The 144,179-nt window shown below is 38.6% G+C and overlaps 1 protein-coding gene across 1 annotated transcript; it reads right to left on the reverse strand.

The window, feature by feature from the left end:
- Window positions 1-1,530: 1,530 nt before the first annotated feature.
- On the reverse strand, window positions 1,531-106,545 carry ARHGAP29 (Rho GTPase activating protein 29). Its single transcript, XM_070746514.1, has 37 exons — window positions 106,277-106,545; window positions 101,292-101,614; window positions 83,185-83,328; window positions 77,814-77,910; window positions 77,188-77,260; window positions 74,998-75,058; window positions 73,956-74,093; window positions 73,675-73,739; window positions 73,164-73,274; window positions 72,973-73,053; window positions 71,334-71,516; window positions 71,034-71,162; window positions 67,637-67,827; window positions 65,113-65,276; window positions 62,950-63,060; window positions 61,805-61,903; window positions 60,853-61,016; window positions 60,114-60,302; window positions 59,884-60,021; window positions 58,008-58,240; window positions 56,577-56,886; window positions 56,387-56,483; window positions 53,558-53,668; window positions 51,419-51,910; window positions 44,430-44,540; window positions 42,829-42,939; window positions 40,691-41,182; window positions 39,329-39,439; window positions 35,600-36,091; window positions 34,246-34,356; window positions 32,110-32,601; window positions 30,756-30,866; window positions 28,620-29,111; window positions 25,124-25,615; window positions 5,609-5,719; window positions 4,025-4,135; window positions 1,531-2,545 (listed from the first exon to the last, which is right to left on the reverse strand). Exons 2-37 carry the CDS (start codon window positions 101,542-101,544, stop codon window positions 1,659-1,661), a joined length of 7,758 nt encoding a protein of 2,585 aa, XP_070602615.1. The 5' UTR covers window positions 101,545-101,614; window positions 106,277-106,545; the 3' UTR covers window positions 1,531-1,658.
- Between the last annotated feature and the right edge of the window lie 37,634 nt (window positions 106,546-144,179).

Genomic DNA, 144,179 nt, shown 5'->3' on the forward strand with positions numbered 1-144,179 from the left:
CTGCTCTACATATGAGCATTTCAAGATACGAGCTAGGAGGGGAGAGACATTTCTGTTCTACTCCCGAGCTGAAATTCGAGACGAGCCACGGGCTATGCCCCCTCCGAGCGCTCACCGCCCCCGCCCGGGAAACCGGAGCATCCTTCCCCTCTACGCACTTTGCCCTGCCTGCCTCCTGGCTCAAGCGGGTGGTGGCAGGCCGCCTTTGGGTTTTCGGCTGGGGGGGAGGGAGTTAGGAAGGTCTTCCTGCTTGCCTGTCATTCTGCATGCCTGTCAATCTTGTGTGCGCCGCAGAACGGGACGAGCCGGCGATGTACGCCCCGCCTTCCCCACCCTGGCCGCGGGCCGTCCGCACCACTGCTCCGCTCGGTCTGCGGTCCCGGAGAGGCAGGAGCCGGGCGCTGGCCTGCTTTTTGTCCCCCGCCGCCGCCGCCTGCGAGCGCTCTGCCAGGCGGCTCCCCACACTCCGTGCCTCCTTTGTCTCTGGGTCTGCGGAGGGAGGGAGGGAGGGAAGCAGAGCAGGGCGGCAGGCAAGACGACTGCCTCTCCGCTCGCCAAGCAGCGCGGGGAAGGAGGAAGAGAGAAGCAGTCGCTTTCCTGCTTCCCTTCCTTCCTTCCCAACCGGCCTCTCGAGGGCAGCGGTGGCGGGTTCCCGGCCTCGGAGCTAGCAGGGGGGGCGGTGGCCGGGTCCGGCTCCCGCCGCTGATGTAGTTGCAAAGCGCCGCGCCCCCCTGACGGTGTCCGGCGGCTTCCGAAGGAAGAATTCCGGGGAATTCTGGGAGTTGAAGACCCAGGGAAGGTTCCTTCGGCCGGCCAGCAGCTGATCTGCTCGGCAGCGCAGTAGCAGCGAGGAGCCGAAGATGGGGTTTCCCCATTGCCCACGCAAAGGGGAAACCCCATCTTCGGCTCCTCGCTGCTACTGCGCTGCCGAGCAGATCAGCTGCTGGCCGGCCGAAGGAACCTTCCCTGGGTGCCGCCCGCCGCTCGAGAGCAAGAGGGGGAGAGATAGAGAAAGAGAGAGAAGGAAAGAAAGAGATGAGAGAGGGAGGAAGAGAATGTGAGAGAGGAAGAAGCAAGATAGAGAAAGAGAGAGAGAAAGAAAGATGAGAAAGGGAGTGACGTCATCGGTGGGAAAAATCGCGATATAGCGTTTTGTGAAGATTGAGATGGTATTATTTGTTGAAAAATCGCGATATAGCATTTCGCGAAGATCAAGATCGCGAAACTCGAGGGATCACTGTACAGACATTTAGAGCAATGCTTCAAGCTTTGGTTTATTTTTAAATTAAGTATCTATATTTCATACTTTGCAGCCTTCATAAACAATTTATTCTTGGATATGGACTCCTTTCACTGTTGCACTCTAACATAAGTAGGCTTCCATGAGAAAAAAATACAACTGAACAAATGAAGTAGATTATAAGGTTTTTTTGAGTGCACTTCATATTAGCTGCTCATACATTTGGAATGCATTTAAATACTCTTGAGAAAAATGAAATAATAATAATAACATTAAAAAATTAACTTCAATAGTCTTCACAGCTTTTTTATTCAATGTTTTAAAATTCCTGTACAGATATTTATAAAAATAATTTCAATATGGCACAAAGGTGAAATCCTCAAGGAAAAAAAAACCTATTCCAGAGGTTTTGAGCGCCTTACACAAAATGAGCTTCCCTGTCTTCCAGTTCTTGCATCCGCTTTGGCCTTAATCTCTGATGAGCAGGCTTCAAATCTGCAGGAGATATGGTTTCAAAGCTACCGGTAGGTTTTGGTTGGTTTCCATATTGGCTAGAGGAATCCAAGACCCTGTGATCAAGGCCAGGATTCACACCTTGTTCTGGCATGTCATTCTGGATTATTGCTGTATAGCATTTGGATGCAGAACTCTCATCATTTGGTTTGGCATTATTGTTAGATGATGGGCTATAAAATGTTCCTCCTGGTGGTTGAAAACATCTTGGCTTTTTCAAAGTAACAACAGAAGTAGAGGCTGTACAATGAGCTTCTCCTACAGGCTTTACAGTTGTGGCTGGTCCTGTATATGGCTTACCAAGAAGTATGGCATTCACTGAATTGCTAACAAGGTTGCTAGATGCATTTAAGGCACATGTATCTACAGAGTCTTGTATTAGGTTTTCATTGATATTGGTCATAATCTTTGTTGCTTTTGATGTCATGTCATATTGTTTACATTGCTTCTCCCAAGTCTTTTTCTGAGTTTGTGGGTCATAACGAGAGATTCTACAGCCAGCATTAGTAGAGGGAAGTGACTGTGTCTCAGAAATGTCTTCAGTGACAAGACTTTTCTCAAGCTTGTCTGGGTTCAGACTTGCATTCTGGAAGTTTTGTTCATTTGAAATAGGAAGCATTGATCCTAAAGGTAAACTCACAGGACGAAAAAATGGCTTGGATTTTTGATAGCGCATCTGCACTTTGGTTATGTGACGTTTAGGTCTTATTAACTGATCACTTTTAACACCATCCTCAGTTTCAAGGTCATGCTTCCCATTGTCTTGATCTAAAACTGGAGTCACTTTATTGTCTAGGAAGGAAATAAATGTTTTGGGTGTCATCAAAAAGTATTAATCTTGAATGGCCAATAAAGAATTCAATTCAATTCTAATAGATATATGTATACATTTTAGAGAATAAAATTCCTTGTTTATGTCTCTTCTTGCATGTTTATAACTATTATGTCTGAAAGACAGATCAGCCAACTCTAGAATCCCATTATATTTCATGTATTTATTATTATTCGTGTTCCTCATCTTAATTTAAGAAGGAATGAACTCTCCTACAGTGGTTTTGCAAGAAGCGACCCACAATGGAATTTAATTCCTCTGGTTTGTTTTTGTTAGTAGAATGAAAACAAACGTTTTATATTTGTTTGTTTTTTTAATTTAAGCTTCTCCAACGTTGCATTCTTCAGATGGAATCACTTGTTGGGAATTTCAACTGGTTGAATTCCTAAGGTATCTGGACAGACAGCTCTCATTAGTTGAAAGTCAGGCTAATTGCAGAATTAACGTGGTAAACAATTCAAATGAAAGATGCTTACAACTAGACTAAAAGGACAAACAAGAGAAAGCATTTACAGACTCAGGGAACTCTTAGGCCCTGCCAGATATCATGTTTAAGCACTATCTAGCAGACTGTAAGCCTGCAGAAATTGTGCTGTTTGCACAGCCAATACCTATATTGCTAAAGGAATAGTGGATAGCCCTTACAGATTTAATCTGGGGCAGATATGGGCATCTTGAGTTATTAAAAACAATAATAAAGATTTTAAAATAAAATATGTAGTGTTTTTATTGTTATATTGGTTTTGGTAACTTTTGAGAATCAATATATGATTGCAAGTGGAATATAAAATTGATAAATAAATAAATTTATTTCAAGCCTAAAATATGCTAATACCGCCCCCCCCCCACGCCCACCTCCACCCCGGTTTCACAGGGACCATCAATATTTATCCCCAGAAATCCTCATAAATGACTCAGTTGTCTAGCATCTAGATTGTGATCACATGACCATGGGGATGCTGCTACAACCGTAAGTGTGAAAAATAACCCATAAGTCACTTTTCTCAAGGGCCATTGTAACTTTGAATAGTCACTAAATGAACCATTGTAAGTTGAGAACTAGCTAAATCTAATATGACACAAATGGGGAAAAGGTTATTTTAAAAGTTATCAGTAATATTTGTGTGGTTCTAAATTGTAGTTCTGTCAAAAAAAATCAACTGTAGCTATAGTATTTAAAAATTAAGATGTGCCACTTGAGAATTTATTGTAATGTACTTTTGCCCTTAAATATTCTTTAAGTGTTAACTCAAGTTTCAAATGACCTTTTAATCTTTAAAGATTTCCAATTACATTAACACTTTAAAAGTTGACATTTTTTTATCAATAGGGCACCAATTTAATCTAAATAAACAATTGTTTTGGCTTTCAAACATAGAATAATTCAAGAGCAATAGGAATAATAACTGTATAAATATTCCAGAGTTAATAAAACTAACCTGATTCCTTTCTAGGAATTGTATTATGTTCCAAAGGCAAGACAGGAGTAGATTCTGAAGGAGAATTTTCCTGGCTAAGACTGAGTTTTCTTTCAAGAGTACATGTCGAATCTAAGATAAAAACCAGCAATACAAACATTTACTGTATATTTGCACACACAAAAACTAATATAATGTGAAAATCAATTATGGATATTATTAGGATCTGAGTGGTAGAAAACAGGTTTAAACTGAAACATGGCAAGATTGAGCAACAAATGTACATTGAGGTGCCTCCTGTGTTGCCTCTTGAAGGAATTGCATTGCTTCAAAGAGGTCTACAAATGGGTTCCTCCTAGATTTGCTGTTGCGATTGCATCAACAGACTATGGCCAGGGTGCCTTTGCCCAGCTTTGGCTGGTATGTCAATGGTGGCCTTACTTCGGGTGAAATGACCTGATCAGAGTGTGTGATGCTCATCACTACACATCTAGACTAACCCTAACCCTAACTTTAACTACAAGGGACTATCACTGTTTTTCCTTAATGAGGTTGACTCTTTTGAATGGCCTTTCACATCACAAGTGGTTCCAAAATAATTCACCTTCCACAAGGACTAAAGATGAAGTTTTTCCAGATGGTCTTTTGGTATTGATTCCAGGTAGCAAATTTAGTCTAGCCATTAAGGCATTAGACTTGAGGTCAGGTGATTACAAATTCTAATTACACCTTAAGCATCAAGTCACCTGGGTGTCTTTGAGCCAATCTCTCTCTCTCTCTCAGTCCCACTCACCTCATAGGGCTGTTGTTGTTGAGAAAATAGAAGGGGAAGAAATGTTTGGTATGTTTGCATCTTGAGTTATTAAAAACAATAATAAAGATTTTAAAATAAAATATGTAGTGTTTTTATTGTTATATTGGTTTTGGTAACCTTTGAGAATCAATATATGATTGCAAGTGGAATATAAAATAGATAAATAAATAAAATTATTTCAAGCCTAAAATATGCTAATACCGCCCCCCCCTCCACCCCGGTTTCACAGGGACCATCAATATTTATCCCCAGAAATCCTCATAAATGACTCAGTTGTCTAGCATCTAGATTGTGATCACATGACCATGGGGATGCTGCTACAACCGTGTGAAAAATAACCCATAAGTCACTTTTCTCAGTGCCATTGTAACTTTGAATAGTCACTAAATGAACCATTGTAAGTTGAGAACTACCTAAATCTAATACGACACAAATGGGGAAAAGGTTATTTTAAAAGTTATTAGTAATATTTGTGTGGTTCTAAATTGTAGTTCTGTCAAAAAAAAAATCAACTGTAGCTATAGTATTTAAAAATTAAGATGTGCCACTTGAGAATTTATTGTAATGTACTTTTGCCCTTAAATATTCTTTAAGTGTTAACTCAAGTTTCAAATGACCTTTTAATCTTTAAAGATTTCCAATTACATTAACACTTTAAAAGTTGACATTTTTTTATCAATAGGGCACCAATTTAATCTAAATAAACAATTGTTTTGGCTTTTAAACATAGAATAATTCAAGAGCAATAGGAATAATAACTGTATAAATATTCCAGAGTTAATAAAACTAGCCTGATTCCTTTCTAGGAATTGTATTTTTTTCCAAAGGCAAGACAGGAGTAGATTCTGAAGGAGAATTTTCCTGGCTAAGACTGAGTTTTCTTTCAAGAGTACATGTCGAATCTAAGATAAAAACCAGCAATACAAACATTTACTGTATATTTGCATACAAAAAAACTAATATAATGTGAAAATCAATTATGGATATTATTAGGATCTGAGTGGTAGAAAACAGGTTTAAACTGAAACATGGCAAGATTGAGCTACAAATGTACATTGAGGTGCCTCCTGTGTTGCCTCTTGAAGGAATTGCATTGCTTCAAAGAGGTCTAACAAATGGGTTCCTCCTAGATTTGCTGTTGCGATTGCATCAAAAGACTATGGCCAGGGTGCCTTTGCCCAGCTTTGGCTGGTATGTCAATGGTGGCCTTACTTCGGGTGAAATGACCTGATCAGAGTGTGTGATGCTCATCACTACACATCTAGACTAACCCCAACCCTAACCCTAACTTTAACTACAAGGGACTATCACTGTTTTTTCTTAATGAGGTTGACTCTTTTGAATGGCCTTTCACATCACAAGTGGTTCCAAAATAATTCACCTTCCACAAGGACTAAAGATGAAGTTTTTCCAGATGGTCTTTTGGTATTGATTCCAGGTAGCAAATTTAGTCTAGCCGTTAAGGCATTAGACTTGAGGTCAGGTGATTACAAATTCTAATTACACCTTAAGCATCAAGTCACCTGGGTGTCTTTGAGCCAATCTCTCTCTCTATCTCAGTCCCACTCACCTCATAGGGCTGTTGTTGTTGAGAAAATAGAAGGGGAAGAAATGTTCGGTATGTTTGCATCTTGAGTTATTAAAATCAATAATAAAGATTTTAAAATAAAATATGTAGTGTTTTTATTGTTATATTGGTTTTGGTAACCTTTGAGAATCAATATATGATTGCAAGTGGAATATAAAATAGATAAATAAATAAAATTATTTCAAGCATAAAATATGCTAATACCGCCCCCCCCTCCACCCCGGTTTCACAGGGACCATCAATATTTATCCCCAGAAATCCTCATAAATGACTCAGTTGTCTAGCATCTAGATTGTGATCACATGACCATGGGGATGCTGCTACAACCGTTAAGTGTGAAAAATAACCCATAAGTCACTTTTCTCAGTGCCATTGTAACTTTGAATAGTCACTAAATGAACCATTGTAAGTTCAGAACTACCTAAATCTAATACGACACAAATGGGGAAAAGGTTATTTTAAAAGTTATCAGTAATATTTGTGTGGTTCTAAATTGTAGTTCTGTCAAAAAAAAATCAACTGTAGCTATAGTATTTAAAAATTAAGATGTGCCACTTGAGAATTTATTGTAATGTACTTTTGCCCTTAAATATTCTTTAAGTGTTAACTCAAGTTTCAAATGACCTTTTAATCTTTAAAGATTTCCAATTACATTAACACTTTAAAAGTTGACATTTTTTTATCAATAGGGCACCAATTTAATCTAAATAAACAATTGTTTTGGCTTTTAAACATAGAATAATTCAAGAGCAATAGGAATAATAACTGTATAAATATTCCAGAGTTAATAAAACTAGCCTGATTCCTTTCTAGGAACTGTATTTTTTTCCAAAGGCAAGACAGGAGTAGATTCTGAAGGAGAATTTTCCTGGCTAAGACTGAATTTTCTTTCAAGAGTACATGTCGAATCTAAGATAAAAACCAGCAACACAAACATTTACTGTATATTTGCACACACAAAAACTAATATAATGTGAAAATCAATTATGGATATTATTAGGATCTGAGTGGTAGAAAACAGGTTTAAACTGAAACATGGCAAGATTGAGCTACAAATGTACATTGAGGTGCCTCCTGTGTTGCCTCTTGAAGGAATTGCATTGCTTCAAAGAGGTCTAACAAATGGGTTCCTCCTAGATTTGCTGTTGCGATTGCATCAACAGACTATGGCCAGGGTGCCTTTGCCCAGCTTTGGCTGGTATGTCAATGGTGGCCTTACTTCGGGGTGAAATGACCTGATCAGAGTGTATGATGCTCATCACTACACATCTACACTAACCCTAACCCTAACTTTAACTACAAGGGACTATCACTGTTTTTCCTTAATGAGGTTGACTCTTTTGAATGGCCTTTCACATCACAAGTGGTTCCAAAATAATTCACCTTCCACAAGGACTAAAGATGAAGTTTTTCCAGATGGTCTTTTGGTATTGATTCCAGGTAGCAAATTTAGTCTAGCCGTTAAGGCATTAGACTTGAGGTCAGGTGATTACAAATTCTAATTACACCTTAAGCATCAAGTCACCTGGGTGTCTTTGAGCCAATCTCTCTCTCTATCTCAGTCCCACTCACCTCATAGGGCTGTTGTTGTTGAGAAAATAGAAGGGGAAGAAATGTTCGGTATGTTTGCATCTTGAGTTATTAAAATCAATAATAAAGATTTTTAATAAAATATGTAGTGTTTTTATTGTTATATTGGTTTTGGTAACTTTTGAGAATCAATATATGATTGCAAGTGGAATATAAAATAGATAAATAAATAAAATTATTTCAAGCCTAAAATATGCTAATACCGCCCCCCTCCCTCCACCCCGGTTTCACAGGGACCATCAATATTTATCCCCAGAAATCCTCATAAATGACTCAGTTGTCTAGCATCTAGATTGTGATCACATGACCATGGGGATGCTGCTACAACCGTTAAGTGTGAAAAATAACCCATAAGTCACTTTTCTCAGTGCCATTGTAACTTTGAATAGTCACTAAATGAACCATTGTAAGTTGAGAACTACCTAAATCTAATACGACACAAATGGGGAAAAGGTTATTTTAAAAGTTATCAGTAATATTTGTGTGGTTCTAAATTGTAGTTCTGTCAAAAAAAATCAACTGTAGCTATAGTATTTAAAAATTAAGATGTGCCACTTGAGAATTTATTGTAATGTACTTTTGCCCTTAAATATTCTTTAAGTGTTAACTCAAGTTTCAAATGACCTTTTAATCTTTAAAGATTTCCAATTACATTAACACTTTAAAAGTTGACATTTTTTTATCAATAGGGCACCAATTTAATCTAAATAAACAATTGTTTTGGCTTTTAAACATAGAATAATTCAAGAGCAATAGGAATAATAACTGTATAAATATTCCAGAGTTAATAAAACTAGCCTGATTCCTTTCTAGGAACTGTATTTTTTTCCAAAGGCAAGACAGGAGTAGATTCTGAAGGAGAATTTTCCTGGCTAAGACTGAGTTTTCTTTCAAGAGTACATGTTGAATCTAAGATAAAAACCAGCAATACAACCATTTACTGTATATTTGCATACAAAAAAACTAATATAATGTGAAAATCAATTATGGATATTATTAGGATCTGAGTGGTAGAAAACAGGTTTAAACTGAAACATGGCAAGATTGAGCTACAAATGTACATTGAGGTGCCTCCTGTGTTGCCTCTTGAAGGAATTGCATTGCTTCAAAGAGGTCTAACAAATGGGTTCCTCCTAGATTTGCTGTTGCGATTGCATCAACAGACTATGGCCAGGGTGCCTTTGCCCAGCTTTGGCTGGTATGTCAATGGTGGCCTTACTTCGGGGTGAAATGACCTGATCAGAGTGTATGATGCTCATCACTACACATCTACACTAACCCTAACCCTAACCCTAACTTTAACTACAAGGGACTATCACTGTTTTTCCTTAATGAGGTTGACTCTTTTGAATGGCCTTTCACATCACAAGTGGTTCCAAAATAATTCACCTTCCACAAGGACTAAAGATGAAGTTTTTCCAGATGGTCTTTTGGTATTGATTCCAGGTAGCAAATTTAGTCTAGCCGTTAAGGCATTAGACTTGAGGTCAGGTGATTACAAATTCTAATTACACCTTAAGCATCAAGTCACCTGGGTGTCTTTGAGCCAATCTCTCTCTCTATCTCAGTCCCACTCACCTCATAGGGCTGTTGTTGTTGAGAAAATAGAAGGGGAAGAAATGTTCGGTATGTTTGCATCTTGAGTTATTAAAATCAATAATAAAGATTTTAAAATAAAATATGTAGTGTTTTTATTGTTATATTGGTTTTGGTAACTTTTGAGAATCAATATATGATTGCAAGTGGAATATAAAATAGATAAATAAATAAAATTATTTCAAGCCTAAAATATGCTAATACCGCCCCCCTCCCTCCACCCCGGTTTCACAGGGACCATCAATATTTATCCCCAGAAATCCTCATAAATGACTCAGTTGTCTAGCATCTAGATTGTGATCACATGACCATGGGGATGCTGCTACAACCGTTAAGTGTGAAAAATAACCCATAAGTCACTTTTCTCAGTGCCATTGTAACTTTGAATAGTCACTAAATGAACCATTGTAAGTTGAGAACTACCTAAATCTAATACGACACAAATGGGGAAAAGGTTATTTTAAAAGTTATCAGTAATATTTGTGTGGTTCTAAATTGTAGTTCTGTCAAAAAAAATCAACTGTAGCTATAGTATTTAAAAATTAAGATGTGCCACTTGAGAATTTATTGTAATGTACTTTTGCCCTTAAATATTCTTTAAGTGTTAACTCAAGTTTCAAATGACCTTTTAATCTTTAAAGATTTCCAATTACATTAACACTTTAAAAGTTGACATTTTTTTATCAATAGGGCACCAATTTAATCTAAATAAACAATTGTTTTGGCTTTTAAACATAGAATAATTCAAGAGCAATAGGAATAATAACTGTATAAATATTCCAGAGTTAATAAAACTAGCCTGATTCCTTTCTAGGAACTGTATTTTTTTCCAAAGGCAAGACAGGAGTAGATTCTGAAGGAGAATTTTCCTGGCTAAGACTGAGTTTTCTTTCAAGAGTACATGTTGAATCTAAGATAAAAACCAGCAATACAACCATTTACTGTATATTTGCATACAAAAAAACTAATATAATGTGAAAATCAATTATGGATATTATTAGGATCTGAGTGGTAGAAAACAGGTTTAAACTGAAACATGGCAAGATTGAGCTACAAATGTACATTGAGGTGCCTCCTGTGTTGCCTCTTGAAGGAATTGCATTGCTTCAAAGAGGTCTAACAAATGGGTTCCTCCTAGATTTGCTGTTGCGATTGCATCAACAGACTATGGCCAGGGTGCCTTTGCCCAGCTTTGGCTGGTATGTCAATGGTGGCCTTACTTCGGGGTGAAATGACCTGATCAGAGTGTATGATGCTCATCACTACACATCTACACTAACCCTAACCCTAACTTTAACTACAAGGGACTATCACTGTTTTTCCTTAATGAGGTTGACTCTTTTGAATGGCCTTTCACATCACAAGTGGTTCCAAAATAATTCACCTTCCACAAGGACTAAAGATGAAGTTTTTCCAGATGGTCTTTTGGTATTGATTCCAGGTAGCAAATTTAGTCTAGCCGTTAAGGCATTAGACTTGAGGTCAGGTGATTACAAATTCTAATTACACCTTAAGCATCAAGTCACCTGGGTGTCTTTGAGCCAATCTCTCTCTCTATCTCAGTCCCACTCACCTCATAGGGCTGTTGTTGTTGAGAAAATAGAAGGGGAAGAAATGTTCGGTATGTTTGCATCTTGAGTTATTAAAATCAATAATAAAGATTTTTAATAAAATATGTAGTGTTTTTATTGTTATATTGGTTTTGGTAACTTTTGAGAATCAATATATGATTGCAAGTGGAATATAAAATAGATAAATAAATAAAATTATTTCAAGCCTAAAATATGCTAATACCGCCCCCCTCCCTCCACCCCGGTTTCACAGGGACCATCAATATTTATCCCCAGAAATCCTCATAAATGACTCAGTTGTCTAGCATCTAGATTGTGATCACATGACCATGGGGATGCTGCTACAACCGTTAAGTGTGAAAAATAACCCATAAGTCACTTTTCTCAGTGCCATTGTAACTTTGAATAGTCACTAAATGAACCATTGTAAGTTGAGAACTACCTAAATCTAATACGACACAAATGGGGAAAAGGTTATTTTAAAAGTTATCAGTAATATTTGTGTGGTTCTAAATTGTAGTTCTGTCAAAAAAAATCAACTGTAGCTATAGTATTTAAAAATTAAGATGTGCCACTTGAGAATTTATTGTAATGTACTTTTGCCCTTAAATATTCTTTAAGTGTTAACTCAAGTTTCAAATGACCTTTTAATCTTTAAAGATTTCCAATTACATTAACACTTTAAAAGTTGACATTTTTTTATCAATAGGGCACCAATTTAATCTAAATAAACAATTGTTTTGGCTTTTAAACATAGAATAATTCAAGAGCAATAGGAATAATAACTGTATAAATATTCCAGAGTTAATAAAACTAGCCTGATTCCTTTCTAGGAACTGTATTTTTTTCCAAAGGCAAGACAGGAGTAGATTCTGAAGGAGAATTTTCCTGGCTAAGACTGAGTTTTCTTTCAAGAGTACATGTTGAATCTAAGATAAAAACCAGCAATACAACCATTTACTGTATATTTGCATACAAAAAAACTAATATAATGTGAAAATCAATTATGGATATTATTAGGATCTGAGTGGTAGAAAACAGGTTTAAACTGAAACATGGCAAGATTGAGCTACAAATGTACATTGAGGTGCCTCCTGTGTTGCCTCTTGAAGGAATTGCATTGCTTCAAAGAGGTCTAACAAATGGGTTCCTCCTAGATTTGCTGTTGCGATTGCATCAACAGACTATGGCCAGGGTGCCTTTGCCCAGCTTTGGCTGGTATGTCAATGGTGGCCTTACTTCGGGGTGAAATGACCTGATCAGAGTGTATGATGCTCATCACTACACATCTACACTAACCCTAACCCTAACCCTAACTTTAACTACAAGGGACTATCACTGTTTTTCCTTAATGAGGTTGACTCTTTTGAATGGCCTTTCACATCACAAGTGGTTCCAAAATAATTCACCTTCCACAAGGACTAAAGATGAAGTTTTTCCAGATGGTCTTTTGGTATTGATTCCAGGTAGCAAATTTAGTCTAGCCGTTATGGCATTAGACTTGAGGTCAGGTGATTACAAATTCTAATTACACCTTAAGCATCAAGTCACCTGGGTGTCTTTGAGCCAATCTCTCTCTCTATCTCAGTCCCACTCACCTCATAGGGCTGTTGTTGTTGAGAAAATAGAAGGGGAAGAAATGTTCGGTATGTTTGCATCTTGAGTTATTAAAATCAATAATAAAGATTTTAAAATAAAATATGTAGTGTTTTTATTGTTATATTGGTTTTGGTAACTTTTGAGAATCAATATATGATTGCAAGTGGAATATAAAATAGATAAATAAATAAAATTATTTCAAGCCTAAAATATGCTAATACCGCCCCCCTCCCTCCACCCCGGTTTCACAGGGACCATCAATATTTATCCCCAGAAATCCTCATAAATGACTCAGTTGTCTAGCATCTAGATTGTGATCACATGACCATGGGGATGCTGCTACAACCGTTAAGTGTGAAAAATAACCCATAAGTCACTTTTCTCAGTGCCATTGTAACTTTGAATAGTCACTAAATGAACCATTGTAAGTTGAGAACTACCTAAATCTAATACGACACAAATGGGGAAAAGGTTATTTTAAAAGTTATCAGTAATATTTGTGTGGTTCTAAATTGTAGTTCTGTCAAAAAAAATCAACTGTAGCTATAGTATTTAAAAATTAAGATGTGCCACTTGAGAATTTATTGTAATGTACTTTTGCCCTTAAATATTCTTTAAGTGTTAACTCAAGTTTCAAATGACCTTTTAATCTTTAAAGATTTCCAATTACATTAACACTTTAAAAGTTGACATTTTTTTATCAATAGGGCACCAATTTAATCTAAATAAACAATTGTTTTGGCTTTTAAACATAGAATAATTCAAGAGCAATAGGAATAATAACTGTATAAATATTCCAGAGTTAATAAAACTAGCCTGATTCCTTTCTAGGAACTGTATTTTTTTCCAAAGGCAAGACAGGAGTAGATTCTGAAGGAGAATTTTCCTGGCTAAGACTGAGTTTTCTTTCAAGAGTACATGTTGAATCTAAGATAAAAACCAGCAATACAACCATTTACTGTATATTTGCATACAAAAAAACTAATATAATGTGAAAATCAATTATGGATATTATTAGGATCTGAGTGGTAGAAAACAGGTTTAAACTGAAACATGGCAAGATTGAGCTACAAATGTACATTGAGGTGCCTCCTGTGTTGCCTCTTGAAGGAATTGCATTGCTTCAAAGAGGTCTAACAAATGGGTTCCTCCTAGATTTGCTGTTGCGATTGCATCAACAGACTATGGCCAGGGTGCCTTTGCCCAGCTTTGGCTGGTATGTCAATGGTGGCCTTACTTCGGGGTGAAATGACCTGATCAGAGTGTATGATGCTCATCACTACACATCTACACTAACCCTAACCCTAACCCTAACTTTAACTACAAGGGACTATCACTGTTTTTCCTTAATGAGGTTGACTCTTTTGAATGGCCTTTCACATCACAAGTGGTTCCAAAATAATTCACCTTCCACAAGGACTAAAGATGAAGTTTTTCCAGATGGTCTTTTGGTATTGATTCCAGGTAGCAAATTTAGTCTAGCCGTTAAGGCATTAGACTTGAGGTCAGGTGATTACAAATTCTAATTACACCTTAAGCATCAAGTCACCTGGGTGTCTTTGAGCCAATCTCTCTCTCTATCTCAGTCCCACTCACCTCATAGGGCTGTTGTTGTTGAGAAAATAGAAGGGGAAGAAATGTTCGGTATGTTTGCATCTTGAGTTATTAAAATCAATAATAAAGATTTTAAAATAAAATATGTAGTGTTTTTATTGTTATATTGGTTTTGGTAACTTTTGAGAATCAATATATGATTGCAAGTGGAATATAAAATAGATAAATAAATAAAATTATTTCAAGCCTAAAATATGCTAATACCGCCCCCCTCCCTCCACCCCGGTTTCACAGGGACCATCAATATTTATCCCCAGAAATCCTCATAAATGACTCAGTTGTCTAGCATCTAGATTGTGATCACATGACCATGGGGATGCTGCTACAACCGTTAAGTGTGAAAAATAACCCATAAGTCACTTTTCTCAGTGCCATTGTAACTTTGAATAGTCACTAAATGAACCATTGTAAGTTGAGAACTACCTAAATCTAATACGACACAAATGGGGAAAAGGTTATTTTAAAAGTTATCAGTAATATTTGTGTGGTTCTAAATTGTAGTTCTGTCAAAAAAAATCAACTGTAGCTATAGTATTTAAAAATTAAGATGTGCCACTTGAGAATTTATTGTAATGTACTTTTGCCCTTAAATATTCTTTAAGTGTTAACTCAAGTTTCAAATGACCTTTTAATCTTTAAAGATTTCCAATTACATTAACACTTTAAAAGTTGACATTTTTTTATCAATAGGGCACCAATTTAATCTAAATAAACAATTGTTTTGGCTTTTAAACATAGAATAATTCAAGAGCAATAGGAATAATAACTGTATAAATATTCCAGAGTTAATAAAACTAGCCTGATTCCTTTCTAGGAACTGTATTTTTTTCCAAAGGCAAGACAGGAGTAGATTCTGAAGGAGAATTTTCCTGGCTAAGACTGAGTTTTCTTTCAAGAGTACATGTTGAATCTAAGATAAAAACCAGCAATACAACCATTTACTGTATATTTGCATACAAAAAAACTAATATAATGTGAAAATCAATTATGGATATTATTAGGATCTGAGTGGTAGAAAACAGGTTTAAACTGAAACATGGCAAGATTGAGCTACAAATGTACATTGAGGTGCCTCCTGTGTTGCCTCTTGAAGGAATTGCATTGCTTCAAAGAGGTCTAACAAATGGGTTCCTCCTAGATTTGCTGTTGCGATTGCATCAACAGACTATGGCCAGGGTGCCTTTGCCCAGCTTTGGCTGGTATGTCAATGGTGGCCTTACTTCGGGGTGAAATGACCTGATCAGAGTGTATGATGCTCATCACTACACATCTACACTAACCCTAACCCTAACCCTAACTTTAACTTCAAAGGACTATCACTGTTTTTCCTTAATGAGATTGACTCTTTTGAATGGCCTTTCACATCACAAGTGGTTCCAAAATAATTCACCTTCCACAAGGACTAAAGAAGAAGTTTTTCCAGATGGTCTTTTGGTATTGATTCCAGGTAGCAAATTTAGTCTAGCAGTTAAGGCATTAGACTTGAGGTCAGGTGATTACAAATTCTAATTACACCTTAAGCATCAAGTCACCTGGGTGTCTTTGAGCCAATCTCTCTCTCTATCTCAGTCCCACTCACCTCATAGGGCTGTTGTTGTTGAGAAAATAGAAGGGGAAGAAATGTTCGGTATGTTTGCATCTTGAGTTATTAAAATCAATAATAAAGATTTTAAAATAAAATATGTAGTGTTTTTATTGTTATATTGGTTTTGGTAACCTTTGAGAATCAATATATGATTGCAAGTGGAATATAAAATAGATAAATAAATAAAATTATTTCAAGCCTAAAATATGCTAATACCCCTCCCCTCCACCCCGGTTTCACAGGGACCATCAATATTTATCCCCAGAAATCCTCATAAATGACTCAGTTGTCTAGCATCTAGATTGTGATCACATGACCATGGGGATGCTGCTACAACCGTGTGAAAAATAACCCATAAGTCACTTTTCTCAGTGCCATTGTAACTTTGAATAGTCACTAAATGAACCATTGTAAGTTGAGAACTACCTAAATCTAATACGACACAAATGGGGAAAAGGTTATTTTAAAAGTTATCAGTAATATTTGTGTGGTTCTAAATTGTAGTTCTGTCAAAAAAAAATCAACTGTAGGTATAGTATTTAAAAATTAAGATGTGCCACTTGAGAATTTATTGTAATGTACTTTTGCCCTTAAATATTCTTTAAGTGTTAACTCAAGTTTCAAATGACCTTTTAATCTTTAAAGATTTCCAATTACATTAACACTTTAAAAGTTGACATTTTTTTATCAATAGGGCACCAATTTAATCTAAATAAACAATTGTTTTGGCTTTTAAACATAGAATAATTCAAGAGCAATAGGAATAATAACTGTATAAATATTCCAGAGTTAATAAAACTAGCCTGATTCCTTTCTAGGAACTGTATTTTTTTCCAAAGGCAAGACAGGAGTAGATTCTGAAGGAGAATTTTCCTGGCTAAGACTGAGTTTTCTTTCAAGAGTACATGTTGAATCTAAGATAAAAACCAGCAATACAACCATTTACTGTATATTTGCATACAAAAAAACTAATATAATGTGAAAATCAATTATGGATATTATTAGGATCTGAGTGGTAGAAAACAGGTTTAAACTGAAACATGGCAAGATTGAGCTACAAATGTACATTGAGGTGCCTCCTGTGTTGCCTCTTGAAGGAATTGCATTGCTTCAAAGAGGTCTAACAAATGGGTTCCTCCTAGATTTGCTGTTGCGATTGCATCAACAGACTATGGCCAGGGTGCCTTTGCCCAGCTTTGGCTGGTATGTCAATGGTGGCCTTACTTCGGGGTGAAATGACCTGATCAGAGTGTATGATGCTCATCACTACACATCTACACTAACCCTAACCCTAACCCTAACTTTAACTTCAAAGGACTATCACTGTTTTTCCTTAATGAGATTGACTCTTTTGAATGGCCTTTCACATCACAAGTGGTTCCAAAATAATTCACCTTCCACAAGGACTAAAGAAGAAGTTTTTCCAGATGGTCTTTTGGTATTGATTCCAGGTAGCAAATTTAGTCTAGCAGTTAAGGCATTAGACTTGAGGTCAGGTGATTACAAATTCTAATTACACCTTAAGCATCAAGTCACCTGGGTGTCTTTGAGCCAATCTCTCTCTCTATCTCAGTCCCACTCACCTCATAGGGCTGTTGTTGTTGAGAAAATAGAAGGGGAAGAAATGTTCGGTATGTTTGCATCTTGAGTTATTAAAATCAATAATAAAGATTTTAAAATAAAATATGTAGTGTTTTTATTGTTATATTGGTTTTGGTAACCTTTGAGAATCAATATATGATTGCAAGTGGAATATAAAATAGATAAATAAATAAAATTATTTCAAGCCTAAAATATGCTAATACCCCTCCCCTCCACCCCGGTTTCACAGGGACCATCAATATTTATCCCCAGAAATCCTCATAAATGACTCAGTTGTCTAGCATCTAGATTGTGATCACATGACCATGGGGATGCTGCTACAACCGTGTGAAAAATAACCCATAAGTCACTTTTCTCAGTGCCATTGTAACTTTGAATAGTCACTAAATGAACCATTGTAAGTTGAGAACTACCTAAATCTAATACGACACAAATGGGGAAAAGGTTATTTTAAAAGTTATCAGTAATATTTGTGTGGTTCTAAATTGTAGTTCTGTCAAAAAAAAATCAACTGTAGGTATAGTATTTAAAAATTAAGATGTGCCACTTGAGAATTTATTGTAATGTACTTTTGCCCTTAAATATTCTTTAAGTGTTAACTCAAGTTTCAAATGACCTTTTAATCTTTAAAGATTTCCAATTACATTAACACTTTAAAAGTTGACATTTTTTTATCAATAGGGCACCAATTTAATCTAAATAAACAATTGTTTTGGCTTTTAAACATAGAATAATTCAAGAGCAATAGGAATAATAACTGTATAAATATTCCAGAGTTAATAAAACTAGCCTGATTCCTTTCTAGGAACTGTATTTTTTTCCAAAGGCAAGACAGGAGTAGATTCTGAAGGAGAATTTTCCTGGCTAAGACTGAGTTTTCTTTCAAGAGTACATGTTGAATCTAAGATAAAAACCAGCAATACAACCATTTACTGTATATTTGCATACAAAAAAACTAATATAATGTGAAAATCAATTATGGATATTATTAGGATCTGAGTGGTAGAAAACAGGTTTAAACTGAAACATGGCAAGATTGAGCTACAAATGTACATTGAGGTGCCTCCTGTGTTGCCTCTTGAAGGAATTGCATTGCTTCAAAGAGGTCTAACAAATGGGTTCCTCCTAGATTTGCTGTTGCGATTGCATCAACAGACTATGGCCAGGGTGCCTTTGCCCAGCTTTGGCTGGTATGTCAATGGTGGCCTTACTTCGGGGTGAAATGACCTGATCAGAGTGTATGATGCTCATCACTACACATCTACACTAACCCTAACCCTAACCCTAACTTTAACTACAAGGGACTATCACTGTTTTTCCTTAATGAGGTTGACTCTTTTGAATGGCCTTTCACATCACAAGTGGTTCCAAAATAATTCACCTTCCACAAGGACTAAAGATGAAGTTTTTCCAGATGGTCTTTTGGTATTGATTCCAGGTAGCAAATTTAGTCTAGCCGTTAAGGCATTAGACTTGAGGTCAGGTGATTACAAATTCTAATTACACCTTAAGCATCAAGTCACCTGGGTGTCTTTGAGCCAATCTCTCTCTCTATCTCAGTCCCACTCACCTCATAGGGCTGTTGTTGTTGAGAAAATAGAAGGGGAAGAAATGTTCGGTATGTTTGCATCTTGAGTTATTAAAATCAATAATAAAGATTTTAAAATAAAATATGTAGTGTTTTTATTGTTATATTGGTTTTGGTAACTTTTGAGAATCAATATATGATTGCAAGTGGAATATAAAATAGATAAATAAATAAAATTATTTCAAGCCTAAAATATGCTAATACCGCCCCCCTCCCTCCACCCCGGTTTCACAGGGACCATCAATATTTATCCCCAGAAATCCTCATAAATGACTCAGTTGTCTAGCATCTAGATTGTGATCACATGACCATGGGGATGCTGCTACAACCGTTAAGTGTGAAAAATAACCCATAAGTCACTTTTCTCAGTGCCATTGTAACTTTGAATAGTCACTAAATGAACCATTGTAAGTTGAGAACTACCTAAATCTAATACGACACAAATGGGGAAAAGGTTATTTTAAAAGTTATCAGTAATATTTGTGTGGTTCTAAATTGTAGTTCTGTCAAAAAAAATCAACTGTAGCTATAGTATTTAAAAATTAAGATGTGCCACTTGAGAATTTATTGTAATGTACTTTTGCCCTTAAATATTCTTTAAGTGTTAACTCAAGTTTCAAATGACCTTTTAATCTTTAAAGATTTCCAATTACATTAACACTTTAAAAGTTGACATTTTTTTATCAATAGGGCACCAATTTAATCTAAATAAACAATTGTTTTGGCTTTTAAACATAGAATAATTCAAGAGCAATAGGAATAATAACTGTATAAATATTCCAGAGTTAATAAAACTAGCCTGATTCCTTTCTAGGAACTGTATTTTTTTCCAAAGGCAAGACAGGAGTAGATTCTGAAGGAGAATTTTCCTGGCTAAGACTGAGTTTTCTTTCAAGAGTACATGTTGAATCTAAGATAAAAACCAGCAATACAACCATTTACTGTATATTTGCATACAAAAAAACTAATATAATGTGAAAATCAATTATGGATATTATTAGGATCTGAGTGGTAGAAAACAGGTTTAAACTGAAACATGGCAAGATTGAGCTACAAATGTACATTGAGGTGCCTCCTGTGTTGCCTCTTGAAGGAATTGCATTGCTTCAAAGAGGTCTAACAAATGGGTTCCTCCTAGATTTGCTGTTGCGATTGCATCAACAGACTATGGCCAGGGTGCCTTTGCCCAGCTTTGGCTGGTATGTCAATGGTGGCCTTACTTCGGGGTGAAATGACCTGATCAGAGTGTATGATGCTCATCACTACACATCTACACTAACCCTAACCCTAACCCTAACTTTAACTTCAAAGGACTATCACTGTTTTTCCTTAATGAGATTGACTCTTTTGAATGGCCTTTCACATCACAAGTGGTTCCAAAATAATTCACCTTCCACAAGGACTAAAGAAGAAGTTTTTCCAGATGGTCTTTTGGTATTGATTCCAGGTAGCAAATTTAGTCTAGCAGTTAAGGCATTAGACTTGAGGTCAGGTGATTACAAATTCTAATTACACCTTAAGCATCAAGTCACCTGGGTGTCTTTGAGCCAATCTCTCTCTCTATCTCAGTCCCACTCACCTCATAGGGCTGTTGTTGTTGAGAAAATAGAAGGGGAAGAAATGTTCGGTATGTTTGCATCTTGAGTTATTAAAATCAATAATAAAGATTTTAAAATAAAATATGTAGTGTTTTTATTGTTATATTGGTTTTGGTAACCTTTGAGAATCAATATATGATTGCAAGTGGAATATAAAATAGATAAATAAATAAAATTATTTCAAGCCTAAAATATGCTAATACCCCTCCCCTCCACCCCGGTTTCACAGGGACCATCAATATTTATCCCCAGAAATCCTCATAAATGACTCAGTTGTCTAGCATCTAGATTGTGATCACATGACCATGGGGATGCTGCTACAACCGTGTGAAAAATAACCCATAAGTCACTTTTCTCAGTGCCATTGTAACTTTGAATAGTCACTAAATGAACCATTGTAAGTTGAGAACTACCTAAATCTAATACGACACAAATGGGGAAAAGGTTATTTTAAAAGTTATCAGTAATATTTGTGTGGTTCTAAATTGTAGTTCTGTCAAAAAAAAATCAACTGTAGGTATAGTATTTAAAAATTAAGATGTGCCACTTGAGAATTTATTGTAATGTACTTTTGCCCTTAAATATTCTTTAAGTGTTAACTCAAGTTTCAAATGACCTTTTAATCTTTAAAGATTTCCAATTACATTAACACTTTAAAAGTTGACATTTTTTTATCAATAGGGCACCAATTTAATCTAAATAAACAATTGTTTTGGCTTTTAAACATAGAATAATTCAAGAGCAATAGGAATAATAACTGTATAAATATTCCAGAGTTAATAAAACTAGCCTGATTCCTTTCTAGGAACTGTATTTTTTTCCAAAGGCAAGACAGGAGTAGATTCTGAAGGAGAATTTTCCTGGCTAAGACTGAGTTTTCTTTCAAGAGTACATGTTGAATCTAAGATAAAAACCAGCAATACAACCATTTACTGTATATTTGCATACAAAAAAACTAATATAATGTGAAAATCAATTATGGATATTATTAGGATCTGAGTGGTAGAAAACAGGTTTAAACTGAAACATGGCAAGATTGAGCTACAAATGTACATTGAGGTGCCTCCTGTGTTGCCTCTTGAAGGAATTGCATTGCTTCAAAGAGGTCTAACAAATGGGTTCCTCCTAGATTTGCTGTTGCGATTGCATCAACAGACTATGGCCAGGGTGCCTTTGCCCAGCTTTGGCTGGTATGTCAATGGTGGCCTTACTTCGGGGTGAAATGACCTGATCAGAGTGTATGATGCTCATCACTACACATCTACACTAACCCTAACCCTAACCCTAACTTTAACTTCAAAGGACTATCACTGTTTTTCCTTAATGAGATTGACTCTTTTGAATGGCCTTTCACATCACAAGTGGTTCCAAAATAATTCACCTTCCACAAGGACTAAAGAAGAAGTTTTTCCAGATGGTCTTTTGGTATTGATTCCAGGTAGCAAATTTAGTCTAGCAGTTAAGGCATTAGACTTGAGGTCAGGTGATTACAAATTCTAATTACACCTTAAGCATCAAGTCACCTGGGTGTCTTTGAGCCAATCTCTCTCTCTATCTCAGTCCCACTCACCTCATAGGGCTGTTGTTGTTGAGAAAATAGAAGGGGAAGAAATGTTCGGTATGTTTGCATCTTGAGTTATTAAAATCAATAATAAAGATTTTAAAATAAAATATGTAGTGTTTTTATTGTTATATTGGTTTTGGTAACCTTTGAGAATCAATATATGATTGCAAGTGGAATATAAAATAGATAAATAAATAAAATTATTTCAAGCCTAAAATATGCTAATACCCCTCCCCTCCACCCCGGTTTCACAGGGACCATCAATATTTATCCCCAGAAATCCTCATAAATGACTCAGTTGTCTAGCATCTAGATTGTGATCACATGACCATGGGGATGCTGCTACAACCGTGTGAAAAATAACCCATAAGTCACTTTTCTCAGTGCCATTGTAACTTTGAATAGTCACTAAATGAACCATTGTAAGTTGAGAACTACCTAAATCTAATACGACACAAATGGGGAAAAGGTTATTTTAAAAGTTATCAGTAATATTTGTGTGGTTCTAAATTGTAGTTCTGTCAAAAAAAAATCAACTGTAGGTATAGTATTTAAAAATTAAGATGTGCCACTTGAGAATTTATTGTAATGTACTTTTGCCCTTAAATATTCTTTAAGTGTTAACTCAAGTTTCAAATGACCTTTTAATCTTTAAAGATTTCCAATTACATTAACACTTTAAAAGTTGACATTTTTTTATCAATAGGGCACCAATTTAATCTAAATAAACAATTGTTTTGGCTTTTAAACATAGAATAATTCAAGAGCAATAGGAATAATAACTGTATAAATATTCCAGAGTTAATAAAACTAGCCTGATTCCTTTCTAGGAACTGTATTTTTTTCCAAAGGCAAGACAGGAGTAGATTCTGAAGGAGAATTTTCCTGGCTAAGACTGAGTTTTCTTTCAAGAGTACATGTTGAATCTAAGATAAAAACCAGCAATACAACCATTTACTGTATATTTGCATACAAAAAAACTAATATAATGTGAAAATCAATTATGGATATTATTAGGATCTGAGTGGTAGAAAACAGGTTTAAACTGAAACATGGCAAGATTGAGCTACAAATGTACATTGAGGTGCCTCCTGTGTTGCCTCTTGAAGGAATTGCATTGCTTCAAAGAGGTCTAACAAATGGGTTCCTCCTAGATTTGCTGTTGCGATTGCATCAACAGACTATGGCCAGGGTGCCTTTGCCCAGCTTTGGCTGGTATGTCAATGGTGGCCTTACTTCGGGGTGAAATGACCTGATCAGAGTGTATGATGCTCATCACTACACATCTAGACTAACCCTAACCCTAACCCTAACTACAAGGGACTATCATTGTTTTTCCTTAATGAGGTTGACTCTTTTGAATGGCCTTTCACATCACAAGTGGTTCCAAAATAATTCACCTTCCACAAGGACTAAAGATGAAGTTTTTCCAGATGGTCTTTTGGTATTGATTCCAGGTAGCAAATTTAGTCTAGCCGTTAAGGCATTAGACTTGAGGTCAGGTGATTACAAATTCTAATTACACCTTAAGCATCAAGTCACCTGGGTATCTTTGAGCCAATCTCTCTCTTTCAGTCCCACTCACCTCATAGGGCTGTTGTTGTTGAGAAAATAGAAGGGGAAGAAATGTTCAGTATGTTTGCATCTTGAATTACAGTGATCCCTCGGTTAGCGCAGGGGTTACGTTCCAAGACCTCCCGCGCTAACCGATTTCCGCGTTATACTGGATGCGGAAGTAAAAACACCATCTGCGCATGCGCGCCCTTTGTTCCATGGCCGCACATGCGCAGAAGGTGGAGCGACGCAAGTTCGGAGGCTGGCAATGCAATGGTGATTTTTCCGGGCTCCTCGCCGCTACCCACAGGGCAGCGCTGGCGGCAATGGCAATGGCAACCCTCCCTCCTTCCCTCCTTCCCTTCTCTCCCTCCCTCCTTCCCTCCTTCCTTCCTCTCACCGGCTTTCTTGGGGCAGCGCTGGCGGCAATGGCAATGGCAACCCTCCCTCCTTCCCTTCTCTCCCTCCCTCCCTCCTTCCTTCCCTCCTTCCCTTCTCTCCCTCCCTCCTTCCCTCCTTCCTTCCTCTCACCGGCTTTCTTGGGGCAGCGCTGGCGGCAATGGCAATGGCAACCCTCCCTCCTTCCCTTCTCTTTTGGCCAATCAGTATGATGTCATCGGGCGGGAAAAACCGTGGTGTAGGAAAAAAAACGCGGACTTATTTTTTAATTAATATTTTTTGAAAAACCGCGTTGCAGCGTTTCGCGCTAATCGAGAACGCGCAAATCGAGGGATCACTGTATTAAAAACAATAATAAAGATTTTAAAATAAAATATGTAGTGTTTTTATTGTTATATTGGTTTTGGTAACCTTTGAGAATCAATATATGATTGCAAGTGGAATATAAAATTGATAAATAAATAAAATTATTTCAAGCCTAAAATATGTTAATACTGCCCCCCCCCACGCCCACCTCCACCCCGGTTTCACAGGGACCATCAATATTTATCCCCAGAAATCCTCATAAATGACTCAGTTGTCTAGCATCTAGATTGTGATCACATGACCATGGGGATGCTGCTACAACCGAAGTGTGAAAAATAACCCATAAGTCACTTTTCTCAGTGCCATTGTAACTTTGAATAGTCACTAAATGAACCATTGTAAGTTGAGAACTACCTAAATCTAATACGACACAAATGGGGAAAAGGTTATTTTAAAAGTTAACAGTAATATTTGTGTGGTTCTAAATTGTAGTTCTGTCAAAAAAAAATCAACTGTAGCTATAGTATTTAAAAATTAAGATGTGCCACTTACCAAGAAGTATGGCATTCACTGAATTGCTAACAAGGTTGCTAGATGCATTTAAGGCACATGTATCTACAGAGTCTTGTATTAGGTTTTCATTGATATTGGTCATAATCTTTGTTGCTTTTGATGTCATGTCATATTGTTTACATTGCTTCTCCAAAGTCTTTTTCTGAGTTTGTGGGTCATAACGAGAGATTCTACAGCCAGCATTAGTAGAGGGAAGTGACTGTGTCTCAGAAATGTCTTCAGTGACAAGACTTTTCTCAAGCTTGTCTGGGTTCAGACTTGCATTCTGGAAGTTTTGTTCATTTGAAATAGGAAGCATTGATCCTAAAGGTAAACTCACAGGACGAAAAAATGGCTTGGATTTTTGATAGCGCATCTGCACTTTGGTTATGTGACATTTAGGTCTTATTAACTGATCACTTTTAACACCATCCTCAGTTTCAAGGTCATGCTTCCCATTGTCTTGATCTAAAACTGGAGTCACTTTATTGTCTAGGAAGGAAATAAATGTTTTGGGTGTCATCAAAAAGTATTAATCTTGAATGGCCAATAAAGAATTCAATTCAATTCTAATAGATATACATTTTAGAGAATAAAATTCCTTGTTTATGTCTCTTCTTGCATGTTTATAACTATTATGTCCGAAAGACAGATCAGCCAACTCTAGAATCCCATTATATTTCCTGTATTTATTATGATTCGTGTTCCTCATCTTAATTTAAGAAGGAATGAACTCTCCTACAGTGGTTTTGCAAGAAGCAACCCACAATGGAATTTAATTCCTCTGGTTTGTTTTTGTTAGTAGAATGAAAACAAACGTTTTATATTTGTTTGTTTGTTTAATTTAAGCTTCTCCAACGTTGCATTCTTCAGATGGAATCACTTGTTGGGAATTTCAAGTGGTTGAATTCCTAAGGTATCTGGACAGACAGCTCTCATTAGTTGAAAGTCAGGCTAATTGCAGAATTAACGTGGTAAACAATTCAAATGAAAGATGCTTACAACTAGACCCTACCTATATAAAGATGTTCTCATAATTCAAATTTAGTACTATTGTACACTGGGGACAGTGTACAATAACCTATCATAAATACTGGAGAACTACATGCTAAATACTTTTACCTATTTCATCATTATGAAAAACTGAATATGATAATTAAGATGGCAAAAATCAGATTGTAAAAGGACAAACAAGAGATAGCATTTACAGATTTAGGGAACTCTTAGGCTCTGCCAGATATCATGTTTAAGCACTATCTAGCAGACTGTAAGCCTGCATAAATTGTGCTGTTTGCACAGCCAATCCCTATTCTGCTAAAGGAATAGTGAATAGCCCTTACAGATTTAATCTGGGGCAGATATGGGCATCTTGAGTTATTAAAAACAATAATAAAGATTTTAAAATAAAATATGTAGTGTTTTTATTGTTATATTGGTTTTGGTAACCTTTGAGAATCAATATATGATTGCAAGTGGAATATAAAATTGATAAATAAATAAAATTATTTCAAGCCTAAAATATGTTAATACCGCCCCCCACCCACCCACCCCCACCTCCACCCCGGTTTCACAGGGACCATCAATATTTATCCCCAGAAATCCTCATAAATGACTCAGTTGTCTATCATCTAGATTGTGATCACATGACCATGGGGATGCTGCTACAACCGTGAGTGTGAAAAATAACCGATAAGTCACTTTTCTCAGTGCCATTGTAACTTTGAATAGTCACTAAATGAACCATTGTAAGTTGAGAACTACCTAAATCTAATACGACACAAATGGGGAAAAGGTTATTTTAAAAGTTATCAGTAATATTTGTGTGGTTCTAAATTGTAGTTCTGTCAAAAAAAATCAACTGTAGCTATAGTATTTAAAAATTAAGATGTGCCACTTGAGAATTTATTGTAATGTACTTTTGCCCTTAAATATTCTTTAAGTGTTAACTCAAGTTTCAAATGACCTTTTAATCTTTAAAGATTTCCAATTACATTAACACTTTAAAAGTTGACATTTTTTTATCAATAGGGCACCAATTTAATCTAAATAAACAATTGTTTTGGCTTTTAAACATAGAATAATTCAAGAGCAATAGGAATAATAACTGTATAAATATTCCAGAGTTAATAAAACTAGCCTGATTCCTTTCTAGGAACTGTATTTTTTTCCAAAGGCAAGACAGGAGTAGATTCTGAAGGAGAATTTTCCTGGCTAAGACTGAGTTTTCTTTCAAGAGTACATGTTGAATCTAAGATAAAAACCAGCAATACAACCATTTACTGTATATTTGCATACAAAAAAACTAATATAATGTGAAAATCAATTATGGATATTATTAGGATCTGAGTGGTAGAAAACAGGTTTAAACTGAAACATGGCAAGATTGAGCTACAAATGTACATTGAGGTGCCTCCTGTGTTGCCTCTTGAAGGAATTGCATTGCTTCAAAGAGGTGTACAAATGGGTTCCTCCTAGATTTGCTGTTGCGATTGCATCAATAGACTATGGCCAGGGTGCCTTTGCCCAGCTTTGGCTGGTATGTCAATGGTGGCCTTCCTTCGGGTGAAATGACCTGATCAGAGTGTGTGATGCTCATCACTACACATCTAGACTAACCCTAACCCTAACCCTAACTACAAGGGACTATCATTGTTTTTCCTTAATGAGGTTGACTCTTTTGAATGGCCTTTCACATCACAAGTGGTTCCAAAATAATTCACCTTCCACAAGGACTAAAGATGAAGTTTTTCCAGATGGTCTTTTGGTATTGATTCCAGGTAGCAAATTTAGTCTAGCCGTTAAGGCATTAGACTTGAGGTCAGGTGATTACAAATTCTAATTACACCTTAAGCATCAAGTCACCTGGGTGTCTTTGAGCCAATCTCTCTCTCTATCTCAGTCCCACTCACCTCATAGGGCTGTTGTTGTTGAGAAAATAGAAGGGGAAGAAATGTTCAGTATGTTTGCATCTTGAATTATTAAAAACAATAATAAAGATTTTAAAATAAAATATGTAGTGTTTTTATTGTTATATTGGTTTTGGTAACCTTTGAGAATCAATATATGATTGCAAGTGGAATATAAAATTGATAAATAAATAAAATTATTTCAAGCCTAAAATATGTTAATACTGCCCCCCCCCCCACGCCCACCTCCACCCCGGTTTCACAGGGACCATCAATATTTATCCCCAGAAATCCTCATAAATGACTCAGTTGTCTAGCATCTAGATTGTGATCACATGACCATGGGGATGCTGCTACAACCGAAGTGTGAAAAATAACCCATAAGTCACTTTTCTCAGTGCCATTGTAACTTTGAATAGTCACTAAATGAACCATTGTAAGTTGAGAACTACCTAAATCTAATACGACACAAATGGGGAAAAGGTTATTTTAAAAGTTAACAGTAATATTTGTGTGGTTCTAAATTGTAGTTCTGTCAAAAAAAAATCAACTGTAGCTATAGTATTTAAAAATTAAGATGTGCCACTTACCAAGAAGTATGGCATTCACTGAATTGCTAACAAGGTTGCTAGATGCATTTAAGGCACATGTATCTACAGAGTCTTGTATTAGGTTTTCATTGATATTGGTCATAATCTTTGTTGCTTTTGATGTCATGTCATATTGTTTACATTGCTTCTCCAAAGTCTTTTTCTGAGTTTGTGGGTCATAACGAGAGATTCTACAGCCAGCATTAGTAGAGGGAAGTGACTGTGTCTCAGAAATGTCTTCAGTGACAAGACTTTTCTCAAGCTTGTCTGGGTTCAGACTTGCATTCTGGAAGTTTTGTTCATTTGAAATAGGAAGCATTGATCCTAAAGGTAAACTCACAGGACGAAAAAATGGCTTGGATTTTTGATAGCGCATCTGCACTTTGGTTATGTGACATTTAGGTCTTATTAACTGATCACTTTTAACACCATCCTCAGTTTCAAGGTCATGCTTCCCATTGTCTTGATCTAAAACTGGAGTCACTTTATTGTCTAGGAAGGAAATAAATGTTTTGGGTGTCATCAAAAAGTATTAATCTTGAATGGCCAATAAAGAATTCAATTCAATTCTAATAGATATACATTTTAGAGAATAAAATTCCTTGTTTATGTCTCTTCTTGCATGTTTATAACTATTATGTCCGAAAGACAGATCAGCCAACTCTAGAATCCCATTATATTTCCTGTATTTATTATGATTCGTGTTCCTCATCTTAATTTAAGAAGGAATGAACTCTCCTACAGTGGTTTTGCAAGAAGCAACCCACAATGGAATTTAATTCCTCTGGTTTGTTTTTGTTAGTAGAATGAAAACAAACGTTTTATATTTGTTTGTTTGTTTAATTTAAGCTTCTCCAACGTTGCATTCTTCAGATGGAATCACTTGTTGGGAATTTCAAGTGGTTGAATTCCTAAGGTATCTGGACAGACAGCTCTCATTAGTTGAAAGTCAGGCTAATTGCAGAATTAACGTGGTAAACAATTCAAATGAAAGATGCTTACAACTAGACCCTACCTATATAAAGATGTTCTCATAATTCAAATTTAGTACTATTGTACACTGGGGACAGTGTACAATAACCTATCATAAATACTGGAGAACTACATGCTAAATACTTTTACCTATTTCATCATTATGAAAAACTGAATATGATAATTAAGATGGCAAAAATCAGATTGTAAAAGGACAAACAAGAGATAGCATTTACAGATTTAGGGAACTCTTAGGCTCTGCCAGATATCATGTTTAAGCACTATCTAGCAGACTGTAAGCCTGCATAAATTGTGCTGTTTGCACAGCCAATCCCTATTCTGCTAAAGGAATAGTGAATAGCCCTTACAGATTTAATCTGGGGCAGATATGGGCATCTTGAGTTATTAAAAACAATAATAAAGATTTTAAAATAAAATATGTAGTGTTTTTATTGTTATATTGGTTTTGGTAACCTTTGAGAATCAATATATGATTGCAAGTGGAATATAAAATTGATAAATAAATAAAATTATTTCAAGCCTAAAATATGTTAATACCGCCCCCCACCCACCCACCCCCACCTCCACCCCGGTTTCACAGGGACCATCAATATTTATCCCCAGAAATCCTCATAAATGACTCAGTTGTCTATCATCTAGATTGTGATCACATGACCATGGGGATGCTGCTACAACCGTGAGTGTGAAAAATAACCGATAAGTCACTTTTCTCAGTGCCATTGTAACTTTGAATAGTCACTAAATGAACCATTGTAAGTTGAGAACTACCTAAATCTAATACGACACAAATGGGGAAAAGGTTATTTTAAAAGTTATCAGTAATATTTGTGTGGTTCTAAATTGTAGTTTGTCAAAAAAAATCAACTGTAGCTATAGTATTTAAAAATTAAGATGTGCCACTTGAGAATTTATTGTAATGTACTTTTGCCCTTAAATATTCTTTAAGTGTTAACTCAAGTTTCAAATGACCTTTTAATCTTTAAAGATTTCCAATTACATTAACACTTTAAAAGTTGACATTTTTTTATCAATAGGGCACCAATTTAATCTAAATAAACAATTGTTTTGGCTTTTAAACATAGAATAATTCAAGAGCAATAGGAATAATAACTGTATAAATATTCCAGAGTTAATAAAACTAGCCTGATTCCTTTCTAGGAATTGTATTATTTTCCAAAGGCAAGACAGGAGTAGATTCTGAAGGAGAATTTTCCTGGCTAAGACTGAGTTTTCTTTCAAGAGTGCATGTCGAATCTAAGATAAAAACCAGCAATACAAACATTTACTATATATTTGAACACAAAAAAACTAATATAATGTGAAAATCAATTATGGATATTATTAGGATCTGAGTGGTAGAAAACAGGTTTAAACTGAAACATGGCAAGATTGAGCTACAAATGTACATTGAGGTGCCTCCTGTGTTGCCTCTTGAAGGAATTGCATTGCTTCAAAGAGGTCTAACAAATGGGTTCCTCCTAGATTTGCTGTTGCGATTGCATCAACAGACTATGGCCAGGGTGCCTTTGCCCAGCTTTGGCTGTTTTGTCAATGGTGGCCTTACTTCGGGTGAAATGACCTGATCAGAGTGTGTGATGCTCATCACTACACATCTAGACTAACCCTAACCCTAACCCTAACTACAAGGGACTATCATTGTTTTTCCTTAATGAGGTTGACTCTTTTGAATGGCCTTTCACATCACAAGTGGTTCCAAAATAATTCACCTTCCACAAGGACTAAAGATGAAGTTTTTCCAGATGGTCTTTTGGTATTGATTCCAGGTAGCAAATTTAGTCTAGCCGTTAAGGCATTAGACTTGAGGTCAGGTGATTACAAATTCTAATTACACCTTAAGCATCAAGTCACCTGGGTATCTTTGAGCCAATCTCTCTCTTTCAGTCCCACTCACCTCATAGGGCTGTTGTTGTTGAGAAAATAGAAGGGGAAGAAATGTTCAGTATGTTTGCATCTTGAATTATTAAAAACAATAATAAAGATTTTAAAATAAAATATGTAGTGTTTTTATTGTTATATTGGTTTTGGTAACCTTTGAGAATCAATATATGATTGCAAGTGGAATATAAAATTGATAAATAAATAAAATTATTTCAAGCCTAAAATATGTTAATACTGCCCCCCCCCACGCCCACCTCCACCCCGGTTTCACAGGGACCATCAATATTTATCCCCAGAAATCCTCATAAATGACTCAGTTGTCTAGCATCTAGATTGTGATCACATGACCATGGGGATGCTGCTACAACCGAAGTGTGAAAAATAACCCATAAGTCACTTTTCTCAGTGCCATTGTAACTTTGAATAGTCACTAAATGAACCATTGTAAGTTGAGAACTACCTAAATCTAATACGACACAAATGGGGAAAAGGTTATTTTAAAAGTTAACAGTAATATTTGTGTGGTTCTAAATTGTAGTTCTGTCAAAAAAAAATCAACTGTAGCTATAGTATTTAAAAATTAAGATGTGCCACTTACCAAGAAGTATGGCATTCACTGAATTGCTAACAAGGTTGCTAGATGCATTTAAGGCACATGTATCTACAGAGTCTTGTATTAGGTTTTCATTGATATTGGTCATAATCTTTGTTGCTTTTGATGTCATGTCATATTGTTTACATTGCTTCTCCAAAGTCTTTTTCTGAGTTTGTGGGTCATAACGAGAGATTCTACAGCCAGCATTAGTAGAGGGAAGTGACTGTGTCTCAGAAATGTCTTCAGTGACAAGACTTTTCTCAAGCTTGTCTGGGTTCAGACTTGCATTCTGGAAGTTTTGTTCATTTGAAATAGGAAGCATTGATCCTAAAGGTAAACTCACAGGACGAAAAAATGGCTTGGATTTTTGATAGCGCATCTGCACTTTGGTTATGTGACATTTAGGTCTTATTAACTGATCACTTTTAACACCATCCTCAGTTTCAAGGTCATGCTTCCCATTGTCTTGATCTAAAACTGGAGTCACTTTATTGTCTAGGAAGGAAATAAATGTTTTGGGTGTCATCAAAAAGTATTAATCTTGAATGGCCAATAAAGAATTCAATTCAATTCTAATAGATATACATTTTAGAGAATAAAATTCCTTGTTTATGTCTCTTCTTGCATGTTTATAACTATTATGTCCGAAAGACAGATCAGCCAACTCTAGAATCCCATTATATTTCCTGTATTTATTATGATTCGTGTTCCTCATCTTAATTTAAGAAGGAATGAACTCTCCTACAGTGGTTTTGCAAGAAGCAACCCACAATGGAATTTAATTCCTCTGGTTTGTTTTTGTTAGTAGAATGAAAACAAACGTTTTATATTTGTTTGTTTGTTTAATTTAAGCTTCTCCAACGTTGCATTCTTCAGATGGAATCACTTGTTGGGAATTTCAAGTGGTTGAATTCCTAAGGTATCTGGACAGACAGCTCTCATTAGTTGAAAGTCAGGCTAATTGCAGAATTAACGTGGTAAACAATTCAAATGAAAGATGCTTACAACTAGACCCTACCTATATAAAGATGTTCTCATAATTCAAATTTAGTACTATTGTACACTGGGGACAGTGTACAATAACCTATCATAAATACTGGAGAACTACATGCTAAATACTTTTACCTATTTCATCATTATGAAAAACTGAATATGATAATTAAGATGGCAAAAATCAGATTGTAAAAGGACAAACAAGAGATAGCATTTACAGATTTAGGGAACTCTTAGGCTCTGCCAGATATCATGTTTAAGCACTATCTAGCAGACTGTAAGCCTGCATAAATTGTGCTGTTTGCACAGCCAATCCCTATTCTGCTAAAGGAATAGTGAATAGCCCTTACAGATTTAATCTGGGGCAGATATGGGCATCTTGAGTTATTAAAAACAATAATAAAGATTTTAAAATAAAATATGTAGTGTTTTTATTGTTATATTGGTTTTGGTAACCTTTGAGAATCAATATATGATTGCAAGTGGAATATAAAATTGATAAATAAATAAAATTATTTCAAGCCTAAAATATGTTAATACCGCCCCCCACCCACCCACCCCCACCTCCACCCCGGTTTCACAGGGACCATCAATATTTATCCCCAGAAATCCTCATAAATGACTCAGTTGTCTATCATCTAGATTGTGATCACATGACCATGGGGATGCTGCTACAACCGTGAGTGTGAAAAATAACCGATAAGTCACTTTTCTCAGTGCCATTGTAACTTTGAATAGTCACTAAATGAACCATTGTAAGTTGAGAACTACCTAAATCTAATACGACACAAATGGGGAAAAGGTTATTTTAAAAGTTATCAGTAATATTTGTGTGGTTCTAAATTGTAGTTTGTCAAAAAAAATCAACTGTAGCTATAGTATTTAAAAATTAAGATGTGCCACTTGAGAATTTATTGTAATGTACTTTTGCCCTTAAATATTCTTTAAGTGTTAACTCAAGTTTCAAATGACCTTTTAATCTTTAAAGATTTCCAATTACATTAACACTTTAAAAGTTGACATTTTTTTATCAATAGGGCACCAATTTAATCTAAATAAACAATTGTTTTGGCTTTTAAACATAGAATAATTCAAGAGCAATAGGAATAATAACTGTATAAATATTCCAGAGTTAATAAAACTAGCCTGATTCCTTTCTAGGAATTGTATTATTTTCCAAAGGCAAGACAGGAGTAGATTCTGAAGGAGAATTTTCCTGGCTAAGACTGAGTTTTCTTTCAAGAGTGCATGTCGAATCTAAGATAAAAACCAGCAATACAAACATTTACTATATATTTGAACACAAAAAAACTAATATAATGTGAAAATCAATTATGGATATTATTAGGATCTGAGTGGTAGAAAACAGGTTTAAACTGAAACATGGCAAGATTGAGCTACAAATGTACATTGAGGTGCCTCCTGTGTTGCCTCTTGAAGGAATTGCATTGCTTCAAAGAGGTCTAACAAATGGGTTCCTCCTAGATTTGCTGTTGCGATTGCATCAACAGACTATGGCCAGGGTGCCTTTGCCCAGCTTTGGCTGTTTTGTCAATGGTGGCCTTACTTCGGGTGAAATGACCTGATCAGAGTGTGTGATGCTCATCACTACACATCTAGACTAACCCTAACCCTAACCCTAACTACAAGGGACTATCATTGTTTTTCCTTAATGAGGTTGACTCTTTTGAATGGCCTTTCACATCACAAGTGGTTCCAAAATAATTCACCTTCCACAAGGACTAAAGATGAAGTTTTTCCAGATGGTCTTTTGGTATTGATTCCAGGTAGCAAATTTAGTCTAGCCGTTAAGGCATTAGACTTGAGGTCAGGTGATTACAAATTCTAATTACACCTTAAGCATCAAGTCACCTGGGTATCTTTGAGCCAATCTCTCTCTTTCAGTCCCACTCACCTCATAGGGCTGTTGTTGTTGAGAAAATAGAAGGGGAAGAAATGTTCAGTATGTTTGCATCTTGAATTATTAAAAACAATAATAAAGATTTTAAAATAAAATATGTAGTGTTTTTATTGTTATATTGGTTTTGGTAACCTTTGAGAATCAATATATGATTGCAAGTGGAATATAAAATTGATAAATAAATAAAATTATTTCAAGCCTAAAATATGTTAATACTGCCCCCCCCCACGCCCACCTCCACCCCGGTTTCACAGGGACCATCAATATTTATCCCCAGAAATCCTCATAAATGACTCAGTTGTCTAGCATCTAGATTGTGATCACATGACCATGGGGATGCTGCTACAACCGAAGTGTGAAAAATAACCCATAAGTCACTTTTCTCAGTGCCATTGTAACTTTGAATAGTCACTAAATGAACCATTGTAAGTTGAGAACTACCTAAATCTAATACGACACAAATGGGGAAAAGGTTATTTTAAAAGTTAACAGTAATATTTGTGTGGTTCTAAATTGTAGTTCTGTCAAAAAAAAATCAACTGTAGCTATAGTATTTAAAAATTAAGATGTGCCACTTACCAAGAAGTATGGCATTCACTGAATTGCTAACAAGGTTGCTAGATGCATTTAAGGCACATGTATCTACAGAGTCTTGTATTAGGTTTTCATTGATATTGGTCATAATCTTTGTTGCTTTTGATGTCATGTCATATTGTTTACATTGCTTCTCCAAAGTCTTTTTCTGAGTTTGTGGGTCATAACGAGAGATTCTACAGCCAGCATTAGTAGAGGGAAGTGACTGTGTCTCAGAAATGTCTTCAGTGACAAGACTTTTCTCAAGCTTGTCTGGGTTCAGACTTGCATTCTGGAAGTTTTGTTCATTTGAAATAGGAAGCATTGATCCTAAAGGTAAACTCACAGGACGAAAAAATGGCTTGGATTTTTGACAGCGCATCTGCACTTTGGTTATGTGACGTTTAGGTCTTATTAACTGATCACTTTTAACACCATCCTCAGTTTCAAGGTCATGCTTCCCATTGTCTTGATCTAAAACTGGAGTCACTTTATTGTCTAGGAAGGAAATAAATGTTTTGGGTGTCATTAAATGTATTAATCTTGAATGGCCAATAAAGAATTCAATTCAATTCTAATAGATATACATTTTAGAGAATAAAATTCCTTGTTTATGTCTCTTCTTGCATGTTTATAACTATTATGTCCGAAAGACAGATCAGCCAACTCTAGAATCCCATTATATTTCCTGTATTTATTATGATTCGTGTTCCTCATCTTAATTTAAGAAGGAATGAACTCTCCTACAGTGGTTTTGCAAGAAGCGACCCACAATGGAATTTAATTCCTCTGGTTTGTTTTTGTTAGTAGAATGAAAACAAACGTTTTATATTTGTTTGTTTGTTTAATTTAAGCTTCTCCAACGTTGCATTCTTCAGATGGAATCACTTGTTGGGAATTTCAAGTGGTTGAATTCCTAAGGTATCTGGACAGACAGCTCTCATTAGTTGAAAGTCAGGCTAATTGCAGAATTAACGTGGTAAACAATTCAAATGAAAGATGCTTACAACTAGACCCTACCTATATAAAGATGTTCTCATAATTCAAATTTAGTACTATTGTACACTGGGGACAGTGTACAATAACCTATCATAAATACTGGAGAACTACATGCTAAATACTTTTACCTATTTCATCATTATGAAAAACTGAATATGATAATTAAGATGGCAAAAATCAGATTGTAAAAGGACAAGCAAGAGATAGCATTTACAGATTTAGGGAACTCTTAGGCTCTGCCAGATATCATGTTTAAGCACTATCTAGCAGACTGTAAGCCTGCATAAATTGTGCTGTTTGCACAGCCAATCCCTATTCTGCTAAAGGAATAGTGAATAGCCCTTACAGATTTAATCTGGGGCAGATATGGGCATCTTGAGTTATTAAAAACAATAATAAAGATTTTAAAATAAAATATGTAGTGCTTTTATTGTTATATTGGTTTTGGTAACCTTTGAGAATCAATATATGATTGCAAGTGGAATATAAAATTGATAAATAAATAAAATTATTTCAAGCCTAAAATATGTTAATACCACCCCCCACCCACCCACCCCCACCTCCACCCCGGTTTCACAGGGACCATCAATATTTATCCCCAGAAATCCTCATAAATGACTCAGTTGTCTAGCATCTAGATTGTGATCACATGACCATGGGGATGCTGCTACAACCGTGAGTGTGAAAAATAACCGATAAGTCACTTTTCTCAGTGCCATTGTAACTTTGAATAGTCACTAAATGACCCATTGTAAGTTGAGAACTACCTAAATCTAATACGACACAAATGGGGAAAAGGTTATTTTAAAAGTTATCAGTAATATTTGTGTGGTTCTAAATTGTAGTTCTGTCAAAAAAAATCAACTGTAGCTATAGTATTTAAAAATTAAGATGTGCCACTTGAGAATTTATTGTAATGTACTTTTGCCCTTAAATATTCTTTAAGTGTTAACTCAAGTTTCAAATGACCTTTTAATCTTTAAAGATTTCCAATTACATTAACACTTTAAAAGTTGACATTTTTTTATCAATAGGGCACCAATTTAATCTAAATAAACAATTGTTTTGGCTTTTAAACATAGAATAATTCAAGAGCAATAGGAATAATAACTGTATAAATATTCCAGAGTTAATAAAACTAGCCTGATTCCTTTCTAGGAATTGTATTATTTTCCAAAGGCAAGACAGGAGTAGATTCTGAAGGAGAATTTTCCTGGCTAAGACTGAGTTTTCTTTCAAGAGTACATGTCGAATCTAAGATAAAAACCAGCAATACAAACATTTACTATATATTTGAACACAAAAAAACTAATATAATGTGAAAATCAATTATGGATATTATTAGGATCTGAGTGGTAGAAAACAGGTTTAAACTGAAACATGGCAAGATTGAGCTACAAATGTACATTGAGGTGCCTCCTGTGTTGCCTCTTGAAGGAATTGCATTGCTTCAAAGAGGTCTAACAAATGGGTTCCTCCTAGATTTGCTGTTGCGATTGCATCAACAGACTATGGCCAGGGTGCCTTTGCCCAGCTTTGGCTGGTATGTCAATGGTGGCCTTACTTCGGGTGAAATGACCTGATCAGAGTGTGTGATGCTCATCACTACACATCTAGACTAACCCTAACCATAACCCTAACTTTAACTACAAGGGACTATCACTGTTTTTCCTTAATGAGGTTGACTCTTTTGAATGGCCTTTCACATTACAAGTGGTTCCAAAATAATTCACCTTCCACGAGGACTAAAGATGAAGTTTTTCCAGATGGTCTTTTGGTATTGATTCCAGGTAGCAAATTTAGTCTAGCCGTTAAGGCATTAGACTTGAGGTCAGGTGATTACAAATTCTAATTACACCTTAAGCATCAAGTCACCTTGGTGTCTTTGAGCCAATCTCTCTCTCTCTCTCAGTCCCACTCACCTCATAGGGCTGTTGTTATTGAGAAAATAGAAGGGGAAGAAATGTTCGGTATGTTTGCATCTTGAGTTATTAAAATCAATAATAAAGATTTTAAAATAAAATATGTAGTGTTTTTATTGTTATATTGGTTTTGGTAACCTTTGAGAATCAATATATGATTGCAAGTGGAATATATAATAGATAAATAAATAAAATTATTTCAAGCCTAAAATATGCTAATACCGCCCCCCCCCCCTCCACCCTGGTTTCACAGGGACCATCAATATTTATCCCCAGAAATCCTCATAAATGACTCAGTTGTCTAGCATCTAGATTGTGATCACATGACCATGGGGATGCTGCTACAACCGTGTGAAAAATAACCCATAAGTCACTTTTCTCAGTGCCATTGTAACTTTGAATAGTCACTAAATGAACCATTGTAAGTTGAGAACTACCTAAATCTAATACGACACAAATGGGGAAAAGGTTATTTTAAAAGTTATCAGTAATATTTGTGTGGTTCTAAATTGTAGTTCTGTCAAAAAAAATCAACTGTAGCTATAGTATTTAAAAATTAAGATGTGCCACTTGAGAATTTATTGTAATGTACTTTTGCCCTTAAATATTCTTTAAGTGTTAACTCAAGTTTCAAATGACCTTTTAATCTTTAAAGATTTCCAATTACATTAACACTTTAAAAGTTGATATTTTTTTTATCAATAGGGCACCAATTTAATCTAAATAAACAATTGTTTTGGCTTTTAAACATAGAATAATTCAAGAGCAATAGGAATAATAACTGTATAAATATTACAGAGTTAATAAAACTAGCCTGATTCCTTTCTAGGAATTGTATTTTTTTCCAAAGGCAAGACAGGAGTAGATTCTGAAGGAGAATTTTCCTGGCTAAGACTGAGTTTTCTTTCAAGAGTACATGTCGAATCTAAGATAAAAACCAGCAATACAAACATTTACTGTATATTTGCACACAAAAAAACTAATATAATGTGAAAATCAATTATGGATATTATTAGGATCTGAGTGGTAGAAAACAGGTTTAAACTGAAACATGGCAAGATTGAGCTACAAATGTACATTGAGGTGCCTCCTGTGTTGCCTCTTGAAGGAATTGCATTGCTTCAAAGAGGTGTACAAATGGGTTCCTCCTAGATTTGCTGTTGCGATTGCATCAACAGACTATGGCCAGAGTGCCTTTGCCCAGCTTTGGCTGGTATGTCAATGGTGGCCTTACTTCGGGTGAAATGACCTGATCAGAGTGTGTGATGCTCATCACTACACATCTAGACTAACCCTAACCCTAACCCTAACTTTAACTACAAGGGACTATCACTGTTTTTCCTTAATGAGGTTGACTCTTTTGAATGGCCTTTCACATCACAAGTGGTTCCAAAATAATTCACCTTCCACAAGGACTAAAGATGAAGTTTTTCCAGATGGTCTTTTGGTATTGATTCCAGGTAGCAAATTTAGTCTAGCCGTTAAGGCATTAGACTTGAGGTCAGGTGATTACAAATTCTAATTACACCTTAAGCATCAAGTCACCTGGGTGTCTTTGAGCCAATCTCTCTCTCTCTCTCAGTCCCACTCACCTCATAGGGCTGTTGTTGTTGAGAAAATAGAAGGGGAAGAAATGTTCAGTATGTTTGCATCTTGAGTTATTAAAATCAATAATAAAGATTTTAAAATAAAATATGTAGTGTTTTTATTGTTATATTGGTTTTGGTAACCTTTGAGAATCAATATATGATTGCAAGTGGAATATAAAATTGATAAATAAATAAAATTATTTCAAGCCTAAAATATGTTAATACCGCCCCCCCGCACGCCCACCTCCACCCCGGTTTCACAGGGACCATCAATATTTATCCCCAGAAATCCTCATAAATGACTCAGTTGTCTAGCATCTAGATTGTGATCACATGACCATGGGGATGCTGCTACAACCGAAGTGTGAAAAATAACCCATAAGTCACTTTTCTCAGTGCCATTGTAACTTTGAATAGTCACTAAATGAACCATTGTAAGTTGAGAACTACCTAAATCTAATACGACACAAATGGGGAAAAGGTTATTTTAAAAGTTATCAGTAATATTTGTGTGGTTCTAAATTGTAGTTCTGTCAAAAAAAATCAACTGTAGCTATAGTATTTAAAAATTAAGATGTGCCACTTACCAAGAAGTATGGCATTCACTGAATTGCTAACAAGGTTGCTAGATGCATTTAAGGCACATGTATCTACAGAGTCTTGTATTAGGTTTTCATTGATATTGGTCATAATCTTTGTTGCTTTTGATGTCATGTCATATTGTTTACATTGCTTCTCCAAAGTCTTTTTCTGAGTTTGTGGGTCATAACGAGAGATTCTACAGCCAGCATTAGTAGAGGGAAGTGACTGTGTCTCAGAAATGTCTTCAGTGACAAGACTTTTCTCAAGCTTGTCTGGGTTCAGACTTGCATTCTGGAAGTTTTGTTCGTTTAAAATAGGAAGCATTGATCCTGAAGGTAAACTCACAGGATGAAAAAATGGCTTGGATTTTTGATAGCGCATCTGCACTTTGGTTATGTGACATTTAGGTCTTATTAACTGATCACTTTTAACACCATCCTCAGTTTCAAGGTCATGCTTCCCATTGTCTTGATCTAAAACTGGAGTCACTTTATTGTCTAGGAAGGAAATAAATGTTTTGGGTGTCATCAAAAAGTATTAATCTTGAATGGCCAATAAAGAATTCAATTCAATTCTAATAGATATACATTTTAGAGAATAAAATTCCTTGTTTATATCTCTTCTTGCATGTTTATAACTATTATGTCTGAAAGACAGTTCAGCCAACTCTAGAATCCCATTATATTTCCTGTATTCATTATGATTCGTGTTCCTCATCTTAATTTAAGAAGGAATGAACTCTCCTACAGTGGTTTTGCAAGAAGCGACCCACAATGGAATTTAATTCCTCTGGTTTGTTTTTGTTAGTAGAATGAAAACAAACGTTTTATATTTGTTTGTTTGTTTGTTTAATTTAAGCTTCTCCAACGTTGCATTCTTCAGATGGAATCACTTGTTGGGAATTTCAAGTGGTTGAATTCCTAAGGTATCTGGACAGACAGCTCTCATTAGTTGAAAGTCAGGCTAATTGCAGAATTAACGTGTTAAACAATTCAAATGAAAGATGCTTACAACTAGACCCTACCTACATAAAGATTTTCTCATAATTCAAATTTAGTACTATTGTACACTGGGGACAGTGTACAATAACCTATCATAAATACTGGAGAACTACATGCTAAATACTTTTACCTATTTCATCATTATGAAAAACTGAATATGATAATTAAGATGGCAAAAATCAGATTGTAAAAGGACAAACAAGAGATAGCATTTACAGACTTGGGGAACTCTTAGGCTCTGCCAGATATCATGTTTAAGCACTATCTAGCAGACTGTAAGCCTGCATAAATTGTGCTGTTTGCACAGCCAATCCCTATTCTGCTAAAGGAATAGTGAATAGCCCTTACAGATTTAATCTGGGGCAGATATGGGCATCTTGAGTTATTAAAAACAATAATAAAGATTTTAAAATAAAATATGTAGTGTTTTTATTGTTATATTGGTTTTGGTAACTTTTGAGAATCAATATATGATTGCAAGTGGAATATAAAATTGATAAATAAATAAATTTATTTCAAGCCTAAAATATGCTAATACCGCCCCCCCCCCCGCGCCCACCTCCACCCCGGTTTCACAGGGACCATCAATATTTATCCCCAGAAATCATCATAAATGACTCAGTTGTCTAGCATCTAGATTGTGATCACATGACCATGGGGATGCTGCTACAACCGTAAGTGTGAAAAATAACCCATAAGTCACTTTTCTCAGTGCCATTGTAACTTTGAATAGTCACTAAATGAACCATTGTAAGTTGAGAACTACCTAAATCTAATATGACACAAATGGGGAAAAGGTTATTTTAAAAGTTATCAGTAATATTTGTGTGGTTCTAAATTGTAGTTCTGTCAAAAAAAATCAACTGTAGCTATATTATTTAAAAATTAAGATGTGCCACTTGAGAATTTATTGTAATGTACTTTTGCCCTTAAATATTCTTTAAGTGTTAACTCAAGTTTCAAATGACCTTTTAATCTTTAAAGATTTCCAATTACATTAACACTTTAAAAGTTGACATTTTTTTATCAATAGGGCACCAATTTAATCTAAATAAACAATTGTTTTGGCTTTTAAACATAGAATAATTCAAGAGCAATAGGAATAATAACTGTATAAATATTCCAGAATTAATAAAACTAGCCTGATTCCTTTCTAGGAATTGTATTATTTTCCAAAGGCAAGACAGGAGTAGATTCTGAAGGAGAATTTTCCTGGCTAAGACTGAGTTTTCTTTCAAGAGTACATGTCGAATCTAAGATAAAAACCAGCAATACAAACATTTACTGTATATTTGCACACAAAAAAACTAATATGTGAAAATCAATTATGGATATTATTAGGATCTGAGTGGTAGAAAACAGGTTTAAACTGAAACATGGCAAGATTGAGCTACAAATGTACATTGAGGTGCCTCCTGTGTTGCCCCTTGAAGGAATTGCATTGCTTCAAAGAGGTCTACAAATGGGTTCCTCCTAGATTTGCTGTTGCGATTGCATCAACAGACTATGGCCAGGGTGCCTTTGCCCAGCTTTGGCTGGTATGTCAATGGTGGCCTTACTTCGGGTGAAATGATCTGATCAGAGTGTGTGATGCTCATCACTACACATCTAGACTAACCCTAACCCTAACCCTAACTTTAACTACAAGGGACTATCACTGTTTTTCCTTAATGAGGTTGACTCTTTTGAATGGCCTTTCACATCACAAGTGGTTCCAAAATAATTCACCTTCCACAAGGACTAAAGATGAAGTTTTTCCAGATGGTCTTTTGGTATTGATTCCAGGTAGCAAATTTTGTCTAGCCGTTAAGGCATTAGACTTGAGGTCAGGTGATTACAAATTCTAATTACACCTTAAGCATCAAGTCACCTGGGTGTCTTTGAGCCAATCTCTCTCTCTCTCTCAGTCCCACTCACCTCATAGGGCTGTTGTTGTTGTTGTGAAAATAGAAGGGGATGAAATGTTTGGTATGTTTGCATCTTGAGTTATTAAAAACAATAATAAAGATTTTAAAATAAAATATGTAGTGCTTTTATTGTTATATTGGTTTTGGTAACCTTTGAGAATCAATATATGATTGCAAGTGGAATATAAAATTGATAAATAAATAAAATTATTTCAAGCCTAAAATATGTTAATACCGCCCCCCCCACGCCCACCTCCACCCCGGTTTCACAGGGACCATCAATATTTATCCCCAGAAATCCTCATAAATGACTCAGTTGTCTAGCATCTAGATTGTGATCACATGACCATGGGGATGCTGCTACAACCGTAAGTGTGAAAAATAACCCATAAGTCACTTTTCTCAGTGCCATTGTAACTTTGAATAGTCACTAAATGAACCATTGTAAGTTGAGAACTACCTAAATCTAATATGACACAAATGGGGAAAAGGTTATTTTAAAAGCTATCAGTAATATTTGTGTGGTTCTAAATTGTAGTTCTGTCAAAAAAAATCAACTGTAGTTATAGTATTTAAAAATTAAGATGTGCCACTTGAGAATTTATTGTAATGTACTTTTGCCCTTAAATATTCTTTAAGTGTTAACTCAAGTTTCAAATGACCTTTTAATCTTTAAAGATTTCCAATTACATTAACACTTTAAAAGTTGACATTTTTTTATCAATAGGGCACCAATTTAATCTAAATAAACAATTGTTTTGGCTTTTAAACATAGAATAATTCAAGAGCAATAGGAATAATAACTGTATAAATATTCCAGAGTTAATGAAACTAGCCTGATTCCTTTCTAGGAATTGTATTATTTTCCAAAGGCAAGATAGGAGTAGATTCTGAAGGAGAATTTTCCTGGCTAAGACTGAGTTTTCTTTCAAGAGTACATGTCGAATCTAAGATAAAAACCAGCAATACAAACATTTACTATATATTTGAACACAAAAAACTAATATAATGTGAAAATCAATTATGGATATTATTAGGATCTGAGTGGTAGAAAACAGGTTTAAACTGAAACATGGCAAGATTGAGCTACAAATGTACATTGAGGTGCCTCCTGTGTTGCCTCTTGAAGGAATTGCATTGCTTCAAAGAGGTCTACAAATGGGTTCCTCCTAGATTTGCTGTTGCGATTGCATCAACAGACTATGGCCAGGGTGCCTTTGCCCAGCTTTGGCTGGTATGTCAATGGTGGCCTTACTTCGGGTGAAAGAACCGTTGTACATACCTGAACGGTCTTCTCGATGCACTGGAAGGAGAGTCCAACATGGGTAATTACCAATCCTATTGGTAGAGACTGAGTTAATTTAAATATTTAAATGCGAGGTAGTCACCGCCCCTTAGCAGCCCCCAATACCTCAGTTTTAAAAACGAAGACAGTATAGAGGTAACACAATTTTATTGAACTTCAACCATATAACAATTAACTTTAAAACCTCGCAACCCAAATACTCCGGCGACCTGGCAACTACGAGAAGACCGTTCAGGTATGTACAACGGTTCTTCTCCACTGCACTGGGAAGGAGAGTCCAACATGGGATATACCAAAGTTCACATCCCCTGGGAGGGAAAAGGCTGTGCCACGGTCGACGGAGAGGAACAAACCCTCTGCAACACACGCCTCCCAAAGGAAGCTTCAGCCGAAGCAACCGAGTCAAGTTTATAATGACGGATGAAGGTTGTAAGCGAAGCCCAAGTCGCTGCTTTACAAATGTCCTCAATAGAAGCTTGGGTATTCCATGCTGCAGACGCCGCCGCACTTCTGGTAGAATGCGCAGTTATGCCATGCGGAGGCGACTGAGACCTAGCTTTGTACGCTTCTGCAATACAATCCCTAAGCCAGCGACCAATGGATTTAGATGAGACCCCAAGTCCCATAGATCTTTGAGCAAATGACACAAACATCCTGTCAGTTTTCCTGAACTCAGCAGTCCTTCTGATATAAATCTTTAAGGCCCTCCTAACATCCACCTTGTGCCATCTCAACTCCAAAGGATGTTGGCCGTGAGTACAAAAGTCAGGAAGGACCAATTCCTGCGATCTGTGAAATCCAGAGTTGACCTTGGGTATAAAGGTCGGGTCCAGTCTCAGCTCCACTCTGTCAGAGTGGAACATGCACAATTCCGATCGAGTAGACAGGGCCGACAATTCGGACACTCGGCGCGCTGATGTGATCGCCACAAGAAATGCCGTTTTAAATGTTAGCAGACGAAGTGGAATAGATCTTAGCGGCTCAAAGGGAGGTGCAGTAAGAGCTTTCAGTACGAGAGACAAGTCCCAAGTCGGGAACCTGTGTATCTGAGGTGAGTGGGAGTTGACTGCTCCTTTAATAAAATCCCGTATCCAAAGATGTTGTGCTAGCGAACGAGATTGAGGCACCTGTACAATGGTCGCGAGAGCCGCTATTTGCCTTTTCAAAGTATTTGGTGCCAGACCTCTATCAACTCCCGCTTGCAGGAACTGTAACACCAGAATAACCGAGGCTTGCTGAGGGTCAGAACGCTGCTCTGAGCAAAACTTACAAAAGGCCGCCCATGTAGCCTGGTAAATTCGCACTGTAGACGAACGACGAGCAGCCTGCATAGTAGATACCACATTGTCCGGTATACATTGGTTTCTCAACCTGATCCTCTCAAGTGCCAGGCGGTCAGCTGGAACCACTGAGGGTTCGGATGGCACACTGATCCCTGGCTCAACGATATTTCGCAATCTGGAATCCTCCACGGGGGGGACACAGAGAAGGCTACCAGGTCTGCAAACCAAGGGCGTCTCGGCCAGTGGGGAGCCATCAATATCAACTCCGCTCCTTCTTGCACCATCTTGTCCAATGTTCTTTGAATAAGACATGTTGGTGGAAATGCGTAAAGCAGACCCTGGGGCCAGGGAGACAGCAGGGAGTTGACCCCTTCCGCTCCTGGCGTTGTGAACCTGGAATAGAACCTGGGCAATTGGGCATTGTCCGGGGTTGCAAAGAGATCCACTGATGGAACCCCGAAGCGGTGGCCTATGCTGTTGAAAAGAACTGGGGCGAGTCGCCATTCCGACGGATCCAGGGTCGCCCTGCTCAGCCAGTCCGCTTGCACATTGCTGGTCCCTGCAATGTGCTCCGCCGTCAATGAAGCCAGATGAAGTTCGGCCCAATTGAAGAGAGCCGTAGTCTCCAGCATAAGATGCTGTGACTTCGTGCCCCCCTGATGATTGAGGTGGGCCCTGGTCGCAACATTGTCTGTTAGGACCAGTATGTCTCTGCCCTGAACCCAGCAAGTAAAGGCTCGAAGTGCCAGAAACACAGCCCTGAGCTCCAGGAAATTGATGTTGATAGGAGTCAGGTCGTCCTGAGACCATAGTCCCTGGGCCACATGAGGACCCATGTGAGCCCCCCAGCCCGACAGACTTGCATCTGTGGTCAGAACCAAGCGTTCGTGACTGTGGAGAGGGGAACCCCGGAGCAACGCTGGGGACAACCACCATCTCAGTGATTGTTTGACGTATGCTGGAAGCCTCACCTGCCGATGCGAGTGGCTCACCTTGATCTTTTGGTACGGCAATAGGAACCATTGGAGACTCCTGATGTGGTGTCGAGCCCACGGTACGATTCCTATGGATGATACGAGAGTCCCAAGTACCTTGGACAACGTGGCCAGCGATGTCTGATGTTGTCGACACAGATTGCTGACCAGTCGCCGAATGTTGAGGAGCCTTTCCGGTGTCAAAGATACCGTGTCCTGTGTAGTATTTATAATAGACCCCAGATGCTGGATGCTTGTAGAGGGAACAAGGTGACTCTTTTCCTCGTTGATGGTATAGCCATGTCGCTCCAGGACGTGCCGTATAAGAGTCAAATCCTGTTGTGCCTGGGGCAGTGACTTGGACATAACGATGATGTCGTCCAAGTATGCTATCACCCGTATAGACTGGGCCCTGATATGCGCCGTCAAGATGTCCATTAGCTTTGTAAATGTCCGAGGCGCCGAGGACAGACCGAATGGCATCGCCCGGTACTGGTAGTGGATACCGTGCAGGCAGAACCTGAGAAAGCGACGATGGGCCGGCCAAACCGGAACGTGCAGGTAAGCATCTTTCAGGTCTATTGACGTTAGAAAATCGTGATGACGAATAGAGGCGAGAATCGATTGGAGAGAGTGCATTCGAAATCTCCGATATCGGATGAAGGTATTCAGGGATTTTAGGTTTAGTATCATCCTGAACCCTCCTGATGCCTTTGGCACAAGGAAAACGATGGAATAGAACCCCGTGCCTTTGGCATGTTCGGGCACCCTCTCTATCGCCTTGATAGACAAGAGATGGTCTACCTCCCGCTGCAAATGATGCCTTTTCAGCGGATCTCGTATTGATGGACATTGGACAAACCGATGAGGTGGGGGCTGAAGAAACTCCAGACGCAACCCTTGAGAAATTGTGGCTATCGCCCATTTGTCGGTGGAGATACTTCTCCAGGAGGCACTGAAAAGTCGTAGTTTGCCTCCTATGGGCGCTAGCGAAGCCAAGTCACTTGGAATTGCGCTTGAAGCCCCTTTGGTTTCCTCTAAAGGGTCGTCTTGCCTGTTGATATCCCCTCGGACGGTCTTGAAAGGCCTGACGGTCACTCCGGAAGCCCGACTGACCATATTGGCCTTGTTGAAATGGTCTAACATTCTGACCCACCGACGAGGAGGAATCCCAACGAAATGTCTGGCGACGATTATAGGGGTTAGCCCGCCGTTCCTGTCGCCTGTACGCTCTGGGAAGGGACTTACGTTTGTCCTTGTCCTCAATGAGGACTGGATCCAACGCTTCCCCGAACAGTTTTTCTCCTTGATATGGGGAAGAAGCCAGGTTCCATTTGGACTTCAGGTCCGCTGGCCAGTTCCTTAGCCAAAGGAGTCGCCTGGAAGCCAGAGAAGTTGCCATCCCTCGAGCCGAAAACTTCGCTGCATGGAGGGTAGCATCCGCAGAGAATTCTGCTGCCGCTAATAGTTTACTGATGTCCTGTCGTAAACGGCCATCCTCTGGGCCTAGACGGGCCTGTACCTCTTGCAGCCATATAATGGAGGCACGATTGAAAAAGGAGGCAGCCGCGGCTGCCCGAAACCCCCAACTGGCCATTTGATGCGACTTACGCAATAAAATCTCCGCCTTTCTGTCCTCTGGCTTTAAGCTATCGCCAGTCTCAGAGGGAACCAAAGCCTTTGAAATCAGAGTCATTACTGGCTGGTCAATGGGCGGAAACTCCAACAGCTTCTCCATATCATCATCCAGAGTGTAGAATTTCCTCTCTATGGCCGAAGGACCTTGAGCTGCTGCTGGAGTCTGCCAGGGGCGCTTAATACTTTGTCGAAAGATCTCCGAGGATGGCACATGGTCAGTCTCGGGCTGGGGTTCTTTAAAGAGAACTGTAGATGGTTTAGGATCCTCAGTGGAATCTGTAGCTTTGGTAGGACCTGGCAGGTCAGCCGTTTGTTTTGCTTTATGAAGTAGAACCTTAAAAAAGGATGCCTTGAAGAGACCCGCTACCACTGGTTGTTCAGGAGCGGTCTCGTCATCCGAGAAATCATACTCCTTCTCGGTGTCCTCTAGCTGGGAAGGTTCTTCCATCCAGGACCCCATACCCGAGAGGGGCGGTACTGACCAAGGATTTTTAGTTGGACAAGGGTGTTGTGTGTTCTGCACCTTTGCTGCCATCCCCTGCGAATATGCATCAGTAACAAGCTCCTGTAATGCTGGGGACATCTGTTGCCACGTGTCAGGGTGTACCCTGAGCCCAGCTGCAGTGGGTGTAAAGGTTGCTGTAGGCCCACTTTTTAAGGAATGCGTAGCAGAAGCAGGCCTAGGTTGATTAAGGCCTGAGGCTGAATGGACAGCTTGAGACATAAATGGGCTCTGTCTCTCTGGGGACCAATCCCTCTCAGACAAGGCCTCTGCTGGTCTCATTCCAAGATGGGGAGCTTGTAAATCCCTGGCCTGGAACCCCAACTGCGCAGGAATAGGCGAGGCGATTCTTGGTGTCAAAATGGCTGCCTCCAGCCTCTGCTCTAAAGCCCTAATTCTTCTCTCTGTCTCTTTAAGAGATGAAGATGAAGCCTTGGATTTATCTTTGGGCTTTGGCTTGCCCTTATCCTTGGGCACCACGCTGGGGGAAGATGCTTTTTCAGGGATTTTATCTTCCATGGCTACTTACAATTAACAGTTGTTAAAGTAGTAACAAAGCCTTGAGAGTCACGGAGGGCACGTACTGCTCACAATTCAACTCTCACAAAATGGTGACTAATCACCTCAGCAAATCAGACATGCGCCCTGCAGCCTCAATTCAGCTCGCGGGCTTTATTTCTCAGCGCCGAACAGCTGAGAGGCGCTGGCGCCGCGCCAAGTCCTTTCGGAACGCAGCGAAGTCGCTCCACAAGCCTCCCAGTGAGGGGGACGGACCCCCTCACCTTCGGCTGCCAGCCAGGTTTGGCCACTGAGGCCAGTGACCCCAGGCTGGGTCGCTCCCCGATCGGCATTGTACCCGCTGAGGGAAGGGAAACCCGGGGAGAAGAAACGATGGGGGTGGTGTCCACGGAGGACAGAGACCCCTTTCACATTTTCCTCTTCAATCTTGAGATCTGTAGTAGGAAGAGAGAAAAAACAACATTAAACAGGTTATTTTATTAAATAATTATTAAACAATTACTACTACTTTTTACAGAGGAAAAAACTCAAGTCTCTACTCTTAGACTGAGTTTTTAAAACTGAGGTATTGGGGGCTGCTAAGGGGCGGTGACTACCTCACATTTAAATATTTAAATTAACTCAGTCTCTACCAATAGGATTGGTAATTACCCATGTTGGACTCTCCTTCCCAGTGCAGTGGAGAATGACCTGATCAGAGTGTGTGATGCTCATCACTACACATCTAGACTAACCCTAACCCTAACCCTAACTACAAGGGACTATCATTGTTTTTCCTTAATGAGGTTGACACTTTTGAATGGCCTTTCACATCACAAGTGATTCCAAAATAATTCACCTTCCACAAGGACTAAAGATGAAGTTTTTCCAGATGGTCTTTTGGTATTGATTCCAGGTAGCAAATTTAGTCTAGCCATTAAGGCATTAGACTTGAGGTCAGGTGATTACAAATTCTAATTACACCTTAAGCATCAAGTCACCTGGGTGTCTTTGAGCCAATCTCTCTCTCTCAGTCCCACTCACCTCATAGGGCTGTTGTTGTTGAGAAAATAGAAGGGGAAGAAATGTTTGGCATGTTTGCATCTTGAGTTATTAAAAACAATAATAAAGATTTTAAAATAAAATATGTAGTGTTTTTATTGTTATATTGGTTTTGTTAACCTTTAAGAATCAATATATGATTGCAAGTGGAATATAAAATTGATAAATAAATAAAATTATTTCAAGCCTAAAATATGTTAATACCGCCCCCCCCACGCCCACCTCCACCCCAGTTTCACAGGGACCATCAATATTTAACCCCAGAAATCCTCATAAATGACTCAGTTGTCTAGCATCTAGATTGTGATCACATGACCATGGGGATGCTGCTACAACCGTGTGAAAAATAACCCATAAGTCACTTTTCTCAGTGCCATTGTAACTTTGAATAGTCACTAAATGAACCATTGTAAGTTGAGAACTACCTAAATCTAATATGACACAAATGGGGAAAAGGTTATTTTAAAAGTTATGAGTAATATTTGTGTGGTTCTAAATTGTAGTTCTGTCAAAAAAAATCAACTGTAGCTATAGTATTTAAAAATTAAGATGTGCCACTTACCAAGAAGTATGGCATTCACTGAATTGCTAACAAGGTTGCTAGATGCATTTAAGGCACATGTATCTACAGAGTCTTGTATTAGGTTTTCATTGATATTGGTCATAATCTTTGTTGCTTTTGATGTCATGTCATATTGTTTACATTGCTTCTCCCAAGTCTTTTTCTGAGTTTGTGGGTCATAACGAGAGATTCTACAGCCAGCATTAGTAGAGGGAAGTGACTGTGTCTCAGAAATGTCTTCAGTGACAAGACTTTTCTCAAGCTTGTCTGGGTTCAGACTTGCATTCTGGAAGTTTTGTTCGTTTAAAATAGGAAGCATTGATCCTGAAGGTAAACTCACAGGACGAAAAAATGGCTTGGATTTTTGATAGCGCATCTGCACTTTGGTTATGTGACATTTAGGTCTTATTAACTGATCACTTTTAACACCATCCTCAGTTTCAAGGTCATGCTTCCCATTGTCTTGATCTAAAACTGGAGTCACTTTATTGTCTAGGAAGGAAATAAATGTTTTGGGTGTCATCAAAAAGTATTAATCTTGAATGGCCAATAAAGAATTCAATTCAATTCTAATAGATATACATTTTAGAGAATAAAATTCCTTGTTTATATCTCTTCTTGCATGTTTATAACTATTATGTCTGAAAGACAGATCAGCCAACTCTAGAATCCCATTATATTTCCTGTATTTATTATGATTCGTGTTCCTCATCTTAATTTAAGAAGGAATGAACTCTCCTACAGTGGTTTTGCAAGAAGCGACCCACAATGGAATTTAATTCCTCTGGTTTGTTTTTGTTAGTAGAATGAAAACAAACGTTTTATATTTGTTTGTTTGTTTGTTTGTTTAATTTAAGCTTCTCCAACGTTGCATTCTTCAGATGGAATCACTTGTTGGGAATTTCAAGTGGTTGAATTCCTAAGGTATCTGGACAGACAGCTCTCATTAGTTGAAAGTCAGGCTAATTGCAGAATTAACGTGTTAAACAATTCAAATGAAAGATGCTTACAACTAGACCCTACCTACATAAAGATGTTCTCATAATTCAAATTTAGTACTATTGTACACTGGGGACAGTGTACAATAACCTATCATAAATACTGGAGAACTACATGCTAAATACTTTTACCTATTTCATCATTATGAAAAACTGAATATGATAATTAAGATGGCAAAAATCAGATTGTAAAAGGACAAACAAGAGATAGCATTTACAGACTTGGGGAACTCTTAGGCTCTGCCAGATATCATGTTTAAGCACTATCTAGCAGACTGTAAGCCTGCATAAATTGTGCTGTTTGCACAGCCAATCCCTATTCTGCTAAAGGAATAGTGAATAGCCCTTACAGATTTAATCTGGGGCAGATATGGGCATCTTGAGTTATTAAAAACAATAATAAAGATTTTAAAATAAAATATGTAGTGTTTTTATTGTTATATTGGTTTTGGTAACTTTTGAGAATCAATATATGATTGCAAGTGGAATATAAAATTGATAAATAAATAAATTTATTTCAAGCCTAAAATATGCTAATACCGCCCCCCCCACGCCCACCTCCACCCCGGTTTCACAGGGACCATCAATATTTATCCCCAGAAATCATCATAAATGACTCAGTTGTCTAGCATCTAGATTGTGATCACATGACCATGGGGATGCTGCTACAACCGTAAGTGTGAAAAATAACCCATAAGTCACTTTTCTCAGTGCCATTGTTAACTTTGAATAGTCACTAAATGAACCATTGTAAGTTGAGAACTACCTAAATCTAATACGACACAAATGGGGAAAAGGTTATTTTAAAAGTTATCAGTAATATTTGTGTGGTTCTAAATTGTAGTTCTGTCAAAAAAAATCAACTGTAGCTATAGTATTTAAAAATTAAGATGTGCCACTTGAGAATTTATTGTAATGTACTTTTGCCCTTAAATATTCTTTAAGTGTTAACTCAAGTTTCAAATGACCTTTTAATCTTTAAAGATTTCCAATTACATTAACACTTTAAAAGTTGACATTTTTTATCAATAGGGCACCAATTTAATCTAAATAAACAATTGTTTTGGCTTTTAAACATAGAATAATTCAAGAGCAATAGGAATAATAACTGTATAAATATTCCAGAGTTAATAAAACTTGCCTGATTCCTTTCTAGGAATTGTATTATTTTCCAAAGGCAAGATAGGAGTAGATTCTGAAGGAGAATTTTCCTGGCTAAGACTGAGTTTTCTTTCAAGAGTACATGTCGAATCTAAGATAAAAACCAGCAATACAAACATTTACTATATATTTGCACACAAAAAAACTAATATACTGTAATGTGAAAATCAATTATGGATATTATTAGGATCTGAGTGGTAGAAAACAGGTTTAAACTGAAATATGGCAAGATTGAGCTACAAATGTACATTGAGGTGCCTCCTGTGTTGCCCCTTGAAGGAATTGCATTGCTTCAAAGAGGTCTACAAATGGGTTCCTCCTAGATTTGCTGTTGCGATTGCATCAACAGACTATGGCCAGGGTGCCTTTGCCCAGCTTTGGCTGGTATGCCAATGGTGGCCTTACTTCGGGTGAAATGACCTGATCAGAGTGTGTGATGCTCATCACTACACATCTAGACTAACCCTAACCCTAAATTTAACTACAAGGGACTATCACTGTTTTTCCTTAATGAGGTTGACTCTTTTGAATGGCCTTTCACATCACAAGTGGTTCCAAAATAATTCACCTTCCACAAGGACTAAAGATGAAGTTTTTCCAGATGGTCTTTTGGTATTGATTCCAGGTAGCAAATTTAGTCTAGCCGTTAAGGCATTAGACTTGAGGTCAGGTGATTACAAATTCTAATTACACCTCAAGCATCAAGTCACCTGGGTGTCTTTGAGCCAATCTCTCTCTCTCTCTCAGTCCCACTCAACTCATATGGCTGTTGTTGTTGAGAAAATAGAAGGTGAAGAAATGTTCGGTATGTTTGCATCTTGAGTTATTAAAAACAATAATAAAGATTTTAAAATAAAATATGTAGTGTTTTTATTGTTATATTGGTTTTGGTAACCTTTGAGAATCAATATATGATTGCAAGTGGAATATAAAATTGATAAATAAATAAAATTATTTCAAGCCTAAAATATGTTAATACCGCCCCCCCCACGCCCACCTCCACCCCGGTTTCACAGGGACCATCAATATTTATCCCCAGAAATCCTCATAAATGACTCAGTTGTCTAGCATCTAGATTGTGATCACATGACCATGGGGATGCTGCTACAACCGTAAGTGTGAAAAATAACCCATAAGTCACTTTTCTCAGTGCCATTGTAACTTTGAATAGTCACTAAATGAACCATTGTAAGTTGAGAACTACCTAAATCTAATACGACACAAATGGGGAAAAGGTTATTTTAAAAGTTATGAGTAATATTTGTGTGGTTCTAAATTGTAGTTCTGTCAAAAAAAATCAACTGTAGCTATAGTATTTAAAAATTAAGATGTGCCACTTGAGAATTTATTGTAATGTACTTTTGCCCTTAAATATTCTTTAAGTGTTAACTCAAGTTTCAAATGACCTTTTAATCTTTAAAGATTTCCAATTACATTAACACTTTAAAAGTTGACATTTTTTATCAATAGGGCACCAATTTAATCTAAATAAACAATTGTTTTGGCTTTTAAACATAGAATAATTCAAGAGCAATAGGAATAATAACTGTATAAATATTCCAGAGTTAATAAAACTAGCCTGATTCCTTTCTAGGAATTGTATTATTTTCCAAAGGCAAGACAGGAGTAGATTCTGAAGGAGAATTTTCCTGGCTAAGACTGAGTTTTCTTTCAAGAGTACATGTCAAATCTAAGGTAAAAACCAGCAATACAAACATTTACTGTATATTTGCACACACAAAAACTAATATAATGTGAAAATCAATTATGGATATTATTAGGATCTGAGCGGTAGAAAACAGGTTTAAACTGAAACATGGCAAGATTGAGCTACAAATGTACATTGAGGTGCCTCCTGTGTTGCCTCTTGAAGGAATTGCATTGCTTCAAAGAGGTCTAACAAATGGGTTCCTCCTAGATTTGCTGTTGCGATTGCATCAACAGACTATGGCCAGGGTGCCTTTGCCCAGCTTTGGCTGGTATGTCTGGTGGCCTTACTTCGGGTGAAATGACCTGATCAGAGTGTATGATGCTCATCACTACACATCTAGACTAACCCTAACCATAACCCTAACTTTAACTACAAGGGACTATCACTGTTTTTCCTTAATGAGGTTGACTCTTTTGAATGGCCTTTCACATCACAAGTGGTTCCAAAATAATTCACCTTCCACAAGGACTAAAGATGAAGTTTTTCCAGATGGTCTTTTGTTATTGATTCCAGGTAGCAAATTTAGTCTAGCCGTTAAGGCATTAGACTTGAGGTCAGGTGATTACAAATTCTAATTACACCTTAAGCATCAAGTCACCTGGGTGTCTTTGAGCCAATCTCTCTCTCTCAGTCCCACTCACCTCATAGGGCTGTTGTTGTTGAGAAAATAGAAGGGGAAGAAATGTTTGGCATGTTTGCATCTTGAGTTATTAAAAACAATAATAAAGATTTTAAAATAAAATATGTAGTGTTTTTATTGTTATATTGGTTTTGGTAACCTTTGAGAATCAATATATGATTGCAAGTGGAATATAAAATTGATAAATAAATAAAATTATTTCAAGCCTAAAATATGTTAATACCGCCCTCCCACCCACACCCACCTGCACCCTGGTTTCACAGGGACCTTCAATATTTATCCCCAGAAATTAAGAGACAGTTCTGGCTCACTGGTGTATTTGTCAGTAAAATGAAGACCCAGATTTCTGGTGGAAATATGTTGACTCTGTAAACTACTTAGAGAGAGCTAAAAAGCATTATGAAGCAGTATATAAGTCTAAATACTGTTGCTATCTATTGTAAAATACAAACACTTACCTTTCACTAAAGAATCAGATTGGAAGGAGGAGCGTTTGCTACCATCTGGTTCTTCAAAAGATACGCTTCTTTTAGTAGAATTCTTCCTCTTGACATTCTGTCAATAATAACAATAAGAGTAGAATAATTTTTCCTAAATGAAATACTACAAATATAATGGAATATTATATTGTTCCGCAACAAAACCCACTTCTTTCATAGCCACAGAGAATCCTCCTTTCCTATCTTGAGATGTTAGTTTAGCTTCTACTGATAAAATACTTTTAGTACAAAAAGAATTTTCATCAGATTCAGTTGCTGCTGATGAATGTTCTTGGGCAGCGTCGAAGATCTTCTCATAGTAAGTGATGAGAAGTTCTATCATTCGGGCTTGATATGGATAATCCACGAGTGAAGATAGTGAGGGTTTGGCACCTGTTTCACGTAGTCTGACCAAAGTTGGACCAAAAATAATGCCAAGATTGTGGGCAGACATTTTATTTTCATCGCAGTCAGTAACTCTGCACAGAAAAAACAGAAAATACATAAAGGTTTTGAGTGTACAGACAAATATTTGTACATATAAATATATATTTTAATTGCCAACTAACATTAACCAAAACTTCATATCTAGATCAGTGATGGCAAACTTTTTTTGGTTCGCATGCCAAAAGGGTCCGTGTTTCCATTCCTCTCTGTCCCCATGCATGTGCACAGGCCTCAATAAAGCCTGGGACTGTGAAAAAATGGGCACACAAATAAACCAGAAGTTTGGAAAAAACAGATTTCTGGTTTGCTCATTGTGCCGTTTTTCACACTCCGGAGACTTCATGGAAGCTTCCTGAAGTCCCGGAGTGTGAAAAGCAGCACAATGTGGAAAACGGATGTCTGTTTTCCGAACTTCAGGTTTGCCCTTTGGGCTGGTTTTTTTTTGCACACTGGGGCTTCAGAAAGCTCTCTGAAGCCTCCAGAGTGCAAAAAAACAGCACAACAGGGAAACCAGAGGTTTGTTTTTCTGAACTTCTGATTTGCTCATTGGGCTGTTTTTCGCCCTCCTGAGGCTTTTGCCTTCACCCTCCAGAGAGTGAAATGGCCTTCCACAAGGCTGAAAATCAGCAGGCACGCGTATGGGCACAGGAGCTGAAATAGAGCAATGTCTCGTTTGCCCTCTGATATGGCTCTGTGTGGCTTCGCAATATGTTCCAGGAAAGAAGTGTCTCTGCCATCGCGATTCCCTGCCTTTTGGGTACAATAGCCCCCACCCCCCAAAACAAAATAAAACAAAACAAAAACCAGACAGTGCTTTCTCTCCTAAGTTCTGAAAATACCTCAACACCTAACTTTGATCTCAGGTAAGGCATTATGATTGTCTGTTGTTATGATGGTTGTTTTAGTCCAAGTTTTGTTGGCTAAGGTTTTAAAAATGCTTTTATTGTTTTGGATTCTAAAAGTCATTCTGGACCTTTGGGTAGTTATAACAATTTGAAATTTAAAAAAAAATCTATTGAACTTTCTAACTGATCTTAATACAGTATACTAAATCACTAGTATACAAGTCACTAAATAGGAAAGGATATTCTTTTCATTTCTACATATAATTCTAGAAAAATATATAGTTGTGGTTGACTCAGAATGCTCTTACCTGCATAGATGAGCTAAAAGAAACTTCAGAGTGTTATGGTTCGCTGTAGGTAGCAATCTCAGGAGATCTTTAATTTTAAGTATGATCCTATTCAATTCAATGCAAACTGACTGCTGCATGTCTGATTCTGGTTTCATCTGTTTCATATCAAGTTCCCCATTAAAATTCTGGCTTTCTTTTGCAAGTCCAATAAATTCATTGTAAAATCGAGACAAAATCAAAGGTTCAGGAAGCTGAGGGAAAGAACACCAGGAATCCATGTGAAATTTTATCTTAACTTTATGTCCTTCTTTTCATTTGTCCAATCCTTTTCTGGTAAGTTTCTGATTTTATTTCTGTATAACTAACATACTGCAAGAAATTCCTGTAGCACTGTTGGTAGATTCCATTTCTTATATCTTGGATTTTAATCACTTCTATTTGTGTTTTTACGTTTTGCTTTGTTTAAACAACCAATTTTGTTTATTTGTAAAAAGTTTCTAAAAATAAAATCTGATCGAGATAGTTATTAACTCTGCTTTATTACAGAACAAGAGAACAATTACAATATTTTGAATAGAACTAGATATTTGTGATTGGACTCATGCATTACATTAAAGTCTATAACCTAAAACTCCTAAACTGTGATTTGACAAACAATAATGTTTCCCAAAAGAAAAGCAAGTACTACACAGATTAACTCAGCTACCATATGTGTCAATCTGAGTAAAAGAAAGAGGCAAATGAGAGCCTGCAATTCAAGTGCTAAAAAGACTGTTAATTTAAGGAAGGGGTATAGAGTATCAAATATGAACACCAATGAATTCCCCATTCAGACTTGTAGCCTGTGTTTGTATGATATATTTGAACCTATCAGCTGTTTACTAAAGTAAACTCGTATCACAATGCAGAATGACTTCATATTTCCCTGTTTTCATTAAAAAGAAGCTTTGTAACTGTTAAATACTGATACTAGTATGCAATCAGACACTACTGCAAACTGTATTAGACTTTAGGGAATCATAGTAAGGAAGTCCAGGATATATGAACATTAATGTAGGTAATCAATATTCACAAGATTCACGTCTTTTTTCTTCCTCACAATATAGCCAATTCTCTTGATTCATAAACTACAGAGTAACTTCCACCACAAACAACAGCAAAAAATATTAAGAGGCATAATATATGGAACATCAATTAAGCAGCTAAGAGATAAAGAGTAAAGATAGCATAATAGAATCTTGAACCACAACAATCAGGTTAGTATAGACATGCAAATTACATACTTATGTTTCACTAGAATGTAATGAAGCATTCTGATACTCAGTCATTTCAAAATGGACTTTTTATAGTATTTTAGTATTATAGTCACATTTATAGAGTTGCTATATTAATTAAAATGGCAATTCTTTTTTAAGAGTATGCCTAGGCCCTAGTTCTATATTCTCATAGGGTAGGTTTCACTTTTTTGAGCAATTTATTTATAGCATAATTAGATAAAAAAATTGTACATTAGAAGCCAAGTGGATATAAAAGTAAGATGTGTTTGGGTTTTTGTTACTATTCAAAATTTTGTTCTCTTTTATTTTTTAAACCTTCATTTTGCCAGCTAATTTCCCCTATTCACTTGTTCTTTATTTATGTTAATCATACTTAAAATAGCTAATTTTAATTAACCTGACAAAAATCAGCAACAATGAAAAACCAATAGCAATCTAATTTTAAAATGATAATTTGATTATTTTCTATCTTTCCAATACAAGCAAGAGTCAAAGGATAAACCTCCTGCAATCACCTCAATTCTGGAATTTTTACAAAATTGTACAAGAATCATGTCTATCTTAATAAATCTCTGAATATACAAATAAGAATAAAGAAAACAATAATGTTTATTTACCTGACGAAGAAATAATTTAAGGACATTACTTATATCATGTGCATTGAATTCAGATAATAATACCAAATCTTTCCCATTTTCAAATGATTGACAAAGTTTTTCAACTCTGGATTTGACTCCACTCACACGGTATATCCCCTTAAATATGAAACAAACATCATAAATAATTGTAAAAACAAAATTTTAATGGTTTCAAAGAAAAGTATTTGAAAAGCAGCATGAATCTTTACCGTGACATCTAAGGCTCTGCTTTCAATTTCAGAGGTACACTTTCTTATAATGAAAGGGATACCATCTTCACTATTTTTAGAAACTTGAGTAAATTCTACTCCAAACATATGAAGTTTTCCATGAAGTTTCTTATGCCCACACTGAATAACTAAAATCTCCAAACATTTTTTGTGACAGGAAAGTGAGCACTGAAAGAAACAGCAAAAAGATATTAAAAACAGGGTAAGGGCATATAGCATCTACTGTTCAGCCCGTCATCTAATTTCATTTATGTTATTTAAAGCATTTAGCTTCTTTCAACTAGTTTACAGTGTTTTAATACTACTTTAAAAGCTTTTGAATAGTTAACAGCTGCTTTAGTGTTGTATGAACAAAAAGGCAGGCTATAAATTCCAAAAATATATGTATACAGTATGTACTGTATATGCAATAGACAGGCAGCCATTTGAGTATGCCAGATCCAAAGTAGCTCTTAAACATGAGTCATAATGAATACTTCACCAACAAACATTTCTGCCAAGCCTAATAAATAACTGGATAAGGAGAACATTTATATTATCTTGGCAAATATACTGCCAAGCTGGTAAGATAAATTGACACTATCCTCTTCAAGCTCCCCATAGTAGCTTCACAAAGGTCAAAGAAACTGCAGGGTATGAAATTATATGATGTGAATCTAGTAACCTGTATCACCCACAAGCCATTATAAGAAAGTCCAAAGGTGTTTGCATTTCTAACCTCTTCACATTCTGCTCCATGGAATATCACCAGACTGTCACATTCCCTGCATTTGGATGGAGACCTCAGCTTCCGAAATTTGTGTGTTTGTGCTGCCTTAGATAGGAGAGTGTTTTGAAAAGGTCCAGGAGTACTGGCAATTTCAGCTGCTAGGTCATTTAAACCTTAAAATAAAAAGGTCTATTGTTAGCTTTTCAGAGTGCAAGGAATCTGCACTAATATTTTCAGTTATTCATCAAATGAAATGATATCCTAATAATGATGCATATAATGTGTTCAGTGAAATAAATCTACATATACCTTCCAACCTATGTATGAGATCCTAATCCTAAGCAATTCTGTGTAAAGATGGTTGTCTTATCATTTTATCATATGATGGGGTGGGAAATTGCTCACAATTTCATATTTCTACTTTTGAAAAAGTCAAATCATACATTTCTGTATAGTCACTGAATCATTATTTATTGGTTTTGAAATATCCAGTAGCATATCACCCCAGCTAAAACAACCCAAACAATAAAAGACCCTGCTTATTTAAATCCAGCTTATATCAAACAGCCGCCCCGAGTCTTCGGAGAGGGGCGGCATACAAATCTAAATAAATAAATAAATAAATAAATAAATAAATAAATAAATAAATAAATAAATAAATAAATAAATAAATAAATAAATAAATAAATAAATAAATAAATAAAATGTTTAGCAGATGTATTACCCTTTTAAGCAAAACAGCTAAGGTTCATTTATGCAGAATTATTGAACTTACTGAAATTTGCTCTTTCAGCTCAATAAATATATTTGTTGGCTTAGAAGAGATAAACATGTCCACTTTCTGCCCTTCAAAGTTTAATAATAATAATAATAATAATAATAATAATAATAATAATAATAATAAAACGGGACTGCAAAGTGTACTTAGAACAAAAAATGAACTCAGCATAGTTCATATTACCACAGTCAGAAGGTGAAGGTGCCTCTCTCTCATCAAGATCATATGCAGATGACACGGTCCCAACAGATGATGTGCGAGGAAATCTTTTAAAGTCGCCTACTAAACAGTCAAGAAATGGACAATTTAGAATAGAATAGAATTCTTTATTGGCTAAGTGGATACACAAGAATTTGTCTTTGTTGCATATGCTCTCAGTGTATATAAAAAGACAAGATACATTTGTCAAGAATTATGAGGTACAACACTTAATGATTGTTACACGGTACAAATAAACAGTCAATATTAATATAAATTGTAATAATACAAGTTACAGTCATACAGTTATAAGTGGGAAGAGATGGGTAATACAAACGATGAGAAGACTAATAGTAAAAGTAATGCAGCCCTAGTGAATAGTTTGACAGTGGTGAGGGAATTACTTGTTTAACAGAGTAACGCATTTGGAAAAAACTGTTGTGTCTAGTTGTCTTGGTGTGCAGTGCTCTACAGCATCTTTTTGATGGAGCCTGACACCTTCCCCCCCAGTGCTTCAGGATCCCAGCCGGCAGCTTCAAGGGGGCGGGGGGATGGAGGGGGAGGCAGGGAGGGCTTTGAGTCAGAGCCCTCCCCGCCTCCCCCTCCCGCCCACCACCCACTTGAAGCTGCCAGCTGGGATCCTGACTAGCCGGCCGGGAGAACCTGCCTCCTCACCCCTCTGGCCCGGCATGAGGCGAAGCGCTGGGGGGGAGGTCAGGCTCCAGGTCTGGAATCGCCTCTCCTGCCCCCCCAAGCCAAGTCGGCGGCTTGAGGCTCAGAGCCCCTGCCCCCCACCGCCCCCCACCCACCGCGGTGTGCAAGCGTACGCCAAGCCAGAACACGGACTTCTGAAAAAAATGCAAACTATGGAAGTTTGGTTTGCCCAACACTAATTATAATATAATTAACGCAGTTCTACCCAATAATATACAATATTGGGTAGAACTGAGTTAATTATATTAATCCGGCCCTCTAATACCATCCCAATTTCTCATGCAGCCCCATGGCAAAATTGATTGCCCACCTCTGGTCTTGAGGGTAGAAATATGAAATTTAAGTCCTTCTGTTGCATTTCTTTTGCTTTACTAAATCACAGAAATAATGTTAGCATTGAAGAATAATATCTGTACCTGGGCTAGCAGACCGTGATTCACTGCTTCCTCCTGCACTTTCAGAATCACTGCACATTCCACTTTGATTACCAACTGACCAGGATCTAAAAGGTAGTGGGGCTCCTATAGCTTCAAAGGAGATGGAGAAATAGGTTTAATGATTTCAGATTCTTCAGATATAAAACAAATTTTATCCTGCTTCTCACAGCCTATGTATAAATTTTAAAAATCAAAACTGGAGATACTTTTCACTATACTATAGTAAGAACTATACATTCTCTGTGTCTGTACAAGCCACACTTTTGGTTGTGCATGCTCTGCGAGTGGCAGTTTTGCTGTATTCATGCAATGGGATAACTATGGCAGAACAAAGTAGTCCAAGAAATATTTGAAGGCAAAATCAGAGCAATAAATTAGAAATTTAGTTGTAAAAATTTTGCTCAGAGGAAAGTTAACATTAATTGACACCAGGTCCAATATCTACATCCAGATAAACCCCAATTACATACCTACTGTAAACCCATAAAAAGACTTTAAAAACATAAGCTACCAATTTTTGAACAGCTATAATCATTAGAAGAAATAAACAATAAACAAATTGAAATGGATAAATATTAAATACAAATCTAATATTTATTATATTTTAAAATACCACGTTATTCGCTTTCATACATGTCAACATTTTTCTACATTTACGGGTTGACCTTTGTTTCATTACTTTGGAGAGGAACAATATTGTTCAGTTTCTATTCGTATATCATTCTGGTTTCCTGACATATTAATTGAAAAGTTTTAAATTCTCTAACAATGGATTTACATGACAGAGAGGAAACTGATTATTATAAAATATGGAATAAGTAATACGATTGACTTGAACATAAAAGTAAAATCAACGCATAAAGATTACATAAAATATGGATTAGGAAGGGTATATACAGTGAACCCTCGAGTTTCGCGTCCTCAAGGATCGCGAAAGGGCTATTTCGCTAGTTTGCAACCCGGAAGTAAACTCCACCATCTGCGCATGCGTGCCCTTCCACGCATGCGTAGATGGTGGAGTTTCCCCGCTGGGCAGAGGCTTCCCTGGGTCTTCCCCCTCTTGCCCCGTAAGACCCCAGCGGCGGTGGGCTGGAGCGAGAGCTTGGGGCACCCTAGCTCCGCTTCCCAGCTGGGAAGCGGAGCCGGCAACAGCGTGGGCGGGCGGGCGGCGCGCGCGAGCTTGGGGCAGCCTAGCTCCGCTCCCCAGCTGGGAAGCGGATCTAGGGAGTCCCCACCGCGCGCGCGTTGCTGGGGAAAGCGCGCGCGCTTGGGAACATCCCAGCTTCGCTCCCAGCTGGGGAGCGGATCTAGGGAGTCCCCACCGCGCGCGCGTTGCTGGGGACTCCCTAGATCCGCTCCCCAGCTGGGAGCGAAGCTGGGATGTTCCCAAGCGCGCGCGCTTTCCCCAGCAACGCGCGCGCGGTGGGGACTCCCTAGATCCGCTTCCCAGCTGGGGAGCGAAGCTGGGATGTTCCCAAGCGCGCGCGCTTTCCCCAGCAACGCGCGCGCGGTGGGGACTCCCTAGATCCGCTCCCCAGCTGGGAGCGAAGCTGGGATGTTCCCAAGCGAGCGGGCACCCAGGGAAGCCGTTGCGCGAGCAACGGGGTGGGCGGGCGAAGGGCGGGCGGCAGTAGAAGCAAAAACACCATCTGCGCAAGCGCAGATGGTGTTTTTACTTCCGCACCGCTACTTCGCTAAAAATCGATCATCGCGTGGGGTCCTGGAACGGAACCCTCGCGATGATCGAGGGTTCACTGTACCTATATTTATGTGCATATTTATAGTTATATGTATTAGTATATTTATAATTATGTTGATAACATTGTAAATAAAATAGTGGAAATGTATAATAGTGGGATATGTATATAGATAATTAAAAAGGATTGATACCAATAATGGATAGCTGTAAAATGAATATGTGGTTTTAAATGTTATAAAAATTCAATAATTTTTTTAAGTTTAAAATTTTTACTTCCCAAAATTTAATTATGAATCTTATGTTTCATTTTCATAGATACATTGATTTATCTAAAGGTATGTTGTTGAACGCAACAAAAATAAAAATGATACAGTAGAATATTGGCAGTGGACAGGCTATAATGATGTTTACTTAACTACATAAATGATCAATTGAAGTATTACCAGAGATATCTGCAGTGCTCAAAGATCTTTTGTCTCCAATCTTTTGAGAGCAAAGATAGGCTGGGCTCGTAGTATCATCTAGTAACTGAATAGGATCATCTCCTGAGCACTGAGGTATGTTTCCTTGGGATGCAGAAACATTGTTTGACTGTTCACCGAAAACTCTGTGAAAGAGAACAAGCCATCATTCGGAATTGTACTGTTTTCCCAATTTAACCAACAAATCAAAATTTTACACTTCTCTTCAAGATTTTAAATGCTTATTAAGCCATAACCATAAATATTAAATCTCTCTTTGATGATTTTAGCAACCTGGCAAGCAGAGACTAAATCTACAGATTATAAAACTAATTTAACAACAAACTCTGCTCAATTTCTCAGGACCATTAGCTTCAAACTAATCCTAAAATAGTCTCTGGCATCTCAGCTAAATTTATTTAAACAACTTCCAACTTGTGATGCTATAAGAATTCATTGTAATGGCTAGCAGGCACTCTCAGCCAGGCATTTCCCAATGGGTTCTAGGTAAATTTAAACAATCCTGCTGGGCAGCTTTGCACAGGAATACACTTATTTACTGAGGCCAGCCTCAAACTTGTACTCCTGAGGGAGCACTCCACTATGCTTGCTGCCTTTTAATTTTCTGACCTTTCGTCTCCCAAATCAAACCACTCACTATGACTTCACTTCCCCAACTATTTTGTTAATTAATTAAAATGTCTAAATGTGTTTAATTAATTTGACATATCCTGATGACATACACTTCGCTTCCCTTAGGTTGTTGACTCATATGCAAAGATCAGAATAAAGTAAACAGAAGAGCTTTAATGGACTGGGTAAAAAAATTCTCATCAATGAAAATGTGAGACAGATTGGTGGTTTTGAAATTAGATTATATGTGTGTATATATATATACACTCAAAATATTACACGGGGCAAAACCCGAACTCAGAACAATCTACACACACACACACACACACACACACACACACACACATATATATATATATATCCATTTTACAACAACACGAAGCTTGGAACTTCAGCCTGATGATGGTGAATGTGATTTCACCGAAACGTCGCATAGACATGCAAAATATTACACAGGGCAAAACCCGAACTCAGAACAATCTACATATATATATATATATATATATATATATATATATATATATATATATATATAGGGAGGGAGGGAGGGAGGGAGGGAGGGAGGGAGGGAGGGAGGGATGGATAGATAGATAGATAGATAGATAGATAGATAGATATAGATAGATAGATAGATAGATAGACAGACAGACAGACAGACAGACAGACAGACAGACAGATAAAAGGTTTAAAATAAAACTGCAGTGTAAACTAACTCTAATTGCCCTGTTTAGAACATTGGGTTTTCTCCAAAATCCAACGATCCAAGGGTGAAATTCAGTAGGTTTTGGACAACCGGTAGCAGAAATGTTGAGTAGTTCAGAGAACCAGCAAATACCACCTCTGGCTGGTCCCAAAATGGTGAAGGAATAGGGATTTTGCAGTGCCCTTCCCCTGGAGTGGGGTGGGAATGGAGATTTTGCAGTATTCTTCCTTCCCCTGCCACGTCCAATTTCAGCCCTGCTATGATCCAATATATAGTAGACATCAAACAATTCAATCCACCTGTTTTTTGTTTCTCTGACATTCAGAATTCAATATTCTCTGACTGAAATAAGCATGTTAAATTCTCCATTACACTTCTTTAGTTTTTAAAGTGGTATGACTGAAATTTTTGGCAAATGCTGGCTCTGTTTTTAACACTGACAAGAATTATGAATTTATTCCCACAACTGAGAAAAAAAATTATAATTATCTTATAAGCTTTGGTCATGGACAAGAGGGAAAGGAAGACACCTCTAAAAGCAAAAACTGACAAACATGATTTAAAATAACTACAATAAAGAACTACAAGTATAAGGAATCCTGGATATGACCAACAAATCTAAATAGTCCCATTTTTATATAAATCATTTATAAACCATTTCCCTACAACTTTATAGAATCAATCATTCATTCATTCATTCATTCATTGGATTTGTATGCCGCCCCTCTCCGTGGACTCGGGGTGGCTCACAACAAACAAGGAATACATAATAAAACAATTTGATCCAATTAATAATAATTAAAAAACTTTAAAAAACATCCTAAAAATTAAAAGATTCAGTTAACATTCACTCTATCAATAATTTATTCTAAACACATTCATTGGTCAGAGGGGGAAAGATTTATTCTTCAATAATAGTAATTAAATATGGGAAAGAAGACTCAGATATACTGGTAAACCTAACCAAATGCACAATTTTGCTAAATTAAAAACATTAACTTGTGTAAGAATGCTCCTCACCTGCTTTTAAGCCCCATTTCCCACCATTTGGCATCCAGCCAGTAACCCAACAATTCAAGCTTTTATTCCTTTATCTACATTTTATTCCTTTAGTTAAACTTTTGGTTCATATTTACTGCCAAATACGGAAGAATAAATCTAATATCTCACCCTCCAACCTGGGAAGTCTGAGTTTCAAAGCAATCAGACTCAGTAGGAGCATCATATTTTGGAAAATTCTTCACATATTCAAATAACATTTTTCCTGGATCATACAGCTTGGCACTCTCACAGAGGTATTGATAATTAACTGGTGTGGAGACAACTTGGGCATGCTGCATCTGGAACAGGTTAACTGTTGCCTACGTGGAAAATAAAATTTTTCAAGACTACACAGTACATTTTAGAAACAGCAAAATAAAAATCTAACAGCAAAATGTTAGATACTTGTATATTGATCAAAATAAAACCCAAACTCTACAAATAGTTCTAAATCTACATTTTCTATACAATTAACCTATTATGAAACAAAGCAGCTTTAAATTATAGTTTGCAGTTGCATTTTTCATGCTTTTATTTATTTTATTATTTTTATTTAGAAAATTTCTATAGCCACCTACTCGCTCACAGGGACTCTAGGTCAGAGCTCCCTAATCTTTCTGGGTTGGCGGCCCAGACTGGGGGAAGGGAAAAGAGGGGATGGTTTTGTGGGAGGGGCAGGCATGTGCAAAGGCCATCTATTCATGTGGCTCAGTGGCCGAGGCACCGCAGGGGGTTGTGGCCCACAGATTGGAAACCCCTGCTCTAGATGATTTGCAAATAATAAAACACAGTATAGAAATAAAAATAAAACTTATCAATAATCCCCACCCACCCACTTGTTGATCTTCAAATTCTCAACATTGTTTTAAACGAAAGATAAACGATAGACACTTTGCTTAATACCAGTGTATAAAAGAAAAAGAAAACATTGGCACTATCATCAAATATTATGACAGAAGCTACATTGTTACACAAAGAGGTAAATATTGCAAAGATGGTTGCCAGACTATCTATGGGACCGTCTCTTGCTACATACCTCCCAGAGACCAATAAGAGCTCACAGAGTTGGTCTCCCCCAGGTCCCATCGACTAAGCAATGCAGGTTGACGGGACCACGGGGGAGGGCTGTCCCGGCTCTATGGAACCAACTACCCCCCAATGTCCATACGGCTCTCACCCTACTGGCCTTCCGTAAGGCCATGAAGACCTGGCTTTGCCCGCAGGCCTGGGGACCATGAATTGTACATTTTGCATGGCCAAACTGTATGAATGGTATGTATGCATATGATTATGACTCTTTTTATAGAAATGGGTTCTATTATGGGGTGTAGTTTTAGATATTATATTCGACTTCTTATTGCTTGTATCTTTTTATATTTATATTATTTTGTAAGCTGCCCCGAGTCCTTTGGGATTGGGCGGCATAGAAGTTGAATGAATAAATAAATAATAAATAAAGATAATCAGATAGGAAATTATGTTCTGGAACTGGGAGCTTTTTTCATTTGGAGAATTTTCTCTATACCAGGAGCACAAAAATATAGCTTACCAACATTCATTTTGCAGCATTCAGAGCTGCCACAGATTTAGTTGGGCTCTCAACTTACCATGAAAAGCATAGCATGGCTTTTTAGCTACTGAAAGTTGTACAACCTCTCTTCAGTCAGGTTTTTCAAGTTTTATTTTAACTCAGGTGTGTTGGATCTTTTGGTTTTCCTAGCTGCAGTGAGTGAAGAGGAACTGTCTTGGGCCGCATATGAAATATATAATATAATCAATGCATGTAAATAATATACTTTATTATTTATATTTTTATTACAATCTTGTGCAGCCACATTACTAGCTGTCAGGGCCACATCTGGCCCATGGATTTTGGGTTGGACAGGCCTAGTTTAACTGAATTAAATGTGAATTTAATTGTTTTATGAGAGTCTGTTTTTTGTCATTTGTTATCTGGAGTTCAACAAACAGAACAACAATCATAGATCATAACTTTTTGCCACTTTCCTTTCTCATATATTTCCCATTAAAATATTACAAGGAGATATGATGTTTACACTTTAAAAGTTTAGCTGTGGGAGCAGTGGTTAGAATGAAATATTGTAATTTAATGAAGGTTAACTGTAAGCTAACTCAGCCCACTGGCAGCAGTTCGATTCTGATAATAATAATAATAATAATAATAATAATAATAATAATAATAATAATAATTGGATTTGCATGCCGCCGCTCTCCGTAGACTCGGGGCGGCTAACAATGATAAAAACAACATGTGACAACTAAAAACCCTTATTATAAAACCAAACATACACACAGACATACCATGCATAACTTGTAATGGCCTAGGGGGAAGGAATATCTCAACTCCCCCATGCCTGGCAGTATAAATGAGTCTTGAGTAGTTTACGAAAGACAGGGAGGGTAGGGGCAATTCTAATCTCCGGGGGGAGTTGGTTCCAGAGGGCCAGGGCTGCCACAGAGAAGTCTCTTCCCCTAGGGCCCGCCAAACAACATTGTTTAGTCGACGGGACCCGGAGAAGGCCAACTCTGTGGGACCTTATCGGTCACTGGGATTCGTGCGGTAACAGGCGGTTCCGGAGGTAGTCTGGTCCAAAGCTATGTAGGGCTTTAAAGGTCATGACCAACACTTTGAATTGTGATTGGAAACTGATCGGCAGCCAATGCAAGCCACGGAGTGTTGAGGAAACATGGGCGAATCTTGGAAGCCCCACGATCGCTCTCGTGGCTGCGTTCTGCACGATCTGAAGTTTCCAAACACTTTTCAAAGGTAGCCCCATGTAGAGAGCGTTGCAGTAATCGAACCTTGAGGTGATGAGGGTATGAGTGACTGTGAGCAGTGACTCCCTATCCAAATAGGGCCGCAACTGGTGCACCAGGCGAACCTGGGCAATCGCCCACCTCGCCACAGCCGAAAGATGATGTTCCAATGTCAGCTGTGGATCGAGGAGGACGCCCAAGTTGCGAACCCTCTCTGAGGGGGTCAGTAGTTTCCCCCCCCCCAGGGTAATGGACGGACAGATGGAATTGTCCCTGGGAGGCAAGACCCACAGCCACTCCGTCTTGTCTGGGTTGAGTTTGAGTTTGTTGACACCCATCCAGGCCCCAACAGCCTCCAGGCACCGGCACATCACTTCCACTGCTTCGTGACTGATCATCTCAGGTTGGCTCAGCCTCCCAACCTTCTGAGGTCAGTAAAAAGAGGATTGCTGGAGGCAATATGCTGACTCTGTAAACCCCTTAATAGAGGGCTGTAAAGCGCTGCCCAGTCATATAAAAGTCTAAGTACTGCTACTATTTTAACTAACTAATTATTTTAACTACACTTTCTGTACCAGAAAACAATCTGAGATAACACAATGACTGTCTTATGCCAATGGGTTTCATGATAATTAAAATAAGGAACGTGTTAAATCATTTTCACACTATGGAAAAGTATCTAATGTTGCCATTTTAAAAGTCACTAAAGGTTTTTGGATTCAAGATACATTAAGTCATATATTCTTACAGCTTTTAGTGTGAGATCACATTGATAAATTTGTTCCTGTAGCTGTGTTAAAATGACACTTTCTAGATCACTTCTCTTTTCTTCAACTTCAGCCTTGCTGGCTTTGAAATGTTCATTGGCTTCTTCAACCTACAACAAATGAAGGATAAAGAAATAAGTTCTGATAGAAAAAAAGTCCAGTTAACTCTAACCCCTTTCCATAAATAACCCATAATAAAAAGTCATATGATTCAAATCATAGATAAGAGCCAATGTTTGTTTATTTGTCAAAAAGTGACATATTTAAAGAAGATACTTTACTTTTTGGAGAGCTTCCAGTTCCAGTTTACGCTTCTTTTCTAATTTCCTGGCTTCTTTTGTAAAGGCCCAATTGGAGGAAATATAATCATCCTCACGAAGAGTGGTTGATCTTGCCTTCTCATACTCCTCATGCCGTTGAAGATATAATTGTTTTGCTTTTCTTACACTGGATTCTAGTTCTTGCTGTATATTCCAAAGAAAAATATCTTTTATACTAAGAAGTGCACCATGTGGTGGAATATTAATCTGTTAGATCAATATGATTTTTTAAAAAAATTTCAAGCATGTTTCTACTTATTAAAACATAATGATTATGGTAAAAGGAACTATAATCCTTATACCATTAAGGGAAACAGAGATGTGTAGGCAATTGCTTACAGATAATCAGGCAATTAAACCAGTCAATCCTAGAGGACAGGAGTGGGAAATTTTGAAAAGTGAGATTATAAAAACCCAGACTAGCACAATACCAATGAAGAAAAATAATAGGTCACAAAAGAAATTAGCATGGCTGCATAAAGAACTCTCTGATAAATTGAAAGACAAAAAGGACAAGTATAAAAAGTGGAAAGAAGGGGAAATAAATAAGATGGAATACCAAGCCCGAGCCTATAAAGATGAAGTGAGGAAAGCTAAGCCTCACAATGAACAAAGACTTGTGACAAAAGTAAAAAGTAACAAAAAAAGCATCTTCCAACATATTAAAAACAAGAAAAAAGTCAAGGAAACAATTGGTCCATTGCAGGGAGAAAGTGGCAAGAAAGTGACAAGCAACAGGGAGAAAGCAGAGCTACTTAACTCATTTTTTGCATCTTTACACAAAGGGACCCCCCCCCCAAATGTCAATGCATGCACAGAAACTCAGCTTCTGTGCATGCTCAGAAGAAAAAATAAAGAAAACTTCTACAAAAATGAAAAATATTCAAAAAAATGTTGGCGCCCAGGGACCAGCACTGATCCCACCACCAGCAGGCCATCACCAGCAGACCGCTATCAGTGTGCTGCACCAGTCCGTATCAGTAGAAACCCACCCCTGCTAGAGGAGATCAACCCTGACTGCTCTTTAGAAAGCCAGATCCTAAAGATGAAACTCAAATACTTTGGCCACGTAATGAGAAGGAAGGACTCACTGGAGAAGAGCCTAATGCTGGGAAAGATCAAGGGCAAAAGAAGAAGAGAACGACAGAGAATGAGGTAGCTGGGTGGAGTCATTGAAGCAGTAGGTGAGAGCTTGAATAGACTCCAGAAAATGGTGGTGAACAGGAAAGCCTGGAGAAATGCTGTCCATGTGGTTGTGATGGGTTGGACATGACTTCGCAACTAACAACAATATACTTGACTTACAACTGTTATTGGTCCTTAAGTGTATCACTGCAATTATTAATCAAGACATCACTTGACCAAAACTAGCAGCTTGTTGGAAGGCAGCTAGGAAAGGTTGCATAAGGTGGTTTTATGACAGCAGGACATTACAGCCATTGTAAATGCACAACAGTTGCCAAGTGCTCAAATCACAACCACGTATCCATGGGACTCTATATGAGACTTGTCTTTTACATACAATGTCACAATTTAAGCTCAGAAGGAAATTCAGAAGTTCAAATGGGTAAACAAATGTATAATAAACAATGATACTCACCAATTTTTTCTCTTCTCTTTGCCAAAGTTCCTTTATCTCTTTTCTTTGTTTATCCAATTCATTTTTTCTCCCAACCAGTGGCTAAATAAGAAAAACTAACTGAGTAAAGAAGTATCAGTTATGTGTTAGCAGTTAACATAACAGTGAATTATTCATATAGTAATACTTCTTGCAGAACAATTTTTACTTACCTGTATAAATTTATTAGTTTGAAGAGCTACTGCTGTCTGCTGCGAAAGCAGACTGTTCTCTATATCATTTTGAAATGCACTTATGAATATTGACTGGAATGGCATGTAGTCCTAAAAGCAAACACACATAATGTAATGCTAGTATTTTTTCAATACAGTAGTTAAGATTTAATTTCCAAGTATAAAAATGAAAAAAATTGAACAGCTTTAATGCCAAATTAAACTGCTACATAACACATTTAAAATAATTTTAATGCTTAGTTTTTTTTAAAAAAATAGTGCTTAAATGACAGTTTAAATATCTACACCTTTACACATCTACTTAAATACTTGCATCTTACCACAGTTTAGTTATGATATATTTTATTATAATGAATTATTCCGTTTTTAAGATACAAGATACAAACTACCAAATAATTAGGAACTTATAAAGTTAACTTGTAATTCAATTAATTTTAAATATCAAAATAGTAATGATTTACATGATACATTTTTTAAACTGAATACACACCTGAGATACAATAATAGTCTTAGTGGTTTCTGCTACTTTTGCCAGGTTTTTAGCACACTCCATTTCTGTGGAAAGAAGTACTAGATATAATAAAAAAAAAACTTAATCTTAATTAGATACTATTTTATTACAATCTTCCAGGAATAGGAACCAACATTTGTTCCATTCATTTTAACAAATAGTTATTAATTTAGAAGTCACTTTACTGGCAATGGATAGCGCAATTCTGACAATATAAAACTTCAGGTGAATGACTCCAGGTGCCAGAAAAAGGTACTTACCTAAATTAATCTTTTTCTCTACCCATACAACAATATCCTTTACATATTTTGACCATGCTTTAGCATAGGATAGAGCAGATTTGATTCCATTATTGTTTCTTAGGAGAGCGGATTCAATTTCTTCAGCATTACGGTGCCCTGAAAATAAAGTATCAAATACCAAAAAAGCACATTTTAGACATTAGCTAAAAATCAGCTTTAATCTTTTTAATGTTAGTTGACTCCTAAACAGATCTGACAGAGCTTACAGAACACATTAAAAGTTCACAGAATTATATGTTAGCAAACTATGGAATTTTGTAATAGCATACCAGGAGAAAAATATGAGCAGCTTAGTTACATTTTGATAATAACACAAACCATTTTTAAGATTGGGATGAATAATAATAATAGTAATAGTAATAATAATAATAATAATAATAATAATAATAATAGTAATAATAATAATAATAATAATAATAATAGTAATAACAACCACAACCACAACAACTGTTAAATGCTTGAAACAGCTTATACTTTGTATGATGATAGCTTTAACACTATCAAACAACAACATCTGCCTATCTGAGGTCCTTGGAAAGGATTCAATAGGCGGATGAAAATGCCAAAGCTAGTCTAAACTTCTCCTGACTGTTCAAATCAATCCTAATAATAAATGTAACTGTTATGATTGTTAAAATGTTTAAAAACAAGGAACAATACAAAAAACTGCTAAAATAGCACAAGAAAAAAAAAAGCCATGAAGAAATCGGGGATGGGGAGGTAAAAAGGGGCATCAGCTGCCTTCTCCAAAAGCCTGAGTGCAGAGCCACATTTTAAGGTCCTTCAAAATACCAGTAGGCTCAGAACCTGAATTTGGGTGGGAATTCCATTCATAATAAAATGGGTATTTTAAAATACTAATGAATTTCCTCTAAATATTTCTATTAGTATTTTTATATAGTATTTATGTCGAAGATCAGTTTATAAATTTTTACTGCTGCTATTATAATTTATCTACAAAAAATGGGTACAAAGTAATAATGCATTTAAAAATGCTCACCTGTTGAATGAATACTTTCATGTAATGATATTCCAGAATCTGTACAAATGTTTTCAAAAGACTGGCATACAAAAAAATATAACTTATTAGCATCAGCTAAAAAAAAATTGAATAAAATTATATGCTATCTGATGAGGGAGAGAGGGGGAGGAATAAATTTTATTAAGCTGAATTAACAAAAGTACAGGTGTATGTAACAGTAGTAAAAAAAATTAATATAACTGCAAAGACATCTTTAATTCATAAAAAATAAACTAGATTCATAATAACAATCTTATTGATATCAACCCAAAATTGATACTAATGAGGCAAAACCAAGTCAGATGGACTAATTTGTAACTCCACACTTGGATCTCCAATATTAATGCAACTATAAGCAAAACTGAAGTATTATTTGAATGGACCAGTGTTCGAAGCCAATTTTTTTGCTGTCTTAACTTTATAGAATCATATAGTTGGGATTGTGAAATCTTCAACTATCCCAGACAAATGTCTATTTAACTAGTTTGGAAATCTCCAGAATTAAAGTATATGACTCCAGGAAGCTTAACTTCATTAATAAAATACCACAGTATTAATACCACTATTAAATTGAAATGATCAAATAATGTAAGCTTTTCATGGGTAAATGGGTCACAATAATATCTTTACTCCAATATTTTCTGCACATTTCTTTGCAACATTTGCAGATGCATTCATAAATAAGAAATATAATACTAATCAAGATTTTAAGAGGTTCAGATGACAACTTTTTAGGCTAGCCCTCAGAGTAACTGAAATCTTAAACCATCCTCCAGATATTGCCAATAGTACTTGACTTATTACTGTAAAGGAATTACAATGCATAAAATGAATGTATAAAATAAATCCGCAAGAACATGTCATTTTTGCCAAAAACCAGAAGTAAATGCCATTTTTTCAGAAAAATTATTTTAAAATGGGGTCATGTGGCTGCAGAATGCTGCAAACACCCATCAATCCAGACTGCCAAGCGCTTTATATGAAACTATGAGTCAGAACTTTGGAACCCGGTTGCAAGTACCCCCAAGGAGGTCTGTTGTAACTCTGGATGATCACTAAGTGATTGGATATTAAGTGAAATATATTGTTTCCATGAAAAAAAATCCATTGCACCGATAATGCATGTTTAGCGCCAGTATCATATTCTTTCAATTAACCAGGAAAAGACTCAATGTGAGAGTAGGTAAAAAGATCATACATTAAGAGTTTACCTATGATCAAGGTCAGGTGACTACTGTTTTATTCATGTTATAAACATCATGGTTTAAAATGTATTAATATTAAACAGTTCTCAAGGTTTTTTTTTAAGCTGATAGGAACATTAGTGCACAGCAGGAATGTTCTTAAAAATGTATTTTGTTGAGGACTTAATCAGCTAGGTCTAGGAAGCCAGATATATGAGAATATCATCCCCACTTGCTTAGTTTCCATATTATTTCTGCTTATGCTTTTTTTCCTGGTGAAGCAGATATACATCTAAATCTCTACTATCTTCAATTTTAATTTTCTGAGAAAGTTAGTGGGGTCATTTCAGAAACATTCACACTAACATGAATGGATTATGGTGCTTTTAATGGCAGGACTCCAACATTCTAGTTTTTAAATTAAAATATATTTTAAATGTAAGGAATAAAATGATGCTACAAACAAGATAAGCACCAAGAAAACATCCTGTATGCCCACAGATAAAAAAAATAGGAGTATGGGCCTTTTCAATAAAAATAACAGTGAAACAATGCCATTAAAACTATGCAACTCTTCATATTACACTATCTTCACTCACTAAACATATTTTTCAGCTCATTTACCAAATACTGTTAAGATGGTTAAGCATAAAGTGAATTTATGGAATCCAACAATCATCTTTCTAAAAGGTGACATAACAACTCATTTCAATTTCTTACTAGAAGTCCATGAAGCTCGTGTACCTTAACTTCTGTAGCTGAATACAATAAAATATCTCAAAAAAGAACAAAATGACCCTCATTTAGATTTAAGAACTAAGGTACTGTAGTTCCAATTTTGTATAAATTAACTGTCATAGTTTCTATGAAAATTTGGGTTCTTATGCAGTTTTTAAGTTTTAAACTGTTCTTGATCAGTAGTAAGGAAATATATATTATCAATCACTGCACAAAGCTAAAACTTTCAAGAAAATTATCAACATACTTGACTTTGCCGAGATATCTGAAGACCCAGTCTTGAGCCATTATCTACATCTCCCATAAGGAAGTCTGAAACTCTGTCATGGGAGTCAAAATAAAAAACAAATTATGCTTTGGCATACTACACTGGTACAAATGTCTAACAAATATTGAGATCGAATATCATATGGGAACAATCAGCATCTATTTTAAGATAGTCACAGCTATAAAAGGTAGCATTTTTAAATATATATATTATGCTAAAAACTGCTACTCTTTATGAAATTGTTACATCAGGTAACTTCAAAATTTGGGTAGAGGCCTAGATTGCTTTGTTTTCAATTGTTAGAAAGCCGTTTTAACTCTACCAATGCCATATCATAAGGCACACATAGAGAAAACAGGCAGCACACTTCAGTGTTGCTTCAGAAATAAAAAAGCTGCAAGAAAAGACTGGAAACATTGAAGCAAAGACCTTCAAAGTACAAGGGTATAAAAATTTCTTTTCAATTATATTAGGAGACCTAAAAAAAGAAGTAGCATTAGGAAAGGAAAATTACAAATTAAATGAATAACATGGTTGAAGAATCTTATTAATGGTTCAGATACGTAGAGGCTAAAGTCTAAAAAGCACAACTTTTAAAAACTTACGCGTTGCCAAAATTGAATGCCAGTAAGTCAATAGAAGAGTGTATTTCATTTAATATTTCTCGCTTCTTTTCTTCATTAATTTCCTTAAAGTTCACAGCTACAAGAGAAAACAAAGAGGCTCTGTAAATTAGCAGACAGAATTTTCATAGCTAAGTAATGCACCCAAATCAGGCCATAGAGTCAGTACTATGTTTATATTTAAACAAAACAAATAGGGCTAGGGCAGTGATGGCGAACCTTTTTTTCCTCAGGTGCCAAGCGCGTGCACGCTATCATGCCCATGCGAGTGCCCACACCCATAATTCAATGTCTAGGGAGGGCAAGAGCAGCTTTCCCCCACCATCTGGCCTCCAGAGGCCCTCTGGAGGCCGGAAATGGCCCATTTCCTGACTTCCGGTGGGCCAGTAGACCCATCTTTCACCCTCCCCTGGCTCCAGAGGCTTCCCTAGAGTCTGGGGAGAGCGAAAATGTCCTCCCCTGATCCCCCCCGGAGGCCCTTTGGAAGGCAAAAATGCCCTCCCAGAGCCATGAGCAACAGCTCGCATGCTGGCAGATATGGCTTCATGTGCCACTGGTTCACCATCACAGGCTAGGGCACTTATGGCAAACCTTTTTTTCCTCAAATGCTGAAAGAGTGTGGGCACATGCAATCATGTATGCGCGAGTGCCACACCCATAATTCAATGCCTGGGGAGGGTGAAAACAGCTTCTCCCGCCCCCCCGGAGACCTTCTGGAGGTTTGCAACAGACTGTTTCCCAACTTCTGATGGGCCCAGTAGGCTCGTGTTTCACCCTCCCCAGGCTCCAAAGGCTTCCCTGGAACTGGGGGAGGGTAAAAATGGCCTCTCCATCCCCTTGGAGGCTCTCTGGAAGCCAAAAACGCCCTCCCAGAGCCTCTGTGCAAAAATCAGCTGGCCACCACACATATGAACATTGGAGTTGAGCTAGGGCAACAGCTCACGTGCCAGCAGATATGGTTCCACATACCACCTGTGGCACCCATGCCATAGGTTCGCCATCACTGGGCTAGGGAGCATTTTATTCAGTTCAAGCTAGAAAAACTTTTCAAAAAAGAGGGAGGAAGGGAGGAAAGAAGGAAGGAAGGAAGGAAGGAAGGAAGGAAGGAAGGAAGGAAGGAAGGAAGGAAGGAAGGAAGGACCACTGTTTCTCCAGATAGGAGCTAAGCACTTCCCTATTCCTCAAACTCCAGAGAGCCATCTTACATAATGCTATGTGCATGCAGAATTCAGGACATCCAAGGGAAGGCTAGTAACTTCCCTGTAAAGTGATGTTCATGGCAGTGATCATTCATTGTCACCAAGAGACACATTTTTTGCTAAGATTAATTCATGTTTCCTGTGTAATGTGATCATTTTAAGCGATCACACTATACAAAAAGAGAAACAATAGGTTTTTAGTGACTCCTTGAAAAATCACTTTGTCAAATTTCATTGGCACTCAAAGTTCTGGAAACTAGATTCAGGATCCCGGCAAAAAGAGTAAAAACTGGCTATAGGTCTATCATTGTTCTTTATTGTCTGAATTGGTTTGTAATGTAAGCCCAAAAATATTTTTCTTCATTAAGCAGAAAAGTGTTTTCATGATGTAACTACACTTTATCAAAAACAGGGGCATATGTTATTATCCTGGATTGTAGAAAAGCTGAACCTACAAAAGATAAGCAAAATGAAGAATAGAAAATTTAAAATCCCCTTCAGAGGAGGAGAGAGTTAACTGAAGCAGTCTTAGAATTAATTAAGTCATGTCATTTTTCTTTCCTGAAAAGCTTTGCAGAGTATACTCAGAAATTTAGAAAATTGGGAGACTATATCAGTTCCAGTCTCTGAAAGATGACCTCTTTCAATAATTTCCCTTCACAAAAGTAACTTCCCCATTACTCAATCTTCATATTTCACTGGTATTTAGACATAGCTTCCATTTTATCCTTTAATATCTTTTACACAACCCACTATTTTATTAAGAAACTAATGAAACCCTAATGTTTTAAAGAAAATAAATTAGAAAAATGTAAATGATTTTATTGACAAATATTTAAACAAAGACATTCCGTCAAACTTCCTTTGTAACAAGGAAAGTTTCTGGTAGACTGATAAAAATTAACTGTCTAATATTATATATTATACTAATCTATGCAACATAGACTTCATTGCTTATAAATTGTGTTTCCTCCTATAAACTCTGCTCTGAAAACTCTCTTCACAAATGATTGAAATATTTAAACCAATTCATCTATATTCTATATTCTAAAATTTAACAATGCATTTATAGTCATAACAAATGGCTTTGTAAGATAAATTTCATATATCATTTTCCACCAGCATGAAATACTAGAAATGCAAATGATACCATTAAGTATGGTAGTTTAGTTTTAGTTCAGTTAAATCAAAGGAAGTCACTAGCTCATCCTGTACGGCATAACAGGGACAATACTGTTAATTTGAGAAAAACAATCTAATGGCTCACAATTACATTGTAAATTAAGAATGCAATATATAAATATATATTTTAATATATTGAAAATATTACTGGAAATTAAAAGAGGAAATAAGGAGAAACACAATAAAGATAGCTGTAGCAAAAAAATTGTATAATTTGAACTGTTTTGAACAATGTTCCCCCAAGGAAATGCTCTACCAAACAAAATCTTTTCCTGTTTTACAAGTCTGTCTTTGTTTCTTGCTATGCCTACATTGTAACAATTTGGAAAATAAGTATTTATTGATTTAAATATAAATTAATTTCTCCTACCTTATTTCCAAAACACTTCTACTCAAAGAATGCTAAAACCTTCTTTCAACCATTACATACTGATATTACTTATCATCAGCTTTAAACAGTCTTTCCCCAGGACATCCTGGCAGTACACAATAGTGCTGACAACAATTAGTAATACTGTTTCTATGTCTGGAAATGGCAGTTTCTTACAGCTACTCTTTCAAGACAGTATGCAACATAATAGAGATGGGAAAAATCAATGAAAACATTTGATTCCAAGTACTACTATTAAAATCTGAAACCATCATCCCTGGATTTAAAATAACATAATTTAGTATTCTAATAAAATATAATTGTAACTTGAATTTTATCTATCAGTCTATCTAAAAACTCCAAACTAAAAAACTTCCATGTGATCTACTGGTATTTATTTTTTTCTTTAACCTATTTTAGATATGCAAATATTAATTGTGGCAAGCAGTGCAAAATAATGAAAATATGTTGGGATAAATTAAATGCACACTGTAGTAATTTTATCACAAATAGAAGATAGATAAAATATTTTATTGGCCAAGTGTGATTGGGCACACAAGGAATTTGTCTTTGGTGCATATGCTCTCAGTGTACATAAAATAAAATATACATTTGTCAAGAATCAAGGTACAACACTTAATGATTGTCACAGGGGTTTAATAAGCAATGAAGAAACAATATTAATAAAAATCTTAAGGATACAAAAGCAACAAATTACAGTCATATAGTCATAAGTGGGAGGAGATGGGTAATAGGAATGATGAGAAAAAACTAGAAGTAATAGTAGTGCAGACAGTAAATAGTTTGACAGTGTTGAGGGAATTATTTGTTTAGCAGAGTGATGGCATTTGGGGGAAAACTGTTCTTGTGTCTAGTTGTCTTGGTGTGCAGTGCTCTGTAGTGACATTTTGAGAGTATTGTGATATTGATATAAGATAATAAGATTGATTGAATATAATTAATAATAATAATTAGTATAATAATAATAATAATTGCTAGAAATACAATGGTATATACAGATAAATTGTATATTGTAGTAATAAATAAAATGTAAAAACAAATGTTCATCTGGGAATAAATGGATTCTCTGTTCTCACAGAGATAATATATGAAACCAATGAAGTGTACATTTAGTAATTTATTATAATAATTAGACAGCTAATAAACAGAAAACTTGCCTCCAAAAGACTGGAGTTTAGTTTAATAAGGTGAGTCTGTATACTAAATGTTTGAGAAAATAAAAATAGTAAAGCTTCCAATATAAATGGCTCTTGATTAACAACTACTCATTCAACAACTGTTCAAAAACTGAACAAATGGTACTGAAAGGACAAATCCATAAAGTCCCAGATGTTGCAGTGCTCTTACAGTCATGTGATCACAATTTGTGATCTTCTCTGTTGGTTTTGAACAATCAGAGTCAGTGGGAAAGCCAGAGGGAAGTCAGTCATGTAAGCTCTTGTTTAATGATTCCTTCAACAATGTAACTGGGGACTGTTGGAACTGCCATCACTAAGCAGCACAATCACATGATATCATCACTTAGAAATGGAATTGTGGTCCCAATTGCCATTGTTAAGTGAGAACTGCCTTGTACTGAATTACAAGCATCAGATAAGAGTGTAGAGTGCAGCAGGTGTCCTGGAGAAACCATGGAACCCTACTTCTTCATCTCTCTTTTTAGTTTGTATCAGTTTGTTGCAATTGTAATTTTTAATTCTAATTTAACTGTTCAAATCAATAATAAATATTTAAATTACTAATATACCATTGGATCAAATACGGCTAGACATATTTCAAGTTAATATAATATTAATTAAAAATTGTAGATAAAACATAGTTTAGTTGATCCATTAATGTCTTAGCTACAGAATTATTTCAGTGGCATAATGATTACATATGGGAACAGAACTGAGACTCAAATCTACTTTCAGTCATGAGAGTTCACTCAGAGACTTTGGGGCAGTTATTATCTCTCATCCTAAATTGCTTCAGTGTTATTAGTGTGAAGGGAAAATCTGAGGAGTATTGTATATGCTGCCTTGGGCTTAGGAAAAATCTCACAAAGAACAGTGGTAGCAATCTCCAAATTAAAAAGAGAGACACTAAAAAGAGACCTCCTTTCCCCCAAACTTTGAGCAAGGTATATTTTGCAATTCAAGTACAATACAGAAGTATTACAACAAAATTAAGAGCATGAGCCACGAAGAGAGGTGTCTGTAGAATCTGGTGGTTTTATCAGTTGCCATTCCCCTCCCCCTCCCACCTCCCCATTTCAGATAACTATGAATGTGGCAACCTTATTAAAAACTAAATTCAGATATGAATATTTAATATGATCTTTGTGAGATTATTTCCCTAAATTTCAGTTTTAAATATGCAGTATAGAAAATAATACTGTTGAAAATACCCATATGAGTATCTGATAAATTCAGAAGTGCACAACATTAATAATTTAATCCAATTTTTTAAAAAAGCATTTAATTACTGAGAAAGATGCACAGATAAAATAATCCCAATTTGTGTTAATTGATGCTATTTTTTTTAAAAAAATCCCAAACCATTTAAAGTGACAATAAAATAATTGGATCATTTTTCTTACCTCTGACTTTTGCAATGACTGTACCTGCAGCACTTAGAACATCAACTGAATAAAGATTCGGATGTTTGTTAATTATTGCCTTTAATACACGAAGTACCTCACCCAAACGTCCATGAACAATTTGATGGAGACAGCTTTGATTTTCTGGAAAGAACATTTTATAATAATTTAATAGATAAGCAGTATCCACATAAAGTGCTGCAAATATGATTTCCCTTGTTATCTGGGCTTAGTCACATGGAAGGCTTACAGGAGCTATTTTAAGAGTATAAACTAGTTCATTCTGTCAAAGAAAAGTATGGTAGGAAAGTATTATGCTAGGAGTTACAGCATTTAAAGATTGAGAGTAAAATAAATGATACTTAACAGTATACTTAATTTCATAAAATAACAATTCACTTGGATACTGAAGGATTTTAAATGATCGAGTTAAGCTCTCCCCTATGCTTAAATTTAGGATACTGCAGCAGTACAAACAGGTATCAAAATTTTTTCAATAGCAATCCTGATTTAATGCTATATCATAATCCTCACTTCATTTAATGGCTATCTTTTCCTGTTTTAACACACTTCTATCTTTCCTAGAATATCACTGTGAGTACTTTTTACTCAATCATTTATTTCAATGGAGGATTTATATTTCTTTAAATGATCCTGACCTATGTTATGAGAATTGCAGACAGTGCAACAATATCCTTTTGTGAAAAATATATTGCATTATAGAAGATTACATACAAGAATGTGGAATTAGGCTGTTTTAATTTCTGATTGTTCCCAAGAGGAAAACAGTCTTTCTGACTGTTTAAAAATGGAACGGTTCTGACCTCCTACTGCCCATAGTGAAGAAGCAAAATTTAAAAGTACTGTAGTGTTATATTGTAGCAGCATTCATTTTCATCAAATTGTTTAAGAAAATTCATAATAAACTTAGATCAGAGAACTTCACAGGTATTTTGCTTCATGTAATATAGCCACAGGATCAGTTTGTTTCTCAGTTGATGTCAGGGTAGTTAAAATTCCCCCATTACTATTGTGATGTACTTTCTACCTACCTTAGTTAGCTAACTAGCAAAAAGTTCATCTACTTCTTCTGTTTGGTTGGGTAGCCTACAGTATAGACCAGCGGTCCCCAAACTACGGCCCGCGGGCCGGATGCGGCCCAATGAGGTCTTTTAACCGGCCCGTGGCAAGCTCACGAGATTTTACTGGTCGATAAAATAAGCTCCCGAATCTCCTGTCAACTCACCGCGGTCGGATGCTCAGCGAGGAGAAGGTGGAGAGGCAAGGGGGCGGGGACGAAAGCGGGCCTGCAATTGGCCCCTTCCTTTGTCGCCTTTAGGGAGAGAAACTGTTGCTGCCCTATGGCAGAGCAGCAACAGTTCCTCTCCCTAAAGGCGAGAAAGAAATTGGCCAATTGCAGGCCCACTTTCCTCCCCGCCCCCTTGCCTCTCCACCTCCTCCTCCCCTCCTCCTCCGCGGTGAGTGGACGCGAAATTCATGAAAAGGCGATTGGCAATTGAAAAACTGTCCACTGAAAGTCACAGCTAAGTGCACCATGGCTAAGTTTGTGTGTGGGGGGGGAGGCGGCTGCTTGAAAACCCCTGACCTCCATCGCCTCCCCCCCACGGCACAAGGCGAGCACACCTCGCCGCTGACACAGGTGGCGGGGACTGCCCTGTCCCCCTGTCCCCCCTGCGCAAAACTACGCAGCCCCAGATCGCTCGCTTCTCCAGCCAGCAAAGCCGACTGCCCGGCTTTGCTGGCTGATGCAGGAAAGGAAAGCGTCACATTTAAAAAGCACGCCACTTTCTGGGACTGCGGCGCCGTGGTGGCCTTCAAGCGCGGCCCTTCGCGGCGCCCCACCACCCGTTCCTGCAGGAAGAGATCGGGCACTTTACCGGGAGGTGGAGGCGGCTGGGTGCCGGGGAGGGCGAAGGAGTGGACGCACTTCTCAGCTGCAGAGCGGAACGGGGGTGGAAATCAGCGGCGGAGTCCGGCGTTGGGGCCATGCGGGACCGCTCATCCAGGTGCGCGTGGACCGGCAAGCCTGGATGAGCGGTCCCGCATGGCCCCAACGCCGGACTCCGCCGCTGATTTCCACCCCCGTTCCGCTCTGCAGCTGACAGGCGCGTCCACTCCTTCGCCCTCCCCGGCACCCAGCCGCCTCCACCTCCCGGTAAAGTGCCCGATCTCTTCCTGCAGGAACGGGTGGTGGGGCGCTGCGAAGGGCCGCGCTTGAAGGCCACCACGGCGCCGCAGTCACAGAAAGTGACGTGCTTTTTAAATGTGACGCTTTCCTTTCCTGCATCAGCCAGCAAAGCCGGGCAGTCGGCTTTGCTGGCTGGAGAAGCGAGCGATCTGGGGCTGCGTAGTTTTGCGCAGGGGGGACAGGGGGACAGGGCAGTCCCCGCCGCCTGTGTCAGCGGCGAGGTGTGCTCGCCTTGTGCCGTGGGGGGGAGGCGATGGAGGTCAGGGGTTTTCAAGCAGCCGCCTCCCCCACACACAGAGATAAGGGAGAGAAAGAAAGAGAGGGACAGAGAGAAAGAAAGAAAGAGAGGGACAGAGAGAAAGAAAGAGAGGGACAGAGAGAAAGAAAGAGACAGAGAGAAATAAAGAGGGACAGAGAGTAAGAAAGAGAGGGACAGAGAGTAAGAAAGAGAGGGACAGAGAGAAAGAAAGAGGGACAGAGAAAAAGAGAGGGACAGAGAGAAAGAAAGAGAGGGACAGAGAGAAAGAAAGAGGGACAGAGAGAAAGATAGAGAGGGACAGAGAGAAAGAAAGAGGGACAGAGAGAAAGAAAGAGAGGGACAGAGAAAAAGAAAGAGGGACAGAGAAAAAGAAAGAGAGGGACAGAGAGAAAGAAAGAGGGACAGAGAAAGGGAGAGAGAGAAAGAGAAAGAAAGGTAGAGAGAAAGAGGGAGAGAGAAAGAGAGTGAGTGAGAGAAAGAGAAGAGAGAGAGAAAGAAAGAGAGGGGGGAGAGAAAGAGGGAAAGATAGAGAGGGAGAGAGAAAGGAAGAGGAGAGATAGAAAGGGAGAGAGAGAGAAAGGAGGAGACAGAGAGAGGGAGAGAGAAAGAGGGAGAGATATAAAGAGAGTGAGTGAGAGAAAGAGAGAAGAGAGAGAAAGAAAGAGAGAGGACAGAGAGAAAGAGAGAGAACTAGAAAGACAGAAGGACAGAGAGAAAGGGAGAGAGAGAGAAAGAGGAAGAATAAATATTAAATATTGTATTTGTTCCCATTTTGTTTTTTACTTTAAATAATGTATGTGCAGTGTGCATAGGGATTTGTTCACACGTTTTTTTAATAGTCCGGCCCTCCAACAGTCTGAGGGACAGTGAACTGGCCCCCTGTGTAAAAAGTTTGGGGACCCCTGGTATAGACCTATGGCAATGCCATCTCCCACCCCTCTCCGTTAATATTGACCAAAATGCATTCCAGATCATTTTCATTATAGTTGTTCTCTACTTGTGTAGAGAAGTAGTTATTTCTTACATACAGTGCAACTCCACCTCCTCTTTTATTTTGTCTATTTCTTTTAAATAATAAATTATTATATATATTTTTTCTTGTTAAACATGTAATGCATCAAGCAAAGGCTCAAAAATATTAGTATGAATCTGCCTTGGACAGGTTAATGCCCACAAACTGCAACATATCAAAATTATTATCTCCGAAGCATATTATTTCATTTCATTTCTAACCTTCAAAGAAAAGTATAAACATTTACATAGTAAAAGAAATACACACAAAAATGGAGTACAAAATACTTAGAGCATTAAAATGTAAGATATAGAACTTCTTTCAAAAGCAATCTAAGAACTGAAGAATTGAAGGACTTCAGCGAACACAATAAACTGGTTAGGGAAGAAAGCCAGAATTGCAATAAAGATTAAACAAAATAGTTTAAAAATAAAAAACTGGGAAAAGACCAAAATGTCAGAAGTGTAGACAGAAACATCTCATTATTTTATAAGTCTCTTCTGAAATTCCACTTCAGTTACAGTGCTATATTCTCAAAGACAAGTCAACAAAGTAATTGTTCCTATTACTTCAAAATAATCTATTTAGTAAAAAGTAGAGTGACCTTGCACTCTAATGAACGTCCACTGCTTGCTGTAGAACTCTCCTGCCGAAGGCAGCGTCAGTTGATGTGTAAGAGTCTACACTGCTCACACTGCCCACACTGCCACTCGACAAATCTATTAAAGTGATGCCTGCGTGTTCCAGGCCGTGGACATGGCTGCGCACCTGGTGGAGTGAGCTGTGATGCTCAAGGGGAGAGATTTGCTAGTTCATAAGCTCTGCTTATGGAGCTCCTGATCCAGCGCCCTATGGTGGCTGACAATGCTCATGTTCCTAGGGATCGAGGGTGAAGATCGCTTCCATCTTTCTGAAGTACTTGGTACGAACTATGTATATATTGAGGGCTCTGCACATGTCTAGGTTGTGATATTGCTATTTACAGGAATGTACTGGCCAAGCACAAAAGGAAGGCAGTACCAGTTCCTGTGATCTGTGAAAAATTTAGGGATGAAGGAAGGGTCAAGTCGAATAGTTACTTGTCTGGTTGGAAAATGCAAAGGTCTTTTCTAATGGAAAGAGCTGCCAGTTTGGAGATACGACTGACGTAATGGCCTCCCTGAACCCTCCAGAGTGCAAAAACAGCACAATGGCAAACTTGATATTTGTCCGATGGGCAACTTTTTTTGCCTATGGGGCTTCAGGGAAGCTTCCCTGAAGCATCCAGAGGGCAAAACAGCCTTTCCCAAGATGGAAAATCAGCTGGCCAGCCCACGCATGCGCGCTGGAGCTGAAACAAGACAAAGTCTCACATGCCCTCCAATATGGCTCCACATGCCACCTGTGGCACGCATGCATAAGTTCAACGTCACGGACCTATATACAGTGGAACCCCGACATAAGAGCTGCTCTACTTAAGAGCAACTCGAGATAAGAGCTGGGAGGGGAGAGATATTTTTGTTCTACTTACAAGCCCAAATTCGAGATACAAGCGCCAAGGAGCTGTCTCCTGAAGCCAAACGCTAACTTCCGCGTTCGGCTTCAGGAGACAGCTGCGAAGCGGCGCGCGTGTTTTAAAAGGTTGCAGCCGGCCTGGGGGGCTCGGGGGGGTGCTTGCAGCTTTCTTGCTTGCTCTTTTTCTTTCTCTCTTTTACCTTCCCTTCCTCTATTTCTTCTTTTCTTTCTCCTTCCCACCTTCTTCCCTCCCTCCCTCCCTTCACTCATTCCTCTCTTACTCTCCCCTTTCATAAGTTTCCTTGCTTCCTTCCTCTGTTCCTGTCCCTTCCCCCTTTCTTTCTTTCTTTCTTTCTTTCTTTCTTGCTCTTTTTCTTTCTCTCTTTTACCTTCCCTTCCTCTATTTCTTCTTTTCTTTCTCCTTCCCACCTTCTTCCCTCCCTCCCTCCCTTCACTCATTCCTCTCTTACTCTCCCCTTTCATAAGTTTCCTTGCTTCCTTCCTCTGTTCCTGTCCCTTCCCCCTTTCTTTCTTTCTTTCTTTCTTGCTCTTTTTCTTTCTCTCTTTTACCTTCCCTTCCTCTATTTCTTCTTTTCTTTCTCCTTCCCACCTTCTTCCCTCCCTCCCTCCCTTCACTCATTCCTCTCTTACTCTCCCCTTTCATAAGTTTCCTTGCTTCCTTCCTCTGTTCCTGTCCCTTCCCTCTTTCCTTCCTTCCTTCCCACCCTCCGTCCATTCATTCACCCATTCCTCTCTTGATCGCTTAAAGCCGGTCCCTGGTGCAAAAAGGGTTGGGGACCTCTGTCCTACAGGATTGGGTGGCAGAGAAGTTGAACATATGTAAATTTAAAAGTTTAAGAAAGTTTACAAGTTAAGTGAAAGAAACTTCATTATTCATTTATATGTACATGTACATTTCTTCATTAAAAACATGTCTTTCTGCATAATTTAGACTAACTTTGTGAGTTTTTTGAGGGCTGGAACCAATTAAAATTATTTACATTAATTCCTATGGGGAAAAGTCGTTCGAGATAAGAGCTGCTCGACTTAAGAGCCCAGGTCCGGAACGAATTAAACTCGTATCTCGAGGTACCACTGTACTGTATTTTCTTGGCAGTAATATAAGTATTATATACAGAGACTTTTTTTTAACTTCCCAGGGTAACTTTGGATTTACTGGTGGTCTCCCATCCAAGTACTGCCCCAGACAGGATCACTCAAGTGCTACCATCTGCTGAGTCGCCTTAAATGTATTTGTAAAAACTGAGAAATCACTGTTTCGGAATTATGTAGAACATCACAACAGTCTAAGTCTTAAACAAACATGTTATTGTCAGAAAGAAAACTTCAGGAAGTGAACTGATCTTTCAGGAAATGTTTATGAAAGTTTGCTTCTCTAATCCTTTCTTTTACTTATAGAATCAAGATGATAGATTCAAGGTCATGTGAAGTGTTAATACCACTTTATAATACTTGGAATACTGCATTCAGTTTTGTTTGCCATGATGTAAAAAAAAAGATGTTGAGACTCTAGAATAGAGTGCAGAGAAGAGCAACAAAGATGATTAAGGGACTGAAGGCTAAAACATATGAAGAACTGTTGCAGGAACTGGGTATGTCTAGTTTAATGAAAAGGAGGACCAGGGGTGATATGATAGCAATGTTCCACTATCTCAGGGGCTGCCAGAAAGAAGGAGTCAAGCTATTCTCCAAAGCACCTGAGGATACGACAAGAAGCAATGGGTGGATACTAATCAAGGAGAGAAGCAACTTAGAACTAAGGAAGAATTTCCTGACAGTTAGAAAAATTAATGTTGAACAGCTTGCCTCCAGAAGTTGTGAATGCTTCAACACTGGAAGTTTTTAAGAAGATGTATAACCATTTGTCTGATGTAGTGTAGGGTTTCCTGCCTAAGCAGGGGGTTGGACTGGAAGACCTCCAAGGTCTCTTCCAACTCTGTTATTTTATAAATTCTACTTTAAATGTCAATTGCTAAAATATTTACTTAAGTATTGAATGAACATTTTAAAACTATGTACACATTTTATAATGAAAATAGTTATTCATATTCTGCTATATCACTGGTGCAGTGCTAATATTTTCAACCATACTATTAGTACATTCAGCTGGAGGAAATAATCTATATATCTCTATCAAATGCTATAAACCATCCAAGAGTCTGTATATATCACTTCAAATAGAGCTGATCAGAAATTTCATTTATTTTTCCAAAGAAAAATATATTTTAGAAATCATTTAAGCATTTGCATACAGTTCAATAGAAATGAAGTTTTAGTACCCAAACCTTGTAACTTTCTTGCTTAAAATAAATCCATTTTGGCGAGGCAACCATTCCTCATATGGAAAATGATGACAAATTAAAAAAGATTTTCCTTCTTTCAAACTATAACTATTGATTGTGGGTTTACCTCAAAAAGGCTTATGGACAGATCAATTTAAGTACTTGTTATCTCAGTTCTTTTCTCTTCTACATGGTCGCTTCTAATATTCTTGTATTTATCAAGAGTCATGAAAGAATTAACTTCTAAGTAACTTCATACCATTTTGAAGGAAGCAAATTAAACTGCTAGTAATTGAACAATTTCTAGTATGAAGCTGTTTAAAAACCTCTGGAATTTGCAGATTTAGCTCAATCAATTGATTTATTTAATGAACTAAGATATTTGATATCAAAATGCGGTTAATACTACAAAACTGTATGTTAAATATCTTAAGTTCTTTTAAAAATATCCTACTAAGAAGGAATATAATTGGGGAAATTGCAATATTAAATTAAAAGGTTTTGAGTTGTCTATGATATTTTGGTGTAAAATATGGTTGTTAACACGAATTTAATTCTATCTTTGTTGAAGACTTTAGTGGTACCTCACTAGTTAGAATTTAACAAGCACCCAGTATTAGGGATTTTTAAGAAATGGGCATCACTAGATTATTATATAATGAACAAATAACAAAGCACCCTTGACTTACAAAGGATTGTTATATAGTTTCTATCTTAAGATTTGAATTAATCTTTCTTTCAACAAAATGTGAGGAAAAGTACTTCCATGCTATGCTGTCCTTTTAACAATAATATAAATTTCCTGGCCATTTTGCATTTATTTTTCTGTTTTGTTTTACAGGGTCACCTGATATACCCAAGAAAGATTACAAAGAACATTAAACATCACAAAATATTATTTCATTCTAATCTCAACTTCAAAGTTTTAAAGTATTTTAAAAGTTTTAAAAAACTTTTTAAAACTTCAATTCCACTGAACGAAAGTCAATAGCATGTAGAATATTCTATCATCCTGCTCACTTTGCTACTTAGAAGTTGTACAAGCCAAAGGTCCGGACAAATGTATTCTGCCTTTTAAATTATACATATAAAATTACCTCCCACTCATTTATCTATTTCAAGGCAACAATTTTTTTTCAGGAAATTAACTGCTTGATCATTGTTAGGATAAAAACATGCTCAGATTTTAATTATGTATAAGATAGGCCTATGTACTAAAGTCAATTCTTCATGCTTAAGGAGTATCAAGTTTGCAGTGTCTTATTTTCCAAACAGAGGTTAGTGTACAATTTTTATTATTTATCCCAATGAAAGAACATAAAATATATTTCAGTAGTATGGTTTATTTTAGTTATCTCTAAGGACACCATTTAAAATAGTAAAATTATTTTTTTCAGGTTAGAGGATCACCCTTTGTACAGGTTATTTTTTGCTTCTCATAGGCTGCAGTAGACAAATTGTTTCACACAAAAGGCAGAACAGGGATTAGCTTTTCTGCAATTAGAAGAAAGGGTATTTCCCCCAACTTTATTAAATATATTTAAACTTATTATTTATTCCTTTCTTGCCTAAAAATGACAGATCATATCATTGCCCCCCCCCCCCCCGGACAGGAAATTAATTTCAAGGGTGCAGCTGACCATCCTGAATGACAGATATTTCAGATTGTGCTATATTTTACAGAAATTGCAAGTTCCATAGGTATGGGGGGGGGGGAATATTGGAGTGCTCTACATATAATGTTTTGTTCAAAAAAGCAACATTATTGACATTCTTTGGAATTGTATTGGTAATGTTTAATGCTACTTCATTCATAGGGGAAAACCAATACCATCAGCATCAGAAATAGGTTAGGTTTGATTTAAAATTTGATGTATTTTTCTGAACAACAAGCTATTTTAAATTCAGAAAAAATTAAACTTCCTTCACAGAATTTGATTTAAACACTCCATGAACTTGCTCAAGAAACATACCCCTAACCAACTGTTCATCTTTGACACTATAGCAACAAGTGAGCATTTGTTCTGGAGGAATGCAAAATATGTGGTGGGGAGGGGATATGCTCATAATTTTAAATCAGTTGGATAGACTTCACAAAGAAGTACAGATTATTATCAAAATTAAATATATATTGCAGTTAATTTACAGGATTTTGTTTTTGTATATTTACTGACCCACTGCAATATTGCACATTATTTTTTTTATAATTTTTTGATAAGACTGTATTATAGTTGTTTAAATACATGAACATGGATTATACAAAGTTTAATTTAATTTATAGGCCACCCAACTCCTTCCTGACTGTGGCCGGCGATAAAAAGTGATTTTTTAATCTAATAGTGCAATAATTTTAATAGTACAGTACAGATTTTTTTTAAAAATAGCATAGATCCACCCCACAAAAATAAAAAAGATCTGCTTGGTTTAGGACAGAGGTCCCCAACCTTTTTTGCACCAGGGACCGGCTTAAAGCTAGACCAGTTTTCCATGGCCCGGGGGGGGGGGGGAATAGCTGTCAGCGGCGCCGTAAAAGGGGCGATCAAGAGAGGAATGGGTGAATGAATGGACGGAGGGTGGGAAGGAAGGAAGGAAAGAGGGAAGGGACAGGAACAGAAGAAGGGTGCAAAGGAAGCAAGGAAAGGTGTGAAAGGGGAGAGTAAGAGAGGAAGGAGTGAAAGAAGGGAATCAGGGAGGAAAGAAGGGAGGAAGGAAAAGGAAAGCAAGAAATGGAGGGAGGAAAGGAAGGAAGGAAGGAAAGAAAGAAAGAAAGAAAGGGGGAAGGGACAGGAACAGAGGAAGGAAGCAAGGAAACTTATGAAAGGGAGAGAGGAAGGACTGGAGGGAGGGAGGGAGGGAGGGAAGAAGGTAGGAAGGAGAAAGAAAAGAAGAAATAGAGGAAGGGAAGGTAAAAGAGAGAAAGAAAAAGAGCAAGAAAGAAAGCAAGAAAGAGAAAGAAAGAAAGAAAACTTCAAAGAAAGGCTCACTGAGCATCTCTCACTCTCTCTCTCTCTTTCTATCCCTCTTTCTTTCTTTCTCTTCCTTTCTCTCTCTCCTCTTCCTTTATCTCCTCTCTCTCTCCCTCTCTCCCCCCTCTCTCCCCCTTTCCCTCTCTCTTTCTCTCTCTCCCTCACTTGCTATCTCTCCCCCCTTTCCCTCTCTTTCTCTCTCTCCCTCTCTTGCTATCTCTCCCCTCTCCCTCTCTCTTTCTCCCTCTCCCTCTCTTTCTCTCTCTCCCCCTCTCTCTTTCTCTCTCTCTCCCCCTTTCTCTCTCTTCTTCTCACTTTCTCTCTCTTGTTTTCTTTCTGTCTCTTTTGCTTTCTCTCTCTCTCACTCTTTCTCTCTTGTTTTCTTTCTCACGCTCTTTCTCTCTCTTGTCCTCTCTCTCTTGCTATCTCTTTCTCCCCCCCCTTCCTCTCACTCTCTCTTTCTCACTTTCTCTCTATGTTGCTGTCTGTTGCTCTCACTCACTCTCGTTGTCTCTCCGTTCTTCTCAGCGGTGACGCGCGCACGCCTTGCCTGTCTCACCTTTGCCGAGAGCACTTTCATCCCGGGCTCTCAGCAAGGGGGTTGCAGGAGAGACGGGGCAGGCGTTCTCTCAGCGGAGGCCGGCGAAGGTGATATTCAATGTCGGGGGCGCTCAGGCGGTTGCGCGCGCTCCCTATCTCCCTGCTAGCCCACTCGGAATATTCAAAGGTTTTTCTTATTTTGAATATTCTTATTATATTCGAAGGTTTTTCTTATTTTGAATATTCCGAGTGGGCTAGCAGGGAGATAGGGAGCGCGCGCAACCGCCCGAGCGCCCCCGACAATGAATATCACCTTCGCCGGCCCCGCCTCTCCTGCAACCCCCTTGCTGAGAGCCCGGGACGAAAGTGCTCTCAGCAAAGGTGAGGTGGGCAGGGCGTGCGTTCCGGGTGTGGGAGGAGCTGCGGTGAAAGGCAGGAGGTGGCGGAGGAGCAGAGGGGGCAGATCGGGCGGGCGGTGGGCAGCGTGGAAAGGCCGAGGGGGCCCTGGCGCCGCGGACCGGCTGAAAAACCCCAACGGCCCGGTCCTGGTTCGCGGACCGGCGGTTGGGGACCTCTGGTTTAGGAGACAAATATTATATTGGGTAGCCAGCAATATGTTATCACATTTAAAAATTTCTAACTATAGTACCAGAATCCCACTACAAGATACAGACTGATGTCATTTTGAAATAGGTACTGCTTTGCTGTTTACTCTCTCTAAATCAGAATTACATACACAGAAAAGTTGATATACTGAAGTATTCTTGGTTCTTAGATTTTCTGACAGTTAAGAACAACTGTAGAAAACATCCTGGATTTGGAAGAGGGGCATGGTCAAACACCATAGCAACATGGAGCTCGCCTGCGCTCTGTGGGGGACCCCCGAATCCCATCCCCCATTGCTCAGGGGTCCTGGTTCCTTTGGAACCAGGCCAGAACCTCCCTGGAGGGAAGGTGAAGAAGGGGACATTGCCAGAAATCTGGTGTGGGGTCGGCATACCCCCAGAGAACCAGTTTGAGTGAAATCGGCTTTTTTAAAGCGTCCTAGCTGTGGTGACTGCACAATGCGAGGATCAATTCAAAGAAAGCTTGGAAACACATGGGAGGAGAAATGAAGAAGTGCTGGAGACACAAAGAAGAGAATCTAAGATTTGTCCTGGTGAGTGATGTTGCAAAAAGGAACATGGGACTATTTTTATTTTTTTAAATTTTTAATGGGAACTAAAGTTGCGGAAAAATGGAGAGGAGGAGGCTAATTAGCAATGAGCGCTTTAGTGGAAAGCTTCCGAAGAAGTCAATGGAAAGCCCAATGTTTGATATTTAAAGTGGATTATTGAATTATTTTTAAAGTGAAGACTTACTTTAAAAAAAAAATGTTTTAATTATTCAAGAAATTTAAATATTAATATACAAAGCAAGTGAATAAGCTTGTGGAACTAATAATAGTTTGCCACCCGTTGGTTGGAGGAGTCATTGCAGGGAAAATCTTTAACCAGCCAACAATTTGATATGTCTGATTTGCCAAAAATTAATTTTAAAATGATAGATTAGTAATACGCGAAGGGAAGGCACAATATAATGAATAGGTAAAGAAAGAAGTTAATGTGATTTATGCCCTTGGAATTTGTATAACTTTTGTTCTTGCCCCATTATTGTTATGGTTAGATATAAGGTATGAAATAATTGATATGAATAGATATGAAGATACGTAAATTTGGGTTTTCCTCTTAAAGGGCAACATTATAAACAAGGCTTAAGAAATATGCATGAAGTAAGTAAGGATACTGTATATGGAAATGATTGAAGCACTATGGCCTAAAAATTTATTAGATGAGAAAAAGCAGCCCACAGAAATGTATTAGTTAACAGTGTTTTAAATTTAAATGAGAAGAGAATAATTTTTGTAATCCAGGTTTGTAATCTAGATGTTTGTAATCCAGGTTATTTTGTAATCCAAAATTATAAGGAGGTAACATGAGATAAATGATGCATACCTAAAGGAAGCAGATATGAATTGTTGTACTGTATTGAAGATTGAAGGTATATGATATTGCATGTTTGTAATAAATTAAAAAACTTTTGCAAAAAAGAAAGAAAGAAAGAAAGAAAGAAAACATCCAGGATTCACATGTAGATTACTGCTAATAGATAAGTCTCTTGGCAGCCAATAAATTCCCTGCTTCACCTGACTTTAAATTTGGCATGCTTTAAAGCAATATTTGAGGGATTATCGTGTGCAAAGATTGTCTGCATATGCTGTGTATGTATGTACCTTTTGTTATTTTAATGTGGTTTGGGAAAATATACCTTTCTGTATCTTGGCATAAATGACTATTTTGGCACTGATCTTTTTTTCAGCACCCCATGCATACTGTTAAAATTGGGTGCCATGTGTGAGTGCCTGTGATCTGACATACTGCTCATTTCACAATAATATATTTAATGGCTCCACAGAAGTGAGAAAACCACAGGCTATAGAGAATTCAAGATGCCATCTCAGCAACTGCCATTAAATTGCATTCACTAAATGTCTACCATTCAGCAGACTGAGACCCTGCTATTTTCCTGAAGAAGGTAGCACATAGTGATAATCTCTCCAAGAGATGTCATATTAATAATAATAATAATTAATAATAATAATAATAATTTATAAGATTTGTAGGCCACCCCTCTCTGCAGACTCGGGGCGGCTCACAACAATAACAACAACAATGTGACAGTGTAACAAATCTAATTTTTAAAAGAAAGTGTTAAGTCTGTAAAAAGAAATTCTGTAAAAAATACTGTCTCTGTCAATTTAAAATGTGAATAAATCAAGGTCGCGTCTGATTGGTTAAGACGCACGGCCGTTTCTTTTAGGCGCGAGCCTTTAAAGTATAAATAGAGCTGTTTTGACACTGACAGCTCAGACGCGTTCCTTGCTGAAGTCACTTGCAAGAGAGCTGAATAAACGGAACCGTCTTCAAGATATCTGTGTGGTCTGCTTCATTTCACTGGCGACGAGAGAACGACGAATCCCCATCATTTAAAAACCATACAACACAAGCACACCATGCATAAAACTATATAAGCCTGTGGGAGATGTCTCAATTCCCTCATGCCTGGCGATATAGGTCAGTCTTAAGCAATTTACGAAAGACAAGGAGGGTGGGGGAAGTTCTGGTCTCTGGGGGTAGTTGATTCCAGAGGTCCGGGGCTTCCCCTGGGGCCCGCCAGACGACATTGTTTAGTCGACGGGACCCAGGGAAGGCCAACTCTGTGGGACCTTATTGGCCATTGGGATTCGTGTGACAGAAGGCAGTCCCAGAGGTATTCTGGCCCGATGCCATATAGGGCTTTATAGGAAACTGATCGGCAGCCAATGCAAGCCACGGAGTGTTGGAGAGACGTGGGCGAACCTAGGTAACATTACAATAGCTCTCGCGGCCGTATTCTGTACGATCTGAAGTTTCCGAACACTTTTCAAAGGTAGCCCCATGTAGAGAGTGTTGCAGTAGTCGAACCTCGAGGTGATGAGGGTATAAGCGACTGTGAGCAATGATTCCCTGTCCAAATAGGGCCACAACTGGTGCACCAGGTGAGCCTGTGCAAACACCCTCCTCGCCACAGCCGAAAGATGATGTTCCAATGTTAACTGTGGATCGACCATAAAGGGGAGGTTGGAGACGGGACGGTAGTTATTAAGCACGGCTGGGTCCAGGAAAGGCTTCTTAAGAAGGAGGCGCACAAGTGCCTCCTTGTAGAGAGCCAGAAAGGACACCCTCCCCAAAGAAGCGTTGACAATCTATTACTGGATTTTAGCCTATAGTCCAGTGATGGCGAACCTATGGCATGGGTGTCACAGGTGGCACACAGAGCCATATCTGCTGGCAGGTGAGCTGTTGCCCTAGCTCAGCTCCAGTATTCATGTGTGTGCCAGCCAACTGATTTTTGGCTCACACAGAAGCTCTGGGAGGGCATTTTTTGCTTCCAGAGAGCGTTTGGGGGGATGGGGGAGGGTAAAACCAGAGCCTATTGGGCCCACCAGAAGTTGGGAAAGAGGGCTTCCGGGAGGCAGGGGAAGCTGTTTTTGCCCTTCCCAGGCATTGAATTATGGGTGTGGGCACCCACACATGCATGATAGTGTGCGCCCATGCTCTTTCGGCACTTGAGGCAAAAAAGGTTCACCATCACTGCTATAGTCTATAGAACAATTGAATGGAGAGATGAATATTTTTTCCATTCTCCATAAATATGAGAATGAGTGAATTGCAGAAAAAGATAATCCTACTTGTAGCTATCAGCCTAAACTAGGCCCATCTCCAACAAAATCCAATACTATGAAAATGGATTGTGGTAATAGTAAATCAAATTAAAAATCAAATATCATTTATCAATATTTTTCTTTTTTAGCGGAGGATGTTAAGTATAGGCAGCCATCATCAAACCAAACAAAATCACAGACATAAAAATGTTAGTATCATCATATATATTTGAATATAAGCATAAAACAGGCAAATCTACTGAAGTAGTTTTTCCTACACTTCCATTAATAGTGAATTTCACAATGTAATTCTCAGTTCAAAATGCATATCTTTAGGAATTTTTTTGAATTTTAATCTTGTTAAATGGCACTGCAGAATAATGTTAAAAAACTATACTGCTAAAAAAAAATTAAGGGAACACTCAAATAACACATCCTAGATTTGAATGTATGAAATATTCTAATTGAATACTTTGTTCTGTACAAAGTTGAATGTGCACAACAGCATGTGAAATTGACTGTCAATCAGTGTTGCTTCCTAAGTGGACAGTTTGATTTCACAGAAGTTTGATTTACTTGGAGTTATATTGTGCTGTTTAAGTGCTCCCTTTATTTTTTTGAGCAGTGTATTTCGAACCACAAAATGTACAAATTAGGAAGAGACTGATATTACAAGTATATTAAATTTATAATGATGACAATAATGGTAGCTGTAGTCTAAAGTATTCAGAGGGATCCAATTGGAGAAATCTACATTAAATAACAAAACAATTTAATGGTATTTTTTTATCTTTGCACACTCCCATTTTCTTATTTATTATAATAGCAATAGCACTTAGATTTATATACTGCTTTATAGTTATACAGTTCTCTCTGTGCAGTTTACAAAGTCAGCATACTGCCCCCAATAATTTGGCTCATTTTATCCAACTTGGAAGGATGGAAGGCTGAGTCAACCTTGAGCCTGGTGAGATTTGAACTGCCAAATTGCAGTCAGCCGACAATCAGCAGTAGTGCACTCTCTAACTACTGTATCACTGCAACTCATAATGAAATGCTCAGAAATGTTTGCTTCTATTTTTGCTTAATTGTAACTTCTCATAGTATCCATTTCATCAAATTATGCTTAATATTTATTATAGTTAATCTGAAATAAGCCTACCAAAAATCAAGATTTCAAGCATTTTTATTATATTTAATGGCATTCAAATTAAATCCTATGAATTAATTTTTTGCAGCTACACAGAATGAAAAAGAAATCGCTAACTGCAACTCAGTCTCATATTACTATATCAGTATTAGCACAAAACAGACTTCAAGTTATTTCATGTATTATTATATTGTTGACTTTTTGCCATTAGTAGACACAGAAGATAATCCCTTTTGTACTAATGTATCTTGTAAGAGGATTTTTAATTGAGCTGAATATAAAGGATCATAATCAAAACCATTCAAAATCATATAATACGCAACAGTCAGATTTGCCCAAAGGTTCCAGGGAAAATTCATACTTGATTATGATTCTCACCTCAGCATGAAGACTTTTTTCTTGAAAATGTAACATCTTCCCAAATTGCAAGGTGCCTATTTGTTACAAGTCCCCCCCCCCCAGTAATTCTGAAGGCATAGTTAAAACTTACTAGATCTTTTGTTAACAGTTCTTCCCTATTCAGTGAAACTATTAATTATTTCACTAATATACAACCTCTACAATATTTTTAAGGATAGTGCCATCAAGTTGCTTAAGGTGTAAATTAAAATTTTAATTTAAAAACACAGTCATCAATGTTCACCACATCTAGAGTAACAGGCAAGAACTATAGTAAGCAATTGATATCAAATGTTGTGATATGAATCAGATGCCATTTGAAGAAATGAGGATTTTATTTGCTTTGTTATTTAAACCCCATCCACTGAGGTTTAAAAGCTATTACCGGTAGTTATATACTGTATAACTTAATGTACAAATGTATTTTGAGGTTGTATTTGTCTATTGACAATTGTATCAATAAAGTCAATTTGTTAACAGCTCAAAATAAATTTTCAGTCACTAATAATTATTTCAAACTACATATGATCTATTATATTTTTATCTGACCTTTTATATATAATACAAAGCAACAAAATACTCTATTTTTCCCATCACAATCCTGTTAGATCATGCTGTATGAAGGGGTTATATTTTTAGGAAATACATACATTGTTCAGTTTAAAAGACATTAATTACTTTGCAAAGAATATAAGGTATTTCAATCTGAAAGTCTCATCGAGACACAAATTTATTCCTCAACAGCTTGTTTTAATCTTTTCATATAAAGAGTGCATTTAACTAACCAGCTTTCTTGACAAGAAATACAGGAAATAGTATAAGGGCAGACTAGATGGACGATGAGGTCTTTTTCTGCCGTCATGTTTCTATGACTTATTTGACAGGAAAACATATCTCAGTACTTACAGATGCTTTAATACATAATTTATTACATCTTACATAAGATGACTAAGTAGAATAGAAATAACTGGCTAAAATATTTTATATTGTTCAAAATTAAAAAAGAAATCTTTCTAATAATCCAGTCTGTAAGTGCTATTAAATTACATCTTAGCATTGTGCCCAAACTGTACGAAATCCTTCCTTTCTGCATAGCAAAATAATAAGCTACTTCTCTCTAAGAACACAGTTAAAAGGCATTTGCTGTTTCCATATGTTGGCAGTAAGAGGCAAAAATGTCTTATCCAATTTTGATTTGAAAAGGTAGTTCATTTTAAGAAAGTAAGTTCTAGTAAAATGTCAAAGCTGTCAAAACAATAAGGGAAAGCCATTCATACTTGAAAGTATTACTAAGCTAAAGTAGCAATGAGAAATCCATTTAAATCAAAACCTTCATTGCTGACTTTCAGTTCCTATGCAATATTTCACACAGGAAGTTAGCAAAGTAAAAGCCACAATTTCCTGTAAATTACAAACATACTCAAGAGAAGTTTACTGTTCCAACTTAATATTCCTAGAGTCATATTTAACTAAATACTTTGCTACAAGTACTGTATATATAATGTAAAGTTACCAAGAAGCATCTGACACACCTGAATTAATGGCTTCTCTCAAATGCAGTAAAGCATCCGCAAATTTTCTGACATCGGTCACCATCTGCAGGATATACACTGGATCCACAATCATGCTGTTATAGTTGTTAATGTTTGAGCTAATATTGCTCAGAAAACTACTTTTGATACTGCGCCCCATCCCAGAGGTTCCTGTACTAGAGATGGGGAAGGAGGTAGACAGTTCAGTTAATCCTAAACCATGCTTGTTGCTGTCACCATTCTGTCGCAACATCCCAGCTACTGCAGAGCTTTTGAAATTTCCACAGCTAACTTTCAGTGGTACTCTGCCAAGCAACAAAGATCTGAGAAAAGAAAAACAAAAACAAACTTGAGCCAGCTGTAAAAACAAAAATAAGAATAAAAATTATTTTGAACATTATTCAAAAGCTGCATTATTGGTAAACTTTTTCCAATATTGGAAAATACTTTTTCAGTTCAAGATGAATAGTGCCATTTTAAATTTTGACAGAATTGTTGGTATCCAATTTACATTTTAAACTTGTTTCAACATCTAAGTATAAATATTTCTAAAATTACAATTTTAAAAAGCGTACAGTGGTACCTCGTGATACGAACCCCTCGTCACACGAACAATCCGAGATACGAACCTGGGGTTCGGAAATTTTTTGCCTCTTCTTCCGAACTTTTTCCGTCTTACGAACCCGCCACCGCCGAGAAGCCCCGCCATCCGGCTGTTGCTTTTTGAAACAGCCGGGGGGCTTCTCGGTGTCCTCCCGAACCCAAACGCCAAACCCAAACTTTTGCCGAACTTCTGGGTTCGGCATTTGGGAGGCCGCCGAGAAGCCCTGCCACCCAGCTGTCGCCTTTTGGAACAGCTGGGGGTCTTCTCGGCGTTCTTCTGAACGCCGAACCCAGAAGTTCAGCAAAAGTTCGGGGTCGGCATTCGGGTTCAGGAGGACGCTGAGAAGCCCCGCCGCCTGGCTGTTAGCTTTTCAAAAGAGCCGCGGAGCTGTCGGGCCAGTCAGGAGGCTGGAAAGGAGGTGGGGAGTCCCAATAGGGAATTCCATGGGCGGAGCTTTGACGTCACAAAGACGTCCTTCCTGGCCGGTCAAAACATGGACTCCAGGAAGGACATCTTTGTGACATCAAAGCTCCGCCCATGGAATTCCCTATTGGCTTTTTGCCTTACGAACCTCCCCCCGGGAACCAATTAGGTTCGTAAGACGAGGTATTACTGTATCTCAAATAAATTCTCATTCCAATGGTAACTTTTTGCCTTACGAACCTCCCCCCGGGAACCAATTAGGTTCGTAAGACGAGGTATTACTGTATCTCAAATAAATTCTCATTCAAATGGTAACTTGAAGCACCTGCAAAAGCCCAACATTGTAGATTTCATGAAAGTAAAAATTCTAAATATTTAAACCATGATTTCTCTCATTTCCAATGCGATTCAATTCACTCCTATGAACACCTTCGAGCTTATAAATAGAATTTAAGACACATTATAATAATAGATATTTTTTGTTTTTACTATATAGCTAATTACAAACACTGTTCCCCGTAGGCTGCGCCTGTGAGCACGCACACGCCCCAAAATACCCCCCGCGCACCCTTTTCCACGGGCACGCACTCCCCATCCCCCTGCCAGCCCGCGCAGGCGGGGAGGCGCCGGCAGTAGAAGGAAAGGGAGCCGCGCCGTCCCTGCCTCCCCACGGTGCCTCCGGCCCCCTCGCACCCCTGGCCTCTTGGTGCTGCGCCCCGCCCACCAGATCCGCCCCCTCTCCTCCTCCTTCGCCTCCTGCCTTGGGACACAACTTCTCCCGCGGCGGTGGCTGCGGCTTCTTCTCCTTCTCATCCGTGCTCCCAGCCAGGGGGCTGCGAGAGAGGGTTTTCTCCGTGCGCTTCAGGAATGCCCGCCCCGCCCCTCTCGCAGCCCCCTCGCTGGGAGCACTTTCATCCCGGACTTTCAGCAAGGGGGCTGCAGTAGAGGCAGGGCAGGCGTTCCCGAAGCGCTTGGAGAAAGCGCTCTCGCAGCCCCTCGCTGACAGAGAGAGAGAGGGAGAGAGAAAGTAAGTGAGAAAGAGAGAGAGAAAGGGGGGAGAGATGGCAAGAGAGAGAACAAAAGAAAGCAAGAGAGATAGAAAGAAAGAGAGAGAGAAAGCAATAAAGAGAGAGAAAGAAAACAAGAAAGAGTGAGAGAGAGAGAGAGAACTACATACAGAGCGACATAGAAAGAGGGAGGGAGAAAGTGAGAAAGAGAGAAAGAGAGAAAGAGGGGGAGAGAGAAAGAGAGAGAAGTGACCCTTGATTTAAAGCATATGGTAAAAAGCACCCAAATAATAAGAGAGGAAAAAAGCCCCCAGCCGTTTGTGTGTGTGAACTCTTGAACCATTTCCAATAGCTCACCTGTTACTTGGAAATGGTACAAGAGTTCACACACACACACACCACACACACAAGGGGGGAGGAGACAGGGATTGAAAAAGAGGAGAAGATAGTAATAATAGTAATAGATTTTGATTTTGTTTTATTTTATCATTAATTTCTTTTAATAAAAAATAAGGGATTTTTTTCTTATTTATTTATTTATTTATTTATTTATTTATTTATTTATTTATTTATTTATTTATTTATTTATACTTCTATGCCGCCCAGTCCCAAAGGGACTGCCGCTCAGACACTATACTTTTCTGCCCACACCAGAAAAAAATTAGAGGGAACATTGATTACAAATCTTATTTTAAGACATTCAGTTTGTTTTGGTTTAAGTAAGCAACAAATTAAATATAAGTATAATGATTCAATATGCCAATCTCTCAATTTTATGAGGGATTTTTGAGATTTTTTTGAAACGGATGTCCATGTGCTGCTTCTATGTTGGTTGAGGCAGGCAGGATTCCCTTGAGTACCATTTGCTGGGGGTCAAGGGAAAGGGAGGGCTTTGCCTTCTTTTTCTGCTCAAGAAAGAGGTGGTGGGTCACTGTGTGTGACACAGAATGCTGGACTCTATGGGTTTTGGCCTGATTCAGCATGGCTCTTCCTATGTTCTTATTAAGGTGTTGTTTTAAATTACAATTCAGTTAAAATACTTAGGGGATATATAATAAAGAGAAAGGCTTAAATAGAAGTTTCAAATACTTTCCAACTAATATTTGAACATATAGATTTGCATTCCCTGAAAAAAGAAAAAAATTCTGAACCCTTTCCACTTCTTTAATCTTAGGCATACGCATGGTATCATTCCCTAATATATTAAAAAAATGCCATGTGTCAACATCATATCCTATGCACTTTATGGAAAGATGATGGAAATGAGCTCTCTTTAAACTATAGTACGCAAAAACTCTTAACTTCCTATATGTGTTTTCAAAGCCCAAATAATATTCTGCAGTCTTATTCTTCCACTTAACTATTTCCCTCTTTTAAAATTTAATGACTACTAGCAAGACAAGCAAAACTTGCTGAACACAGATAGCTCTTGTGGTTTTTGTATCCTAAATATGCAGGTCCTATTTAGAATCAGGCTCATTTTTAAAATATGTAAAAACGCTTCCTCTCATACTTGTTAATTGAAACTTGCTCTCCAACCCACCTTATAAAAGGCCACTTTTAAAGATCCACAAACACCCTTTAGAAATTCCTGAACAGCTCTTACCTCTATTACACACTATTAGATAACTTTTTTTCTAAGGACAGCAACTACCATAAACTACTTTTTTTAAAACAGTATAAATCCTTTCCTTAGCTGGTTAAAGCCCTAATCTGTATATTTTGGGAGGGAGGGGGGGAAATCCCTCTTACATTTCATCATCCAGAAACTACCGCCCCTAAGTGGGGGGAGCCTCCATTCCTTCCAAAGTCATAATAAGGTCTTATCAGTTTATAGGACCCATTTATCTCCCCACGTTCACTTAGAATTAAGCGTTTGCGGGGCCTCTGGGCCAAAAGCACAAGCTCACTTCCCAGTTCTCATAATCACAGTCACTTTTGAACAAGAAAAAAAAAGCAGAAGTAGAGGCGGATTTCAGAAGGCAACCCAAAAGTTTCTCAAAGTTAAGACGGAGGAAACCTCTGGCAGGGTTTACAAAGGAGGGGGAGTCGGACAGCGGGGGCCTTTTAATCCAACGAAGGACAACAGAGAGAGAGAGAGGGGCAAGGAAGAGTTATAGCTGTTGACAAATATATATACACACACGGAGGGAGCGAGGAGTAAAAAAAAAAAAAACCCTCTCCCGGTTTCAGCGAGGGAAAAAGGAGGCGCCTTGGCTGCTCACCCGCCCCTTCAAAGAAATAGCTAGCATTCCTCGCGGGGTGGACGGGCGCGCACACAAAAACACACACACACACGTTCGCCCTCTCCAAAATTCACTGTCTCCCCCCCTTTTTTAATTCCCTGGGCTCCCCCCCCCCCCCTTTCTCAGGCGCCCGCAGGCCGTGTAGGGCTTTCCTGCCCCGGCCCGTGCAAGTGCAGTCAGTCAGCTGCCAAACGGCACGTTTTCCTCACCTCTCAACTGAGATGGAAATTCTGGGTTTTAAACGAAGCCGAAAGGGGACAAACAGGGAGGGGGGGAGGGGGGGGGGGAGGGAGGGAGGGAGGGGAGGTGGTGGTGGGGAAGACGAGCAAGAAACTTTTTATCAGGTAAACTCAACAGGCGGCCAAGGGCGGAAAAAACAGGGAACTGGGAATACGCCCCTTTCCTTTAACGCGGAGTGGGGCGGTTTTAAAAAACAACAAGCCCCCGAACAAACAGCGAACGGGGGGGAAAAGGCTCTTCTTCCGAAAACCGGCTGCTGACCGACTTGAGACGCAAAGGACGCCCGACTCTGCGAGGCCACAAGAAGGAGGTTAGCCAACTGCTCCCACAGGCTCGCACTCTCGGTCTGCGCCGCCGTTGCGAAAAAAAGGACGGTTGACAGCGAGACGTTGGGCGAAATATTCTCTCTCCGCCCCCCGCCCGCCCCCCGCGCCACCGCCACGCGCCCACTCGGTTCCCACTTACCCGATAGAACGGCTGTGGAGAAGGAGGTTCTATAGCCGGCTCGGAAGGCATCGTCGCCTTCGGAACTGCGGGCGAGGCGAGCGGCGTCAGAAGCCGCCGCCTCCCCTTCGTCCATTGAAACTCAAACCTTTTCCTCAAAAAAAAAAAGCGCCCTCCCTTCACAAAAATGCCCTTCCCGGACTGGCCAACGCCGCCACTACCACCACCACCACCCACCCTCCTCAGTCTCTCTCTCCCTCACACACAATCTCTCTAGTCCCGCCCTACACGATGTCTCCCATTGGGTACTTTCCACCCCGCGGGGGGCATGGCTTTGTGCAAAAAAAAAATAAAAGCAGGTACGGCGGGGCGGAGACGTCAGAGGCTTTTTTGCTTTTCGGTCGGAGAGGATCGCTTGGCGGGTCTCGCGGCGGCGTTGTTGTTGTTTCCGTTCCTAGGTTTGCACAATTGTCAGGAGCCTCGTCGATCCGCGGGTCCGAAAAAAAGAGGCTGCCCGCGTTATAAGTAACGAAAACGCGTCGGGGTGGCGGGGAGAATCGTTCGTTCCTCCTCAGTAATGCAAACTGAGCGGAGAGAGCACGTTTGGGTGCTGCGGCTGATGCAAAAACCACCCTGTTCGGTTTTTGTGGTGCATGAACTTTCAGTATACTGCTAAAAAAATAAATAAAGGGAACCCTGAAATAACTCATCCTAGATATGAATGTATGAAATATTCTCATTGAATACTTTGTTCTGTGCAAAGTTGAATGTGCACAACAGCACGTGGAATTGATTGTCAATCAGTGTTGCTTCCTAAGTGGACAGTTTGATTTCACAGAAGTTTGATTTACTTGGAGTTATATTGTGTTGTTTAAGTGTTCCCTTTATTTTCTGAGCAGTGTGTGTGTGTGTAGATTGTTGTGAGAATTATTGGCTTTGTGCTGCATACTCAAAACAGCATGAAGCCAGTAACTTCAGCCTGATGATGGCGAATGTGATTTCCTCGAAATGTTGCAAAGACATTCAAAACGCGAACTCACAACAATCTACATACATATGTCTACGAAAATCTACGAAAACAAATGTATATATATAAACTTTTGCTCATGATCTTCAAGCTTCATCTCTTCCCTCCTCCTTCCCCACGTTTGGAAATTAAAATATTGTGGTACCGCCATTTATTTGTTTGGAGAATGTCCAAAGCATCTTCCCTGCAGACCAGCTAACTCTTTCAATCTCCCCACGACTCCCCAAAATCCAGAAATATTCATGATCAACTTCTGCAGAAGAGCCCGGCCTATCTTTCTAAAACTGCAACCCTGCGTTTTATAGTGCTTGGCTGATTTCTTTGTGGCAGATCAGAAATGTCATAAATTAATCAGGCATTTCAAGTTCCACGCGTTCATCCTTCATCACCCCTAACTGGAGAACAAATGTCCCTTAATAACATTTTGCCTTCCATGGCCACATGACATTGGCTTTGACTAATCCCCTGCCGGGTATCAGAAGCAGCTTAAAGTCATCCTGAGTCGGGGTTTTTCTTCTTTTCTTTCCCTGTCACAATGTCCGGCTTGGGTGCAATCGGACATGCTTCACTGACCATGTAGTTGCTGACTTGGTCAGAGATTGGGGTCTGCTCCAGTTCCCATTTATCATTTTCAACTTTTCTGAACATGCTGCTTCTCCTTAATTGGTCCATAGCTGTTTTGCACCAAAGATGGGATATCCATCTGGGTTTCCATAAAGGAACCTGCCTTTGCAAAATCTGATCAGCTCTTTTCAAATCAACTGTCAGACTGTTTTTCAAGGAGTCCTTGTAAACACAAATACAATGCTCTTTTGAAAGAATGCTACTTTTGATTTTTATGCACAGGCTTAGCACTAAGATTTATCTAGTTAATCTACTTAAAAATCAGGATTAGGACTCTCTTCAAAGAGTACAAGTGTTGTGCTGTACAGAAGGTTGATTTAAACCAGGAAGGAGAGCTTGCTTCTTCCAGCAATTCGAATGCCATATGGCAGGCTAATTCTGCCGACTGCCAGCAGCTCGATGCTCATCGGCTCAAGGTTGACTCATCCTTCCATCCTACCAAGGTCGATAAAATGAGGACCCAGATTATTGGAGGCAATATGCTGACTCTGTAAACTGCCTAGAGAGGGTTGCAAAGCATTGTGAAGCGGTATATAAGTCTAAATGCTATTGCTTTCACTACTGTCAAACATCATAAGCAGTGATGGCGAACCTATGGCACGGGTGCCACAGGTAGCATGCGGAGCCATATCTGCTGGCACACGAGCTGTTGCCCTAGTTCATCTCCAACATGCATGTGTGTGCTGGCCAGCTGATTTTTGGCTCACACAGAGGCTCTGGGAGGGCATTTTTGGCTTCCAGGGAGCTTCTGGAGGGATGGGGGGCTTGTTTTTACCCCCCTGTGGCTCCAGGGAAGCCTTTGGAGACTGGGGAGGTCAAAACACGAGCCTACTGGGCCCATCAGAAGTTGGGAAACTGGCCATTTCCGGCTTCCAGAGGGCCTCTGGGGGGGTGAGGGAAGCAGTTTTCACCCTCCCCAGGCATTGAATTATGGGTTTGGGCACTCAGGCTTGTGCAATACTGTGTGCCGACGCTCTTTCAGCATTCAAGGAAAAAAAGGTTCGCCATCACTGTCATGGAGGCATCTACAACATCTGAAACTTTTATTAAAATAAAATTCTGCTTCAGCATGTACCCTACCTTCAAAAGATTACTAAATTTGTGCTCAGACGTAGCTGTGCTGATAGGTCAAAGTAAAGAACAGGGCTGTGGGAGCAGGTTTTAACGAGGAGGGTTGGAGTTCACAGATCTCAAGGGGGGTATGTTGTTTTACAAGATGGGCACAGCTACTGAGGAGATTTATTAAATCCCCCAAGAAGAATGGGCTTGAAGTCTGGGGCCAATTTAGCATTAGCTTAAGGTGGAAAAGGTCATTTCGAAAAGTGCTGACGGATAAAGGCATATCATTTGTAGGACAGAATTAAATGCAGTCAAAATGGTATGCTCTTGAAATCATGCTATCCAACTGGAAAAAGGACCTGAAATTGGGTGCTTCCAGACAGGTTGCAAATGTCCTCAACTGTTTCATTTTTCTCGAGATAGAGAAAGCTCATGCAGATCAGGAATGTTGAGCAACATACACTGCTCAAAAAAATAAAAGGAACACTTAAACAACACAATATAACTCAAAGTAAATCAAACTTCTGTGAAATCAAACTGTCCACTTAGGAAGCAACACTGATTGACAATCAATTTCACATGCTGTTATGCACATTCAACTTCGTACAGAACAAAGTGTTCAATGATAATATTTCATACATTCAGATCTAGGATGTGTTATTTGAGTGTTCCCTTTATTTTATTTTTTTGAGCAGTATATTTCAACTCCTTCACCATCAGCCATGCTGGCTAGGATTTTTTTGGGTTTAGCTTTGCAACATCTGGAGGACCAGAGGGTCTCCACCTTTATACTCTTATTCCACCACTGCCTCTACAGCATAGCTACCAAAATAACAAAGGCTATTTAAATACAGTAAAATGCAAAATTTAATTATTTGTTAGGTTAGGTGACCCTCACAATAAAAATATTCCAAGAAATTATTCGAAAGTCAGCATTTTATTTTGTCATGAAAATTAAATCACCAGTATTTAGGTAGGCTTCATAGTAAAAGAAACACAAGGGTAATGTCCATCAAGTAAGACTATTTTCTAATGCAAATATATAAACATACTTCCATTTTAAAAAATCTCTATGCTATGTGAGGATTACATTTCGAATGTTTATATTCCTGTTGCCTCTCCTTTTGCCACATTCTGCAAAAGTATTATCATATTTTGATTACATGTTGGAGGCTACAACCTGAGGATATATTCCTCTTGAACCTGGAGTTAGCCAATGGTGATATAAATTTACCAGCCATTGCGGTAGGTAACATCTAATTATAGTGCATGAAAGTTTGCCCAGCCATCTGAGGAGGTCTTCTTTGGATTTGCCCTCCCCAAAGATGAACAATGACCAGATTTTCTGCTAAATTGAAGCTTTCAACAATAATTGTTTTTTTTTAAAAAGTTACTGGTCTCATGAATCTGCTGCTTGTCAAGAATAATGCTTTATGTGGAGCACAGCAAGAAATATGAAAGGAATCTTCTCTCCGCTTTTGCACAACAATTTGGTTTCACTCCCCAGAAGAATTTCTGATTTATTAGCAAAGAAGAGATGGGGAAAACTACCCTTTACTCCTGTAAACATTCCCGTTATTGTTGAGTTCTTTTGCAGCAGACTTTTCATAATTCATTTTCTTTCCATGAAATTTGCTGTGCAATCGAATATATTCTGCAAGCACATCTGATTAAATACATCTGATTTCTATTGTTTGTTCATTTCCTTTACTTTTTAATGTATTTATATACCAAACGCTATACAACTTATTCCAAAAAGAAAAATCATTATATTTCAGATAAGAGAAATAGTAAACTCCTCGGTAGATGACTATCCCATTGTTGCAAAATGTAAATACAGTATAGCTAAAACATGCAGAAATTCTTGATAGTATCTAATTTGGAAAGTCGCAAACTAGCGGTCAACAGTATAGTTGACAAATTTGTTGTTTATGTTTAGGTGAAATGTTTTGTCAGTGTTTGCTCATTTTACTATTATGTTATTTCTTTTTTTTCTTACAATATGTTGCTGTTTTCTCTTTGTTGTTTTTAATGTATATAATCAATAAAAATTATTTAATTAAAAAAATACATCTGATTTCTGCTTTACTATATTTTATCAATTGTTAATTGGAGCTAGGTACAGATGTGAATAACTAATTGTTATTCATATCAATCCCAAGCTATATTTAAAAGAATACATACATACATACATACATACATACATACATACATACATACATACATACATACACGGTATATATTGTTCTGAGTTCGGGTTTTGCCCCGTGTAATATTTTGCATGTCTATGCGATGTTTCAGTGAAAGACATGCAAAATATTACACAAGGCAAAACCCGAACTCAGAACAATCTACATACATATACCCATGAAAATCTACGAAAACACACACACACATATATATATATGATAGTCTTGGTATATTCGGGTTTCTTCCTGTGTAGGATTTAGAGATTTCTGGTGACGTTTCGACGAGGTCCCACTCGTCACCTTCAGGCTGGTGCTTCTGTCCTTGTTCTAGGGCGAACACACCCTAGAACAAGGACAGAAGCACCAGTATGAAGATGACGAGTGGGACCTCGTCAAAACGTCGCCAGAAATCTCTAAATCCTACACGGGAAGAAACCCGAATATACCAAGACCGTCATACCTGTACCCGTGAAAATCTACAAAAACATATACATATATATATACACATACATACATACATACATACATACATACATACATACATACATACATACACCTCAACCAAGATTCTTCAGATTGGGGATCTCAACTCCCAAAGTTCCTAATCAGTAAAACCATAGTTAAGGAAGGCAGCTATAATTCATCTGTAGACCTTGCTGGGTTTCAAGATGCCAGGAAAACCCTTGCACATTACAATAACTTAAATGCCCAAGTCTGGACAGGGGGCAAATACATTCAGAATATCAGCATGAATTGAATAAAAGGGTCCTGTGGTGAAAGGTCAAAGGCTGGAACAGGCTGACCACCTAAGCAGTGAATAGTGGAACTGTTTAACAATAATAAAAGGAGTGTTTGTATTTGGGAGGTTATTACATCACCATTGATGGCTCTGCTGGTCATGCTTCAGTGGAGGTTGGGTAGGTAAAGATTGCTCCATAGAAGGTCTTGCTTGAAACAAGCGTGTCTGAAAATCTAGCCTTGGCTTTCTCTAAGAACTAAGAACAATTTAGAAAAAACAAAAACAGGAAAAGCTAGCTATCAGGTCTTTCCTATAGCCAAAGAAAAACAAACACTGATATATTAAAGCATGCCTTTATTATCCATGCCAGTGAATTAGCATACAGGTAGTCTTTGACTTATCAAGTTGCCAAGTGTTTGAATTTTGTTCATGTGACTATGGAGATGCTGCAGTGGTCATAGGTGTGAAAAATGATCAGAAGTCCCTTTTTTCCAGTCCCGTTGTAACTTCAAATGGTTATTAAATGAACAGTTGTAAGTCTAGGACTATCTGTACATTTATTTAATCCAATTTATATGTCCCTTCCCCATCAATCCAAGAAATTCCGAGGAAAATAAAAGCAAGGGATTCCATTAAATGAAAAAAAAAGCCACATATGACTGCATGGAAGCTGAGTAAAACTACTAATTACAAGCACCCATAAAAGAGCCCCATACTAATATCTCGCCCCAAATGCCCAGTATTATACATTTTGTTTCTAATTCAGTTACAAGACAAACGTAAATATGCACTGGAGACAAATTCCTTGTGTGTCCAATCACACCTGGTCAATAAAGAATTATATTTCTATTCTATTCTATTCTATTCTATTCTATTCTATTCTATTCTATTCTATTGGTTATGACCTATAAAGCCCTTCATTGCATCGGGCCAGAATATCTCCGGGATCGGCTTCTGCCGCACGAATCCCCTCGACCGGTTAGGTCCCACAGAGTTGGCCTTCTCCAGGTCTCGTCGACTAAACAATGTCGTCTGGCGGGACCCAGGGGAAGAGCCTTCTCTGTGGTGGCTCCGACCCTCTGGAACCAGCTCCCCCCAGAGATTAGGATTGCCCCCACCCTCCTTGCCTTTCGGAAACTCCTTAAAACCCACCTCTGCCATCAGGCATGGGGGAATTGAAACATCTCCCCCTTGCCCATGTAGTTTTTGTGTATGATTCGATTGTGTGCTTGTTTTTTATATATTGGGGCTCTTTTGGATTTTTTAACTTAAAACTGTAATTTAGATTGCGAAATATTAGATTTGTTACTATGTTTTGTTTACCATTGTTGTGAGCTGCCACGAGTCTACGGAGAGGGGCGGCATATAAATCCAATGAATCTAATCTAATCTAATCTATCCCATCCCATCCCATCCTCCTTGAAGCTAAACCTAACCCGTGGCTTAGCCACGGTGGCTAAGAACCCATTTTGGCTAGTTTTGGCTGGCTCCATATATCAAACTAAGCCTTAACCACACATACAGTTTCATGGCTTAGCAATACTGTTGACCAAGCATATTGTGGCTGATTAAATTAACTTTGACTATGTTCACTATGTCAGCAACTTTCTGATTTAATGTTCTCCTTCTGAGCAAAGGATGTCCAGAAGATAGGTTTACTGGTTTTCTGAGAAGGTTTTCTGATTTCTAATGTGGTATCAAGATCATTCATCAAACTCTTCAATGAATTTCAAAAATGAAGAAAGCTCAAGACTTATCTAGAGCCAGGGTCTCCAACCTTGGCAACTTTACATGATGGACCATATTCAATTTGAAATTATGGATAAAAGGATAAATTCGGATAATGAAACTGAGTTGGGACAACTGATGGGACGGTGGGACAAGGTAAGACAATATATGACGAGCAGAATCCGAGACCAAGCTACAAGAAATAAATTGGAATCACTCTATAATATGTAAACAGATATATTGCTCTTGGGTTAAGTGAACTATACAAGAAACACCCCCAATTTGGTGGTGGGGAATGTGTGTGTGTCGGGATGATGGGCACAAATCACTATGCACTGTTTTATGTTGTGTGATATAAAAATTGTTAAAAATTAATTTAAAAAATTATTTAAAAAAAACAAAAACCTTGGCAACTTTAAGACTTGTGTACTTCAACTCCCAGACTTTGGATTCTGGGAGTTGAAGTCCACAAGTCTTAAAGTTGCCAAGGTTGGAGAGCCCTCATCTAGAGATAAATTTCTGTGTGGAAGGACTATGACTTTAGTGCTGATACTTCATGTGGAATGTACTCGGGAATGCCAGAGTATCATTTTGCCTTCATTTCAAACCTGTACAGATAGTTCTTGTTTACTGATGACTCATTCAGTGACCATCCAGTTACGACTGTTGAAAAACAACAACAACTGTAAAACAAACTGTAAAATTTAGGGGTAGTGATTTCTGACAGTCTCAAAATGGGTGAGCAGTGTGGTCGGGCAGTAGGAAATGCAAATAGGATGCTAGGCTGCATAGCTAGAGGTATAACAAGCAGGAAGAGGGAGATTGTGATCCCCTTATATAGAGCGCTGGTGAGACCACATTTGGAGTATTGTGTTCAGTTCTGGGGACCTCACCTACAAAAAGATATTGACAAAATTGAACGGGTCCAAAGACGGGCTACAAGAATGGTGGAAGGTCTTAAGCATAAAACGTATCAGGAAAGACTTAATGAACTCCATCTGTATAGTCTGGAGGACAGAAGGAAAAGGGGGGAAATGATCGAAACATTTAAATATGTTAAAGGGTTAAATAAGGTTCAGGAGGGAAGTGTTTATAATAGGAAAGTGAACACAAGAACAAGGGGACACAATCTGAAGTTAGTTGGGGGAAAGATCAAAAGCAACGTGAGAAAATATTATTTCACTGAAAGAATAGCAGATCCTTGGAACAAACTTCCAGCAGACGTGGTTGGTAAATCCACAGTAACTGAATTTAAACATGCCTGGGATAAACATATATCCATTGTAAGATGAAATACAGGAAATAGTATAAGGGCAGATTAGATGGACCATGAGGTCTTTTTCTGCCATCAGTCTTCTATGTTTCTATGTTTCTATGACTATTACAACCTTTTCAAGGGCTCTCAGTCAGTGCCCGTTCTCTTATCAGCCTCAGAAAGAGGCAACGGAGATGTTTCTATGCCATCACCCACACACAGAATAGAGAGATTTTGAAAGGAAGAATTGACAAGGGAGTATAGATAGTCCTTGATTTACAACAGTTCACTTACTGATCGTTCAAAGTTACAACATCACTGGAAAAAGAGACTTATGACCATTTTTCATACTTGACAATTGTTGCGGCATCTCTGTGGTCACATGATCAAAATTTAGGTACTTGCCTACTGACTCACATTTATAACGGTGGCAGTGTCTCTGGGTCCTGTGATCCCCTTTTGCCACCTTTTGATAAGCAAAGTCAATGGGGAAGCCTGATTCATTTAACAACCTTGTTACTAACTTGAAAACTGCAGTGATTCACTTAGCAACCTGTTGTGGTTAGCTCTGGCCCAGCTCCTGCCCCAAGGACTGTGGATGTGGGGGAGACATCCACATGCTGCAGGCCTGTTCCCCCACCCCCCGGTGTAATCTGCTGATGAAGGCTCCTCTGACCAAGAAGACATGAGTGACAGTGAGGAGGAGAGTGGGGCAGACAGCTCAGAAGGAGATCAATTATCTAGCTCCTCCTTGGATTCGGAACAAGAGTTAATGATACAGCCACTCATGCGGAGAGCGATGCATAGGCAACAACAACTGAGAGATTATTATCAAAGAAAATAAGGCCACCTGTGGTTGGGTGGGGCTGTGGTCATTAGTGAGGCTGCTATAAATAGCAGCCTGTGGGTTTGACCATTGTGGAGGATTATCTGATCGTTGTGTTTTGTGACTGCTTTACTGACTTTGACCTTTTGTGTGCTGATTTTTCCACGCTTTGAAACTAAACCAGAGCAAAGTGTGTTTCACTTTGTGAAAGAGGAAGGACTGTGAATTACCTCACAGCTGCAAGCTAAGTATCTCAGAACTGATAAGGGACTTGTACAAATTACCAGTTTGTTTGGAGACCAGTGCTCTTTACTATACCAAAAGAAGGCTTGGTTTAAGTGAATTTTCATTATAAAGAACATTGTTTTGAATTTTCAAACGTGTGTGTGTCTGAAATTTGTACCTGTGAATTTTTGGGAGGAGTCTACCAGAGAGCCCGACAGAACACAACCATGGCAAGAAAGGTCATAAAATGGGGCAAAATTCACATAACAAATGTCTCGCTGCACAACAGAAATGTTAGGGTCAATTGTTGTCAAAAGTCAAGGACTACCTACACTAGTGATGGTGAACCTATGGCATGGATGCCACAGGTGACACATGGAGCCATATCTGCTGGCACACGAGCCGTTGCCCTAGCTCAGTTCCAACATGCAGGTGTGTGCTGGCCAGCTGATTTTTGGCTCGCAAAGAGTCTCTGGGAGGACATTTTTTACTTCCAGAGAGCCTCCAGAAGGATGGGGGAGGGCATTTTCACCCTCTCTTGGCTCCAGGGAAGCCTTTGGAGCCTAGGGAGGGCGAAACACAAGTATATTGGGGGTACCTTTGAAAAGTGTTCGGAAACTTCAGATTGTGCAGAATGCAGCTGCGAGAGCAATCATGGGCTTCCCAAAGTATGCTCATGTTACACCAACACTCCGCAGTCTGCATTGGTTGCCGATCAATTTCCAGTCACAATTCAAAGTGTTGGTCTTGACCTATAAAGCCCTTCATGGCATCGGACCAGAATATCTCCGGGACCGCCTTCTGCCGCACGAATCCCAGCGACCGATTAGGTCTCACAGAGTTGGCCTTCTCCGGGTCCCGTCGACCAAACAATGTCGTTTGGCGGCTCCCAGGGGAAGAGCCTTCTCTGTGGTGGCCCCGACCCTCTGGAACCAGCTCCCCCCTGAGATTAGAACAGCCCCCACCCTCCTTGCCTTTCGCAAACTCCTTAAGACCCACCTCTGTCGTCAGGCATGGGGGAACTGAAATTTCTTCCCCAGGCCTATACTGTTTATGTATGGTGTGTTGTGTGCATGTTTTTAAATTATGAGTTTTTAGCTTTCTAATTATTGAATTTGTATTTTACACTGTTTTTCTGTTGCTGTTGTGAGCTGCCCCAAGTCTGCGGAGAGGAACGGCACACAAATTAATTAATTAATTGATTGATTGATTGATTGATTGATTGACTGACTGATTAAATAAATAAATAATAAATAAATAAATAAATAAATAAATAAATAAATAAATAAATAAATAAATATTGGGCCCACCAGAAGTTGGGAAACAGGCCATTTCCGACCTCCAGAGGGCGTCTGTGGGGCAGGAGAAGCTGTTTCCACCCTCCCCAGGCATTGAATTATGGGTGTGGGCACTCGTGCAGGTGCAATAACCCTCACTCATGCTCTTTCGGCACCTGAGGGGAAAAAAGCTTCGCTATCATTGACCTACACTGTAAGCTCTTTGTGTAGCACAACTGCAGCTACCAGCCCCAGGCAGTTGGTGCTATTTCCTTGCTTTCCATGTATACAAGATAGTGAGCAGGCACTGGAGAATTCCCTCCTAAAAAGTATGTATGGCTTTTACTAGGGTTTTGTAATTATTTTTAAATTGTTCTTTTATATATTGTTTTTATTTGTTGTAAGGCGACCAGAGTCCTTGAGGACTTGTGTGGGATATAAATTAGATTAATAAATGAATAAATAAACAGGGAATGGTTAGGAGGCAAACAAATGGCAAAAGTGTAAAACTAAGTAGTCTTGTCTCCTTCTAACCAGAAAGCATAAACAATTGTGTGATTTCCTAGTTATCAACTGCTTTATCTGCTGTTCCAGATAGGGTCATTAAGCCAGGATTACTGATGCACATCAGGAAGCCACAATATGGACAGAACATGGTTAAGGAGTCTATTGTATTAAATTTCTTTTAACTGGACAGTTTTGTTCCCAACAGATATCAGGGGAATTACAACGATCACATATGGGTATTTTAACTATGTTTATACCGTCTCTTCCTGCCTCCCTCTTAGCTCACTGTGATAAGCAAGGAATTCTCCTGTTAAATATACAGTACAATGGTTGCCCAGAAAGTAATGCACCACTTTTTTTTTCTCAGCCTACAGTAATGGTTTTGAATGTGAACATTTAGATATACATTATTTGAATTGTCAGGAGAGTGTGTGTACATTTTGCATTTCTTCAGACAGATAGCATAGCTGCAGGAGGGTTTTGAAATGGCATCTGTAAGTTATATATGTTGCAAGGAGCGTGTCGTCATTGAATTCCTCACTGCAAAAAAGAAACTGTTGGGAACATTCACAAATGTTTGTATACAGTTTATGGAGCGTGAGGCAAAGAGGTGATTCGCACAGTGCAGAAATGGCTTTGGGACCAGAACAAGGAGTGGTACCGACAGGGCATACATGCCCTTGTGTCTCGCTGGAGGAAGGCCATAGAACGGAACGGAGATTACGTGAAAAAATAGGAAGTGTAGAAGAAACATAATTCTTTCCTGTGTGCAAGTTTCATTGCATTCAATAAATAATTGTTGAAGAAAAAAAATGTGGTGCATTACTTTCTGGGCGACCCTCGTACATGCTGATCCTGTCTTCTAAGAAGGATTTTTTTTTCAAAAACCTTGAATTATTGGCCAATATTAATTTAAGTACGTCCTTTATTTCCATTGTATTGATTATGTTTTAGGTGAGTACTATCTCTACCTGAAAAGAAAAATATCTGAAATACTGAACCATACTTTGGAATAGGTCCTACCAGTGGCAGGTTGCTGCTGGCTTGGACCGATTCACCCGAACTGGTGGCAGAAATTTGACCCCGCTCGCTGAACCTGCAGTGATGGTCAGCTGGCCATGCCCCCAAACCAGTTCTCTGGTTGCCGCCCCTCGAAAGCGGCTGGCAAAGAATCCTCTTTGCATGCATAAAGGCTTCTGTGCATGCACAGAGAATCATTTCCCTGATGTGACTTACTTCCAACATGATGCGAGCTGGTAGGGAAGGTAACTGGAACCCACCACTGGATCCTAGCCATATTCCAATAGCATAATAGCTGCTTAATAACGATCCCTTGTTCCGGCTCTGTGAACCCAACCCTGGGCACTGGTGATGAGTGTAATTCTGGCCCTGGGCTCAAGCTGCTGCTACTCAATGCAGGTCGGTGGTAAATAAAGCTCTCCTCATCCGAGACTTGATCCTGGATGAGGAGGCCGACCTGGCATGTGTAACCCTAGTAAAAGCCATACATATTTTTAGGAGGGAATTCTCTAATGCCTGCTCACTATCTTGTATACATGGAAAGCAATGAAATAGCACCAACTGCCTGGGGCTGGTAGTGTTAGCCGCCCCGAGTCTACAGAGAAGGGCGGCATACAAATCTAATAAATGAATGAATGAATAAATAAATAAATAATTTCAGTAGTAAGACAGATGTGGATAATTTGTGTGGTACATGATTGGGGGAGCAGGAAGACCCATTTCGAATGAACAACTGGGCTCTATTTCAAGAGAAACACAGGGCTAAATAGTTCCCTGCCTCCCCCCCCCCCCTTGGTGTGGGGAAAATGAATACTCTCAATAGGTGAAGCTTAATATGGTATCCTTGTTCATGACATTCTTCATCAGTTCTTCAGTCACTTCACATCACCTTTTTGGGCAGGTCTGAATTAGGCTGCCAGAAAAACTAGTTCCCTAGCTATATTTATGGGACGAGGCACCTAGGACAATTATGCATGGCAGATAAGTTGCTTGTCTCCAACATTGCTCCTGGTTATCCTGAAGCTAATTGCACTCCAATTGTATTGGTTGGTAACACAGCCAAGTTCATCTTTTGTTCAGTTATGGCCATTGAGGGGCCTGATTTATTGCTGCCCCTACTCTTGAATAGTACAAGTCTTGTTTCAATCTGCAAAGATGATCTGGAAAGTAAGGTTTACGTAACCAGGGGTAGGTTACTGCCTGGACGGGGGGACGGGACACAGTGGAGTAGTGAAATTGGAGCTCCACCCCAGAGCACCCAATTTGCACTGAAAGATGTTGAGCCGGGGTGGCGTAGCAGGTAGAGTGCTGTACTGCAGGCTACTGAAGCTGACTTGTAGATCTGAAGGTCAGCGGTTCAAATCTCATCACCAGCTCAAGGTTGACTCAGCCTTCCATCCTTCCAAGGTGGGTAAAAGGAGGACCCGGATTGTAGGGAGCAATAGCCTAGCTCTGTTTAAAAAAGTGCTATTGCTAACATGTTGTAAGCCTCCCTGAGTCTAAGGAGAAGGGTGGCATAAAAATCAATCAATCAATCAATCAATCAATCAATCAATCAATCAAACAAACAAACAAACAAACAAACAAACAAAAATAAAATAAAATAATAAAAAATAATAAAAAATAATAAAAAATAATAAAAAATAATAAAAAATAATAAAAAATAAAATAAAATAAAATAAAATAAAATAAAATAAAATAAAATAAAATAAAATAAAATAAAATAAAATAAAATAAAATAAAATAAAATAAAATAAAATAAAATAAAATAAAATAAAATAAAATAAAATAAAATAAAATAAAATAAAAGCAGGCCATCCTGCATAAGCCATGCCCACGGTGGGGTAATAACAATTTTGGTGGCCCTTCACTGCATGTAGCTCTCATGGGGGAATGTTTACTGGGGAGGTTGATATTACTGTCATGTAGCAGAATAACAGCAGAAGAGAATGAGCAGTGCCAGTGGTCAGTAGATCATTGACTGGTGTTGTGAAGGTTAGAAATGAGCATCCTCATTCTTTTTCCCTCCAAGTGCAAAGCACGCACTGTAATACACTACCTAAATGCTAAGGGCATGAACGCTGCTCTAATGGACTTGTCCAGGATTGGTATGTGATGGGTGCCCAAGATTTTTCTCACGGATTGCTGAGTTTTGAAATTTTTGGCTAAAGGAGAATGGGTATGGCACTACTGCATTGATTGACGTTTGTTCTCTGGAGCATGGTGATAAGCCCAAGTTTCGTCTCCTGTCACTATACACTTGAGAAAAGACTCACCTTCAATCTCGAAATGGTCAAGAAATTCTCGGGTGGCACTGACTCTGTCGATTTTGTGCGCTTCAAGTAAGCATCTTGGGCACCCATCGCAGCAGCGTTCATGCCCTTAGCATTCAGGTAGCGTATTACAGCGCACACTTTGCACTTGGAGGGAAACAGAAGGAGGATGTGCTAACCTTCACCACCACACCAGTCGCTGATCTACTGACCACTGGCACCGTTGTTTTCTTTCACTAACTTCTCATTACACAATAGTAATACCAACTTCAGATCGTGCAGAATGCAGCTGCGAGAGCTATCATGGGCTTTCCCAAAAATACCCATGTAACACCAACACTCTGCAGTCTGCATTGGTTGCTGATCAGTTTCCGGGCACAATTCAAAGTGGTGGTCATCACCTATAAAGCCCTTCCTAGCACCGGACCAGGGTATCTACGAGACTGCTTTCTGCCGCATGAATCCCAGCGACCGGTTAGGTCCCACAGATTTGGCCTTCTCCGGGCCCCATCAATTAAACAATGTCATTTGGTGGTAACCAGGGGAAAAGCCTTCTTTGTGGCGGCCCCAGCCCTCTGGAACCAACTCCCCCCGGAGATTAAAATTGCCCCCACCCTCCTTGCCTTTTGTAAGCTCCTTAAAACCCACCTCTGCCATCAGGCATGGGGGAACTGAGATATTCTTTCCCCCTAGGCCTTTACAATTTATGCATGTTATGTTTGTTTGTAGGGATGTTTGGTTTTACAATAAGGGTTTTTTAGTTGTTTTAGTATTGGATTTATATGATGTTTTTTATTACTGTTGTTAGCCGCCCTGAATCTACGGAGAGGGGCGGCATACAAATCCAATAAATAAATGAATGAATGAATGAATGAATGAACGAACGAACAAACAAACAAACAAACAAACAAACAAACAAACAAACAAACTTCCCCCGTGAACTTTCCCTGCAAGAGCTGCGTGCCTTGTAACCTTACTTTCCGGATAACCCTTGCACAATGATTACAGCCGAGGGGATTGATTGATTGATTGATTCATTCATTCATTTGATTTTTTAATACCACCCTTCTCCCTAGATTCAGGGCGGCTTACAACATGTTAGAAATAGCACTTTTTAACATAGCCAGCATATTGCCCCCACAATCCGGATCCTCATTTTACCCACCTCGGAAGGATGGAAGGCTGAGTCAACCTTGAGCCGGTGATGAGATTTGAACTGCTGTCCTACAGATCTACAGTCAGCTTCAGTGACCTGCAGTACTGCACTCTACCCACTGCGCCACCTCTGCTCATTCCAATGTGTGTCCAAACTTTATGGCAATGAAGAGCTGATGAGTCAGGTTTATAGAGGCAAATACCTAAGTAAGATTTTGTAGCTTCATTCTAATATGCCTATGTTGCCACTTAATTTTGAAAGTCAAATTATTGAAAAAATTTACAGATACGCCAAGATGGATGAAATGACTAGAGATATTAAGGGTATAGCCAACAAATCTGAACATCTATGGGAAAAATGGTACAGTTGGACTCAAAATAGACTGATCCAGAGCAATACAAAGTGAAATGCCCAAAAATAGCAATTATATGTAAGGTTCTCTTTATGAAAAACAGTTTAAATAAGAATATATGAGTTATATATTTTTACCATGACCTTTGCTTATTTTCTCTTTCTCTCATTGTTTTTTTCCCCTTTCTTTATTACTTATAGAGTAACTTGAATGATATCAATTGGAATGTAAGTTATATAAATTACAAAGTTGAACTGGGTAATGATCTGTATACGATTATCGGAAAGTTTTTCTTTTTTATTGTACAGGATCACATTCCCAAAAAATATTTAGCCATGTGCTGTTTCAAGGAGACCCCAGCTTTTCATTCAGAATAGGACTTTTTTCCCCCCATAATGTACCACGCTAATTATCAACATCTGCCTTACTACTGAAATAATTGAAATAATTGATTGTTTAAACAGGTAACGGAGCAAACAGTAAGCATGAAAAAAAACCGCATCATCTGGCCAACCTTATGACATGCTTATCATAGGCATTTGAGTGAGGATAAACAAGCAAGGGTGAATCATGGCTGGAGCTGAGGGTTTGGAGGGGGTAATCAAAACATGCCAACAGCCCTTAACTGGATTTTAGAAATACTGTATTCCGTCTCAATTTGATTTATCAGTATGGACAAATCTGGCTAGATATAGAAGCTTATTGAAGTACTGTACTTAAGATAGTAGTCCTGTAAGTAAAAAATTAAAAAAAGGAAACAGGAATGATATTAGAAGCTGTGCTTGGTATTTAAAAAATGTTAAGGAGGAGATAATAGGAATTTTGCTAAATTATTACAAAAATGCCAGCAAATCTCCATTTCCCATACTTTGCAAGAGTCCATGGGGTTTTTTTTTACTCTATGTTCCTTCTGTGTATGTTATCAGTCAACGATGCATCATTATCACTCTGGGTTTGTTTCCACAACCAGTATTGCGAGACTGAACAATGGGAAATACATTACACAATTATATTATAGCAGAGGACAAAGAAGAAGAAAAAAGATGTGATGAGGGAGTAGCATCACAAATTCAGCCTGTTCTGGAAACTAAATACCAAACCCTTTGTAATCCCAAGTATTTTTGGCTATTCTTTGGCTATTCTTTTTTTCAAAGTTAGCTCGCTTGTAGTGTATAGCCCACTATTCTGGTGGCAGATTTACGGCTCAATTATACACTTGCTAAGCCTGCTGTATTTATCTTTCAGGAAATACTTCTAGCTGCTTCATCACATTTCCTAAATCAAAAATATTGCCATTGGTATACACTTTAAATACCTTTTCATATTTTTTTCTAAAAGGATCTCATGATTGCCATCAATTATGAAATCTACTTGATTCAAGAAAGCTGTCTTCCCCTACAGTAGCAGGTTTCATACATTTCATTAAATCACAATGTGGTTTGCTTAGTTATTGGCTTAGTGCAGTGATGGTGAGCCTATGGCACATGTGCCACAAGTGGCACCTGGAGCCAGGAGTGGGCTACTGCCTGGATGAGGGGGTGGGAATGCAGTGGGATAGCAAAAATGGAGGTCCACCCCAGACACCCAATTTGCATTGAAAGATGTTGAAAGAAAATGCAGGGCATCCTGTATAAGCCACACCCACAGTGTGGTAATAAAAATGTTGGTAGCCCTTCACTGCCTGGAGCCATATCTGAGGGCACATTAGGCATTGCCCTATGTCAGCTCCAGTGCACATGCTCTGGCCAGCTGATTTTTGGCCTTTTCGGCCGTTGTCACTCTCCCTAGGCTTCAGGAAAGCCTCCTGAACCCTGGAGATGGCGAAAAACAGCCCAACAGCAAAACCAGAAGTTCATTTTGGGCCATTTTTCACCATCCCCAGTCTTCAGGATGTTTTACTGAACCAGGGAACATCAAAAAATGGCTCAATGGAGGGGGGCAGTGCAGGTGTTTGTGTGCATGCAGGAGGCAGCACAGGGGTTGTGGGGTTGTGCGCATACGCAGGGGATGTGGGAACACGTGTGCACACTATCACGTGTGCACCTGAGCAAAAAAATGTTCGCCATCACTGGCTTAGTATATTCTGTGCACCCAGGCATCACAGCTTGGGTACCATATCTTTTAATTTAGTGCAGCACGTGAACACAATGAAACAGGTCATTTTTCACTGCTATGTATGAATCTTGACACTGAACCATTAACTCATGTGATTTGCTGCAACAAAATGAAATATTAGTCATTACATCTAAGAGTTTTATACGTGTTAATTTTAAAAAAAATGCTGCCATAAAAATTATTCCTGATACAGTCAGATGTATTTTTAATGTGGAACTCTCACAAATCATAAACTCTAACTCCTTGGTATGTGCAGATTTTTATTCTTTTTACATCCTACAGAGCTGATAAGGAATTCCAGTCTGAACTATAAACTAATCTCTGTTTGTAGAAAACGTTAAATATACTTCTGGGCAGTGAGTGTTAAGCAGCAGTTTTCCTCACTTGGCAGTGCAAGAGAAATTGCGATAAAAAGAAAATAGAAAAGGCCCTTGCACAAAACTATAGACTTCAGTTTTCCCACTCCAGATACCCTCCCTATTTTTCCTACAACCGGTGCACTCCAGGTTTATGGGAAGTACAAAATCCTTGAGTTCTGGGAATCAAAAATTCAAGAGTTGTAAACCTAATCCTACGTAGCTTCTGCTCTGGCAATCTCACACTGCTTACAAGAGCTTACAAAACTTTTGCCAGACCCATCCTTGAATACAGCTCGTCTGTTTGGAACCCATATCGCATCTCAGACATTAACACCCTTGAAAATGTTCAAAGATACTTCACAAGAAGAGCCCTTCATTCCTCCACTCAAAACAGAATACCCTACGAGACTAGACTTTCAATCCTGGGCCTAGAAAGCCTAGAACTAAGACGCCTTAAACATGATCTAAGTATTGCCCACAAGATCATATGCTGCAACGTCCTGCCTGTTGGCGACTACTTCAGCTTCAACCACAACAACACAAGAGCATACAATAGATTTAAACTTAATATTAACCGCTCCAAACTTGACTGTAAAAAATATGACTTCAGTAACCGAGTTGTCGAAGCGTGGAACTCATTACCAGACTCCATAGTGTCATTCCCCCATTACCCTTAGATTATCCATGGTTGACCTATCCAGATTCCTAAGAGGTCAGTAAGGGGCGAGTACAAGTGCACTAGAGTGCCTTCCGTCCCTTGTCCTATTGCTCTTCTATATCTCCTATACCTTTCTTCTATTCCTATATCTCTTCTATTCTTTCATTGATATGTTCTATTACTATATCTTCTTTTCTATTCTTTCATAGATATATTTTACTATGAGTATCTCCTCTACAACCTTCATCATGTATTTTACTATGTGTGTATATATATATATATATATACCCACTAAAACTCTCATTGTGTATTGGACAAAATAAATAAATAAATAAATAAATAAATAAATAAATAAATAAATAAATAAATAAATAAATAAATAAATAAATAAATAAATAAATAAATAAATAAATAAATAAATAAATAAATAAAATCCATAACATATAAAGAGTGGTAGATTATAAAAGGTGGTACACATAAGCAGAATATGCATAAGACTACTTCTGCATTTTTCACAAGATTTGTGCAACTCCACAGTGGGTTGTATGTTTATATGCATGCAGTGAAGGGCTACCAAAAGTTTTACTACCATACTGTGGGTGTGGCATATACAGGATGCCCTGCAACATCTTTCAGTTCAATTTGGGTGCTATGGGATAGAGCTCCATTTTTGCTACCCCACTGCGTTCCCCCCATCCGGGCAGTAGTCCACCCCTGTATGTATGTATGTATGTGTTGTGATTGACTATGGCCCAGCTTCTGCCCCAGGGAATGGGGAGGTGGATGCAGGGGAAACTTCAACATGTCACAGGCCTTTGTTATTGCCGACAGAATCAGTTCAGAGTTTAGTTTCCTCGGACGAAGAAGAATGTGGGAGTGACTCGGCAGAGGAGGGCTTGGCACACAGCCAAAGCAGTCAATCTTCCTTATCTTCTATTGCTTCAGATGATGACATTTTGGACCCACGCAAGCGCAAAATTATGCGTAGAAGAGACCAAGTAAGAACATATTACAGGAAATAAGGGAGGCCACCTGTGTTTGGGTGGGGCTCCAGTAATTAGGGCTGCTGCTATAAATAGCAGCATGTGGGTTTGGCCATTGTGGAAGAATATCTGTTCGCAGTTGTCAGGAATCTTGTGTGCTGCACTTTGTTGCTTTTTCACGCCTTTGAAACTAAAGCAGCGCAACGTGTGTGTGTGTGTCTCACTTCGTTGGAAGAAGAAGGGGTATGAAGTTTCTTCACAGCTTCTGGCTAAGTACTTAATGACTGCTTAAGGGAAATTGTACAGACTACCCGGTTGTTTTGGGAAGAGTGCTCTTTGCAATGTAAAAAGAGTGCTTAGTTTATTTTGACTTTTGTGATAAAGAACATTGTTTTGAATTTTCAAGCGTGCGTGTGTCTGAAATTTGTACCCTTGAATTTTCGGGAGGCTCCTGCCAGAGAGCCCGGCAGAACATGTATGTATGTATGTATGTATGTATGTATGTATGTATGTATGTATGTATGTATGTATCTCCTTGTTTCTGAAACAAAGATTCTTAAATAAAGATACCAAAAGCAAAATAAAGAAAATCAGCATGGTGTTTCATTCTTCAAATCGCATGCTCCACTTTATTATTAATTTGAAGGCACCTGAGTTCCCCTATACCTGTTCTCTGTTGGAGTGAACGTGAAACCGCAAAAATGGAGAAAGCTGAAAGACAAATGCCCCCTCTCCTTTTTTGTTCTTTTCTGTACACAGAGACACATAAACAAAACTGATTCATGGGAGCAGGGTGGGGGAGGTCAAGACAAAACACACAGTAAGAAGTCTTGTTTCTTTATGCCAATCTCAACTATTTTGTTTGGCATTCATCCTCAGATTCTTTGCCAGGATTCAATATTGTGCTGGAACGTGCACAAACAGAACAGTAACTAAGGAGCAGACCAGCATGTTAATATTTTTTTTCTGTTAGGCAAAAATAGCACGCCTATGACTTCAGCATATTAAAGTCTGAGTTGTACTCGGAACCTTGCTAGTTTCATGTATGTGTGGGTAGCCTATATGAACTGCAAAACTGCAGACAGACCTTGAATGGTTTTCTCAATTCCTTTGCTATCATCTAGATTTTTACAACCCAACGTTGCCTGATTTGTCTTGGCTTTAAGAGGATCTCAATGCCTTTGTCATCTACCACTTGCTCCGGTCCCAAATGTGGAATACAGTAATAGAACAATTCGTTCCAATGAAATTTGTTATGTCTCACTTACATGCACAGCCCTCAGCTTGCAAGCACAGCCAAGTCCAAAATTTGTTTTGCTAAGTGTTGTGGTTAGCTCTGGCCCAGCTCCTGCCCCAAGGAATGTGCAGGTGGATGTGGGGGAGACATCCACATGCCGCAGGCCTGTTTTGCTCCCGATGGAATCTGCCGATGAAGCCTCCTATGACCAAGGAAGCATGAGTGACAAGGAAGAGGGGAGTTTGGCAGATAGCCCAGGAGGAGATCAATCATCTGTATCATCCTTGGATTCTGAACAAGAATTAATGACACATCCACGCATGCATAGAGTGATGCATAGGAGACAATAGCTGAAGGATTATTACAAGAGAAAATGAGGCCACCTGTGGTTGGGTGGGGCTCCAGTAATTAGGGCTGCTGCTATAAATAGCAGCGTGTGGGTTTGGCCGTTGTGAAAGAGTATCTGATTGCAGTTCTTCGGGAATCATGTGCTGCTGTTTTCTGGACTTTGTTTGTTGATTTTTCACGCCTCTGAAACCAAAGCAGAGCAACGTGTGTGTGTGTGTGTGTGTGTCTCAGTTCGTTGGAAGAAGAAGGGGTGTGAAGATTCTTCACAGCTGCTAGCTAAGTACTTAATGACTGTTTAAGGGAAATTGTACAGATTACCCGGTTGTTTTGGGACAAGTGCTCTTTGCAATACAAAAAGAGTGCTTAGTTTATTTTGAATTTTGTGATAAAGAACATTGTTTTGAATTTTCAAACATGTGTGTGTGTCTGCAATTTGTACCCTTGAATTTTTGGGAGGCTCCTATCAGAGAGCCCAGCAGAACACTAAGTGAGACATTTAAATGAGTTTTGTCCCATTTTACGACTCTGCTTGTCGCAATTGTTAAGTGAATCACTGCAGATTTTTATTTATTTATTTTATTTTTATTTATTTGTTTTGTCACGTATGTATTTGTGGAATACAAAGATATATTAATATTTATATACTAGTGATACTAGTAAAAGAGAAACATTAGGACAGGGTACGGAAGGCATGCTGATGCACTTATGCATGCCCCTTACTGACCTCTTAGGAATCGAGAGAGGTCAACAGTAGATAGTCTAAGGGTAAAGTTTTAGTGGTTAGGTGATGATACTACAGAGTCTGGTAGTGAGTTCCATGCAGCAACTACTCGGTTACTAAAGTCGTATTTCCTGCAGTCAAGTTTAGAGCGGTTTACTTTTATCCGTTGTGTGCTTGTGTGTTGATGTGATTGAAGCTGAAGCAGTTGTTGACAGGAAAAATGTTGTAGCAGATGATTTCTAGGTTCCCCATTGACTTTGCCTGTCAAAAGGTCACAAAAGGTGATCACAAGACCTGGGGAAATACTGCAACCGTCATAAATATAAGTCAGTTGTCAATCATCTGAATTTGGATCATGTGACTGTGGAAATGCAGCAACGGTTGTGAAAAATGGTCATAAGTCACTTTTTTCAGTGCCATTGTAAATTTGAACCTAAATTCAAATTGTAAACGAACTGTGGTAAGTTGAGGACTATCTGGAGTGTGTGCTTAAAAGACCCACCCAGATCTTGCCTACAAAGCTGTGTTGTATCCACCGTCTCTGTCATTTTAAGCCCATCTTGGGAGGCTTATAAAATCCAGGATCAAGTTTTTTAAAAAAATAAATAAAATAAAAAACATGGTAGTGGAGAAGAAAGAATAAAATGACTGCCATGCAGAATTATAGTGAAATGGGCAAATAATCAGATAAAGTTCAGTTGGCCATACTTTTCAGAAAAGCAAGACCATGGCTGTTAAAGAAAAGATCTCATTATAGACTTGGCATCAGGAGGTGAACAAATAATGAGATGCACAAAAACAGTCTTTCTTCTTCCCTAAATAAAAAAGTGGAAGTTATCCTTAACACATTGCCGGGAGAGAATTGGAAAGGAAACGTTCATTGAAAAGGCAAATATTGTAGCAGAGGCTGCCCAAACATACTCTGTTTACATCTGCTAGAGACCATGAGACCTCCTTTCTAAGATGACTGGCAATAGCATTATAGATTAGACACATCTTGAAAAGGGGAGGGGGCAATGTCAAATTGAACAAGGAAAAGTCCACACACATAAAACATAAGGGTGTTTAACTCATGGCCTGGGGTAAGATGAAGTCGACATTATATGCGGAGAGGGGCGGCATACAAATCTAAATAAGTAAGTAAGTAAGTAAGTAAGTAAGTAAGTAAGTAAGTAAGTAATCCAAGGAAAGATGGAAATTGTCAACCTTGGTAGTGTTTTCCAAACTGCAAGTTGGTTGCAAAGCCACTGTTAAAGTTTACAAGAGAACTATGTGAATCAATCTCCAAATAACAACCAGACAAGCTAGGAGGTGCTATAAATATTAGGGATTATTGCATTAAGAAAATCTGTGTGTAAAGTAAAATTTAGCGCTAAACGCCACATACCTGATAACAAAGAACGATATATTTCGTTGGTTTTCAAATCAATTTTTTAAAGTGTTTGCTAGAATTCCTTTACAATTACCTCACCGCAAGGATAAAGTTGAATAGCTATCCAAATAAAATGTAAACAATGTGTTAATCTATGATCTGTGGTTTGAATTTCGGTAGAGGTCAAGTAAAACGTAAGAGAAAAAAATGGGCTTTTCAATTGTGCAAGACAATCTTACAATGTAATTATTACTGATCAGTATTAGCGTATGTTGGAGCTTAGAAAAAGAGAAACATAAACAGACCAGTTTATACAATTGGTTGCTCCAGTGTAAGATGGCAGCCAACTGATTTGCAGATTTCTTGGTCTGGGACTGTAAATATTGAATATGATTTTGCTTAGCTTCTGATCTGATATGGAAACTCTTGCCAGAGCAGAGAAGCTTAACTGCAATGTGAAATTAAATTTTGTAAAGTTTATTTATCTCAAACTAGTTCCTTGTGCTGTTTAAATGCAGACAGAAGAGTTAGACTAGGGTTAACATTTAACTAGAATGCTGTGCAAACTAAGTTCACGTGGTTAATTTATGGTTCAATGACTCATGAAACCCAAGAAAATTGGGTAGGAAAATTATAATTAAGTTAATCATGGATAAAGTTGTTCTGTATACGCGACCTATTGTTGGCTGAAGATACTAAACCCACTTATGCAGATGGAAACTGGGAAAGAGAAAAGGAAGCAAGAGTTTACCCAGAACATTATCCTGAAGGTAGCAAATTTTATGGAGATTTCCTTCATTTTTAGTATCAGTGCTTACCAAACACCATATTTTTCGGAGTCTAAGGTGCAGTGGAGTCTAAGTGGAAAACAAGAAAAAATGTATTCTGAACCAAATGGTATAGTAGCAGAAGTGTAGCAGAATACATTTTGCACACTTTTTACAAATTTCAAACTTGACAACTTTAAGACTTGTGGACTTCAAATGCCAGAATTCCTCCTCCAGTCATAGAATAGATAGAATTCTTTATTGGTCAAGTGTGATTGGACACACAAGCAATTTGTCATGCTAGCTCATGATTGTCATGCTTGCCAAGTTTGAAGACCTTGCACTCCTAACCCCTAACCCAGGAGCAGAGGTGGGCTAATGCGCGGACGGGGAGGAATGCAGTGGGGTGGCGAAAATGGACTTCCACCCCAGAGTACCCAATTTGCACTGAAAGATGTTGAAAGAAAATGTAGGGCGTCCTTCATAAGCCACGCCCAGTAAAAATTTTGGTAGTCCTTGCCAGTTTTAAGACTAGTGGACTTCAACTTCCAGAATTCCTCCTCCAGTCATGCTAAATGAGGTAATTAGAAGGTAAAAATCACCCCCGCTTTTTGTGAAAAACGGGTCATTTTTTATCCATTATTTTTCTAAAAAAGGGTCTGGGAAGTCTGCAGGGAGCTGTTGGGTGTTGGGGGCATTTTTGCTTTCCCCCAATCCCCAGGAGCTCTCTGCAGGCTTCCCAGACCTCTTGTCTACCCCGTTTTTGTGAAAAACAGGCCCATTTTTTGCAAAAAATGCAAAAATGGCTGTATTGGGTGTATAAGATGCACTGACATTTCCATCCTCTTTTTTGAGGGGGAGGGGGGAGGTGTGTCTCATACTGCGAAAAATATAGTACGGTACATATTTTCTTTCAACACAACTAGGAAATATTTTAGCACAGAGAGCTATACCAGTGATTCATACCTCCCAGAAACCAATAAGAGCTCACAGAGTTGGCCTCCTCCGGGTCCCGTCGACTAAGCAATGCAGGTTGGCGGGATCACGGGGGAGAGCCTTCTCTGTGGCTGCCCCGGCACTATGGAACCAACTTCCCCTCAATATCCGTACTGCTCCCACTCTGCTGGCCTTTTGCAAAGCTACAAAGACCTGGCTTTGCCAACAGGCCTGAGGGCCATAAATTCACAGCTTGATGGCCAACTATAAGAATGGTGTGTATGTATACGAGTGTGATTTTCTTTTTATAATAATTTTTTCTGGAGTGTTTTTAGTTTGTTATGTTTTAACCTCAGTTAACTGTTCAACTTCTTTTACAGTTTTGTACTTATTCTTATTGTACTTGTACCGCTGTTGTAAGCCGCCATGAATCCTTCGAGACTGGGGGGCATAGAAGTCGAATAAATAAATAAATTCTTAATCTGTTTGACCAAATTAATCCCTTTTTGGTCTCAAATCACACCCACACATAAACAAACAACCCTCCCCCCCAAAAAAGCTTCTTCGTTTTACACAAAGGTGTCAGCAGCAGCAGTCCTAAATTGACTCACAAATAAGCATTTACAAATAGCTCCATTATCCCCAGGATAAGAACCACTGTGACATAGCACATGCTTACTTTTGCTATCAAACAATGGTCCAATATTTTTTTTAACAAAATTACTTATTCAGTTTTCTTTTCTGCAAATTTCCATGTGTGAACAGGACTCTTGATTATGACCAAAATAATTACAAATTATGGTAGAGTTAATTTGTCTTATACCAATACCTTAAGGATCCTCTAGCTTGAAATATAAACTTTCAAGAATACTTTTAGAGGTGAAAGGGGGTCAATTCCACAATATTGACTTTTATGAAAACAGAAAATACTTAAACCTGAAAGTTGTTAAAAGAAAGTGCCGCTGTTTTTCAGTAAGTCGAATTTGTTTCCCCATTCCTACCCAGTCTTCTACTCTATACAAGTTTAATTACTTGTTAAACTGGTTGCATATTTGATTCTCAATTCAATTTCTTTCCACATAAATATTTTCTGCAGAAGCTTAAAGCTCCATCTTTCTGACCTGCTATTGGACATAACAGTGAAAGTTAAGAGACAACAATGTCGACCTCTTTTCCATGTTTAAAAGGACAGGAGGAATTAATAACCTCCTTTACTTTTACATGCAAAGCAGGAGTGGAGAACCTCTGGCCTTCCAATATTGCTAGATCAGTTCCTCTGCTGCCTAACAGGGGGGAAAAACATGTTTAGTTTAGAGTGCAAAAACATGTTTAGTTTAGAGTGCAATACATGTAAATAGCAAACATTGTGATTAAGGCTGACTGTGCTGGACAATACAGTGGTACCTCTACCTACGAACTTAATTCGTTCCGTGACCAGGTTCTTAAGTAGAAACGTTTGTAAGAAGAAGCAATTTTTTCCATAGGAATTAATGTAAAAGCAAATAATGCATGCGATTGGGGAAACCACAGGGAGGATGGAGGCTCTGTTTCCTCCCAGGAGATTCCTAGAGAGGCTCCATGGAGGCTTCTCTCTGCCCTTTCTGGTCCTGTTTCCTCACAGGACATTTATTTATTATTTATTTATTTATTAGATTTGTATGCCGCCCCTCTCCGGAGACTCGGGGCGGATCACAACAAAAACAAAACAATGTCCAACAAATCTAATAATTTAAAAACACTAAAAAACCCTTATTAAAAGCAAACATACACACAAACATACCATGCATAAACTGTTTAGGCCTGGGGGAGATGTCTCAGTTTCCCCATGCCTGACGGCAGAGGTGGGTTTTAAAGAATTTACGAAAGGCAAGGAGGGTGGGGGCAGTTCTAATCTCTGGGGGGAGCTGGTTCCAGAGGGTCGGGGCCGCCACAGAGAAGGCTCTTCCCCTGGGTCCCACCAAATGACATTGTTTAATTGACAGGGCCCGGAGAAGACCCACTCTGTGGGACCTAACCGGTCGCTGGGATTCGTGCGGCAGAAGGCGGTCCTGGAGATATTCTGGCCTGATGCCATGAAGGGCTTTATAGGTCATAACCAACACTTTGAATTGTGACCGGAAACTGATCGGCAACCAATGCAAACTGCGGAGTGTTGGCGTGACATGGGCATACCTAGGGAAGCCCATGATTGCTCTCTCAGCTGCATTCTGCACCATCTGAAGTTTCTGAACAGTTTTCAAAGGTAGCCCCATGTAGAGAGCGTTACAGTAGTCGAACCTCAAGGTGATGAGGGCATGAGTGACTGTGAGCAGTGAGTCCTGGTCCAGATAGGGCCGCAACTGGTGCACCAGGCGAACCTGGGCAAACGCCCCCCTCACCACAGCTGAAAGATGGTTCTCTAATGTGAGCTGTGGATCGAGGAGGACGCCCAAGTTGTGAACCCTCTCTGAGGGGGTCAATAATTCTCCCCCCCAGGGTTATGGATGGACAGATGGAATTGTACCTGGGAGGCAGAACCCACAGCAACTCCGTCTTATCAGGGTTGAGTTTGAGTCTGTTAATACCCATCTAGACCCTAACAGCCTCCAGGCACCGGCACATCACTTCCACTGCTTCGTTGACTGGAAAGGCCCCATGGAGGCTTCTCCCTGCCTTTTCCAGCCCTGTTTCCTCCCAGGAGATTCCTAGAGAGGCCCCACAGAGGCTTCTCCCTGCTTTTTCCAGCCCTGTTTCCTCACAGGAGATTATTAGAGAAGCCCCAAGGAGGCTTCTCCCGGCCTTTTCTGGTTACAGTTTCGGAGGCTTGCATTTGTAAGTGGAAAATGGTTCTTGAGAAGGTTCTTATCTGCAAAAGTTCATAAGTAGAGGCGTTCTTAGGTAGAGGTCCGACTGTACTGAGCAATAATTGACATCACATTGAAGCAAATCATCTAATGTCAATCCAGCCCATGCCTTTAGCATATAGTTCAGTCTGTCCAGTATGAAGCCAGAGGTTAAATAAGTAAATGATTGTAACTTATCCATGGCATTGTCTAAGGAAGGAAAAGGAGGAGAAACTTGGCATGGAGGACAGAAGGAAATGAAGTGAGCAAGTCATGGAAAGTTTCCAGTTTCTAAAGAAATCAAGTCTGCATGAGGCTTTAATGGTGCTGCTAAGGACATAACACAACTGTCTTGTGAGAAATATAAGATGGGATAATATTGTAAAGTAAATAAGGCATGGGTCTTCTGGAACGCTAAAAATATAAGCAGTGCCCTGTTGCACTGAATCCCTAGCACATCTGGTCTGTTTTCACAATGGCCAACCAAGTGCACAAACCTTTCAGTCTCCTTCCAGCCAATAGCTTTGAAATGAATTCTTACTAGCTTATTATAAGACTTTTCCCTCAATAATACTTCCGGTCTAGATATTCTCCTATTTTAGGGAACTGAATTCTCACGGCTTTGTCTGGGGTGGGTGGGGCTGGGGGTGGGTTCATCTCTGATTGGATCAGTTTGTGCACACTGGTAGCAACAAATGGGTGACATCACAATGTCATCACTGACCCAGTTTGGTCAGTGCCGGTCCTTGAGCGCTGCCATTTTTGTCTTGATTTTTAAAAAATATTTTTTTATTTTGGGGGAGGTGACCACCCAGTCACATAACTCCCACAAAATTAAGCCACGCCCACAGAGTGGCAAGTAAAAAATTTTGGAACCACCCCTGGGAGTGTAGGGGGAGATCTGCCACAATTGTCATAATAAGCATGTAAGAAAAGGTGGAGGCTAGCATCACAACTCTTTAAACCCATGTAAAATACCCTAATTTTGCCACTTTTTTTGCCACTTTTTAAAAAAAGGACTCATTGCTTGTGTATCTGGGAAATTGCAATGCAGAATATATACTGCTCAAAAAAAAAAAAAGGGAACACTCAAATAACACTTCCTAGATCTGAATGAATGAAATATTCTCATTGAATACTTTTTTCTGTACAAAGTTGAATGTGCACAACAGCATGTGAATACTTGGAGTTATATTGTGTTGTTTAAGTGTTCCCTTTTTTTTTTTGAGCAGTGTATAATAGTACATGACTTAGGCAAACCTATTTAACAAGAAGTTTGTGCTAAGTTGTACTTAGTCAACTCCTAGCTCCTATAACGAAATATGACTAAGCAAATCATGGCTTGGAGTAAAAGTTCTGCTAGAGTTGGGCGGCATATAAATATTACTAAACCAGCCAACCGACAGACAGACAGATAAACAAACAAACAAACAAACAAATAAACATACAACTATACAAATAAGTCTTCAAACAGCGCTGTTGACCCATGCATGTAGGGGTGGGCTGCTGGAGGTTCACAGGGGTTCAGGAGAACCTCTAGCCAAGATTCTGTGTAGTTCAGAGGACCCCCAAATCCCACTCCTGGCTGGCCCTGCCCACTTTTCCCCTCTCAGGAGTCCCCCACTGCCAGTTTTGGATGCAGGTAAAGGCAGGGTATGTATGAAGGCTCGGGAGAGCAAAAATGGCCCTACCAGAAGTTTGGGAAGGCCATTTTCATTCTCCCGGAGGCTCAAGAAAAGCCTCTGGAGCCCAGGGAGGAGTCCATCCTCCCTCTCTCTGCTGTGGTGTAGGAGGCCGATTAGGCCACACACACCATGGCCACACCCACTCAGCAACTGGACGGAGAACCCCTTGCTAAAATTTTTGAAGCCCACCCTTGCATGCAGGCAAAGATTAAAAAAAGACTCTTCTAATTTTCTTCTTTTCCAATAGGAAATAACCAACAGTGATCCGTTTTGAAGCTTAAAACCCAGCATGATTAGCCCTGACTCTTCCTGGTTTCTCATATTGCATTAAACGATCATCTAAGTCAATTCCGGAGCCACAACATTCCCAAAAGTCAAATTTGAGGTCAAATCTGCCACTCCGAGTCTCCGGAGAGGGGCGGCATACAAATGTAATAAATAATAATAATAATAATAATAATAATAATAATAATAATAATAAAGAAAGTATGGATCATCGACATCGCAATCCCAGGAGACAGCAGAATTGAGGAGAAGCAGCTAGAGAAATTAGTGAAATACGAAGATATAAAAATCGAGCTGCAACGACTCTGGCATAAGCCCTTGAAAGTGGTCCCAGTGGTACTTGGCACGCTGGGCGCAGTGCCAAAGGATCTCAGCGGACATTTGAAAACCATCGGAATTGACAAAATCTCCATCTGTCAATTGCAAAAGGCCACTTTACTGGGATCGGCAAACATAATTCGCCCCTTCATCACGCAGTCCTAGGTGCTTGGGAAGCGCCCGACTGGTGATGAAATACGAAATCCAGCATAGTGATCTCATTTGCTGTGTTGTACTGATAATAATAATAATAATAATAATAATAATAATAATAATAATAACAACAACAACAACAACTTTGACTGGGATTAGTCTGGGCAGCTAAACCTCCTTGGCCATGGCAAGTAACAGCCCCAGAACCCTGCTCTGGTTTATGCAAAATGATGCAGCAGAGTCTAAAGGTAGAAATGAGGTGCAGGGGGAATTGGGTACAGTCTCTTACCTTATTGAGGCTTGGAGCTGCGAGGAAGCCAACCTGGAATAACCTGGACTTGTCCTCAGCTAATGACAGCAATGGGATTGTTAGGATTGTGGTCGCTGAGTGCTGCAGTCATGTGACATCTTGTTTTATGACTGCATCACTCAGAAACCAAAATTCCAGTTCCAATTGTGGTTGTAAGTAGTGATGGGCGAACCGAACCCGCACAATTCAGGTCCGTGCCGAATTTTGCGGTGTTCGGTATGCCGAACACGAACATGAAATTTTTTGAAACTTCCGGCAAAGTTCAGGGTCGCGTTCGGAGCCTTGACATCACCAGCAGGTTGCTAAGGACGCCAAGGTGATCACTTCCTGGATTCCATGGAATCCAGGAAGTGATCACCTTGGCTTCCTTAGCAAGTGATCACCTTGGCTCCCCTCTTCGGAGAGGGGCGGCATACAAATCTAATAAATAATAAATAAAATAAAAATACATGACGTCAAAGCTCCACCCCCGGAATCTCTTGGTGGGATTCCCCGTTCGGGTTTGGGTTTGGTTCGGGTTTGGCCGAATTTTGCGTAAAGTTTGTCCGAACTTGCCGAACCTGAACACTGTTGGGTTCGCCCATCACTAGTTGTAAGTGTAGGACTACCTGTAATGAGCCTAAAGAACATTACAGTATGTATCTATTAATTATAATTGAATTTGTTTGTTTGTTTGTTTGTTTGTTTGTTTGTTTGCTTGCTTGCTTGCTTGCTTGCTTGCTTGCTTGCTTGCTTGCTTGCTTGCTTGCTTGCTTGCTTATTTATTCATTCATTCATTCATTTATTCATTCATTCATTCATTCATTCATTCAATTATTTATTCCAATAGACAATGAGGGTTTTAGTGGGTATATATATCGATATAAACATAGTAAAATATATGATGAAGGTTATAGAGGAGATACTCATAATCTATGAAGTTCAGAGGCTTGAAGATTCACACAATTTAACATTTAAAAAAATCTAATAAGGACCAAATGCAGGCACCCACCAGCTTTTTATTGATTATTATGCAAAGGATTCAGAATTCAAGATTCAGATGTTTTAATTTTTCTATTTCTCCTGGGAATTTGTTCTGGGTATATGGTGAGTTAGGGTTTTTTTTTGCCTGCTGTTTTATAAATTAGGAGCATTAAGGGCAGAGCCACAATCTAATGTGACTGGCCTGGTACTTTACTCTTCCTGTTATGTTGCTTCCCTAGTTTGAATAGACTTCCCTAAAAGTCATTTCCATCTGACTTAATACAAAGCCATAAATTTTCCGACTGCGTCTTAGCCTATTGTGGTGTTTGAATGCTTTCAGTATAGTTTAGTTAATAGTTGTGTATTACACAAACCCAGAAAAGTGGGTTAATGGAGTAAACTGAGATTATATTCATCACAAGTGTAAAATGCAAAGTAATTTCATGTTGAGGCTAAATCACAAAGTATCTTTAGTTCTTTCCTCTGCTGTGAATCTAGTAGGTGGCCTTCCCTATACTATTCAGTCCATCAGTTTTGAACAAGAGAATTAAAGGTCAGGAGAGGGGTCAAGTGTCCCCTCCCACCTGCCAATTGTTCTCAGAAATCCTTGGGGTTGTTAAGTCAGCATTACCAGGAAAACCAAAGATCAGGAAAGTCTGCTTCGTAATATGTAACTTTGCTCTCAGAAAGGACGTCCGAAATAAACATTGTTTTAGAACTGTTTCGCTTATGCCATAGTTATTTTTTTTACAGCTCTTAAAAGATACCAAAAGCCAGCTGATGAAAACACAATTCCTGGGTGACAGGACCTGGCGGAGTAGCCAATAACAGGAAACACACTTCGGCTGTTCTGTGCTTTGCAATCAAGTTGCTGAGTTATGATTCAGCATGGTATGAAACAGCAGGTGTACAGTATTTCCCATGAGGAAATGTAGGTGCCTGAGGCCCTGTGCTAGGACTTAATGTAAAGAGCAATTACAGCCTTTGTACCTGGGCCTTTTGGACTAGGTGATTTTCACTTTTTAGTTTAGTTTAGTTTAGTTTATTTAGATTTGTATGCCGCCCCTCTCCGAAGACTAGTGGGCAGCTAACAACAATAAAAAACAATGTAACAAATCTAATATTAAAAAGTAATCTAAAAAACCCCAATTTAAGAGACCAATCATACCAACAAACATACCATGTATAAATTCTATAAGCCTAGGGGGAAGGGAGAAAAAAATTTCAATTCCCCCATGCCTGACAACAGAGGTGGGTTTTAAGGAGCTTGCGAAAGGCAAGAAGGGTGGGGGCAACTCTGATATCTGGGGGGAGCTGGTTCCAGAGGGTCGGGGCCACCACAGAGAAGGCTCTTCTCCTGGGTCCCGCCAAATGACATTGTTTAGTCGACGGGACCCGGAGAAGGCCAACTCTGTGGGACCTAACCACCTTGCTTCAAAAAGCTTCTAGAGTTGTTAACCTGATCCTATGCAGCTTCTGCTCAGGCGATCTCACACTACTCACAAGTGCCTACAAAACTTTTGCCAGACCCATCCTAGACTACTGCTCATCTGTCTGGAACCCATACCACATCTCAGACATCAACACCCTTGAAAATGTCCAAAGATATTTCACCAGAAGAGCCCTTCACCCCTCCACTCGAAACAGAATATCCTACGAAAATAGACTAACAATCCTGGGCCTAGAAAGCCTAGAACTACAGCGCCTAAAACACGATTTGAGTATTGCCCACAAGATCATATGCTGCAACGTCCTACCAGTCAATGACTACTTCAGATTTAACCGCAACAACACAAGAGCACGCAACAGATTCAAACTTAATATGAACCGCTCCAAACCTGACTGTCAAAAATATGATTTCAACAATCGAGTTATCGAAGCGTGGAACTCATTATCGGACTCAATTGTGTCAACCCCTAACCCCCAACATTTCTCCCTTAGACTCTCCACGATTGACCTCTCCAGGTTCCTAAGAGGCCAGTAAGGGGCGTACATAAGTGCACTGGAGTGCCTTTCGTCCCTTGTCCAATTGTCTTTCCTTTCTTTCATCTAACATATATATTCTCTTCCTTTCATATATCCTCTCCTCTAAGTTCACTTTCACCCTCTTTTATATTATCACATGTCTATTTTTCTTCCTATGTATTTGTGTATTGGACAAACGAATAAATAAATAAAATGAATAAATAAAACAAGGAGATGGAGGCAGAAAGAAAGACGAGGAGTCTAGGTGGTTACCCTCAATCTGTTTTTCTTTTAAAGGCAAAAGCTGTTGCTGGGTTCAGCTGGGTTCATACAGCTACAGCGTGATTTCTGTCAGTACTACGTACTGCACTGGTTGGGTTTGTCAATATATGAACTAACCAGTAATGTATGTTTGGAGGAATTAGCATAATGTTACTTGCATTGTATTGCTGGTTGTTGGTAGATATTGCGGTTAGTCTTACTAATGCTTGCTATTGCTGCGTGCAGGAGTGGCCTGCTGCCCGGATGGGGGGGCGGGGAACACAGTGGGATAGCGAAAAAGGAGCTCCACCCCGGAGCATCCAATTTGCACTGAAAGATGTTGAAAGAAAACGCAGGGCATCCTGCATAAGCCACGCCCACAGTGTGGTAGTAAAATTTTTGATAGCCCTTCACTAGCTGTGTGCTAAAGTATTGCTGTATGCTAAGATATAGCTGTGTGCTTAATACTCTGTGTGCTAATACAGTGGTACCTCTACTTAAGAACTTAAATCGTCCCATGACCAGGTTCTTAAGTAGAAACGTTCTTAAGTAGAAGCAATTTTTCCCATAGGAATCAATGTAAAAGCAAATAATGTGTGCAAACCCATTAGGAATAAAAGCTTGGAATTTGGGTGGGAGGAGGAGGAAGAAGAAGAGGACGAAGAGAATCGCTGCCGAAGAAAAGTGAGGTGAGGGGAATCAAAATATCCAAAACTTTAAGGCTTAAAAAAAAAGAGGGACTCTGAGGCGGCGAGGAGGAGAATGCGCCTCCAATACACCCGGTGCAAGGCTGCCTCCCATACACTGGCTGCTGCTGCTGCTGCTACCTGCTGCCTCTTCCTTCCCATGCTGAAGGGCTCCCCTCTCCTCTCGCTCCCTCACTTTGTAGCCGGCGCTTTTGCTTCGCTGTGGTGACTCCTCGGCTGCCCAGAGTGAAGGGAGCGTTTCTTTTCTCTGGACGCTGGCAGAAGTTTATTCCCTGTCCAAGCACCCACAGAAAGGAAAATGCTTTGTTTGCTCTGGACTGCCAAAGCCTCCTTAAGCGTCACCAAAAGGCTCCTCTGGCAGCCCAGATGGCCAGGATTAAAGGGGAAGTGGCAGGAAACTGGCTGGGCCTTCATGCTGCTCTCAAATCTCCTGGGAAGTTTTCCCCGGCTCGGGTTCTTAAGTAGAAAATGGTTCTTAGGAAGAGGCAAAAAAATCTTGAACACCTGGTTCTTATCTAGAAAAGTTCTTAAGTAGAGGTGTTCTTAAGAAGAGGTACCACTGTATATCTCTGTGTGCTTAATACTGCTGTGTGCTTTCTTGCTTATTTTGTTTGTTTGTTTGTTTGTTTGTTTGTTTGTTCATTCATTCATTCATTCATTCATTCATTTATTCATTTATTAGATTTGTATGTCGCCCCTCTCCGAAGACTCAGAGCGGCTGACAACAACAAAACAGCACAAATCCAATGGTTAAAAACAATTCATACATCTCACACAAACCATACATAAAACGGAAAAGGCCCAGGGGAATCAATTTCCCCATGCCTGACAGCAGTGGTGGGTTTTAAGGAGTTTGCTAAAGGCAAGGCGGGTGGGGGCAATCCTAATCTCCAGAGGGAGTTGATTCCAGAGGGTTGGGGCCGCCGCAGAGAAGGCTCTTCCCCTGGGTCCCGCCAGATGACATTGTTTCATCGACAGGACCCGGAGAAGGCCAACTCTGTAGGACCTAACCAGTCGCTGGGATTCATGCGGCAGAAGGTGGTCCTGGAGATATTCTGGTCCAATGCCATGAAGGTCTTTATAGGTCATAACCAACACTTTTAATTGTGATCGGAAACTGATCGGCAACCAATGCAGACTGCGGAGTGTTGGTGTGACATAGGCATACTTGGGAAAGCCCACGATTGCTCTCGCAGCTGCATTCTGCACGATCTGAAGTTTCCGAACACTCTTCAAAGGTAGCCCCATGTAGAGAGCATTACAGTAGTCGAACCTCGAGGTGATGAGGGCATGAGTGACTGTGAGCAGTGACTCCCGGTCCAGGTAGGGCCGCAACTGGTACACCAGGCGAACCTGGGCAAATGCCCCCCTCGCCATAGCTGAAAGATGGTTTTCTAATGTTAGCTGTGGATCGAGGAGGACGCCCAAGTTGCGGACCCTCTCTGAGGGGGTCAGTAATTCCCCCCCCAGGGTGATGGACAGACAGATGGAATTGTCCTTGGGAGGCAAAACCCACAGCCACTCTGTCTTATCAGGGTTGAGTTTGAGTCTCTAACAGCCTCCAGGCACTGGCACATCACTTCCACTGCTTCGTTGACTGGACATGGGGTGGAGATGTACAACTGGGTATCATCAGCATACTGATGATACCTCACCCCATGCCCTTGGATGATCTCGTCCAGTGGTTTCAAAGGAGATTGGACGATAGTTGTTGAGGGAAGGCTTCTTGAGGAGGGGGCACACAAGAGCTAATATATTGCTATGTGCTAAATATTGGTCCATGTACTATATTATGTATGGAACTGTGCATAAAGATTAGATTAGATTTATTGGATTTATATGCCAAGTAGACTCGGATTTATTGGATTTATATGCCAAGTAGACTCGGAGCGGCTCACAACAATGGTAAACAAAACATAGTAACAAATCCAATATTTCGCAATCTAAATTACAGTTTTAAGTTAAAAAATCCAAAAGAGCCCCAATATATAAAAAACAAGCACACAATCGAATCATACACAAAAACTACATGGGCAAGGGGGAGATGGTTAGCAGCTGTATATTTAGAACTGTATATGATTGCTTGACTTGGATATGTATGTAGCTGACTGTATATGCTGGTTAGTCTGTTGTATATAATATTTATACTCTTGCTGATTAGCCGGTGTTATTGGCTAAACAACCACCACTGCCACATATTCTTTGTTTCAAGTTCGGTATTCTAACATTGGGTATAAGCCCAGTGTGCAATGCTAACAATTTCTATTATTTGATTTAATTTGTTGTGAGAAACCAGTCACTGTGGCTTGTAAATCATGGTTTAGGCTTATTATAAATATACAGAATGTATGGTCGGCCAGCATTCATTTTGTTGTCTTCAAAATGTGGGATCAAACCTTTGGGTTCTTTTTAGCAGTTAGATTTCCCACTTAAAACATCTCTCTTCAAATAGAGGTGGTCCTCAACTTACAGCCCAAGGTTTCTGTTGCTAAATTGAGACATTTGTTAAGTGAATTTTGCTCCATTTTATTACCTTTCCTGCCACCGTTGTTGAGTGAATCACTGCAGTTTTTAAGTTAGTAACACGGTTGTTAAGAATCTGGTTTTCCCATTGGCTTTGCCAGTCAGAAGGTTGCAAAAGATGATCACATGACCACAGGAAACTGCAACCATCAAAAATGTGAGTCAATTGCCAAGCATCT

This window comes from Erythrolamprus reginae, chromosome 3 (genome assembly GCF_031021105.1).
Source record: "Erythrolamprus reginae isolate rEryReg1 chromosome 3, rEryReg1.hap1, whole genome shotgun sequence".
Lineage (NCBI taxonomy): Eukaryota > Metazoa > Chordata > Lepidosauria > Squamata > Dipsadidae > Erythrolamprus > Erythrolamprus reginae.

Excerpts from the sequence above, each read along its gene's own strand:
- ARHGAP29 (XM_070746514.1), bottom strand. The coding sequence starts at position 101,544 with ATGTTGCGACAGAATGGTGACAGCAACAAGCATGGTTTAGGATTAACT. Across the intron at positions 51,911-53,557 it reads AATTCCTAGAAAGGAATCAG|ACAATAAAGTGACTCCAGTT; the intron begins GCAAGTTTTATT and ends TTTCCTTCCTAG. Across the intron at positions 29,112-30,755 it reads AATTCCTAGAAAGGAATCAG|ACAATAAAGTGACTCCAGTT; the intron begins GCTAGTTTTATT and ends TTTCCTTCCTAG.